The 144,179-nt window shown below is 35.5% G+C and overlaps 2 protein-coding genes and 1 pseudogene across 10 annotated transcripts; 2 read left to right on the forward strand and 1 right to left on the reverse strand.

The window, feature by feature from the left end:
• Window positions 1–1,622: 1,622 nt before the first annotated feature.
• Window positions 1,623–20,346, reverse strand: RBM11 (RNA binding motif protein 11). The gene is made up of 5 exons (XM_042903147.1): window positions 20,169–20,346; window positions 16,210–16,372; window positions 14,792–14,864; window positions 4,462–4,558; window positions 1,623–2,721 (listed from the first exon to the last, which is right to left on the reverse strand). Exons 1-5 carry the CDS (start codon window positions 20,262–20,264, stop codon window positions 2,437–2,439), a joined length of 714 nt encoding a protein of 237 aa, XP_042759081.1. The 5' UTR covers window positions 20,265–20,346; the 3' UTR covers window positions 1,623–2,436.
• Window positions 20,347–20,407: 61 nt separating this feature from the next.
• LIPI (lipase I) lies at window positions 20,408–95,653 on the forward strand. Of its 9 annotated transcripts, none has more exons than XR_006193007.1 (12): window positions 21,094–21,132; window positions 23,253–23,386; window positions 43,861–44,246; window positions 46,689–46,797; window positions 49,042–49,143; window positions 54,063–54,152; window positions 55,129–55,296; window positions 57,036–57,140; window positions 70,933–71,044; window positions 76,794–76,970; window positions 84,231–84,336; window positions 95,082–95,165. XR_006193007.1 is itself a non-coding variant. In XM_042903143.1 (11 exons), the coding sequence occupies exons 3-11, from the start codon at window positions 43,935–43,937 to the stop codon at window positions 95,170–95,172; spliced, it is 1,266 nt and encodes a 421-aa protein (XP_042759077.1). In that variant the 5' UTR covers window positions 20,408–20,474; window positions 23,258–23,386; window positions 43,861–43,934; the 3' UTR covers window positions 95,173–95,653. The 9 variants fall into 9 exon arrangements, 5 of the variants coding, with proteins under 5 accessions (XP_042759077.1, XP_042759076.1, XP_042759079.1 ...); XR_006193008.1 differs by lacking the exon at window positions 95,082–95,165 and adding an exon at window positions 81,752–81,843 and having other exon boundaries at window positions 84,231–84,252; XM_042903143.1 differs by lacking the exons at window positions 21,094–21,132; window positions 84,231–84,336 and adding an exon at window positions 20,408–20,474 and having other exon boundaries at window positions 23,258–23,386; window positions 95,082–95,653.
• A 12,582-nt stretch (window positions 95,654–108,235) lies between these two features.
• LOC122229237 lies at window positions 108,236–108,812 on the forward strand (annotated as a pseudogene).
• Window positions 108,813–144,179: the final 35,367 nt, after the last annotated feature.

Here is a 144,179-nt window from a genome sequence, read left to right on the forward strand (position 1 = left end):
AAATATGTATGTGTGTGTGTGTGTGTGTGTGTGTGTGTGTATACATATATATGTGTGTATATATATATCTTTTTTCTTCAGCAGTTTGCTGTTATCAACATCTAACTTTGTTATTGACCTTAATTTTTCTCTTTCCACTACACTATTCCATAAGAACATGATTTAAAAAATACATTGCATAACCCACGTTCCTGTATCCTTAAGAGGTTGGGGTGATATTGACAAGAGGCAAACCATTTTACTAATACAGGTTTAAGACTTGGAGCCATTCTTCCAAGGATGGGTAAAGAGCAGGCCTAAAAATGTGAGAACAGTTGAGAGGATAGAAAACTGGACTTCTAGGTATTCTCCCTTTTTTTCTGTGTATTCGGGTGACTGCCTTTCTTCCTCCCAGGATTTATTGTCTTGAGGAATGGAGACTCTCATGCCCTCCTATTGTGCTCTGTTTACCTCTACTATAACATTATCCTGAAATCACCTAACTCTGCATCTATGCCAGAAGACCATAAACTCCTCGAATGTTGGGATCAAACTTCTCCAGTGATGTCTGTCACCTCAGCACCAAACTCTGTGTTTGGAATGATAATCATTCCTTGTTGATTGATTTGCTTTAATGAGTACTCCAAGCAGGAAATGAAGAGAACCTGAACAAGGTCACAATGAGGAGTTAATGACTAGTTAGAAATGGGAGTGACAGGAACTGTCTAGAATAACTCCAAGGGTTTTGATTGGCATGCAAGAGAATCTGCAATGTTTTCCCTTGTGATTAACTTAGAGGTGGGATAACATCAGTGAAGATTTGTTGCCAGCCTGGGGCAAGCAGCTGGGGTGAAAGTTATTTTCCTATCCAGGATATTACTAATTTTCTCATATAGAAATAGAAGCAAAGACATTAATTATTAGGATTCATAGTGTATGGGACTGATTAACAGTATTCACTTACAGTATGTTTTCATTTATTAAGCTCCCCAAGCAAGGTCCAGTAGTTGAAACAATTACTGTTATATCCAGGTTCCTTGCAGTAGATGATGTTCTATAAACTTGTTGAAAGCCAATAATTCTCAGAGTTTATAACACAGGAAATATGTGAGTTTGTATCCTTCCTTACATACTGGTTATGTTTTCTAATTACAATGCAAGTAGCACATGTGTTTCTTAACCCTTATACCTGTTGATGATATAACAAGATGGTATTGGAAACTGAAAAGGAAATATTACTGGGAACCAGGTAATAGATTACTTGATCTCATCTGCTAAAGCAGTTTCTACACACACATGAAGTAATTTTTGCAGTTTGGGCATGACTGGTGGTAGACTTAGTCCACAGTTGTGGCCTCACGTGACCTTGTAGAACCCATTCTGATCAAATAACATCATCACTGTCAACTTCAGAAATCTCACTTAATGCAAACCAGAGAAGTTGTGTTCACTGAACTTTCTCAGGCTTGAGGTACAGAAGCATCCTTTGTAAAAAAGATGTCCTTTGAACTTTCTGCATTAAAATATAATTTCTACGGAAATCCAGAGCCCCTCTCTCTCTCTCTCTCCCCCTCTGTCCCTCTCCCCTGCTCCCATTCTCTCTCTAAAATAAAAAATAAAATAAATGAACCAGAGACAAGAAATATGATTTCATAATAAATATTAAATATCATACATTAATGAAGTATCATTCTATTTATTGTTCATTATCAAGATTTAAGTATGTCAAATATACTATATCAAACCCAGCTGACAAAAGAGGTTGGGTAATACTGTCATAGCTAATTTTCATGAACTACAATTAAGCGAGAAGTAAAGAGGCAGGCATTCCTATTTCTATACAGTCACGTAAAAAGGGAAGGATCTAAAAACTAGTCCCATGATAAGCTTTCCTTTGGTATCCTCATTTTATGACATAAAGCTGCAGGAGAGTAAGGCTCAGAAACACCATATTTAGACATAAAAGATAAAATGTTGTTCACAAAGGAAACTAAAGCCTGCTTTTCCATCTTTGTTAGGAACAACATGCAACTCCTAAATATTTACACTAGTTTTCATTCAGAAAATCCACCGCTCCATATAGGCAACAGTCTTGGAGAGCAGGGTGCCTTATCCACAAGTGCTCAGGAAGTGACTTCTGATTGAGAAGTTAGTGCAATGCCATCATCAGTACTAAAATATAATAACTCAAAGCGTATTTCTTGTTGACAATGTGTCAAAAATACTATTACAAATACAAAAAGTACTACATTATATTATTTTTAAGTTTTTGTCATTCAAGACAAAAATTTTTGTCAATTAACAGGAAATCAGATGTCATATTATTATATATTTCAAACAGCACAAGAAAGCCACGAAACTGGTCATTTAGGAGAATACACGTTGTTTGTGTTTTTGTTTTTGTTTTTTTAAAGAAAATGAAGAGCAGTATAGACAAATTTCATTTGAACATAATCCCTAATATCTTTTCTTTTTCTTACACTTTCGGAACTTTTGGCTATATTCATTTCCTCTATTATTTTCTGTGCTACTGTCACTGTCACTGGTTTGTTTTTGCCTCTTTCGTTTATTCGTCTGATGGAGGTCAGGTTCACTGGGCTGTTGGTGAGTCCATTCGTAAGAGCTGGGTCCAGCCTCTAGATCTGGAACACAGTTTAGGGGAGAAGACATGGCCGTGCTACTGGGAAGCGGTGCCGTCACCTCGTAGTACGGAAGCTGCAGTGCTGGGTTATACGCGTGCCACTGCCGTGAAAAAGAAGATAATCTTCTACCAAAACAAGCCCAAAACGTTTAAAAAAAGTTAACAGTTACAAATAACTACGAGCAAACTAAACCACGTGTTAGAAGGACAGTGACTTTTCAAAACAGGAATGTGGTAGTTTCCTTAAATGGTTAATGTGAAGATTGAAGGTAGTATATGCCTTATTACAATACAGATTAGTGCTGCCTTACAGAAATACAGTACAAGCCACAGATACAGTTTTACATTTTCTAGTAGCTACAATAGGAAAATAAAATATTTTGTTTATAATACTGTTTCTAATATTAATAACGTATTTTATTTATCCCAAAATATCCCAAATACTGTCATTTGAACATGTGAATAATATAAGAATTATTAATGAGCTTTTTTACTTTCCCTTTTCCATACCAAGTCTTTAAAATTTGGTGTGCATGTTATACTTATAGCATGTCTCAATTAAGATGCTACATTTGCACAGACAATACTTGATCTGAATTTAGATTATCCAAAATTTACATTTGAAAAAGGAGATTCACATACTCAAGGTTTCAAATATTCTTAAAAATATTCTAATAACTGAGGGCGCCTGAGTGGTTCAGTCGGTTAAGCGTCCGACTTCGGCTCAGATCATGATCTCCCGGTTTGCGGGTTCGAGCCCCACGTCAGGCCCTGTGCTGATGGCTCAGAGCCTGGAGCCTGCTTCGGATTCTGTGTCCCCCTCTCTCTATGCCCTTCCCCTGCTCATGCTCTGACTCTCTCTCCTTCAAAAATAAACATTAAAAAAATTTAAAAAATATTCTAATAACTGAACTGAGTATCTGTTTTTAAATTTTAATAAAAATTAAAATTAAGTAAAATTAAAACTCAGCTCCTTATTCTCACATGCGGCTAATGGCCACCGTATGATAGAGCATGTTTGTCCACTATTAAGATAGACACTTTCTTGTTTTTAATTCAAATTTCTAACTACACAAAGTAGATGAAAGATTAATAGAGACAAAATGAACTTGTGTGTGTGAGTACATGCATGGGTGTGTATGTTTCTCATCTCTACCAACAACATGACATGTAGGAAGAAGGGTATTGACAGTTTTGAATGAGAACTAGTTGTCTGTTAATATCTCACTGTAACTAAGAAAAATTTTTTCCAGAAGTTCAATTCTCGATGTTCCTTATGTTTGCAAAATGAAAATGCCTATCTGAAACATCTGAAGCTCACATATATGTTGGGTATTTAAAAAAAAATCACAACCTGTGAATCACACTACTTGTGTTACAATCCCACATCTGTCACTGACAAGCTGTCTTGGGCCTATTTGTATCCCTCAGTTTTGTTAGGCATAAAATGAAGAGTTAAAAGAAAAATATTTTCCTAAGTTCCCCTTTAACTTATTGTGACCATACTAATAATTTCTAGGCTGGAACTACATTTTTGAGAGCCTTTGGAAATAATGCAGGTCACTCTACCAACTGAGAACCTAAATTAAATTAAATTTAAATGAGAACTCTCTATTCAAATTTTCCTTGGACCACAGTGCATCCTCACTACCATCTACCCGCTTTGTATGGACACACTTACTCAGATACTAAGTTTGAGACTGAAGATGCCTGTGTTAGAGCCGACCACCACTGGGCAGAAGACAGCCTCTGCCTTCATTCCAGGTTGAGATTTGAGAACCGTAAGTTCCACCATAGTCTGTATTATATTATACATTGAACCAAAGGCATATCAAACTTACCATTTTCTGAAAGAAAAAATATTCTTGAGGTAAAGTTGCACCATTAATTGGAAAAAACTGCATGGGAAAGGAAGATCTGCCCACAACTTCTTCATTTCTTTGGGAAGGGAAAAGAAAAATTAATGAACAGTTAAAATTCTTACACACAAATATCCTTTTTTTCTAAAAAACAATAAAAAAATAATAAAAGCTCTTTGTAATTAAAAAACAAAGCTTCCCTAAGACAACTCGATTAAGATTAACTTGAAACATATACATACAAATGCTCAGACATTATACTGATAAAATAGTGACCTCATAGTGCCTTATATCTTATTAATTACTAACACACTGAAATCTAAATATATAGAGTCACATCTGACTTTCTGATAGGAAAATGTTCAATATGTTATACTTGTACAAAGAAAAAGAACACTTAGATATGAAGAGAGCAAAGCTAGTCATTAGTAAGAATGTATTTAATTTTCTACAGATATAAAAAGTGAAAGAAATATAGAATTTATCCTCAATTTATTTTGGAAGGTATCTTCACTGTTTAACTATAAAAATTATGCTCTTTCCTAAATGGACTGTTAATGTTACCATCAAGCCATGTTTGCTGATTTCTTTCACACATGAATTAAGATAATAAAAATCCCTAATTCAAGAACAGTTGTGAGCTAAAGTTTCATTTGTAAGTGTAATATTTGCTTCTATGAAGATGTTTAATAAATTCCAATGTTAGAACAACTAGCCTTCATTTGCTACTTGCTCCTCAGTATTCCACAATTTTAATGCTAACACGACTAATCCTTAGGAAAGAGATGTGCTGGGAGAAAGGGTAAAACTAACACAGGCATGTTTTTGGGACCTGGGAGGATGGCGGCGTAGGAGGACGCTGGGCTCACCTCCTCCTGCTGATCGCTTAGATTCCACCCACATCGGCCTAAATAGCCCAAAAAACCATCAGAAGACTAGCAGAACGGACTCCAGAGCCAAGCATAGACAGAGGCCCACGGAAGAAGGTAGGAAGGACAGAGAGGCAGTGCATGCTACACGGACTGGTGGGAGGGAACCAGGGCGGTGGACAGGCAGCCCGCCCGGCAGGGCAGAGCCCTGAGTCTGAATTGCAAAAATGGAGGGGCTGGACTCCATGAGTTCTGACAGCCAGCAGAACTTAACATCTGGAATGTTATAAGTCAAAAGCTCTGCTCTTGGAGAGTGGGGAGGCCGAGAGGATGCCAGGAGAGTTGTTGAGCCCCGGAAGACAGAGCTCAGCTCAGCAGGGGAACAAAGGCACTGGCAAGCGCCCTCTCCCTCTCTCATTCCCCAGCCAAAATTCCAAAGGGAACCAGTTCCCATCACTGAACTTGCTTGCACCCTGCAAACACCCAACGCTGTGCTTCTGTGGATCCATCCCTCCGACAGGCCTGCCTCCCTCCAGGTGCTGCAGGGCCCCTCCCGCAGGGGACCACCAACGTCAAAGTGAGCTAAGCCTGCCCCTCCTGCCCCTATGCACCTTGCAGATCCACCCCGGCTAATACGCCAGATCCCATCGAAGCAGCACCACAAGCCTGGCAGTGTGCAAGTAGCCCAGACAGGGGCCGTACCACTCCACAGTGAGTCCTGACTCTGGGAGAGGGGAAGATAAGGTACACACCAGTCTGACTGTGGCCCCAGCAGTGGGCTAGGGGCAGGCATTGGGTCTGACTGTGGCCCTGCCCAACAACACAAGTTACTCCGAACAGCACAGGAGAAGTGCCTTGCAGTTCGGAGCCACCACAGGGACTACCCAAAACGACAAAATGGAAGAATTATCCTCAAAGAAACTTCAGGAAGTAGCGACAGCTAATGAATTGATCAAAAACAATTTAAGCAATATAAAAGAACAAGAATTTAGAATAATAGTCATGAAATTAATCGCTGGGCTTGAAAAACACATACAGGACAGCAGAGAATCTATTGCTACAGAGATCAAAAGACTAAGAAATAGTCATGTGGAGCTAAAAAAAATGATATAAATGAGGTGCAAAATAAAATGGAAGTGGCCATAGCATGGATTGAAGAGGCAGAGGAGAGAATAGGTGAATTAGAAGATAAAATTATTGAAAAAGAGGAAGCTGAGAAAAAGAGAGATAAAAAAATCCAGGAGTATGAGGGGAGAATTAGAGAACTGAGTGATGCAATCAAGTGGAACAATATCCATATCATAGGAATTCCAGAAGAAGAAGAGAGAGAGAAAGGGGCTGAAGGTGTACTTGAACAAATCATAGCTGAGAACTTCCCTGATCTGGGGAAGGAAAAAGGCATTGAAATCCAAGAGGCACAGAGAACTCCCTTCAGACATAACTTGAATCGATCTTCTGCACAACATATCATAGTGAAACTGGCAAAATACAAGGATAAAGACAAAATTCTGAAAGTAGCTAGGGATAAACAGGCTCTAACTTACAAAGGTAGACACATAAGAATAGTAGCAGACCTATCTACTGAAACTTGGCAGGCCAGAAAGGAATGGCAGGAAATCTTTAATGTGATGAACAGAAAAAATATGCAGCCGAGAATCCTTTATCAAGCAAGTCTGTCATTCAGAATAGGAGAGATAAAGGTTTTCCCAAAGAAACAAAAACTGAAGGAATTCATCACCACTAAACCAGCCCTACAAGAGATCCTAAGGGGGAATTCTGTGAGTGAAATGTTGCAAGGACCACAAAGTACCAGAGACATCACTACAAGCATGAAACTACAGACATCATAATGACTCTAAACCCATAACTTTCAATAATAACACTGAATGTAAATGGACTAAATGTTCCAACCAAAAGACACAGGGTATAAGAATGGATAAAAAAACAAGACCCATCTATTTGCTGTCTACAAGAGACTCATTTTAGACCTGAGGACACCTTCAGATTGAAAGTGAGGGGATGCAGAACTATCATGCTACTGGAAGTCAAAGGAAAGCTGGAATAGCCATACTTATATCAGACAAACTAGACTTTAAATTTCAGGCTGTAACAAGAGATGAAGAAGGGTATTATATAATAATTACAGGGTCTATCCATCAGGAAGAGCTAGCAATTATAAAGGTCTATGCGCCGAATATGGGAGCCCCCAAATATATAAAACAATTAATCACAAACATAATCAATCTTATTGATAAGAATGTGGTAATTGCAGGGAACTTTTAATACCCCACTTACAACAATGGATAGATCATCTAGACACAGGATCAATAAAGAAACAAGGGCCCTGAATGATACAGTGGACCAGACGAACTTGGCAGATATATTTAGATATATCTGCATCCCAAAGCAACAGAATATACTTTCTTCTTGAGTGCACATGGAACATTCTCCAAGATAGATCACATATTGGGTCACAAAACAGCCCTTCATAAGTATAAAAGAATTGAGATCATACCATGCACACTTTCAGACCACAATGCTATGAAACTTGAAATCAGCCACAGGAAAAAGTCTGGAAAACCTCCAAAAGCATGGAGGTTAAAGAACACCCTACTAAAGAATGAATGGCTTAACCAATGGAATCAAATGAAAATACAACAATCCAAACACTTTGGGATGCAGCGAAGGCAGTCCTGAGATGAAAATACATTGCAATCCAGGCCTATCTCAAGAAACGAGAAAAATCCCAAATACAAAATCTAACAGCACACCTAAAGGAAATAGAAGCAGAACAGCAAAGATACCCCAAACCCAGCAGAAGAAAATAAATAATAAAGATCAGAGCAGAAATAAACAATATAGAATCTAAAAAGCTGTAGAGCAGATCAATGAAACCAAGAGTTGGTTTTTTGAAAAAATAAACAAAATTGATAAACCTCTAGCCAGGTTTCTCAAAAAGAAAAGGGAGATGATCCAAATAGATAGAATCACGAATGACAATGGAATTATTACAACTAATCTGTCAGAAATACAAGCAATTATCAGGAAATACTATAAAAAATTATATGCCAACAAATTGGACAACCTGGAAGAAATGGACAAATTCCTAAGCACCCACACACTTCCAAAACTGAAACAGGAAGAAATAGAAAACTTGAACAGACCCATAACCAGCAAAGAAATTGAATCAGTTATCAAAAATCTCCCAACAAATAAGAGTCCAGGACCAGATGGCTTCCCTGGGGAATTCTACCAGACATTTAAAGCAGAGATAATACCTATCCTCCTCAAGCTGTTCCAAAAAATAGAAAGGGAAGGAAAACTTCCAGACTCATTCTATGAAGCCAGCATTACTCTGATCCCCAAACCAGATAGAGACCCAGCAAAAAAGAGAACTACAGGCCAATATCCCTGATGAATATGGATGCAAAAATTCTCAATAAGATACTAGCAAATCGAATTCAACAGCGTATAAAAAGAATTATTCACCATGATCAAGTGGGATTCATTCTTGGGCTGCAGGACTGGTTCAACATTCGCAAATCAATCAATGTGATACATAACATTAATAAAAGAAAAAATAAGAACCATATGATCCTGTCAATTGATGCAGAAAAAGCATTTGACAAAATTCAGCATACTTTCTTAATAAAAACCCTTGAGAAAGTCGAGATAGAAGGAACATACTTAAACATCATAAAAGCCATTTATGAAAAGCCCACAGCTAATATCATCCTCAATAGGGAAAAACTGAGAGCTTTCTCCCTGAGATCAGGAACACGACAGGGATGTCCACTCTCACTGCTATTGTTTAACATAGGGTTGGAAGTTCTAGTGTCAGCAATCAGACAACAAAAGGAAATCAAAGGCATCAAAATTGGTAAAGATGAAGTCAAGCTTTCACTTGTTGCAGATGACATGATATTATACATGGAAAACCCAATAGACTCTACAAAAGTCTGCTAGAACCGATACATGAATTCAGCAAAGTCACAGGATACAAATTTAATGTACAGAAATCAGTTGCATTCTTATACACTAATAATGAAGCAACAGAAAGACAAATAAAGAAACTGATCCCATTCACAATTGCACCAAGAAGCATAAAATACCTAGGAATAAACCTAACTAAAGATGTAAAAGATCTGTATGCTGAAAACTATAGACAGCTTACAAAGGAAATTGAAGAAGATAACAAAGAAATGGGAAAACATTCCATACTCATGGATTGGAAGAATAAATATTGTTAAAATGTCAATGCTACTGAAAGCAATCTACACATTCAATGCAATCCCAATCAAAACTGCACCAGCATTCTTCTCAAAGCTAGAACAAGCAATCCTAAAATTTGTATGGAACCACAAAAGACCCCGAATAGCCAAAGTAATTTTGAAGAAGAAGACCAAAGTGGGAGGCATCACAATCCCAGACTTTAGCCTCTACTACAAAGCTGTAATCATCAAGACAGCATGGTATTGGCACAAAACAGACACACTGACCAATGGAATAGAATAGAAACCCCAGAATTGCATACACAAATTTATGGCCAACTAATTTTTGACAAAGCAGGAAAGAATATCCAATGGAAAAAAGACAGTTTCTTTAACAAATGGTGCTGGGAGAACTGGACAGCAACATGCAGAAGAATGAAACTAGACCACTTTCTTACACAATTCACAAAAAATAAACTCAAAATTGATGAAGGACCTGAATGTGAGACAGAAAACCATCAAAAGCCTAGAGGAGAAAGCAGGAAAAACCTCTCTGACCTCAGCCGCAGCAATTTCTTACTTGACACATCTCCAAAGGCAAGGGAATTAAAAGCAAAAATGAACTATTGGGACCTCATCAAGATAAAAAGCTTCTTCACTGCAAAGGAAACAATCAACAAAACTAAAAGGCAACCGATGGAATGGGAAAAGATATTTGCAAATGACATATCAGACAAAGGGCTAGTATCCAAAATCTATAAATAACTCACCAAACTCCACACCTGAAAAACAATCCAGTGAAGAAATGGGCAGAAGACATGAGCAGACATTTCTCTAAAGAAGATTTCCAGATGGCCAACAGGCACATGAAAAGATGCTCAACGTCGCTCCTCATCAGGGAAATACAAATCAAAACCACATTCAGATACCACCTCACGTCAGTCAGAGTGGCTGAAATGAACAAATCAGGAGACTATACATGCTGGAGAGGATGTGGAGAAACGGGAACCCTCTTGTACTATTGGTGGGAATGCAAACTGGTACAGCCGCTCTGGAAACCAGTGTGGAAGTTCCTCAAAAAATTAACAATAGATCTACCCTATGACCCAGCAATTGCACTGCTAGGAATTTACCCAAGGGATACAGGAGTGCTGATGCATAGGGAGACTTGTACCCCAATGTTTATAGCAGCGCTTTCAACAATAGCCAAATTATGGAAAGAGCCTAAATGTCCATTAACTGATGAATGGATAAAGAAATTGTGGTTTATATACACAATGGAATACTACTTGGCAATGAGAAAGAATGAAATATGGCCTTTTGTAGCAACATGGATGGAACTGGAGAGTGTTATGGTAAGTGAAACAAGTCATATAGAGAAAGACAGATACCATATGTTTTCACTCGTATGTGGATTCTGAGAAACTTAACAGAAGACCATGGGGGAGGGGAAGGGAAAAAAAAAGTTAGAGAGGGGAGGAGCCAAACCATAAGAGTCTCTTAAAAACTGAGAATAAAGTGAGGTTGATGGGGGATAGGAGGGAGGGGAGGGTGGGTGATGGGCACTGAGGAGGGCACCTGTTGAGATGAGCACTGGGTGTCATATGGAAACCAATTTGACAATAAATTTCATATTAAAAAAACTAACACAGGCAGGTAAAGGCAAAAATGAGGACAGGTGAATGACAGGAGCAGTTAGATGGATAGGCAGAGATCCCATTTATAAGCGGTGACAGTATTGCAAAAACCAGAGAAGAGTAAATTTCATCAAGGAAGGAATTAGACAGCTGTCAGTTATAAAAGAGGAAGTGTATGGGAAGTAAGGATGTGAAGGATGAAAGATTTTTCGGTGGGGGGGGGGAATATAATAGCCTGATTTAGAGACAAGGTGCAAAGACCAGAACATGTGTATAGAACAAGCAATAGTAAAGAAACAAATGGAAAGTGCAATGAAATTCTAGAGTAGGGAAGATATGACCTCAGTAGCAGAAATAGTGAAATTAGCACCATCATGAAAGCAATTACAGATTCTCTAAAACCACGATCCTTCCTATGTGAGTATCTGGGCATGCACAGTTGTCTACATAGAAGAATTGCATGTAAATTGGGAAGGGTTATGAGCTAAACTGTCACCTCCAAATTTATTATTTTGAAATCCTAACCCCCTATACCTCAGAATGCGACCTTATTTGGAAATAGGATTGTTGCAGATATAATCAAGAGGAGGTCATACTAGAGTAGCATGAGCCGCTAATCCAATAGGACTGGTGTCTTTATTTTTGTATTTTTATTTTTTTAAATGTTTATTTATTTATTTATTTTGAGAGAGAGAATGAGAGACTGGGGGGAGGGGGAGGCAGAGAGAAGGAGAGACAGAATCCCAAGCAGCCTCCGTGCTGTCATGTGCAGACGCTGATGCGGGGCTCAAGTTCATGAACTGTAAGATCATGACCTGAGCTGAGATCAAGAGTTGGACGCTTAACTGACTGAGCCACCCAGGTGCCCCAGGACTGGTGTCTTTATAAAAGGGGGAAATTTAGAGATGGGTGCACACAGGGAAAACACCATATGAAGATGAAGGCAGAGATATAGGTGATGGGTCTATAAACTAAGGAATATCAAATATTGCCAAATAACCAGGAGATGCTAAGGGAGAGACACAGAACAGACTCTTTCTCACAGCCCTCAGAAGGAACTAACTCTGTGGGCACCTTGATCTTGGGCTCCTAGCCTTCAGAACTGTGAGACAAAATATTTCTGTTGTTTAAGTACCTGTTTGTGGTACTTTGTTATGACAGCTTTAACAAACTAATTCAGGAACTATTTATTAAAAACAGAAGGTATGAGAGGCAATCAATAGAAGCACAAAAACCCTTTTCCAAGAAAGACCAGTGAAAGATGAAGGGTTTGACATGTACACCACTTTTCTCTGGACATTACTATAGCCTATTCTCATTCTTCCTTTATGATATAACAAATAACTAGAAGATAAGGTACTACTACCGATGAAGTGTAGTATTATGGAATATACTTATAATTCTGACTTTCTACCCTAGAATTTGTGATGAGTTAGTTTGTAAAATGTAAGTACAGAATACAAGAGTTATGTTAACATCTTATAGGGTTTGTCTTGTCTTTCTACCTCTGCTCAAATCGTAGCAATAACTTGTTCCTTCCTAATTCCTGAGAAAAAAGAGGTATATTTTACCACGAGAAGAGGGGAAACTCTCATATTAAATATATAGCTCAATTCAGGAGTCTATAGCACTTCCCCTACCAACACAGTTAATTACTCTCTCCTTTTTGATAACACTGGCTGAAAGTGTTCACTGAATACTTGCTATGTGTCCAGTATTTTAAATACATTGCATTTATTACAAAATTTGATTCTCATAATAATCTCTGAGGTATTATCTTTGTTTTATTTTAAGTTTATTTATTTATTTTGAGAGAGAGAGAGAGAGAGAGGGAGAGAATGAGCAGGGGAGGGGCAGAGAGAGAGTGAGAGAGAGAATCCCAAGTAGGTTCCACACTGTCAGTGCAGAGCCCGACACGGGGCTCGAACTCATGAACCGTGAGATCATGACCTGACCTGAAACCAAGAGTTGGATGCTTAACTGACTGAGTCACCTATGCGCCCTTTATCCTCATTTTAAAGACAGGTTATGGTGTGGTGAAATAACCTGTTCAAGGTCATAACATTAAAACAGTGGTAAAAGCAGAATTCAAATTCAGGCAATTTGATGTCAGCACCTACTTTTTAACTTCTAATGTCCCTGATACAGAAATGCTGGGAAGAAAGATGATGTGAAGCACACTGTGTTTTATTTGGGATGAAATAGTTTTACTACAGATAAGCCTGTGTAATTGTCAGTCCTAAGAGGCACTGCCTTATGCCTCAGAGAGACAGGAGTTTCGGCTACAGCTAGTTTACTTGAGAATATTCAGTTCTGCTGCAGAAGGCAAAAACAAACAAGATGGATGAAATGTTTGTAATAGACTCTAAGTAAGCTGGTGGTTTATGGAACAGTGATGAAGCTGGGTTAGAGATAGAATAAGCAAATCACTTGGGAGATAAAAGCAGAATTTATAATATATATTAAATATAGATAGGAAATAAGTTAGTATCCTGCCAGACATGCTATAGATAGATTCAACAGAATATAGGATGGAATAAGTAAGAACGTTACTTATGGACAGAAAGGGAAAGAAACACCATGTCCTCATCATGTCACCCCTGGGCTAACAATTATGTTGCTTCTCTTATCTTTGCTCTGCCTCAGAAACTCAGATAAACCTGGGGGCATCTAGCAGACTAACCAACAAGTTACTTGTGTGGCCAGGTGTATTTGCCCCTGACCCTCTTTGAGAAGGAAAATTCTGGGAATATTCCATCTGAATGGATATCCTTATTGAACCTCAACTCTAGTTCTCAGAAGCACACTAGCAGTGAGGAAGGCTGATGCAGCAGAGCGAAAAACGGTGCATGAATATTAGTGTAACCAGAACGCGGTACGCTGGTCCTTCGGCCCACTTGTACCCACTGCTTAAGTGTGCTAACCTATCCAGTATCTTTCCTGTTGCTTTTCACTGTGTCTTTTAAATTGGTTTAATAAACAGTGTGACTCAAACATCTTAATTCAGTTTGAGAGTCCTTCTGTTCCATGACCTCTGGGATAGCTTGCCTGACAATGTCCTTAGAGGCTAACGTTGCATCGAAAAATCAGCCAATGCAAAATTTTAGAATATTTGGAAAATTACAATAGGGAAGTTCTAAAAAGTAGTAAAATAAATAACAGAATGGCTTAATGGCAGAAGGCTTTATTTCAAGACTAGCCACTACCACTTTTTCATCTTCATGACCTTAAAAATTAGTTAACGTTTGCATTTCAATTTATTCAAATATAAAATATGGATAATGGTATCTCTGTGATCATCACAATGACACCTTGGATGCTTAAGTAATTTAACAACTATGACAGGCACAAGGTAAACCATAAAGAACACTAGAAACATAAATCTCTCCCACCTACTGATGAAAATATTAAAACCCCACTTTAAATGAAAATATTTTGTCACTTTTCATGGTTTCAGAAAAAAAGTGAATTGCTTAATTGTATCCTATGTCTAAATAGTAAGGTTTTACAATAGTCCAGTATATATAAAAACTACTGCTGGTATAAGAACACATTTATTTGCTTTACCTTTTTGAAAAAAAATATTTTTAATTACCTGTAGCTGTGTGAATTTATCTTAACACAGCTCTCGAAACTTTGGTTGGCTGGTTCAGAAGAGCGAGAGCTCCCTATGGAAGAAATAGAACAATTGATTACTTAATGGTACGGTTTTTTTTTTTTTTTTTTGAGTTCTAACATTAAGCCATACAGAAACTCGAAACCTGAAAGGATTTAGCACTGGTTAAAATTCCTCAATCATATAATTAAGATACCCAAATATATCTTTGATCTCCCAAGTTATATTTATAAATTATTTACATCACTGCAAATGAATGAATTACAACCAAGATTTGTCCAAAGTAATGGCTATACAGAAAAATGATACTGATATGGGACCATAAGGTCCCTGATGTTGTATTGTTCTACATGCCTGTAGACTAACAATGGCAAACATTTGCGTTATTTGCATCCTTTGTAGAATGCATGAGTTCTCCAACCCGCACTGGCAAAAGCGGATGCAACCTTAGGATGCTGAGCAGCTGGCTGGGATGTGTCAGAACATACTATGTCGTGGCCCATTTTACCAGTCCTTGTGAGTTAACCAGAAAGTACTTGAGAGCATTATACAGCTAATTAGCTTTGAGAAAACATTAACAAAATAAATAAAAGAAAGAAACACAAGGAGAAACCCTTTTCCTTTGCAATGAGGTATTGTTTTCTTATTCTTATTCATTTTTAGTATAATGAGAGGAATAAAAAACAAACAAGGAATACATCAATATCCTTGAATAATCTGGGGAGGGAGGAAACATAAGCATCCCAAGCCCTGCACCATGAGCATAAGCATTGCCTCTATCAGTCCCTCAAAGCATTAAAGAGGTAGAGCAGTAGCACAGTGTTCCCTGGTATTTAACCAGTTGTTGGGGAGTATGCAGGAGAAGGCATTTGAGGTCATTCACGTCAGGAAGCTTTCCTCCAGTTACTGAGGGTCACTCTGCAGCCACTTTCAGCCAGCTGCTCTTGCAGGGACTTTGATCTAGGCAATATGTAGAGCATGGTTTTCCCAGAAGAATGACTAAGACACTCACTATACCTTCCAAATAGTAGGTATTTGACACCATACATTAGCACTGACGAGAAGATTAGCAAATAGCCTTGCTGTATAAAGGCTAGAGCTGTGTGTCCGCAGTTCATTTAGATTTGCTTAATTTAAAACAGCAAATAGCAATATCGTAGCTACCTTCTGGCTGGTACTAAGATAGAACATTTTAAATTTTCATATAGAAAAAAGTGCTATAGAGTTGGCAATACTAATTAGTCATATAACATTTTCAATGTCCACATGTATTTTGAGAAAATTTAACAGAGACCACAAGGGCCCTATACATCATATAGAACACACAATATTTACACCTCTGAGAACAACACCATCAACAAAACACACTTGGAAGATTCATCGATGGCAAGACCTACCAAATCGATACTGTACATTAATTGGTCTTCCATATAAACGAATTCCATTCAGCAAAGCTATGGCATAAGACACTGATTCAGGGTGTTTAAAGCAGACAAATCCAAAAGACTTCGGCTTTCCTTCTCTGTCTTTGCATATAGTCACTTTGGTTAATGGCCCAGCCTATAAGAAACTTAAAAATTATTTTCTCATAAATCTAAAGATTTTTTTTACATTCAGATAAATCAAGTATATTCAACTTCAAAGTTAAAAAAATTTGTTAGCAATAATAGCTTTATGTAGTTCTGCAAATAATACATTTTACTAACAGTAATATTTCATCACACTTTCTGGTATTTTTTGGCTGATCAAGGAAACATTTGTAGTATTAGGAACAGAAAACCCTCTGTTAGGCTTAACAAAACAATGTAGAGAGCATTTAAATCTAAGAATGAAATACTACTTTTCTCCATACATATTAACTGTGTAAACTCAAAAATAAATTGAAATCACCAACCTAATGTTATTTGAGTGATCCTAAAAAAAGTGTTAATATTCTATTGAGCCTAATTTCTTTTGTCAAGATTAAACATTTTTACAAGAGAAACTAAATTTATCATGTGTTTTGAGCTAATAATCCTATTTGGTAAATATTTCCAAAGAAAAAGTTGTAATATCTTTAAAACTTTTAAGTAGGTGCACTATTTATATGAATGAAAGATTAGAAAGATTCCAAATCCAACAATGGGTGAATATTATTCCATTGTGTATTGCTAAAGTGGGATAAAATAAATTTAAAATATTCAGATTGTATTTATAGTAAAACCTATAATTAGCAAAACAGAGTTAAAAAGTAGATGCAAATATTATAAAAAAGTGTTAATTAAAACTAAAAACTTACATCTCCCCCATTATAAGTGTTACAGGTAGTACACACAAAGATTTATAAACAAGATTTAATGGCAAATGGTTCATACTTTTTAATTGTATATTAATGATTGATTACTTTTCTCTGTAGAGTTGGATACATAAACTGCCTTTAAAGAAAAATGTTAACTATTATCTTTAAAATTATACTATATTTTAAGATTCAGTCTTTCTTTTTTTTCATTTTCTGCTTTCCCAGGGACTAGCTCATCCTTCCCTCTGACTTCAAGGACCACTTCACCAACAAATCTATTTGTTATACTCATGACTCCTAGAGACCTCTGTGTGACTGTACTTCAGACTCAACACATTTGAAACTGCATTCATTATCTTTCTCCCCCACATCTTTACTTCAGTATTTCTTAGTCAAAAGTACAAAAATATTAAACCTGATTTTCTCACATCAAAGGATAATGAGAAATTAAAAAAAAAACTAGTAAAAGGATAAATACACAGTAATAAAATAAAATCAATTTTAATCAGTATTGTTCTTCTACAGATATTATATATAAAATCACAAATGAACAGAATATGCTTAAATGCTTTGAATTTCACAAATTCAAAGATATACCAAAGCACTTTTAAAGATAAATTTCAACAAGATTTGCTCATAGCAACAATCCCATCACCTTTCAATCTTTTTAAAGACTAAGGTTATGGGGCGCCTGGGTGGCTCAGTCGGTTAAGCGTCTGACTTCGGCTCAGGTCACGATCTCACAGTCCGTGGGTTCGAGCCCCGCGTCGGGCTCTGGGCTGATGATGGCCCAGAGCCTGGAGCCTGCTTCAGATTCTGTATCTCCCTCTCTCTCTGACCCTCCCCCATTCATGCTCTGTCTCTCTCTGTCTCAAAAATAAATAAACGTTAAAAAAAAAAATTAAAAAAAAAAGACTAAGGTTATGTTTTTTAAAAAGCCTTTTTAAAAGATACCTCACTTTAGCAAATCCTTCCAGAATACAGAAGGACCAGGGCAAAAATAAAAACATATGCTTGGTTGCCTGATCTCTAATGGCGAAATTATAAAAAATGAGAAAATTTTATATATTTGTATATAATTTATGTATTACATTATAATATAATATAATATAATATAATATAATATAATATAATATATACATATATATGTATATAAATAGATGGATCCAGGCCATGCTGACTAGAAATAATGTAAGTGCATGGGGCCTTCATGATTATCCCCAACCCCTTTACCAACTCCCCGCCTTCTTTTTGGAAGCTCATCATTAAAGAAGGCTTCACGGGAAAACAACTATAAGGCTTCTTTCTGTTTTCCTTCCTTTCTTCCTTCCTCCTTCCCTCCCTCCCTTTCTTTCTTTTTTTTTTTTTTGTCTTAAAAATTTTTTTTTCTTTTAGTTAGAGTCGTAAGTTTCAAATGATATTTGGGGAAATAACTATAGGAAACTATCAGAACAGATTAAAAAAGGCCAGTTTTTTAAACTTTTTAAACTTAAGTATCTTTTTAAGAGGGCATATTAGAATAAGCATAAAAGTCTTAAGATCAACAATATTTTTCAAATAATAACAAGTTTTATGTTCCTGGGGTGGGGAGGGAATTCTCTCTACCAAATTGTGTGTATCTATAATTAGCAGTAGACAGAGACAAAGTTAGGGCTTTTCAGAAACTATATCAAGAACCCTTTTCACCACCGGTACTCATACTTAGTCCTAGAAATTTAGTTTTGCTATAGTCTCCCTTGGAACTTGCCCTTATTAGGACAGAGAGAAGTCATTCTTTCTTGATTTCTCTTGATGTTAGTAGTAATAGTAATACTATCAGTAGTAGCAGTAGTTTGCAGCAGCAAACGCTTACAAGTGCCAGGCTCAATTCTAACTGTTTTACCTGGATTAATTTATTTAACCTTCACACCACATCATACTGTAGATGCTATTACTACCATTTGACATTTAAGGAAACTGAAGTACTGAGATATTCATTTACTTGCCCAGTGTCACTTTGCTGACATCAGAGTCAAACAACTACGCTATATTACATATCCCCCTCTTTTGTAGATTATCTTAAATCAAAAATTTAATTTAAAATTTTCCCTTTTAGAAAAACCAAGGCCTATCTCTTAAATTTGTATGCTCAGCATCTTACTTTGTGTTTGCCATGTAATTTTTGTACCATTAAACAGTTAGATAGGGGCGCCTGGGTGGCTTGGTCGGTTAAGCGTCCGACTTCGGCTCAGGTCATGATCTCACCGTCCATGAGTTCCAGCCCCGCGTCCGGCTCTGTGCTGACAGCTCAGAGCCTGGGGTCTGTTTCGGATTCTGTGTCTCCCTCTCTCTCTGCCCCTCCCCCATTCATGCTCTGTCTCTCTCTGTCTCAAAAATAAATAAATGTTAAACAGTTAAATAGCTGGATGAAGATATCTCTTTAGCAAGTGACACCTACATGTATATAATAGGTGAGTGTTTAGAGGAGACAGAGGAGGCTTAGTCATGGAAGTCCTAGGTCTCAAAAAGTTTCCAGAAGGTCCTCTTGGTATGAAATACAGGGAGGGAGCTTCCCAAGGAATCAATTGGTCAGCTATGATGCGGCTGTCCAAATCACTAAATTTCATTTGCCATACTGGAGTAAAAATACCCTCCATATAAAAGGGCTTGGGGGCATAAGTAATGTATAGGGCAACATTTTAAAATCTATACCTCTCATTTCGCTGGATGTAAGGCGTGAGGGTGCTTATTGCCTGAAGGAAGTCAGTGACAGGGCTGTTTTCTGTTTTGCCCAAGATACTCAAGGCCCAGGCAGTTTCTGGGAAGCCCTCACTCAGGGCTGGGCGCTGGGGGGAGCCAAGTCACCCCCTACCCGCAGAACTGTACAGTGGGGACGGCGATAGGACGCACATGATATCACTTCAATGCCAGCTGCTCACGTAGGGACAGGTGCGCCCAAACGGAACTAAACTATAAACCTAGGCTCAGGATGGGGCGGGAAGGGGGCCGGGCACCGGGTGGTCCAGGTGTGCCCCGCCCCTCGGGTTGCGCTTCCGGCTTGACGCTCCCCGCCCCTCCGCCGCCCCCCGCAGACGGTACCTGAAGGAACAGCTCGTAAAGAATCTCTTCCCGTACTCGGGCCTCTAAATTCCCCACAAACACCGTCCTGTCGGCCTCCTCCTGAGCAGGGAACATCCCTCCGGTCTCGGGCCGAGGATAGAGGAGGCACCCAGACCCCGCCCCCTCTCGCCGTGTTACTGCGCCGCTCGGACTAGGGGAGTCGGGCGGACGACGGGAGCGCGCGCGCCAGGGGCGGAGCGAGGTAGGGGCTACGCCCCCCGGCGCCCCGCGGGGCCGCCCACCATGCCGCCCCAACGCCCTGGATCCGGCCGGGACCGAGGGGGTGTGAGTGAGAATAAAAAAGATTACTGTGCTCGGGGCTTGCCCCTCTTGCTTGTGGAGTGCCCTCCATTTTCTTGGACACACCGTTATTAATTGACTTCGGATTTATTCAATCAAAATTTTCAATAAAATGTGTGTAGAGAGGCTTTAAGACGTACTAGCTGCTGTACAGTCGCTCCTAGGCTAATGGGGGAAGATTTGTTTCCAAAGAATAAATGTCTAAATCACTAGGATTTTGAATGTATATTCTGTACAAAATGCTTTTTGAAAGAATAAATCCATGCATGCATGGCTATGGGTGTGGAATACAATGGAGTGCTAGAATTAAAGTTTATTTACCTAGGAAGCGCACCCTAAAGAAGTCTTTGAAAATGGGCATAGACGTTTTAGGTTGACTCCAGAAGGCATTTCTCAGGCCAGAAGGCCTGAGAAAACATCCTATACCTAGGAACACTAGAAAGAGTATAGCAGGTTTTATGACTGAAGCCAGAATTCTTGAGGATGGCTGCAGGGCGCTTGTAGCGGGATCCAATGTTTGTATTCAGTGACCAGGGTGAAGAATTCATTCTTTTTTGGGGAGGGTTAGGAAAAAAAAAGAAGAAGAAGAAGAAGAAGAAGAAGAAGAAGAAGAAGAAGAAGAAGAAGAAGGAGAAGAAGAAAGGTAATTAAAGGGGGAAGAAAACCTACTCAGAATGTCAATAGATTAATAAATCAACTGACAACTATTAACTTGGTTTCCTTTCTGAAGAATCCATGTCTCCAAAAGACCCTGAAATTATCCTGTAAATAAACAAGTAATCAGGACATCATTTGGCCTTTAGTTAGGAGTGGTGATAATTCATTTTGCATTGCACGCATTTACTTAGTTGGTGGACAAAAATGCCCTTCGTTTCTAATGAAAAGGAACACATCTTTGGAAACCTGATTTCTAATTGAACTGTGACATTATTTAATTTCATGATTTTACATAAGTAATTTCACTTTTAGGAATTCAAATTCTATTTCTTAAGGAATGTATTGAGCTAATGTAATTACAGTACTTCATTTAATATTTTCTGAATGCTTACTATGTGCCTGCCTCTGTCTTTAATCCTTGGAAAACAAAGATTAAGTGTAAAGATCTGTCCTAGAGCTTTCAGCATGAGAGAGACAGACTTCTTCCTATACAAATAAATACAACATAATGTGTCAGTAACTTCAACAGTCACCTTCTGTTGATATATCATAAGTATACAGGTCTTGTCTCCGTTTTTCCTTTCCTCTGCCATCAACATTATTATGGTAGGGTAGGAAGGGGTTAAAGAAACTAGCACATTGTAGTTATATAACAAATATGTGTTGATCAAATGAATGGACACCCGAAGATTTCTATTATGTATAATTCTGTTGATTTTTAAAATTCATTTATCTCATAAATCTTATCCAAATGAACATATTTTTTGTTTCCTCTCAGTCACACTGATCTGGGAGCTGTATCTTCAGGTTTCATTGTAAAATTTGCAGTGCCCATGTATATGATTGTGAATGATATAAAACTTTAGCTATATTTACAAATAGTTGATAATCATGTTGTCTTGCTATATTGAGGTTTGCATCATAGTTTTGAGGTTTGCATCATAGTTTTTTTTTTCTTTTTTTAGAAATGTGTATGATTTTCATGTTCTTATCAATCCTCTTTTCTTTTGGCAGGACTAAGTTTATGGTGCTTGTATTTCTATGGTACTTTTTTTACTGTTATAAGCTCTGGGGTGCCTGGGTGGCTCAGCTGGTTAAGTGTCTGACTCCTGATTTCTGCTCAGGTCATGATTGAGCCCCATATCATAGGCTCCTGCTTCTCTCTCTCTCTCTCTCTCTCTCCCCCCCACCCTTTCCCTCTGCCCCTCCCCCGCTTGCTTGTATGGGTGTGCTCTCTCTTTCTCAAAATATATAAGCATTAAAAAAATTAATGTTATGAGCTTTGAAAGCTCGTGCAGTTAACTGTTCAGAATTTGACCTTAATATATATCATTTTTCTAACGTAAGCTTACTGTATTTCCTAGCTTCTGTTGAATGAACACGTAGTTATAAACCTAGCAGTAGCTAAAAAATAATTCACTTATTTTTAATGTTTACTTATTTTTGAGAGAGAGAAAGAGAGTGAGCGCGGGGGAGGGGCAGAGAGCAAGGGGGACCCAGGATCTGAAGTGGGCTCTGCTGACAGCAGCTAGCCTGACTCAGAGCCCAAACCCATGAACCATGATATCATGACCTGAGCCAAAACCAAGAGTCAGCTGCTTAACCAACTGACCCACCCAGTTGCCTCAAAAAGCCACCTTCTTAATGGATTTTAAAAACTTCACTTTTTGATTTTGCTTGGTTTAATTTTTTTTTTTTTTTTGAGAGAGGGAGAGAGAGAGAGAGAGCGCGAATACAAGTGGAAGAGGGTAGTGGGAGAGGGAGAGAAAGTGAGTTCATGACCTAAGCCAAAGTGGGACACTCAACTGGTACCCCCAAATATAATTCACTTTATCCTCAGCATTTCCTGGACCATTAGCCAAATATAAGTTTTAATGTGTTAAGTGCATGGTACACTATAAAGAATTAGCCTTTCTTAACTCCTATCAGGATGTTTTATACCCCTAACTTTATGTATTCAAAAATGAAAACGTTTACATATAATAATATATGTAAAACTATAAGCTATATATATAAATAAATAAGTGTATCTATTTACCTATCTAGCTAAAACTAGAGCTTCTTTCTTCGCTTCTTTGCCCAACTGACTCTTACTCTCATTGGCAGTTCAGCCCAGGCAGCATGTCCTGAAGGTCTTCCCTGAAGTCTGCACTCTAGATTAGCTGGCGGTCCTGTTGTGTGGTGCCATAGTTTCATAGATACGCCTTTTTCAAGCCCTCCTCACTGTGAATTGCTATAAGGTAAATAAAGATATTTCAGTACTTAGGACAATCCCTGACATATCTGTGGATATATCATAAATAATTGTTGATATAGTACAGTTTGAATAAATAAATGTCTCTACTTTGTATGTTCAACAACTACATTATACCTGGAAATTAGTAGATGCGTAATAAAAGTTGGATAAATGAATGAATGAAAGGAGAAACTTGATAAATTAGTATTAAGGGACTCTAGTTAGTGGATGCTTTTTCTAAAATTGACCTCACTTTTGACTTCACTTTTTTCCTACCTTCATTTTTTATTTATTCTGATTTTCTTAACTGTATCTGTCCCAAGATTTTTGTTTGTTTTACTTGTATTAGATACTTATTGTAAAGAAATATTTTTAATGTTTAAAGAAATAAATAAGAAAGTAAAAATCATCAATAAGTCTACCATGCAGACATAAACATTTTGGAGGAAAACCTTCCTTAGTTTGAAATATACATGTGCATATACATATACATATACATATATACAAAAAACATTTTAGGAAAATAAATCTTACTATACATACTGTTTGTAGCTTGCCTTTTCTCCCTTTGTGCTATGTAACGGAGACTTTCTTTACCAATAAATAGTGATTTATACACATCAGTTTTAATCCACTGTATGTATCCAATTAGATTAATTCCCCCCCCCCCCCCCCCCCCCCCCCCCCCCCCCCGCCATTAGACATTTACATTGTTTCCATTGTTTTTTGCCATTAAAAAAATACTGATATTAACATCCTTGCTCATATGCCTTTGTGCACATACGTTAGTAAAAAATTTATGTAGGAAAATATCTTGGATGTTTAATTGCTGAATCAAAGGGTAATTGACACATATTGCTAAATTATACAAAAGATTGTGCCAAAATATATTCTGATAAACAATGACTACCCCATCTCAATATACACTACTCAGCTACCTATTATAATTACCTATAAACTGCCTGGAAGCCTGCCTGGTACACAGAGCTCAATCAATTTTATATCTTCATCCTCATCATCCTCATTATCACCTTTATAGTATTATTAATAATGTATCCATGTCTGTAAGCTTAAAATCATTTTTTATTTCTCAGGAGGACTAAAAAAAGCACAGAAATATTGTCTTACTAAATTATAGACATTTTATATAATATTTTGTTACTCCTCAGTATTATGCTATTTAATGCAATGGACATTCATCTGTTTTATCGCTATTGACAGTAAGTAAAAAATATGAAAACAGTATAATTTTTATATTTTGTTACTGCTATGTATTGTACTGTCTTAAATGCCAAGTTGAGATTTTCTTTTTTTTTTAAATTTTCTTTTTAACGTTTTTATTTATTTTTGAGACAGAAAGAGACAGAGCATGAACAGGGGAGGGGCAGAGAGAGGGAGACACAGAATCTGAAACAGGCTCCAGGCTCTGAGCTGTCAGCACAGAGCCGACACGGGGCTCGAACTCATGGACTGTGAGATCATGACCTGAGCCAAAGTCAGACGCTTAACCGACCAAGCCACCCAGGCGCCCCCAAGTTGAGATTTTCAATATAAGCTCTTTAGAATGACAATGATGAAAATAATGTATAAGATTCATATTACAGTGTCACATCAAAAGCACAAAATAAAAGAAGAAGTATATGTTAAATAGGAAGGGTTTATCTTTTAATTTAAGTATAAACTTGTTAATAATCTCTTTTAACATGTACAACAATTGCATTACATTTTTTCCCACATTTTGAAGAGATGTGGTTTATTTATATTTTTGTTAGAGAAGTACAGTTGTTACAGCTAAGTGATATTAAAGGACATAGGTTATTTGGTGGTCTCCAGTCAAATTATAGTAATGGCCCCCTTCTAAAAATGAAGTTTCACATAAACCCCCTAGAGATCAAACAATTAAAAATCATGATTTTTACATTTTTCACAGTTTTTAAATGAATATCTCATTTTGTTTGTGGATTCTTTGAAATATTTCCCTAGATTTCAGATTAGTTTCTGCTGATACTGTTCTTAAAGTATCTTTGCAAATTTATAGAAACTTGAATTTACAAAAAACAAATTTAAGTTTTGAACTGATAATGCATGTACTGAAAATTGTTCTCTATTTTCCTGACCTACTAAAGTCTATTACTGGAAGGAAAATAAGGGGAAAAATAAACATGCGAAAAGAAACCTATAATAATTTTTAAAAAATGTTATATTAAAAACAAAAATACGTTTTTTTGATTTTCCAATTGTAGAACTCAAGAGACAAGCTAGCATTTTGAATTTTAAAATAGCCACTGAATTTGGGTTGCAAAATGATATAAACATGAAAAGGTCATATTTTATATCTGACAGCTTGATGGATATGGATTTTATTATTGATTTTATGGTATATGAAGACAGCTTGGTTTGTAATCAAAATGAACATAAACCACAACGTTTTCTGACTTTTTCCATTTCTAGCATTTTCTAACATCACATTTGCTCTAGGCTTTCAATAAACATATTCTTCCTGACCGCTTCTGAAATTCTGAGGTTAAGAGGAATAAGGAAAGATATAATTAGCTTTTTCTTTCCCTTCAATTCAACTTGGGCAGCTGTTTGTGACTTATTACAGAGTTTTGACTTAAAAATCCTCTTACAACCACAAGCCAGATGAGAGGGAAAAAAAAAAAAAAAAAAACAACCTACCTTACCTTTTCAACAAACAGGGAGGAGCAAAAGATCAGGGATCTTTTATGTTAAAACCTACCAGACTCTGACAATCTTACAAAAGAGACATCTTAATGAATTTCAGAATTTCTTTTGTGTTGAATCTCAGAGCTGCTTTTACTTTTACTGGATTCCAAATGAGAGTATACATTTTTCTTTGTTTGATGTGCTGGGCAAGATCTGGTAAGAACTTAATAATTTGATTTATCTTACCAAATTGTGTGTCAAATAATGAGTATAGTATTTTGATTCTGGGATAAAAAATTCTGTGACATCATGGTATGAAAGGAAATAGTATGATTGTGAATACTAACTGTATCAAATGGTTAATTATGAATAAAGTTTGTGTGTGTGTGTGTGTGTGTGTGTGTGTGTGTGTTTGGTAAATTTTATATTCTGTATTTTACTTAATTTCCAGTTAATAACTAGAAAACCTTTTATAAGAAGGTGTAAATAGAGAACAAATATTCAAGAGACAGAATAATTCAGTAATAGAGAAATTAAATCAATATTTGAAAATCATGACTTGATAAACATCTTATTTCAATTTGAATGCTCAAATAATCTTACTTTTGAGGAAAATGTTTACATAGGTAAATTGTCAATTGCAAAACTAACAAGTAAACGTATACTACAACTTTTTTTTTGTCCTATTATGCTCAAGTGTGACTAAAACCAAAATTAGTTTATAGTAATAAAGTAGAACTTTATTCTCCTGTTTTACAGATTTATGGTAATAAAGTTTACTAATGTTAGTAATATCATTTATTTCTTTCTGGTAATAAAGTAGAAGTACTTGTTCTACTTTATGATAATGTTATAAATTTAAAATTCATGATGCATATAGATTTTGGTCCCTTGCAAAGGCAGATGATTTTGTTTTAAATTTTCTTTTAAAAAATTATTGAATGCATACTTGAATAACTTTAAAATATCACCTAGAAATTCAAATTATTTCTTGTTTCTTTTCAATTAGATATTTGAGTTTATCATAAATTCTAGAAATGTTGAGTTTTATATTCAAATGCAGAATCTAAATGGTGTTAATATACAGTTTATTATATTTTTTCTCATTTAGATTTTTCTTGGTAGGCATTTTATATTTGTGTAATGCATGATAGTGCCACCTTAAATTGGAAGTCAGAGAAATTTGAAGTCTAAGCCCCTAACTTTTATGTCATTTAGAGTTGGCATTATCTTAGTATCATAGTTTCTACTCCAACCTCATGTGGCAGACTTTCTAAGATTATTGTTTTGATTAGTAGTTAGGAATTACCTAATTTTTCAATTGGGAACCCTCAGATATAATTACTAAATATGTTTCTGTCTCTGTTGACTGAAATAGAACAGAAGACCTTTTAGATATTAATAACAGTAAATAGAAAATAAGGTAAAGAATTCATCTGTTCTCAAAATCATTTGTAACCCATGCAAACTCTTGTGCTCTCTGTCATTTTCCTCGAAATCCCACATGCCTAGGGAATTTTGTTGAATTTTCAGTAATTACTTTCATGTAAGTATGTTTTATTTAAACCATACATTCTCCTCCCTTCTCTGCTAGAGATTCTTACAGATGTCTCTTAGCATCTCCTCAATCCTCACACTCCTCAACATGAAAATCATTATATGGTTATATCTGCCTTCAACAAAGGAAAAACATTCTGAAAAACTGAGATTAGTCAAATGTTTTAAAAAAATTTTTAATGGAAAAAATGGGAATGAAGAGATGGCTGAACAAACTGTACAGATATGTAGCGGTATGCATATATATTCAAATTATATGAATATATATTCTTGTTACAGTTTTTTGCTCATATAAGTGCTTAAACGGTAGTTGTAGTTGCTGCTGTTATCATAGCAAGGGGCAGCAAATGTTTCTGTAAAGGGCCGGTTGATCAATATTTAAGGCTTTGAGGGCCATATGATTTCTGCTGCATCTATTCAGCTCTGTCATCATAATGTGAAAACTGCCGTAGATAATTCGTAAATTAATGAGTATGGTTGTGTTCTAATAAAATTTATTATAGACTCTAACATTTGAATTTATTGTAATTTTCACGTGTCACAAAATATTATTTTAATTTTTTTCAACCATTTAAAAATGTAAAAACCTGCCTTATCTTGCCAGCCGGATTTGGCCTTCTGACCATAGTTTGCCAATTCTCTTGTTCCGGTAATCTGGAAGAGATATTAAAGATAAATTAGGGGTTCATAGGGGGCTAAGTCAGGTAAGCACCTGACTCTTGATTTCAGCTCAGGTCATGATCTCACGGTTTGTAGGTTCTAGCGCTGCATCAGGTTCCATGCTGTTAGCATGGAGCCTGCTTGGTGTTCTCTCTCTGTCTCTCTCTCTCTCTCTCTCTCTGTCTCTCTCTCTGCTTCTTTCCTGCTCATTCTCACTCTTTCTCAAGATAAATAAGAAAGAAACTTAAAAAAAAATTCTTCTTTCTCATTTTACAGTTGAGGAAAGTGAAATTCAGAAAAATGGAGTCACTTTTCTAAGATGATAGATAGCACTTATCGTATATGTAATACAAAACACCTGGGAGTCTTGTTTAAAATACAAATTCTTATCCCATAGGCAGGAAGTGAAGTCCAAGATTCTGCAGTTCTCATAAACTCCCAGATGATGCCTGTGGGTATATGGGACTGCACTTTGAGTAGTGAGAGTATAGATATTTGTAGATCTTTATTTAGTGGGCTGTTTGTAGGGCAGTGGTCTTTCTGAAACTCATGGCATTCTAAGCTCATGGGCTCAATAAATTCATCATTATGTAATTGTATAAAAATTTATATATTTGTATAAAAATTTTGTACAATTTATGTAAATTTGTATAATTTGTATTTAAAAATCTGATATGACTAGTAATTCATTTCCACTGATCTGCTAAAATCAGATGACTACAAGCAACTTATTGTACCAAATTTATTGGTACAATTTATTGTACCAAAGTGTCTTTAAAATAAGGGGAACATGCAAGAACATGGAATTTGCAATTAAAAGACCCAGATTCAAGTCCTGGCAGCTTATAATCCCAGACAAATCACTTAGCTCCTGTGAACCTCAGTTTCCTCATTTTTAAATGGAAGTAAAAGTTATAATACTGTCTCACTGCATTGAAAAGCTCAAAGGAGATAAAGTATGATTTGGTCAGTTATAAATTAGGTTAGAATAATCTGCTGTTTTCTTCCCATGTACCCTTTCTCTGTAATTGTCTCAGATTAACTTCCAGGTATAAGTCTTCATGTTATATCTACCTGTACACAGTTGTGGTAGACTTGTATGGACTACCTATATCGGAATCCCCTGGGTTATGCATTTTAAAATGCAGATTTACCTACCAAACCAGAATCTCTGGGGATGGGACCAGGAAAGTACACTTTGAACAAACGTTCCCAGTCATTTTTTACACCCATTTTTAAAACCATGCTTGAGAATTCTTGGCCTCAAGACCTATCAGACATCAAGTTTATTTTTTTTGTGTGTAGTCAGCTTCATTTTTAACGACTTTCCAAACATTTGCACAGTTGGAAGAGTTGTGGATTGAATATCTGGACTACTTATGACTTGTTAAATAAGTGTACGTTTTCTAAATGTGCTTTGATTGCTTCAGAATCAGAAAATTAAGGATACTTTTACCTTTAATTTTGCTTTCTGCCTCTAGCCTCCCGAGATATTACAGTTCTACCTACAGTTTTGTGTCTTAACTGGCTCTATGACCATAAAAATCTCTGATTTTGTAGCTATAAAGTCAGTCTACTGTTTGGTACCTGATATTTTGCTAGCCCCCAAAGGTCTTCATTCTTTTTATTACACATGAGTATAATTAAGCTAGTGAACTTATGTTGCTCAACTGTTTACATAGTAACTTGTGCTGTGAATATGGTTATGCTTTTCAGATATCACTCATAAATGTTCTGTTGCTTCTAATTGTGTGACCTTTCTTCATATATAAAATGAGGGAAAGGATAGCAAATACAAAAGCACCACAGTGCTCAACACAGAGTGAGTGCTAAATAACCATTAGCCATTATTACTATCATTGATGGTTTTGTTTATAGGTGTTAACAAATATGTTTTGTTTTCAGAAATGGGGAAAAGAGAAAAGAGGTTTTCATGGAGTCTTTTTAGGGTGAGTGTGGGATATCAGAGGATTATCAAAGGAAGTAGCAGTAGACCTTTCCAGAATGTGTTGGGATTGTTGGCTTTCTTTGGCTGGGTTTTGAGGCTCCTCTGTTATTGGCTTGGTCAACACTGAAAGTTGCAAGGCAGACTAACTGGTCTTAGCAGCTTACTGAGTATGAAAATGGGTTTGGAATCAAAGAATGTTAGAATAATACAAGTCATAGGGAGCATTTGCTTCAACTCCTTGCATTTAAAGAAACCAAGACTCAGAGATGAGAAGATTTACTCAGAGTCACAAGAGATATTTGAGGAGGCTAGAGGCACTTGGGTCTCAGCTGCCCATGTCCAGGGCACTGTCCATGTTTCTGGACTCTGTCCATTTTGATCCCCTTGTCTTCATCACAGCCATTGTCACTGTAATGGAAATATATTTCAGAGATACAACTGAACAACTTAGAATGATTATCCTAATTCCACCATATGTCTTTGATATTTTTTAACAATTTTACTGCTTCTAGAATTGAAGTCTCAGAAGATTTTCAGAATTCTTTCTCAGTGTACCTCTGTTGAGATTACTAGAGTCATCATCTCCCTACATATTTGGCAATGGAATCTGATACTGTGCCCCTGCTACTGAATTTCTTACCACAATAGAATTACTTACTGTATTCTCTAGACCCTCAATTTGTTAATTTTTCAAACAGGATTTAAAAAAATGATACTTGCCTTTCTGTTCTTGATATATTCATCCTTTTGCTGTTAACTTATTTTTGCTATTGTCATTATCAATTAATTGAAGCCTATTTAAATCATTTTTCATTAGTGTAAAATTAATGCATATTTTAGATCTAGAACATTTAGAAAATGGTGAAGTACAAAAAATAGAAAACACACATAAAAATACAGAAAAAACGACTCCAATATTGACAATAACTAAGTTGTTTTATTTCCTATCAGTTCTATTATAATAAATATGTATGTGTGCACAAATGTGTATGTTTTTAGTATAATATATATATATATATATATACATATATATAACAGATAAAACTTACAACTGTATATTAACACACACATATATATGGATTATATAAATTTTTTGGTTGCTGCTTACAGTCCCCATCATATGGATACACCATTAATTTATTTTTCTAGTCTCTCATTTCTGTGCATTTAGTTGATTCTCAAATATTCACTGTTAAAAATCCTGTGATATAAATTGATGTTATTAATGGGTATAATAAAAATATGATAAGAAAATATTATTGTAATTTTTATTTGATTTTTCAGAAGATTAAGTACATTTTGATAACTCTATGAGCCATTTTCATATTTTATTTTATAAAATATTTGTTTATATCTTTCACTTGGTATTCAGGTGGGTATTCTTTTTCTTCATTTATACTTACTTGTAAGCATATCAATTCCTTTCCTACCTTACATTGAAAATATTTCCCTAGCTTATATATTTTGTCTTTTGGCTGGTATATAGTTTTTATGTACAGAAGTTTTAAATTTATGTGCTGTGAAACCTGTTAGTCTCCTACTTTATAGTTTCTTTTGTTTTTATGCTAAAAAGTCATTCCTCAAACTGAGGTCATGTACATATTAACTATATTTTTCTAGGTCATATAATTTAATTTTTACATGGCATTTTTATTTTTATTTTTTTATTTTTTTTATTTTTTTTCACGTTTATTTATTTTTTTTTAATTTTTTTTTAATTTTTTTATTTTTTAATATATGAAATTTACTGTCAAATTGGTTTCCATACAACACCCAGTGCTCATCCCAAAAGGTGCCCTCCTCAATACCCATCACCCACCCTGCCCTCCCTCCCACCCCCCATCAACCCTCAGTTTGTTCTCAGTTTTTAACAGTCTCTTATGCTTTGGCTCTCTCCCACTCTAACCTCTTTTTTTTTTTTTTTTTTTTTTTTCCTTCCCCTCCCCCATGGGTTTCTGTTACGTTTCTCAGGATCCACATAAGAGTGAAACCATATGGTATCTGTCTTTCTCTGTATGGCTTATTTCACTTAGCATCACACTCTCCACTTCCATCCATGTTGCTACAAAAGGCCATATTTCATTTTTTCTCATTGCCACGTAGTATTCCATTGTGTATATAAACCACAATTTCTTTATCCATTCATCAGTTGATGGACATTTAGGATACAAAATCAATGTGCAGAAATCAGTTGCATTCTTATACACTAACAATGAAGCAACAGAAAGACAAATGAAGAAACTGATCCCATTCACAGTGGCACCAAGAAGCATAAAATACCTAGGAATAAATCTAACCAAAGATGTAAAAGATCTGTATACATGGCATTTTTAAATAGGCTAACATCAATTATCCTTGTCATTGTTTATTTAAAAATCCATTATCTTTGACCATGGATTGCCATAATTATTATGGGTAATATAGTTTATTTCTGGGTGTTCCCATTCAGTTTCATTAACCTGTATATCAATTCTTGATGCAGTTTCAGGGCCTCTTTTTAATTAGTTTATAATATAAACATAATTTTAATCATGCCCATTTATTATCTTTAAAATATCATTCATTTTCCTTGAGCATTTATCCCCTCCCTGGAAACATCTCATTGAGACCTTAATTCAGAATCATATTACACATATAAATTTAATATGAGTAGAATTGATTTTGTGATAATAGATCTTCCATTCTGGATCATGGTATATCTCAGTGTTTATTCAAATCTTTTAGGTTCCTTTGTAATATTTTTAAGCTTTGTTTTTCTTATAGGGGCACTGTATATTTCTCTATCCCTTCTGGTCTTCTTTCTTTTTCTCTTTTTCCTCCTTCTTTTCTTCATTCTTTCTCTCTTCTTTCTTCTCCTCTTTTCAAAGGGCTAGTTAACTTGCAAATCATAGGAACCTGGTTCAAACTAGCTAAGGAAAGAAGGAACTTTATTTATTTATTTATTTATTTATTTATTTATTTATTTATTTATATTTAAATTTTGTTTAGTTAACATGTAATGCAATATTGGGTTCAGTTGTAGAGTTCAGTGATTCGGCACTTACATACAACGCCCAGTGCCCATCCCAACAAGTGCCCTCCTTAGTACCCATTACCCATCTGGCCCATCTCCCACCCACCTCCCTCTGTCAACCCTCAGTTTTTTTCTCTATTGTTAAGAGTCTCTTGCGGTATGTTTCCCTCTCTCTCCACCCCCACAACTTCCCATATGTTCATCTGTTTTGTGTCTTAAATTCCACATGTTAGTGAAATCATATGGATTTGTCTTTCTCTGATTGACTTATTTCACTTAGCATAATACATTCTGGCTCTATCCACGTTGTTGCAAATGACAATATTTCATTCTTTTTGATGGTTAAGTAATATACATATATACATATATATATATATATACATATATATATATGTATATGGAACTTATTATGTCATATAACTGAAAAGTTTTGCATTAAATACCACTGGATCCAAGTACTGAAAAAAAAAAAAAAAAGATTACCGTATGTAGCTTCAGGATTTATTTCCTTATAGCTTGAAATCTGGAAAGAAAGCCACTTTCTCTCCCATGGTCTATATCCACCCACCCCAAAGGGTCCTGAATGGACCCGTTTGGATTTTACATTCCCCTGTGGTCTAATCTTGGGTCTAGGTTGATTGGGTATTCAAATTGGTCTAGGATGAAGGGAGAGCATATCTTTATGGTTAGCTCCAAAAATTCACTTACTGTGGGGGAAATTTTGAAAAAGAAAAGCTGGAGAACTGTAAATATAAAATATATTTGCAGCAATATTATTAATATTTATATTTTTGTGGGTTTTAATAATTTTATTATATTTTATACTGACTATTGCTAATATGAGCCAAGGCTAATGATTTTTATATATTTATATATCTATTTTTTAATATTTATTTAAAAATTTTTCAAGATTATTTATTTTTGAGAGAGAGACAGAGAGTAAGCGGGGGGAGGGGCAGAGACAGAGGGAGAGAGAGAATCCCATGCAGGCTCTGAACTGTCAGCACAGAGCCCAGTGTGGGGCTTGATTTTGCAAACCACAAAATTATGACCTGAGCTGAAACCAAGAGTCAGAGGCTTAATCAACTGAGCCACCCAGGTGCCCATTTAGTTTTATTTATTTTTTGAGAGAGAAAGACACACACAGAGTGAGCAGGAGAGGGGCAGAGAGAGAGGTGACACAGAATATGAAGCAGGCTCCAGGCTCTGATCTGTCAGCACAGAGCCTGAAACAGGGCTTGAACCCATGAACTGTGATATCATGACCTGAGCCAATGTCAGAGGCTTAACCAACTGAGCCACCCAGGTGCCTCTTTTATATGTGTATATTAAAACTTCCCCTTGGATTAATTTTTTGAGTTTCTGTTTTCATATTTTTAATAGAATATATCACAGTAAGCAAGTTATGTCTGTACCCAATGATTATATTTCTTTTCTTATATATATTTTTTGCTGGGGGGCCTTGAATTTTTTTATTTTATTTTTTGAATTTTTTAAAAATAGTTCATTGTAAAATTGGCTTATATACAACACCCAGTGCTTATTTCAACAAGCACCCTCCTCAGTGCCCATCACCCATGTCCCCTCTCTGTCCCTCCCCGTCAACCATCAGTTTGTTCTCTGTATTTAAGGGTCTCATGTGGTTTGACTCTAGCTACTAGCTATCATAGGGTAGTTCTATTTTTAATTTTTTGAGGAACCTCTACACTGTTTTCCAGAGCAGCTGCACCAGTTTGCATTCCCACCAACAGTGCAAGAGGGTTTCCTTTTATCCACCTTCTCACCAGCATCTGTAGTTTCCTGATTTGTTCATTTTAGCCACTGAGCTGTGTGAGGTGGTATCTCAGTGTGGCTTTGATCTGTATTTCCCTGATGAGTGACGTTGAACATCTTTTCATGTGTCTGTTGGCCATCTGGATGTCTTCTTTGGAAAAGTGTCTATTCATGTTTTCTGCCCATTTCTTCACTGGATTATTTGTCTTTCAGGTGTTGAGTTTGGTTCTTTTTCTTATATTGTTGCTGAGTTAGACAGAAGAATGTATGACAGCAGATGTTTTATATTTTTTTAATTTTAATGGAAATAATGTCACTAATGTTTCATCACTAATACGACAATCGTTATTGGCATGTAATAGGTAATATTTTGTCATTTTAATAAAATATACTTCTATTTTTAATTTATATAATATAGTATTAACTCTTGTTCTAGTTTTATGCTGTGGACTGTGCTATGGACTGTGTATGCTTGTGAGTGTGTTATTTGGGAATTTTGCCTTTAATTGTTACATGAGTTGTAGTAATTTATAGCTCCTGTATCTATCTATGTGGATATTTGCCCTATTTTTGTTATGCTTGATATTAGAGATATTATAGCTTCTAAAAATGATTAAGCTTTATGTTTTTCTCTGTTTTGTAAAAAAATTAGAACTTTACTATAAGTTTTTTTTAACTTTATTGAGGTATAACTTATATATGCTAAAATGTACTCATTTAAGAGTATACTTTGATGAGTTTTTAAAAATATGTGCACCACATTTTACATGGCATGTAACAGTCTTATCAAAAAATAAAATATTTATTGAGTTACCAAAAGTTAGCTCTTTGCAAGTAACCCCCTCTCCTTGTCTGGTTTTAAACAAATCTGACCTGCTTTCTGATACTCTAGATTAAATATCCCTTTTCGAGAATTTCATAAAAATGGGATTAAACAACATGTACTTTTCTTTGTGGAACATTTTGTTCATCATCATGTTTTTGAGTCTTATCAAAGTTGTTGCATGTATGGGAAGCTTATTCCTTTTTATTGCTGGGTAGTATTACATGGTATAATTATGCCACAGTTTGTGTATCTATACTCCTTTTATTGACATGCAGGTTTTTTCCAGTTTGGGGTCCTTATGAAAAAATGTCTATGAGCTTGTACATGTTGTGGACAAATGCTTTTATTTCTCAGAGGTAAACAATTGAAACTGATTTTTTAGGGTCATAAAAGTATATACTTAGTATTTTGAGAAATTGCTAAATGGTTTTCCAAAATATATCATTTTGTTACTTCCCTTAGCAATGAAGGATGCTTCAAGTTGCCCTACATCCTCACCTATACTTGGTTCTGTCCATATTTTTTTTTAAAGTTTATTTTTGATAGAAAAAGAGAGAAACTACGCACCAGTGGGAGAGGGACAGAGAGGGAGAGAGAGAAAATCCTGATGCGGGGCTTGATCTCTCCAAGTGAGAGATCATGACCTGAGCCGACATCAGGAGTTGGATGAACCAGCCGGGTGCCCCTCCGTCTTTTTAATTTTAGCCTTTCTAGTGGGTGTGTAGTGATATTATTATTTTAATTTAACTTATATTTTACTGGTGACTAGTGATGTTGAGCATGGATCTTAGGCCATTATACCATCTTTTGTTAAGTGTCTTCAATTATTTTGACAATTCTGAAAAATTGAGTTCGTGTGTTTAACGTATATGTGTATATAAACACTCAGATTCCATCCACCCCACCATATTCTGGATACAGGTGATTTTCAGGTGTACATATTACAAGCCTACATATTCACATTCTTAACGATGAGTGTCTTTTCAGGAACAGACATGTTTCATTATGACTGTCCAATTTATCACCTTTTTCGTTTATGTTTCACACTCACTGTAATCTTGTCTGAGAAATATTTGCTTACTTCAAGATCATTAATATTTTCTCTCAATATTACAGACATATAGCCTGTTGCCTGCCAGAGAATGAAGCTGAATCAAAGCAAGTAGAGTTGAGAGAATGAAAAGAGGAAAAGATGAGTCTCTTTCACTCTAGAGCTAGTTTAGCTCTCTTAAAACCAAATGTGACCTTTCTAGGGTCTCTGTTGAATGTCCATGATGTTCCTTAAGGTCTTTCTACTCTGGCTAGCCAGGGCTTCATTGTCTCCCAGAGCATTGTGACCTCTGGAACTGTTCAGTTTACAGCTCTTTGTGGAGTTTCACATTATGCATGCATAGGTCTGTATACAGCAACCGATTCTTGGGGACCCCTCTGCAGATTTCAAGCCTCTGCCTCTGTAGAGCCACTTCTTTTGCAGCATATAATCTAGAAATTCTAGTTGTTTTACTCTCCCCAAACCCTGATCTTTCTCCCCAACTTGGTAACATCATCATGCTCTCCTTGGGTCCAAACTTTCTGCACTAAGAGAGACTATCTCCAGGCAGGAAGCTACTAGATTATAGTGTTCACATAATTTGTTTCTTTTCTTTTAGAGATCACAGTTCTATGCTTTTTGTTGTCCAGTGTCTAAAGTTTCATATACACATTTTATCCACTGTTCGAGTTGTTTACAGAAGTAAGAGAAGTATGGAATCTGATATATTTCATGACAGGAATTGGATTCTAGAAGATTTTGTGTTAATTGTGGTAAAACACATATAAAAATCGCCATTTTAATAATTTTTACAGTTCAGTGGCATTAAGTACACTCACATTTTGTACAACCATTGCCACTATCCATCACCGGGATGTTTTCATCTTTCCAAACTGAAACTCTATACCTATAAAAAACATAGTTCCCCATTTTCCTCTCCTTCCCAGCCCCTGGCAACCACTATTCTATTTTATGTCTCTCTATCTTGACTACTTTAGGTACTCATGTAAATGTAATCATGCAGTGTTTGTATTTTTGTGACTGGCTTATTTCACTTAGTATAATGTCTTCAGAGTTCTTCCGTGTTACAGCACATGTCAGAATTTACTTTCATTTTAAGGCTGAATAATATTTTATTGTATGTGTATACCAGATTTTGTTTTTACATTGATCTATTGATGGATGCTTGGATTGCTTCCACCTTTTGGTTATTATAAATAATGTTTCTATGAACATGGTGGTATAAATATCTCTTTGAGTCTCTGCTTTCAGTTCTTTTAGGTGTATACCCAGAAGTGGAGTTTCTAGATTATATTGTTATTTTATTTTTAATTTTTTAAGGAACCACCATACCATTTTCCATTCCCATCAGCAATGGGCAGCATTCCAATTTTTCCACATTCTTGCCAACAATTGTTATTTTGTGTTTCTTGGTAGTAGCTACATCTTTTACCTTCAGATTCTAATGGAATTGAAGTGGTATCTCATTATGGTTTTGATTTGCATTTCTCTAATGATTAGTGAGATTGAGCATTTTTTCATGTGCTTATTAGCCATTTGTATATCTTATCTATATGTCCATTCAAATCTTTTGCCAGTTTTTTAATTGGTTGTTTGTTGTTATTGAATTATGGGAGTTCTTTATGTATTCTGAATATAAATCCCTTATCAGATATATGATTGTTAAACATTTTGTCCCATTCCCTGGATTGCCTTTTCACTCTGTTTATAATGTCCTTCAATGCACAAAAGTTTTTAATTTTGATGAAGTACATTTCATCCTTTTTTCTTTTATTGTCTGTGCTGTTTTTGGTAATTCTCAAAAAGTAATTTTGAGACCCAAAGTCTTGAGGTTTTCTCTTGTATTTTCTTCTAAGAGTTTTATGGTTTTAGTTCTATTATGTCCTTCTTTATCTCTTGTAAGAATTTTTAACTTAGAGTCTATTTTCTCTGGTAGAAGTATAGATGTCCCAATCTCTGTTCTTTTCTTATCCCAAACTTTATTGAGGAATAATTGACAAATATAATTGTGTATATTTAAATTTTACAATGTGATGATTTGATACACATATACATTGTGGAATGATTACCAAGATCAAGATAATTAATACATCCATCACCTCTCAAAATTAACACTTTTTCTGTGCATGATGAGAATGCTTAAGATTCACTCTCAGCAACTTTCAAGTATGCAATATTATATTATTACATAATCAAATATACAGTATCGTATTATTAACTATAGTCACCTGATGCACACTAGATCCTAAGAACTTATTTATCTTGTTACTGGAAGTTACTGTACCTCCACATTTACCAGTCCCAAGCCTCTGGTAACCACCATTTTATTATCTGTTAATATGAAATTTTTTTTTGTTTTTTGTTTTTGTTTTTAGATTCCATTTATAGTTGATATTATACAGCATTTGTTTTTCTCTGTCTGGCTTATTTCTCTTAGCATAATGCCCTCTAGTTTTATCTACTGTTCCAAATGACAGGATTTACTTTTTTATGGTTGAATAAATTCTATTATGTATATATACTACATTTTTAAAATCCATTCATTCACTTAAGGAAATTTAGGTTGTTTCCATGTCTTGATTATTGTGAATAATGCTGCAGTGAACATGAGTGTGGAGATATCTCTTCATATCCCTGCTCTCTTTCAGTTACTTTTTGCATTGAATATCTTGTTTGCATCCTAACACTTTCAACCTATGAATGTCTTTAAAGTGAGTCTCTTGTAGACAGCATACACTTGGATGTTGTTGTTTTTTATCCACTCTTTCAATCTATTTCTTTTTATTAAGCGGTTTAATCCATTTACATTTAAAGTTATTACTGATAGGGGCACCTGGGTGGCTCAGTCGGTTGGGCGGCCGACTTCGGCTCAGGTCAGGATCTCGCGGTCCGTGAGTTCGAGCCCCGCGTCGGGCTCTGTGCTGATAGCTCAGAGCCTGGAGCCTGTTTCAGATTCTGTGTCTCCCTCTCTCTGACCCTCCCCCGTTCATGCTCTGTCTCTCTCTGTCTCAAAAATAAATAAACGTTAAAAAAAAAAAAAAAAATTTTAAAGTTATTACTGATAGGAAGCACTTATTTTTTTCCATTTTCTTATTTGTTTTTTATATGTCTTAGAGCTCATTTTTGTCTTTCATTTCCTCCATTACTGTCTAGTATTTAATTTTTTTTTTAGTGACACATTATGATTCCCTTCTCATTTTCTTTTGTATATGTTCTATAGATTATTTTCTTTTTGGTTATCATAGGGATTACTTGTAACATCCTAAAGTTATGACAATCTATTTTAAATTGATACTAAGTTAACTTCAAAAAAATAAAGACTTCAATAAAAAACTTAACTTTTACATAAACAACTACTCCTTTATAGCTCTGCTTTCCTCATTTCAGTTGTTGATGGCACAAATTTTGAATTTATATTGCATACCATTAACATAGATTTATAATTGTATTTATGCATTTGCCTTTTATATTCTGTAGAAAATAAAAAGAGTTATAAATCAAAATTTAAAAATACTATTTTTTGTATTTGTTTATACATGTGCCCTTTCCAGAGCTCTTTATGTTTTCATATGACTTTAAGTTATTGTATAATGCCATTTCATTTCAACTTGAAGGCTCCCATTGTTATTTCATGTAGAGCCAAGTCTATGGTAGTGAATTCCCTCAGCTTTTGTTTGTCTAGGGATGTCTTAACTTAGCTCTCATTTTTTTAAGGGCAGTTTTGCTGGATATAGAATTCTAGGTTGAAAGTTTTTCTCTTTCATCACTTTAAATATATATCATCTCACTGCCTTCTGGGCTACAAAGTTTCTGCTGAGAAATATGACAGTATTATTGGGAATTCTGATAAGTTTTAGATATATAGAACTTTATTTTTCTATTCCTAACATCTACCATAATTCAGTTCAATGTTTTTTTTAGGAGTTCTACTGTATACTAGTGTAACGTTTTATTATCTTTTAAAGACATTTGTTTTTATTTTCTGTACCTGATATTAATATTACCAGTGAAATAAATTATATCATGTCACAGTAAAGCCAAACACCATGGAACAGAACAAAACCCCAGGCCCTCAGTAGCATTTGGCTTAAAGCAGCATTAGTCATACTTGTGGAGTCAGGTGGGGATTTTGTGGTTAGGTAGCACTGCTCTTCTGTTGGGTTCACTTGCATGTTTTGCTTTTGACTGGCTGTCAGTCACCTGGGGTGACCAGCTGGGAACTTGATGAGCTGGGCTCTTCTACACCTCTTTCTCTTCTTCTAACAGGCCAGACCAGTGATATTCTCATGGTGATGGCCAAAGTAGGAGAGGCCAACCCCGCAATGTATAAGCCCATTTTAAGTTTCTGCTTGTATTGTATATACCAAGATCCTATTTTCCATGGCAAGGAAAGGGGGATGAATTGGAGCCACCCTTATAATCTAGTATACCAAACAGCTTTCCTTTTATTTTGTGTAGAATATACCTTCCCATTTATTTAAAATTTCTGTGTACTTCTTTTAAATAACTTATAGCTAAGTGTCATTTTTTTAATGAAAACTGAAGATTCTTTGTTTTTGAATAGGCAATCTTTATACAGTTACATAAGTATGTATATATCATATATTTTTTTCTCTAGTATAATTGTATTTTTTTTTCATGGATTTAACTTTCTATATTTCTCTTTTTCATTTTTTCTTATATATATATACATTGCTGTACTTCTATGTTTTTAGTGTGTACAAAGTTACATGTACTGTTTTACATAGTACAGGGTTTAACATTTCAGGTTTCAATATCTTTTTAAAGCCACATTTAACTATATGTTAAAAATAACTGACATCTTTTGAATCCCCCAGTTAAAGAATTTTATCCACACCTACTTTTTTGATACTACTTTTAACTGAAATTCCCATCTTATTAGTATATTGACTTGTCTTAATATTTAAATATTCTTATCAAGCATTCAAATAAGAATGCCTTTTGATATTGCATTTGTTTTACCCAGTTTTTAATATTTACACTTATATTGGTGTCTAACCTATTTCTATGCTCACTTTCAATCTTTTTATACTGTGAGTTTCTGTGGATCTGGTCTTCATTAAATATAGCACTTATTTAACAATGATGATGTCGGGAACTGTACTGTGTCATTTGTGAGTGGTGCACTTAAGGGAGGATATAAAATTCTTAGGCCACAAACTTTTCCACTTATAACCTTCATTCATTACACTTTTATCTGTCTAATGTATTGCTTCGGAAGGCAAATCTGAAGTCATCAAGACTTCGTTCCTCTATTTTTAACATGGATTTTCTGCCTTGATGTTTTTAGGATATTTTTCTCTTTCATCAAAACCCAAACCAGTTTCTAGGAAGTCTCTTGATGAGTCTAATTAACTGATTTCCTCTAGATTGTGTTGAGTCTTTCAGTTTGCACACCCTGGTGTGCAATTATTTCCTTAGTTATTGTAACTGCTACCCTCTCCCTCTCCAGTTATTTCCCATTCCAGTAAAACGATGATTTTTAACTTGAATCATCATTTCCTGTCCCCAATCTTTGTTTCTCCTCCTAATTGAAATCTTTCTTCCTTTTTTATATGATTAAATGACTATTTTCTTGGGATAAATTTTTAGAAGTAGAATTATTGACATGAAGTATATTAATGATTTTGTGAATTTTTGATATATACTGGCAAATTGTTTCCCAAATCTTTTAACAAGTAAAACCTCCAGAAACAGTACAATCATATGCTCTCATAAAAAAAAAAAATTGAGGGGTGCCTGGGTGGCTCAGTAAGTTGATCAGACTCTTGATTTCAGCTCAGGTCATAGATCCCAGGGTCCTGATATCAGCCCCCTGTTGGGCTCCACGCTGAGTGTGAAGCAGCTTAAGATTCTCTCTCTCTCTCCCTCTGCCCCTTTCTCCCACTCACATGCTCTCTCTCTTTTTAGAAATAAAAACAAATGGGATTACATGCTTACTTTGAAAGAAATTACAATTCTGAGAACCTATGGAAAAGAAAATTAAAAAAGCAGCCATTGTTTCACTGCCTAGCTATGATTCTTGCTATTGATTTGGCTTAGATATTTTATTTTCTTCCCTACTTCCTTGTAGGATAGATGGATGGATAGATAGGTAGGTAGGTACATAAGATAGATAGATAGGCAGACATATAGGATGCATGCATTGATAAAAATACTATAAGATGACAGGGTGCCTGGGTGGCTAAGTTGGTTAAGTGTCTGACTCTTGATTTTAACTCAGATCATGATCTCATGGTTTGTGTGTTCAAGCCCAACATCAGGCTCTGTGCTGACAGTATGGGCCCTGCTTAAGATTCTCTCTGTTTCTTTTTCTCTCTATGTCTCTGTTCCACTTGTCCTCTTGTCCCCTCAAAATGAATAAATAAACTTAAAAAAAGTAGAAAATACTAAATGATGATATTTAAGTTGTTTTAAATTTTTGTACAATTATGCATAAACCTGTTATTAATGTCTTATATTTAATACAAATTGTTTATTTCATTAATATAAATCCTAGAAGGAAAGTGAGGAAGAATACATATTTTTAAGATTATGAATGTGTACCACATAATTTCAATTTTAAAAGGAAAGGATGTTATACCAATTTATACTCTTAGCATTCATTTATATAATTATGTGTCAAATTTACCTTCACAAGTATTAAGTATTAATATGATTTTCTTCATTTTCTTTAATTTGATAGGAAGAAACTTATACCATATTGTTTTGATTTTTTATTTGATCGCTAATTAGATAAAATATATTTTTGAATGATTATTATTCACATGTAAGTATTCTTCTGCAGAATTTCTTTTAAAGCTCACAATCAATTTATGTACTTTTACTGGTGTGAATAATACTTTCGTTACTAACAATATTAATGATTTTAGTCACAACATTGCTGTTTTGTACAGATAAATAAGAATTGTATCAAATACTATCCCAGTACTCAGCTTAACTGAATTTTTTTTCAATTTCAGAGAATAAAAGACCATGCCTTGAATTCTCTCAGCTAAACATATTGCATTCCATCAAAGACTTGTTTTCTCCCCAAATGGACATTGTTTTGATGATGTATACAAGAAACAACCCTTCCTGTGCTGAGCCACTGTTTGAGCAGAATAACTCACTTAATGTTAATTTCAACACAAGCAAGAAAACAGTCTGGATTATTCATGGATACAGACCAATGGGCTCCACTCCTAAATGGCTTCAGAACTTTCTAAAGGTTTTGTTGAATCACGAGGATCTGAATGTAATTGTAGTAGACTGGAACCGGGGTGCTACAACTTTTATTTACAACAGAGCAGTTAAAAACATCAGAAAAGTTGCTGCTACTTTGGGTACATACATTCAGATTCTTTTGGTAAGAATTTTATATATTAACGTATGTTATACAATATACAGTGTTTTATGCAATACCACAGAGTGGTAGTAAGATAAATACTTTTTTTTTCTATAAGCATTAAGAATTATTGCTTTTATATGCTACCATTTACAGCCATCTTTTCTTTGTGGAAATGGATAAATGCCATACGTAGATGTGTACTGTCTTATTTTTAGAAGAAATGTCTTAAAGACTTAGTTATTACATTTTGTCTTAAAAATCTTTTAAGATTTTTGGGGGCACCTGGTGGCTCAGTCAGTTAAGTGACTCTTAGTTTCAGCTCAGGTCATTATTTCACTGTTTGTGGCTTCAAGCCCCACATTGGGCTCTGTGCTGGCAGTGCAGAGCCTGCTTAAGATTCTGTCTTTCCCTCTCTCTCTGCCCGTCCCCTGCTCACATGCGTGCATGCCTGCACGTGCTCTCTCTCTCAAAATAAATAAATAAACTTAAAACAATCTTTTAAGATTTTTATCCTTTTGTAACTTTACCTATACTGACTTGAGGTTAAGGTAGTGATTCTCTGTGCACCAAGGAGATAAACTATATAATCATTAAGTTCTTTTCTAAGGTATGGCTAATATGTTTATAGTTAATTGAGTGTGAATTGGTAAAAGTGAGGGAAAAACATCTTAAAAATTTGCATACTTCTGCCAATCTTCGAGACCAGTCTTAATACTATTTAGATTTGTCCAGCATTTAGGTCCAGGGTTGGGATGAGTCTAACAAATTGAGGCTAATTTGGGCTTATCAGGAATTTACATCTACATTGACTATGTCAACCCATATGGCGATCAGTGTCTATTCTAGAGAGAGATGTGGTGGTGATGAGCGCTTGAGAGAAAGAAAGGTAATTTCTGGGGCATTCATGGGCTTGAAATCTGTTTTGAGTTGTGCTCAACTCAACTTGCTCAGTTGTGCTTTAAGAGACTCTCTTAAAACTAAGCAAGCATAACTGATCCAAGAAGCAGTTACATATAATGGTTAGGAGTCAGACTGGAGGAGTTCAAAGATCAAATCAATCTGTTATCCTCTGTGTGACTCTGACCAATTGTTTAATCTCTCTGCCTCATTTATTTATATATTTCAGATAATCAAACTTTATGACAATATTTTATATAAGTATAAAATGACATTAATTCTTAGCCAGGACCTGGCATAAAATAATCTGAGTAAAAATCAGGATCAGTATAATTTATACATCCCCAAGTTTGGACAAAACCAAACCATCTCTCTATAGAGAGACAGAGGAGGTAATTGATTCACCTGTTCTTATCACCTGTAAACTACATAACTGATTTTTGCTTATAGAAGTGGTCTTTTCTCTAATAAACATGTACTTCAAAGTGTTGGAAATATGATTATTAAATATAGAAATTTAGAAAGAGGCTTTATATTAAGGAAAAAAAATGAAAAGATTAATAACACTAAAGTTGACAACAATACCCCTTCAGGTTTCTGGGCATTGCTCTGAGAAATTTGAAGAAAATTAACCTGTGGCTGGAAAGCCTGGGTCTAGTTTCTCATTGGCAGTAAATGTTCCACATCTTTCTCCAAGCCATCAAATGTGTCACTCTGCTGAATGGACCATAACCTGCTTTCTGAGAGTGTGGTGGGAGAAACTTTCCCTCCTTGTTAGCTCCCTAGTGGCCCTCCAGGGCTAAGACTCTAAGAAGTGCTCAAAACTTGGGCTTGGAAGATCAGATTCCATCACTCTCCAGCTTGTGGATTTGGGAAATCACTTAAAATCCATGAGTCTCATTTTATCATCTCTGAAATGAGAATGATAATTCACACTGTTCCAGTCTTCCTAGGGATTTTGACACAATGTGATCAGATAAAACAAGGAGGCAGATTAGTATATATTTTGGAGTTAAATAGGCCTGGACTTGAAGTCCATCTTTTTCCCTTACAGTAATAAGTATATTTGGCTTTGGGCAACTCATTATCAAACTATTCATTCAACACTTAATATGTGCTCTTAATAACTTTGGGCAATAGGATAAAAATAAATAACTCGTAGGACTAGTGTGAATATGAGATTTACAAAACACTTATTCAAGTTAATGTGAATATGATAGTTATAAAACACTTATTCAAGTTAAGTACCTGTTAATGTCTACTACTATTATTACAAAATTATTTATTAATTAATGTATTATTTTGCATATACTATTTTAGATAATAGATAACAAAGGTTTTTAAAAGCTTAATGTTATTACTAAAAATATATTGAGAAAAATCAGATATCTTATGGAAAAATTTGAACAACAATATGTTGTTTTGAAATTATAAAATCCCATTCTCTATCTCCCAGAAATGTATTAAACCAGAAAAAAAATAGTGAATACTATCATATTGATGCACAAGGCATAATTTGTGATTTCTGAAATGAAAATCATAACACTTCATTTTCAATTGCAGAACCATGGAGCGACTCTTGATAATTTTCATTTCATAGGTATGAGCTTAGGGGCTCATGTTAGTGGATTTGTTGGAAAGATATTTCAAGGTCAACTTGGAAGAATAACAGGTAAAATATTTTTGATAAAATTAGTGTTTTAGCATAATTTTAACCATGAGAAATTACTTTATTTACAAGTTAACAGGCACAATAGTTAAACAGTAAAAATGATGCACATTTTTTTCTATATTATATTCAATGCTCGCCTTTGTTTTAGTTAGATTCTAAAGTCTTCTTTCTTGTTTAGTTCTAAGCAGTGTTGAAGTGCTCATATAGAAGTGGGAGGAAGATCAATTTCTGCAGCTCCATGTGAATTTTAAGAACCTATTATTGTAATAATCCAGAGAAAAGCTTGACTCATTAAATATAAAACTTTTTTCTTTTTTTATATTAAATATAATTTATTGTCAAATGGGTTTCCATACAACACCCAGTGCTCATCCCAACAGGTGCCCTCCTCAATGCCCACCACCCACTTTCCCCTCTCTTCCACCCCCCATCAACCCTCAGTTTGTTCTTAGTATTTAAGAGTCTCTTATGGTTTGCCTCCTTCCCTCTGTAACTCTTTTTTTATAAAACTTTTTTCATGTATTAACTAAATATATACCCATGTATTTAATTTTCATTAACATATTTCAGTTCTTTTAAAAATTTTACTTGAACATCAGAAGAGAGAATCAGGAGTTGACAACCAGGCTTGAGGGAGTCTAGATCCTGATTCCTCTCATATTTTCCTTCACAGAGTTCTTGCATGCAGAAAGTTTAGTAGCCAAATAATGCTGACGTGGATTTTCATGCTTCCTTTTGGGAATGGTGGTGATTTTAGAACCAGAAAGTTAGTATCCTTCCCCAACCAATTTAGCTTAAAAAAAAAAAGGTTTATTATTTGAGAGAGAGAGAGAGAGAGAAAGCATGAGAAGAAGGGCAGAGAGAAAGGGAGACTGAGAATCCCAAGCAGGTTCCACACTGTCAGTGTGGAACCCAAACCATGACCTGAGCTGAAATCAAGAGTCAGACACCTAGGTGCCCTATAGTCAGGTTACTCAAGTGCCCTATAGTTGTTTTTTTAAAACAATTATTGAGATATGTGTCTGTAGAAGATTTATAATGATTTTGAGTGTTAATAAAAGTAATAGAGTATTAAGTGAAGCAAAGGGGGAGGGGAGAGGTGAATAAATTGCATAAGTAAGAGCTTTACAAACTTTAAGTATACCTTTCTTACTTTGATCAGTTTTAGTAATATCCCTGTTATACAGATACGAAAACAGGTTAACTGAATGAATGTAGGAAGGTCAAAAAGTTCTTAACAGCTAAGCCAGGATTTATGCAAAGCTTTCTAGCAACCAAAGCCTATTTCTCTTTCAACCATCACAGTAATCCTACTTTATGTTAAAGTGTGTTTATTCACACATTAGTCCAGTTTGAATGGCTCCACATGTCAAGCAATCATCAGGGTTTAAAATTCCAGCAAGTGTAGTAGTTCTACATCAGAATTATTTATGAAAAGAGAAGTTTCTGCCTCATTCAATCAAGTGGGCTAAATACACTAGGGAAAATAGAAGGGTTTGGGATGAGCAACATTATATTTTAGTTTAAAAAGTCTCTTTTTTGAGATGAGTGTATCTCCCATTGCACAGATGTTCTCAAGGTGTTGAATTTTACCTCTTTGCCCCTTTTTGACAGTTGCCAGTAGGTCATGAGCCTAGAATTTCTATGTAGAATTTCACATGCACCAGAAATAATATCTATATTCCATGGAACTTTTAATACATTTTTCTCTTCTTGTGTGTATATGGGAAGCTTTTGGTGGAAAATAAATGATAACATAATAATAATTATGTTTTATACCCCACCACAAATTGTATTTGGCACTTAAAATTCATTTTAGAACTGCAGATAGATCTGGGATGAACTAGTAAGGCATGAAGTTCAAGATAGGACCAGGCTATTACTCATTCCCCTTCCCCTCCAGGAAAAGTAGTAGTTACTTATTAACTATAAAAATACTACCAGTTTATCTCTAAGTACTTCTTAAATAAAAATGCTAAAAAAAAAACCCTACAATATTTTGTTGAGGCATTTCTAGTGTGGCTTAACACTAGATTGTTGGTAAACTCGGAAGATTGGTATAAATTATTCAGATAATGAAGATATTTGCTATTCATCCAATTTCATTTATATTTAGATTAGTTTTTAGACAAGTTTAAAGCTGTATAGACTTATGTTTATAATATAATAATGCAAACATATGATCTAATAAACACTATAGGAGAAGTTGCTTAATTGATTGATAGTTTCTTTCTTGAATTTCAGGTCTTGACCCAGCTGGGCCAAAGTTCTCTGGACAGCCATGTGATCTCAGATTAGATTACACTGATGCAAAGTTTGTGGATGTCATCCATTCTGATATCAATGGTAACAATGTAGGATTTATTGCTTAATTACTTGAAAATGAAAAGGAGATGTAGACATTGGGATGCGGAGAACATAAAAGGAGGAAGATTAGTGGATAAAGTGATGATGAGTCTGTAATTATAAAATGATTATGTTTCCCACAAGTGGTATTTCTTGGAGTTAGTGATATCCTATGGTGTTAACATGGCACTTTTTGCCTTCAGTTTACCTCCTTCAGGTTTCAAGACCTGTCCTATCATCCTAAAAAGCGGAAATTTGATTAAAAAATACTTCATCTTGTTCATGCTATTGACAATTTTGATTTGATCACAAATTCTCCCATGCTTAATGTTCCTGATGTATTTAGGTTACCATTCTCCGCTCATTTTCTTGCTGTGATATCTATCAACTAGAAATGAAAACAGCATTTCAGGCACAGGTAAAGAATACCTTCCCCTAAGGTAGAGAAATAATTTCTCTATTGTTTTTAATTATCTTCCTGAAAATGTCAAATATGCTATTGATAGTTTGGTCCAGAATGCTTTGGACAGGCACTTTCAAGGAATAAGTTAGATGGCCCTAAGCCCTTTTCTGATTTGGAATTGATGATACTAATATTTATTGAGCACTTCCTATATACTTCAGGCAGTGTTTTAAATGTTTTATGTGAATTAATTATGGCATTCTCCTAAGTTCCCATGAGATAAGTAAATGTCATCTCTTTTTTACTTATGGGGAAGCTAGAGTCAAAGTCACAAGGCCAGTAAGCGGCAGAGCCACTTTCAAATTTCAAAATTCCAATTTTTTGAAATTTCAAATTTCAAAATTTCAAAAAATTTGAAATCTTTTGATTCCAGAGCCTGCCTTCACCAGTTTCTTGCTCTGATTAGCTGATAATTTACATGTGTTGTCACTGTGGGCATGGGGAGGTTATGGTGCTACCATGGAGAAAGGAGGAAGTGATGCAAAGACTATTCTGATTCTCCTATTTCCTCAGGTTACTTTTCTCTTTGGTCCAGGTAATTTATTTGCTCCCATAGTCCTCTAAATTGTCTTCATGGTGATCCATACCAGTGCCTTTGCAAGAGATACAAATGCTATAAATGCCATAGATGACAATTTCTCAATATCAATGCCTGGACTAACTCTATATGGGTACAGTTTTGCTTCTAAAGTGGAATCTGAGTTCACCTATATCTCACAGGGAGTCAGTGCCTAAGGTTCACAGTTCTAGTGTGATACCTCAACCTCTCAAGTCTTCCTTATCTCTAGCTCTTATATCAGCTTAGCATTCCCACACATGATACACCTACTGCCCAATTGCTCTGCAGTTCTTTGTCTGAGCTCTTCTTTCTGAAATCCCAACTTCAGCTCTGCCTATGGCCTTGGAATTAGCTCTTCCTACTTTTTATTTTATTTTTATTTTTTGGATTTTCCTAATAAACTGTTTTGTATTGTCTTTCATTCTCAACATCTTTTGATGACCCAACCTATCAGATCTAACTTACCACTAAATGCCACATTGTTTTGGCACCTTTGGTTGATCTTTTCATGACCATCACAAATGAGGGACACAGAATTTTGATGCTGCATATCCACCTGTCTCAAGGAATTTCTGAATGAGATATTTGGGGTCAGTACATATCTGACAGATTAATTCTTCCTTGAATACTATTCAGAGTGCATCTTTTACTTACCAATAGGTTTTGTCCTTATTCAGTTGTATATGTTAAAAAATCTATGTCGCCTTCCAAAATTGTGAATTAGGTAATTTGGGCTAATATTCCTGCTGGGATATCAGGGAAAACTTACCAGTCCAACATCTAGAAAAATTCTAGAAGTGAACTGGCGATTTGGAGTCACTTTTCTCATAGTAGGTTCTCTGATGCAGAGGTATCAGAAATATTTTTGAAACCCATACATGAAGCTTGTAAAACATCTCATTTTTATCTTCTTTCCATGGAATGAAGGAAATATAGAATGCTTAAATTTTATATATCACTCTCCATGTTAATATATTCTTTGAGAGAAAAAATAGAACAAAGAGAGAAGACACAATATCAATAATAAACAGGAGATAGTGTTACAGATGCTACAGGTATTAAAATGACTGTATTATGATATAATGAACAATATTATGCAGAAATGAAAATATATGATTATATGGTATGATATATAAAATAGAAAAATTTTATGAAGAAGAAAAAGCATTTACCAAACTAACAAATTAAGAGAGAAAATTTGGTTCTATAATTATTAATGAAATAGAAACTGTAATTTAAAAATCCCAGGGTGCCTGGGTGGCTCAGTCAGTTAAGCATCTGACTTCGGCTCAGGTCACGATCTCGTAGTTCATGAGTTAGAGCCCCACATCAGGTTCTGTGCTGACAGCTCAGAACCTGGAGCCTGCTTCAGATTGTGTGTGTCCCTCTCTCTCTGCCCCTCCCCCATTCACACTCTGTCTCTCTCTCTCTGTGTCTCACAAAAAATAAATAAATGTTTAAAAAAAAATTAAAAAGTAAAAAAAATGTAGGAAACTGTTTACAACCTTTTTAAAAAGACTTCATAAATTTAATGTCAAAACTTGAGACAGACATTACAGAAAAGAAAATTTGTGGACATTTTCTATTATAACCATGGATACAAAAATTCTACATAAAACATCACACTAGTAAACCAATTCAGCAACATATAAAAATGGATAATGAATCATACCCAATTTGGATTATTATAAGAAAGCAAGTTTATAATAAAAGCATACATAAAAGGATACATGAATATGGGTCAATTTTTATATGGGAAAATATAAATTGTAATGTTTTGGGAGGCATCCTTAGAAGCTAAAGATTAGCAAAAAAATTATTTTATTAAAAGGTAGTTATTATTATTGTAGGAAAAGGAGAAGCTGGTGATTAGATAAGAACACTGTAGGGGTTTCCAGGTGCTATATGTTGACATTGGTGTGGTAGCTAATTGACTATTTCCCTGATAGTAATTAATCCATAGCTTTATGTTTTCTTCATATATGTATTATAAACTATAATAAAAAGAAAATTTAAAAAGCCATATATGCTTTTCCTATACTTCCTCAAATGAAGGAAATGAATGACCTAAATGACCAAACTGCTCATCTTCCTCCATCTGATAAAGGGAAAATGACATCAGGGGCTGTTTGTTAAGTTAATATAAATGTCTTTTGCTTCTCTTTGATCCCTGAGGAGTCTTCTTGGCTTGATTCTACTTTAGTAGAAGATTGGAGAAAATGATGGCTCCAACCTGGAACCCCTATTCTTGGAACTCCATGTTGAGTTCAGACATAAGGAAATTAAAGGTCTCCAAAATCATTGGCCTTTTTGTTTTTTGGGGCCATATTTAGGAAATTGCAGGCAGTTGATGGAATATAAAGAGGCTATCAAACCCTCACCACTGTTACAGTCAAATCACACTTATGCTTCCCAATTCTAAGGAGTTCCAATGAATTCACCCAAATTGTTCTTTGCTGGGGTGCCTAGGTGGCTCTGTTGGTTAAGCATCCGACTTCGGCTCAGGGCATGATCTTGTGGTTCATGAGCTCTGTGTGGACAGCTAAAACCCTGGAGCCTGCTTAGGGAGCCTGCTTCAGATTTGGTGTCTCCCTGTCTCTCTCTGTCCCTCCCCCACTCACATCGTCTGTCTGTCTCTGTCTCTGTCTCTCTCAGAAATAAATAAACATTAAAAGAAGGAAAAAAAAAAAAGAAAAAAAAATGTTCTTTGCCTTTCCTTACACATTGAATCCCCTCCCCGATATTGCACATGCCCAGTGTTCTTAGGCTCTGGTAATAAATACCTCACTAATGGTTATCTTGTTCTGTTACATACCAGAACTAAATCATGTTGCTGCATCTTAATCTTGACTGTCAGCCGCAAGTATTTACTTTGTTATATAAATCTATTGCCGATCACTTTTAAGAGTTTATTATGTTGTAGGAAATTTGTAGTCCCTAAGCCAAAGCCCAGCAGGCTTACTTGGCAGCAAGATTTTCATTTCTAATCATAGTCCTGAGTATTCTGAACTTGTTACCCTCTTTCATTCCTATGACTTCCCCAAGTTATAGATCCCATATTGGTAATCATGGACTCAGAATTTGTAATTCTCCAGTGCCTTGAGGATCTACAGATATACAAAAGCCCTTAAATCATAGCTACAGGTTTATGTCACTCTGGCCCAGTTTGTTCCAGCTGAAGCAGCATCTTTAGATTTTTCCAGTTAGTGAATCTAGTACCAAGTCTTAGGCCTTATTATCCAGGGTACAAGCAAATCATCACACTGGCTTAAAAGGTCCTGTATGACTTGGCTTCATTCTTTCCAGTGCTCCCTCATCCACGTTGTACTCCAGCTAGCCTGGCTTCTTTGAATACTTTAGGTACGCTCACATAGTTTTCTGCTGGGCTCACTGTCTTACATCTTTCACATTTTGTGTGACTCTACCTCCTCAATGGGAATTTCCCTAACCAAACTGTTTGAAAGAGCAACCTGCCACCCTCACTAGGCACTAACTGTACTCTTGTTCTACTTGTGTTTTCTCTACAGCCCTTATTATTATCTGGCATACTATATTCTTACTTGTTTATTAGGTCTTTCTCTCACTAAAATTTAATTTCCACCAAAAAAAAAAGGATTTTTTCTCTCTTTTTCTTTTTTACTTGCATATTCATAGCACAAAGAACTGTGATGGGCATAGTAAATTGGTGACTGATAAATATGTTAAATTAATGACATAATTTTCATGAGGAGTTAATTTGAGGCATTAAAGTGCGTCTTTTTAAAAATAGCATGTATTTTATTTTCAATTCAAACTGTAGGAGTCACTTTCAATGGAATTTATAGGAGATGCTATTTGTACAAGTGTTGCTGACCTGATTATGTTCACTTTGTGATTCTCGAGTGCTTTTCTTCTCAGGTTTAGGCATTAATGAACCTTTGGGACATATAGATTTTTATGCAAATGGAGGAAAAAAGCAACCTGGCTGTCCTAAATCCATTTTTGCAGGTATACCAATAATATTTTTGAATGAATTACAGATGATTCAAAATGATGAAAGAAAATCAGTTTACTTTTTTCCCTCTTAATCTATGGGCAAGATTTTGATCACTGTTGCTCATGATTAATGAGAGTCATTGGTGAAGAATGGTTTAATTGGATTTTTATTGGTTCATAAAGTTGACCAGTAGATATACCATTTGGTCATGATGAAACCTATTACATTAGTTTCAACAGTTGTATTTCATTATTTTAAACATTAGGAGAAGTTCTGAGTTATTGAAGAAGCAATCTGGGCAAAGTATCACATAACATGAGTTTGGTTCCAGGACTTAATCTTTACCATCACTGTAGTATTGTACAAACACAGATTCATAATCTCTTGCACTTGGTTGTTACATAAATAGCCAAACAGCTGCTCCAGGTGTGGAGTTTGGCTCAGTTCAGAGCCATAGGAAGCATCTACAGTGACACCTGGTCAAGTAACATATGGCCAAAGCCCACTGTAGCTAGAGAAGTTTGATCAAAGGTTATAAGGATATGAGAAGTTGAGGAAAGAAAGGTACATAATGAAGTTCTAATGTTACCTGGTTTCATAATCATCTCTGACATTAAATAGAAATATTAGGGGTGAGGGATTAGAAGAGAACCATGTGTACATAGCCATTAAGTGTTGTGGCACTGTGCTTGTAGTGTGTCAGATTATTGAAATTAAACACGTTTTTCCCCTGTGGTAATTATTACTTTAGAAAAATGCCTTTTAAATCTCCTGTAAAAGCATACTGAATTTACATTTTCAATGGTACTACCTCTAGCTGCTTGAGTTAAAACGGCACAATGTGGTCAGGCAACATTTCAATATTCACAAGTGCATGGTATTGAGTAGAACTTAACCTTTAATTTTTTCTCTAATTTGCTTGAACTTGGTTTAATACATCTGCAGTTCTTTTGCTTGTTTTTTGTTTTTTGTTTTTTAACACTTAAGGCGTTGCATTTATTAAATGCAGTCACCAGAGAGCCGTTTACTTGTTCATGGCATCTTTGGAAACAACCTGCAATTTTATTTCATTTCCTTGTCCTTCACACAAAGATTTCCATGCTGGTTCATGTGTGGACTGTGACAACTTCAAGGAAAAATCATGTCCTAGGCTAGGTAAGTGAGATTGGTATGTTGACTATAAGATTTTGTGGAAAATGAATAACATAATTGTTAGTATTTTTTGCTGGAAGCTTTTTATTTACTTACGAACGTGTTAGCATTTTATGGAAAAATTGCCTGTGGAACAACCAGACACAAGAGTTTATTTCCTACTAAGTATTTTATCAGGTATTTAGTGAGAGAAGTTTAATCAACTGCCTTTCTATGCTCAGTGTAGTATACAGATCTGGTGGTCTCATGAGGATCTTTGTTCTTGCTTTGCAGAGGACTCTCACTATTTATCATCCGTGTATATTTCCATTAAAGAAAGAGACTGCTTGCTTGCTTTCTTTCTTTCTTTCTTTCTTTCTTTCTTTCTTTCTTTTTTTGAGAGTTGTGCATTCTTAGTGGCATTGAGGGTTTTTATTTTTATGGAAAGCTTTAGGAGCAAGTGGAGAGGTATAAACCATTGTTAGCTTTTCATTTGCTATTAGCAAGTAGACATGAATCATACATGGTTCACACCTTCCAAATTGATAAAACTTGGCAAGAGCAGTTAAGTATTCCAACTTTCGATAACTACAGCCTGCTGGTGGGAAATTATAGAGAAAAATGAATCCACATAAAAATAGAACGTAAGAGCTGGAAAGAATCTCAGAGGTTGTTTGTTCAGGATTTTCCAAAGACATTACCAACCCCCAGGCATGTTATGAGCATGTAAACATCTGATCAGTGTCATGATCAGGATCTGCCAGAAATGTTTCCAGAGCCAAAGGGGCTCTATTAAATGGGAAGCAATTACAAAGGCTGAATTAAAAAGCTTCCTGCAGTTTTCTTCAGCAGGAGGTTTATACTAACATGCATAGAGAATTGCTAGGAGAGACAGGCAATATGCAGGCTTTGTCAGACTTATTTTCTTGTAGACCTCTTCTGTCCAGAAAACATCCTGTGGGATTCCTTTTCTTCAGACCTCATGTTGGGGATTGCTTTTCTGGTTTCATTGCTCTTCCATATAAATGAGAAAATTGTGACCCGGTGTGAGCATAAGTATTATGTAAGGACACAAGTGAGAGCTAGAGTTAAAATCCTTAATTCTCAATTCAGTGTTCTTTCTACCTTGTTCACATTTCAAATTCAGAGGTAGAAAGTGGAAAGAGACAAATACATGAAGTGGGAAGCATTTTCAATATGTATGTGTGTGTGATAATATTTCAAATTTAGTAATAATGTATATATTGGAAATATCCATATTATATACATAATATATAGTGTATATAGATGCTATCTACACTTCATGTATTATATATAATGTACAGACATATATACTGTATCTCTTTGAATGTGTATTTGTAGGAGAATTGGGGGGTGTACTCATGGAACTAAATTCTGTGTTTATTTTATCTAATAATTTTATTCTGCTATATTTACTAAAAAGATACAAATAAAATTCTTAATTTATGATATATTAGTAAAGACTGCTACAAATGGACTGTAGCCATATAGAGTATTCTAACCTCTGATAAGATTTCCAGGCAGTAGATTTGCTTGTGAATCTTTAATTTGAAGTATCATGTAATTAAAATAAATATAATGTAAAATTATTTGAAAAGTCATTTTTAAGTTATAAAGATCCTGAACTATAATTATAATAATTATTATAATACATTGATCCTTTAGTTCCTTTAGTGATTTGAAAGCTTTGTGTGCTATTTGCTTGAAGTCTAGTTTCTAATGTTTTCTTTCTCAAATCTCAGGTTATCAAGCTGAGCTATGGAAAGATGTTTTAAAAGAAAGAAAAGAAAAAAGATTTCTCAGGACCACTGTGTTTTTGGATACTACTGCCACAAAACCATTCTGCAGTAAGTTAACATTTTCAACAAATGAACAAATAATTAGTTTTATATACTAATTTATATATTCTCCAAAATGTTCTTTTACCCACTCCAATTTCATCATGTAATTTCAAGGAACTCTGAAATTTGTTGGAGCCAAATTCAAATAAGGACTTGATATTTTAGATAGAATGAACATATGCTTTGGGCAATATTTTCCCAAAGAAACAATAAAGTCTGTTTGTTCTTTTCCTCCAAATTTGCCTGATTATCCTTCCCACCTTTAGAGTTATGTCAACATATACCAGATTATAGAGTTCAAGACATCTGTCTACACTATTAATATCCTTTGGGAACTGAACCTAAACTATATAAATACAAAATGTATAAGTAAATAATAACCTCCCCTATATATTTAGAGGCAAGAGAAAATTCAATGAACAAGAGAGAATCTCTTAGAAATATAATAAATAATTAGACTTATGAGGAGCTATTTTAAATTTTATTCTGTTTAAAGATGAAAAGCTGGTAGTTGTTTATAAATAAAGGAAAATCCTATTATAAGAAGAATCTTACGAGAAGTTTCAAGTCACTGCCATTGACTTTAGTTACTAATGGATAAGTACTTAAAATCGATTCTCGTATTTAAAGGTATTTTGGGGGCTCCTGAGTGGCTGTCAGTTAAGCATCCAACTTTGGCTCAGGTCATGATCTCGCAGTTTGTGAGTTTGAGCCCTGCCTTGGGCTCTGTGCTGACAGCTCAGAGCCTGGAGCCTGCTTCAGATTCTGTGTCTCCCTCTCTTTCTCTCTCTGCCCCTCCCCTGCTCGCACTCTTTTTCTCTCTCTCTCTAAAAAATAAATAAACATTTAAAAAATAAATAAAAAATAAAAGTATTTTTAGGGCTGTTAGTGTTAATATTTTGCAGACACAGTTGCTATCAATTTTAAGATATTATAATTTTTAAAATATTTTAAAATAATTTTTAAAATATTAGTGTTATATTGTACCATTTGGAATTAGGCCTATTATTTAATTAAAATTTTTACTAAATTAAATTTAGATTCAAATGATATAAGAAATACAGAGAGCTCCTGTGTACACTTTATCCAGTTTTCCTCAATGTTAATATTTTGCAACATAATATAATTATAATATAATATCACCACCAGGATATTCATATTTCCCCAGGCACTCCTCTGTGTGTGTGTGTGTGTGTGTGTGTGTGTGTGTGTGTGTGTGTGTAGTTCTGTACAATTTAATCATACGTTTAAGGCTAGTATCTGTCACTACAGTGAAGATCGTGAACAGTTCCATCACCACAAGGATCCTTTGGGTGATACTTTTATAACCACATATACCATCCTGTCCTGCTTTTCTAAAATTTTGTCATTTTGCTCTTAATGAGAGAGAACAAACTGAGGGTTGATGGAGGGAGGTGCATGTGGGATGGGCTAGGTGAGTGATGGGTATTAAGGAGGACACTTGTGATGAGCACTGGGTGTTGTATATAAGTGGTGAATCACTGAATTCTCCTGAAACCAATATTGCCCTGTATGTTAACTAACTAAAGTTTAAATTTAAAAAAAAGAAAAAAAAAGAAGATACAATAAAAAATAAATAAAATTTTGTCATTTTGAAAATGTTACATAAAGGGACTCATTCAGTATGTGACCTTTTAATTGCCTCTTTTTTTTTTTCACTCAGCATTCTCTGGAGGTTTAGCCATCATTCCTTTTTATTGCTGAGTAGTATTCCATGGTATATATGTACTACAGCTGGTTGAATTGTTCATCTCTTGAAGGACACGAGGGATATTTTTAATTTTGGCTTTATGAATAAAGCTATGAACACTTATATACAAGTTTTTGTGTGAATTTAAGTTTTTATTTCTCCAAAGGCCTAAGAAATGCACTTGCTAGGTCAGAAGATAATTAACTTTATAAGAAATTGACCAAGTGTTTTTCAGAGTGCTGTATCATTTTGCAATCCCCTCAGCAAAGTATGAGTGATCCAATTTCTCTGATTTCTTACTAATAATTGGTGTTGTCATTATTTAAAAAATTATTCATTCTAATAGGTGGATAGTGATGCCATATTGTGGTTTTAATTTTTGTTACCCTGATGGTTTATAATAATGAATATCTTTTCTGTATATCCTCTTTGGTGAAACGTGTGTTCATATCCTTTGCTTATTTCTTAACTGGATATTTTATTTTATTTTATTTTATTTTATTTTATTTTATTTTATTTTATTTATTTTTATTTTATTTTATATTATTTATTGTTTTTTATATTTTACATCCAAATTAGTTAGCATATAGTGCAACAATGATTTCAGGAGTAGATTCCTTAGTGCCCCTTACCCATTTAACCCATCCCCCCTCCCACAACCCCTCCAGTAACCCTCAGTTTGTTCTCCATATTTATGAGTCACTTCTGTTTTGTCCCCCTCCCTGTTTTTATATTATTTTTGTTTCCCTTCCCTTATGTTCATCTGTTTTGTCTCTTAAAGTCCTCATATGAGTGAAGTCATATGATATTTGTCTTTCTCTGACTAATTTCACTTAGCGTAATACCCTCCAGTTCCATCCACGTAGTTGCAAATGGCAAGATTTCATTCTTTTTAATGGCCGAGTAATACTCCATTGTATATATGTATACCACTTCTTCTTTATCCATTCATCCACCCATCGATGGACATTTGGGCTCTTTTCATACTTTGGCTATTGTTGATAGTGCTGCTATAAACATGGGGGTGCATGTGTCCCTCCAAAACAGCACACCTGCATCCCGTGGGTAAATGCCTAGTAGTGCAATTGCTGGGTCCTAGGGTAGGTCTATTTTTAGTTTTTTGAGGAACCTCCATACTGTTTTCCAGAGTGGCTGTGCGAGCTTGCATTCCCACCAACAATGCAAAAGAGATCCTCTTCCTCTGCATCCTTGCCAACATCTGTTGTTGCCTGAGCTGTTACTGTTAGCCATTCTGACAAGTGTAAGGTGGTATCTCATTGTGGTTTTGATTTGTATTTCCTTGATGATGAGTGATGTTGGGCATTTTTTCATGTGTCAGTTGGCCATCTGGATGTCTGCTTTGGAGAAGTGTCTATTCATGTCTTTTGCCCATTTCCTCACTGGATTATTTGTTTTTTGGGTGTTGAGTTTGATAAGTTCTTTATAGATTTTGGATACTAACCCTTTATCTGATATGTCGTTTGCAAATATCATCTCCCATCATGTCAGTTGCCTTTTAGTTTTGCTGATTGTTTCCTTTGCTGTGCAGAAGCTTTTATTTTGATGAGGTCCCAATAGTTCATTTTTGCTTTTGTTTACCTTGCCTCTGGAGACGTGTTGAGTAAGAAGTTGCTGCGGCCAAGGTCAAAAGGTTTTTTTCTGCTTTCTCCCTGAGGATTTTGATGGCTTCCTGTCTTACATTTAGGTCTTTCATCCATTTTGAGTTTATTTTTGTGTATGGTGTCAGAAAGTTGTACAGTTTCATTTTTCTGCATGTCGCTGTCCAGTTTTCCCAGCACCACTTGAAGAGACTGTCTTTATTCTATTGGATATTCTTTTCTGCTTTGTCAAAGATTAGTTGTCCATACGTTTGTGGGTCCATTTCTTGGTTCTGTATTCTGATCCATTGATCTGAGTATCTGTTTTTGTGCCAGTACCATACTGTCTTCATGATTACAGCCTTGTAGTACAGCTTGAAGTCTGGGATTGTGAGGCCTTCTGCTTTGGTTTTCTTTTTCAAGATGGCTTTGGCTATTTGGGGTCTTTTCTGGTTCCATACAAATTTTAGGATTATTTGTTCTAGCTCTGTGAAGACTTCTGGTATTATTTAGATAGGGATTGCATTGAATATGTAGATTGCTTTGGGTAGTATTGACATTTTAACAATATTTGTTCTTCCTATCCAGGAGCATGGAATCTTTTTCCATTTTTTTGTGTCTTCTTCAATTTCTTTCATAAGCTTTCTATAGCTTTCAGTGTATAGATTTTTCATCTCTTTGGTTAGATTTATTCCTAGGTATTTTATGGTTTTTAATGCAATTGTAAATGGGATCTATTCTTTGATTTCTCTTTCTGTTGCTTCATTGTTGGTGTATAGGAATGCAACTAATTTCTGTTCATTGATTTTATATCCTGCAGCGTTGCTGAATTCATGAATCAGTTCTATGAGTTTTTGGTGGAATCTTTAGGGTTTTCCATATAGAGTATCATGTCATCTGCGAAGAGTGATAGTTTGACCTCCTCCTGGCCGATTTGGATGCCTTTTATTTCTTTGTGTTGTCTGATTGCAGAGGCTTCCAATACTATGTTGAATAACAGTGGCGAGAGTGGACATCCCCATCTTGTTCGTGACCTTAGGGGGACAGCTCTCAGTTTTTCCCCATTGAGGATGATATTAGCATTGGGTCATTCATATATGGCTTTTATGATCTCTAAGTATGCTCCTTCTATCCCTACTTTCTTGAGGGTTTTTATCAAGAAAGCATGCTGTATTTCGTCAAATGCTTTCTCTGCATCTATTGAGAGGATCATATTGTTCTTATCCTTTCTTTTATTGATGTGATCAATCACGTTAATTGTTTTGTGGATATTGAACCAGCCCTGCATCCCAGGTATAAAGCCCACTTGGTTGTGGTGAATAATGTTTTTAATGTATTATTGGAGTCGGTTGGCTGATATCTTGTTGAGGATTTTTGCATCCATGTTCATCAGGGAAATTGGTCTATAGTTCTCCTTTTTAGTGGGGTATCTGTATGGTTTTAGAATCAAGGTAATGCTGGCTTCATAGAAACAGTTTGGAAGTTTTCCTTCCATTTCTATTTTTTGGAACAGCTTCAAGAGAATAGGTGTTAACTCTTCCTTAAATGTTTGGTAGAATTACGCTGTAAAGCCATCCAGCCCTGGACTCTTGTTTTTTTGGCAGATTTTTTATTACTAATTCGATTTCCTTACTGGTTATGGTCTGTTCAAATTTGCTATTTCTTCCTGTTTCAGTTTTGGTAGTGTATATGTTTCTAGGAATTTGTCCATTTCTTCCAGATTGCCCATTTTATTGACATATAATTTCTCATAATATTCTCTAATTATTGTTTTTATTTCTTTTGTGTTGGTTGTGATCTCTCCTCTTTCATTCTTGATTTCATTTATTTGGGTGATTTCCTTTTTCTTTTTGATCAGACTGGCTAGTGGTTTATCAATTTTGTTAATTCTTTCAAAGAATTAACATTGACCTGTTCTACTGTTTTCTTGGTTTCGTTAGCATTAGTTTCTGCTCTAATCTTTATTATTTCCTGTCTTCTGCTTGTTTGGGGTTTTATTTGCTGTTCTTTTTCCAGTTCTTTAAGGCGTAAGGGTAGGTTGTGTATCTGAGATCTTCCTTCTTTAGAAAGTCCTGGATTGCTATATACTTTCCTCTTATGACTGCCTTTGCTGTGTCCCAGAGATTTTGATTGTGGTGTTATCATTTTTATTGGCTTCCATATACTTTTTAATTTCCTCTTTAACTGCTTGGTTAGCCCATTCATTCTTTAGTAGGATGTTGTTGAGTCTTCAAGTATTTGTTACCTTTCCACATTTTTTCTTGTGGTTGATTTCGAGTTTCATAGCGTTGTGGTCTGAAAATATGCATGGTATGATCTCGATCTTTTTATACTTACTGAGGGCTGTTGTGTCCCAGCATGTGGTCTATTCTGGAGAACGTTCCATGTGCACTGGAAAAGAATGTGTATTCTGCTGCTTTAGGATGAAATGCTCTGAATATATCTGTTAAGTCAATCTGGTCCAGTGTGTCATTCAAAGCCATTGTTTCCTTGTTGATTTTCTGATTAGATGATCTGTCCATTGCTGTGAGTGGGGTTTTGAAGTCTCCTACTATTATGGTATTACTATTGATGAGTTTCTTTATGTTTGTGGTTAATTGATTTATATATTTGGGTGCTTTCACATTTGGCACATAAATGTTTATGATTGTTAGGTCCTCTTGGTGAATACATCCCTTGATTATGATACAGTGCCCTTCTGCATTTCTTGATACAGTCTTTACTTTAAAGTCTAGATTGTCTGATACAAGTATGGCTACTCTGGCTTTCTTTTTTTTTTTTTTTTTTTAATTTTTTTTTTTTAACGTTTATTTGTTTTTGAGACAGAGAGAGACACAGCATGAACGGGGGGAGGGGGGACAGAGAGAGAGGGAGACACAGAATCGGAAGCAAGCTCCAGGCTCTGAGCCGTCAGCCCAGAGCCCGACGCGGGGCTTGAACTCACGGACCGCGAGATTGTGACCTGAGCTGAAGTCGGACGTTTAACCGACTGAGCCACCCAGGCGCCCTCTGGCTTTCTTTTGTTGACTATAAGCATGATAGATGGTTCTCCATCCCCTTATTTTCAACCTAAAGGTGTCTTTAGGTCTAAAGTGGGTCTCTTGTAAACAAATGTATCTTGTTTTCTTATCTATTCTGTTACCCTATGTCTTTTAATTGGAGCATTGAGTCCATTGACATTTAATGGGTGAGTACTGAAATATATGAATTTATTGCCATTATGATGCTTAGAGTTTCTGGTGGTGTTCCCTGGTCCTTTCTAATCTTTGTCGCTTTTGGTATTTATTTATTTGTTTATTTATTTATAATTTCATCTTTTTTCCTCTCAGAGAGTTCCCCTTAAAATTTCTTGCAGGGCTGGTTTAGTGGTCACAAACTCCTTTAATTTTTGTTTGTCTGGGAAACTTTTTATCTCCTTCTATTTTGAATGACAGCGTTGCTGGATAAAGAATTCTTGGCTGCATATTTTTCTGATTCAACACATTAAATATATCCTGCCACTCCTTTCTGGCCTGCTAAGTTTCTCTGGATAGGTCTGCTGCACACCTGATTGGTCTTCCCTTGTAGGTTAGGGAGTTTTTTCCCCTTGTTGCTTTCATGATTCTCTTCTTTCCTGAGTATTTTGTGAATTTGACTATGATGTGCTTTGTTGATGGTCGGTTTTTGTTGACTCTAATGGGGGTCCTCTTTGCTTACTGGATTTTGATGTCTGTATCTTTCCCCAGGTTAGGAAAGTTTTCTGCTATGTTTTGCTCACATAACCCTTCTACCCCTATTTCTCTCTCTTTCTCTTCTGGGACCCCTATGATTCTGATGTTGTACATTTTTAATGAGTAACTGATTTGTCTAATTCTTAAATCATGCTCTTTTGCCTTAATGTCCCTCTTTTTTCTGCTTCATAATTCTCCATAATTTTGTCCTCTATATCACTGATTCTCTGTTCTGCCTCATCCATCCTTGCCCCTGAGGCATCCACCCATGATTGCGGCTCAGGTGTAGCATTTTTTATTTCATCCTGACTAGTTTTTACTTCTTTTATCTCTGCAGAAAGGGATTCTAATCTATTTTGAACTCCAGCTAGTATTCTTATTATCATGATTCTGAATTCTGGTTCAGATATCTTGCTTGTATCTGTGTTGGTTAAATCCCTTGCTGTCGTTTCTTCGTCCTCTTTTCTTTTGGGGTGAATTCCTTCGTTTTGTCATTTTGAAGGGAGAAAATGAATTAATGAGGTAGAAAAATTAAAATTAAAAAATATTAAAATTAAAAAATTAAAAACACACTCATACAAAAATCGAATAAATGATGCTAGATCCTGGGTGTGTTTTGGTTTCGGTGTTGAAAGTTTGAGAATTTGAAAAAAATGAAAATACTGAAATAGACTAAAATGAAATGATGGAAGTAAAATAGAATTTGAAAAAAATTACACAAAAGTAAAGAATATAGTAGAAAAAATTAAAGAAATATATTTTTTAATAGAAATTAAAAATAAAAACTTTTTTCTCTTTCTGTATTCAAGAAAAAGAGGTGAAAAAAAGAAAAAAAAGAAAATTGAATAGATGGACCTGCTAACAGATTGAAATAGTACTTAAATTACTTCATTTCCCCCTAGAAGTCAGACTATGAAGCACTTTATAGTACATATACTGAGCAAGTGGTGACACTTGTGTTCTTGAAGAGCTTGGTCAGCCCAGTTGGTCGGGGCTTAGTGTAATGGCTCCCTTATCCACTAGATGGCACTGCTAGCCTACTGGGGTGGATTGTTGTGGCACTTGTAGGTGCATATGCGCATGTGTGGGAGCAGTGAAAATGGTATCACCCAGCTACTCGGTCTCTAGTATTGGAACTCTTTTCTCCCCAATCAGCAATCGTGCACCCGTCCTTCATCTTCAGCTTCTGTCCACTCGCCACTTCCACACCATCAGTGACCAGACCCCAGGCAGCACCTCCCTCCAGAGTTTTGTCTCAGATGCCACTGCCTTCCCCATCCCCCCACTTCTGAGGTACTGTGGCTTTGACCTGCTCCGCCCCTCTGCAGAGGGTCTCACAGAGCAATAGTCGGGTGCCGGCCACACCCAGGAATGCTTGCGGGATCATGCTGCTGCCGATGCCCACTAACTGCGGCTGGGTGCTAGCCCGCCCCAGAAAAAGTTCGTGAGACAGTGTAGCAGCAGCACCTCAGGGGTCTGGAAAATAATAACACACATCTGGCACCAGGCTTCACCCCTAATGACTTTGTTCCAGCACCAGTGAATGTGGCCCTTCTCTGGGGTCTGCTGGGCATAGGTGGCCTCACAGCCTCTAACAAACGTCCTTCCAGCAGTGGAACCGCTTCTCTCCAGCAGTGGAACCGCTTCTCCCCTTGTAGCCCGAGAACCTGTCGGACCCCACTCTGCTCCTGGGGATTCACCCTTTCCACCAGACCACTGCCAGGTATTGAGCTGCAGAGTTGCAGACTGTGATCCCCTTGTTTACAGTCTTAATGGAATTTAAACGCTCTCCTTTCTCCTTTCTCCCTTTTTAGTTCAGTCCCTGCAGCTGTTTCCAATTTTCCACTTTCTCTCCAGCTGCTTTTAGGGAGGGGTGCTTTCCCCTTATTCTCCCCCACCATGTCTGTCCTCTCTCTGCATGCAAAAGCAGTTCCCTGCCCTCCATGTTTTCTCTCTCCCCAAGTTCACCTCTCCGTGCCACGTACCTGCTGAATTCTGTGGTTCAGGTTGTGTAGATTGTTGTGTTAATCCTCAGATTAGGTTTCTAGGTGTGCAGGATGGTTTAGTGTTGGTCTGGCTGTATTTCATGGATGTGAGACACACAAAAACTTTCCATGCTGTTTCACCATCTTGGCTCCTCCTCCCAGTTTTCTGAAGTTTAGTTATGAGATGACATGGTGAGGATTTGTTTAGTATCCTGTTTACGTTCACTCAGCTTCTTGAATCTTCATGTTAGTTTCCTTCACCAAATTTAGAAAGTCCTCAGCCATCAGCCATCATTTCTTTGAATACTCTTTCAGCCTCACTCTCCTTTCTCTCTTTTTGATATGATGATAGCACAGAAATTACATCTTTTGTTTTAGTCCCACAAGTGTCTCAGGCCCTGTTAATTTTTCCCCCCTAAATCTCTTTTCTCTACATTGCTGAGATTGAGTGCCAAATTGATCTGTCTTCAGATTCACTGATTTCTATCCTTTATCATCCACTCTACCGTCAGGCACATGCAATGAGTTATATATACATTACTGTAGTTTTTACTTATGTAATTTCTACTTTCTTTTCCAGTTTCTATTTTTTTGCTCAGATTTTTCTATTCATTTTTTTCAAGAAACTGACTTTGAAGCATTTTTATAATGGCTTCTTTAAAATCCTTGTCAGATAATCCTAGCATCTGATTCATCTCAGTGTTGGCATCAATTGATTTCCTTTCTCACCAAAGTTGTGATTGTCTTTGTTCTTGGTATAATGGGCAATTTTCAATAATGTTTTGAGCATTTTGTCTATTATGTTGGAATTTGAGTCCTATTTAAATCTTTTATTTTGAGCAGGCAGCTATTGTTTAGATTTTAGCTTTATTCTGAGACTATGGCTTCTTAGATGTATAAAAGTTCAGGATTTTTATAGTTGCCTGGTGACTTCCTTCTTTTTTTCTTTGTACATAAAATTGCCTCCTGATTTTATCTGATTCTATCACAACAATTTGTCTCATAGACCCCTTGAATCTGTGTCTTCTTTTCCATCTTGAATATTATGTTCTATAGTATTTTATTTCACTTGTTGTTTAACAATTAGTATTTATTATGGATGCTATTACATCAAATACTCTATTTACCAGTTGTTTTTCTACATTTTATCTGGCCTTCTTCTCCCTCCCCTACTTCTTCCTTTTGGGTTTAACTTCTATCTTACTGAGCTCCTTTACTTAGCATCATGCCTCCTGTGCATGGAAGCTGATATGCATCCTCTGTCTCCATGCTAAATCTAGTTCCCAGGTCGTGTAGGGATCCAGGGCTTCAGTCCTCCTTATGTTTTGCCTTTATTTTCTCTTCCTTTCTGCCTTGTGATATTTTCCCTGCCTTCATCTGAGCTTGGTTTTGTATTTAATTTATGGATTGTACAGTCATCATTTCCATGTACTTGTAACATGAGATGGGCTTTTTCTGTGACATCTTAATATGTCACACTACCAGAAATCATCTGAGAGAGTCTGAACACCTACTTTTCTGGGTGAGGTGAAACAAAGTCTTTTGTCTAAAGCTGGGGAGTCACTTCAGAGTAAGAAGTGGTTCTTCAGTCTCTTGTGTTAGAATTTCTTGAGGTCCAGTGGTAAATAAATTATCTTATTTAAGGTGGTACTAAGTAAGCATCAGGCATAAAACAAGAAGTTACTCTTGTCTGTTCAGTAGCAACATTTAACACCTAGCCTGCATGGTTTTACTACATGTATTTCTCACAAGATAATTTCATACATTCCATGTTCTGTTTTTATATGTTTTCTTCTAAGAAATAGTTCACAGTACAGGGAATAGTGTCTACCTCCCTTATATAAAGTATGATGGAGATGGACTGTACATTCTAGTCCATAAGTTACAATATCACAACAGGATTGGGATAGAACTAAAAGAATGGGTATTGCCTTACCCTGGATTGCAGCCAAATGTAGCCCACTTGGCTGTTATTGGTACTATGGAATGGGCATCTAAGCAATAATAGCATTGTGCTTGAAATATAGGAGGAAGAGTGGATATTGATGTTAGTTGGTAAAAGGGGTAGATGTAGTGCATACTTAAAAATATTTCTTTGATGTGAATTTAAATCTTCCCTCTGGGTATTTTCTGTCCAGATGTGTTACTATTTTCTCATCATAGAAATGAAAGTGTCTTAAACTTGCTTTCTTAGCTAATCTTCTAGCTCATGTTTGGAAGTGGTAGCAATGGGATCTTGAAGCAGTCTGTCCTGTGATTTTGGGGCAGTGTTTCTGGCTGAGCCTTGTTCTCTGGCCCTGAATGATTGTTTGAGCTACATATTCCTTAATAAATTCTTCTGTGCAAAAAAAAATCTCACAGGGAGTCAGAACTTTCTCTATAGTTCAGACAACACTGAGTATGGGGGTGAGTTCAGTATCCTTGCCTCTGAAATATGTATCAATTTTTAGCTGGGCATTTTTTTCTTCCTCTTTTATTTTTTTAAATTTAAATCCAAGTTATTTAACATTTTATGTAGTAATGGTTTCAGAAGTAGAATTTAGTGATTCATCATTTACATTTAACCCTCAGTGCTCATCCTGATAACTGCCCTCCGTAATGCCTGTCACCCATTTAGCTCATCCTCTCACCCCATACCCCTTCAGCAACCCTCAGTTATCTGTATTTTAGAGTCTGTTATGATTGACCCCCTTTCTATTTTTATCTTCTTTTTCCTTCCCTTTCCCTATGTTCATCTGTTTTGTTTCATAAATTCCACACATGAGTGAAATCATATGATACTTATCTTTCTCTGACTTATTTCACTTAAGCACACATAATACACTCTAGTTCCATTGACATTGTTGCAAATGGCAAGATTTTATTCTTTTTGATCACCGAGTAATATTCCTGTGTGTGTGTGTGTGTGTGTGTGTGTGTGTGTGTGTGTGTCAGTGGACATTTGGGCTCTTTTCACAATTTGGCTATTGGCAATAGTGCTGCTTTAAACGTTGGGGTGCATGTGCCTCTTCGAATCGGCATTTTGTGTCCTTTGGATAAATACTTAATATTGCAATTGCTGGGTCATAAGGTAGTTCTATTTTCAAATTTTGGAGGAACCTCCATACTGTTTTCCAGAGTGGCTCCACCAGTTTGCATTCCCACCAACAGTGCAAAAGGGTTCTCCTTTCTCTGCATCCTTGCCAACATCTGTTGTTTCCTGAGTTATTCATTTTAGCCATTTTTACAAGTGTGAGGTGGTATCTCATTGTGGTTTTGATTTGTAGTTCCCTGGTGATGAGTGATGTTAGGCATCTTTTTAGGTCTCTGTTAGCCATCTGGATATCTTCTTTGGAAAAGTGTCTGTTGATGTCTTTTTCCCATTTCTTCACAGGATTATTTGTTTTTTGGGTGTTGAGTTTGACATGTTCTTTATAGATTTTGGATACTAACATTTTATCCGATATATCATTTGCAAATATCTCATCTTATTCTATCGATTGCCTTTTAGTTTTGCTTATTGTTTCCTTCACTATGCAGAACATTTTCATCTCAATGTAGTCCCAATAATTCATTTTTGCTTTTGTGTCCCTTACCTCCAGGGATATGTTTAGTAAGAAGTTACTGTGGCCAACATCAAAGAGGTTGTTGACTGTTTTCTTCTCTAGGATTTTGATGGTTTCCTGTCTTACAATTAGGTCTTTCTTCCATTTTGAGTTTATTTTCGTGTATAGTGTAATAAAGTGGTCCAGGTTCATTCTTTTGCATGTCGCTGTCCAGTTTTCCCAACACCATTTGCTTAAGAGACTGTCTTTTTTCCATTGGATATTCTTTCCTGCTTTGTCAAAGATTAGTTGGTCATACATTTTTGGGTCCATTTCTGTATTATTTATTCTGTTCTATTGATCTATATCTATTTTTGTGTCAGTACCATATTGTCTTGATGATTACAACTTTGTAATACAGCTTAAAGTATGGAATTGTGATGCCTTCAGCTTTGATTTTCTTTTTCAACATTACATTGGCTATTTGAAGTATTTTCTGGTTCCATACAAATTTTAGAATTGTTTGTTCTAGCTCTGTGAAGAATGCTCATGTTCCTTTGAAAAGGGGTTGCAGTGAATATGTAGACTGCATTGGGTAGTACTGACATTTTAACAACATTTGTTTTTCCAAACCAAAAACATGGAATGTTTTTCCATTTCTTTGTGTCTTCTTCAGTTTTTTTCCCATAAGTGTTATGCAGTTTTCAGTGTACAGATATTTTGACTGGGTATTTTGAATAAGAGCTACTACGAGCTGGGTATGTATAAAAATACTTAATTTTACAGTCATTCCTAAAAAACAATGAAATTGGGAATTATATTTGTCAAGCAATTTTAGCCAAGACAATTCCTCAGATAAATATGGAAACTTATCATATTTATTTTAGGTGTGTTACTGAAAAATAAAAATTGTTTCATTGACCTAAACTATGATTTTTTTTGGTTTGCACACCAGTTAGTATTCTCTATTTGGCCAGCTCTTTACCATACCCATGACTTTCTGGCAGGTTTTTCCATTTCTCATTTTCAAGTCTAGTTAAAAATTGACAAAATGAAAATATATTACCCATGTACAAAGTGCCTCTTGATATTATGTGCATATATAATATGTGTCTAGATTACATGTATGTAATTACATGTGTTACATGTATATTACATATAATACATATATTATACACACATATTTACAAACACATATATATATCTGTATAGGTACCAAAAATAAGTAGAAAATAATAATAATGTCAATTGCATTCTATATTTTTTGTAGGCTATTATTTTGTTCTCAGTATAACTGTTCTGGATAACAATATGAAAAATGGCTATATTACATTTAAATTATTAAACCAGCTTGGAATGGTTGAAGAGTCAAGAGTCTATGAGTAAGTATAATTTAGTAATTTTTTTCTTTCATAAATTAAATGTTTGTTTTCTTGAGCATCCACTTTGGAATATAATACATATAGTGTAAATTTTTTTCCTCCAGAGAGTCTTAAAATATTAAATATTAAAATATCTCAGGTGTTATATTCTAATTCATTCATTGTCTGCAGAAAGATGTGGAATATGAAGTCTACTACTTAACTTCTTTATGTCATACACACCTAGGGACTACAAACATGAGGAAAACTTTTTTTTTTCTCTTTTGATTGTCATTCCTGTGTTCTTCTTCTCAAACTACCTTGCCTTCTATTTCTCTCTAGTTTTCAGGCAACATTGTATTCACAGTGATATGACCAAATGTCAAGTAACTTCTGTCAGTAGAGCGACCCAGTTTCAGTATTTCAGAGAAGCACTTGCAGCTACAAATCCTACAAAATAGAAGAGGGTTTTTTTACTTAATCTTCTATTTAGCTTTTTGTGTATAGATGTATGTTACATATACATATTTTAAAAGTTATCTAATCATCTCAAAGAATGTTCTCAGCTTGAATTTGTTGAAGGTATACCTGTCTATTTCATAAGTTCTCAAACAAGGAAATTCATTTTCTGGTAAATAAAAGAATGGTATGAAGATGCATGCTACTATTAAAATTGTGGTTTCCTCAGGGTGCCTGGGTGGCTCAGTTGGATAAGCGTCCGACTTCAATTCAGGTCATGATCTCTCGGTTTTTGAGTTCGAGCTCTGGGTCAGGCTCTGTGCTGACAGTTCAGAGCCTGGAGCCTGCTTCAGATTCTGTCTCCCTCTCTCTCTGCCCCGCCCCCGGGCCCCCATCTCTCTCTATTGAAAATAAATAAACATTAAAAACATTTTTAAATAGTAGTTTCCAAACTGCTGTGCTAGACTTCTAGAAATCTATTAAATAATGTAGCTTTTTGAAAGGCTCACAGGTAACATATCTAGTGATGCGATAAAAGAAACACTTTATTTTATTACACCTGGACTTACAACAGTTTGGTTTAAGTTTAGACTGATTACTGATGACATCATTCGAATTTCAGGAAGCATAGTTGGTATATCCAATGTTTACTGTTGTCACAGTCTAGGTAGTTACAATACCTGAATTGACTAAATCTAGTGTGTGATGGGATTCAGACTTGAGTACATCATGACATCCAAATTTATGCAACCATTAAAGTGAACCAGGGAAAAGTCTCTGCATGCTTATATATTTGCATATTAGTGTCACAAATAATGGCAGTGATGTATGTAATTTTACAGTATTATTATGAACCTTTGTTTAAAATCTAAAATAACAAAAATATACAAAGTAGCCATAGCTCATAATGAACGAAGTTTGTTTTGTAGACAAATCTTTAACACCTTAAAATCCACAAAGAAAATAATAGTAAAAGAAGTATATTATGATCAAATAATGAGAACCTGTGTACTGACATAACATAGAAACTATTTATAGTATCATGGGATACTAAGGCCACTCTTGGAAATAACATCCTGAGTCATAAGTCAGAGAAAATTTTTTTAACTGTGAGATAAATGTATTTTTAATATTAGAGCCTTACCAAATTAGTTTTCATAAAATTTTTAAAGGCTTTGCAGATAATTTAGTAGTTGGATGAAACTTGTCCTGAGTGAGCATCAATTTTTTTTGTTTTTCCCTTTTCTCAACTTCTTTTCAGTCACCCAAAGACTATTAAGTAAATCAAACCAGGATTTCAATCTAAATTCTTCATTTACATCAAGGCCCATATTTTAATAAGAGAAACTTCAAATTCTTTCCACCTAATTCTCAGTACGATTGACTGGGTTATAATAGTTATTTTGTAATAGTTTATTGCTTTATGTTGCTTAAAATAGTGTATGTATGTGCCTATCTGTGCACACACATATGCATATGATCCTTTATTTATTTTTCTAAAACATATGCTTTCTTTGCTTTTGAATCCACTTATTCAACAGGGTTATTCAGCACCACTGAAACTTATTCAGGCATTTCGCTAAATAATGGATACTCAAGCTAAAATAGCACTGTTACAGTTCTTAAGGAAGTCACAGAACACTGAAGGAGACTGATGAGTAATTACAGCTTTGAGTAAGAAGTTCTATAGTAGCAGAATACTTATGTGCTGTGGGTGTATGAAGAAGATGCAAGGAAACATTTAAAGGAGAGATATTGCAATCAAGGAATGGAGACAGTGTTTTCAAAGGCATGGAGATAGGAGAGTACCTGAGTTCAGTAACAGCTCACAGACTACAGTCCTAGAGAAGTTGTTTCCAACTTGTTCAAAAGGCAAATTGTGATTCTTCATTTCCTTTATAAACGTCATTGTGTATGCAGAACACCATGAAATATTGATATATTTTATTCACGTCCTTGAATTAGTGCATTTCTCATGAAGGATGATATATTCATGACAAATCTGTCCATCTATGACTGGCCAAGGGCTTTATTGTTCTTCTTTTAATAATTCTTTGCTAATAACTTTAGTCATGCTTTGAGATTTAAACTGTTTCAGAAACCAGGGAAGTCAGAGATTTTTAAATGACCTTTTGTTTCCCTCTTCAAAATTAAAACAGGAAGATTTGCTTACTGTAGAAAATGTGTCATATTATACAGTAGAAAATGAGAATCATATATAATTATATCATCCAGGGATGTTCACATTTACTATGTGGTCTACAACTATGTCTCCTCTTCCTTTACCTCCTCTTTTTCCTCTCTTCATTCTGGTATATACCCTTGTGCACACACACATTATTTTCTTCATTTAGCAAAATTAGGATCTTACCACAAATGTGTTCTGTATCCTGATTTTTATACTGAATGCTACAGTGCAATCATTTTTTGATGCCGCTAAATATTACTCACATGTTATAATATGATGCTAAATATAATAATATATAAATATAGGATTTTAAACAAGAGGTATCAATTTTGGACGTTCTGGTTGGAAGGATTCCCCCAGAGGATGAGTAATGGAGAGATTAGAGTGGCATGTGTCCAAAGAGGTGGCTGTTTTAATAATTTATGTGAGACATGATGGAGGTCTAGACTCAATATGTGGAGGTGTTTCTTCCTTTTTTTTTTTTTTTTTTAGGATTTAGGATAGATATTTTTTATGATTAATTAAATATGTGAAAGTTAAGTAAAGAAACCAGTTTTAAGATAACTAGTTAAATTATGATGCCATTTATTGAGCTAGGAAGTCATGGAGAGGAGCCAGTTTAATCATTCAATATAATTTCTTGAAAGCTTCTATAGGCCAATAACTGTACTAGAAATTAGGGATACCATTCTGGACAAATTAGATTGCTGTCTTTACATAACTTCTGTCTAGTGCAGCAGATAGACTTTACACATACATAATACAAATAAAATGATGATGTTCATCATTCCTCTATTCAAACAGAGGAATCTACATTGAGCAGGGAATTTGCTAAGTGCTGAAGATACTGTGATGAGAAAGATAGACATGGTCCTACCCTCTTTAAGCTTAAAGCCCTAATGAAATATATAACAGTTATAAAAATTAAATAAAACTACATAAATAAAATCTGAAAAATGTCTTGAGGCAAATTATAGTGTGCATGGAAACGTGAAATAAGGGACATGAATTAGTGAGGTCACTAAAAGTTTCTCTGAGAACATTTTATATTAGTTGAGACCTAAATGAGGGACAAGATTGATTTTCTTTGCTATATTACAGGACAAAGTATCAACAAATGCACAGATCCTGAAGCAGGAGGGAACATAGCCCATTTCAGGATCTGAAGGAATTTTCTAATGTCTTAGAATGGAGGCAGGATCAGCAAGAGAGATATGAGAGAAGTAGAGAGCCCCTGGATTTTGTAAGAACTAGAACTTGTAGGGCATATTTTGGGATTTATATTTTTCTCACTGAGCAAATGAAAATCACTAAAGGGTTTTAGTTGGGGCAGTTTGGTTGGAGCCGGGTTGGATTTTCATTTTGGAAAAACAATTTGACCACAATGTGTTGACAAGGAAAAAGACAGGATGCTGTTGCAAGAATATAGGAAAGGAACAGTGGTGTCTGAGTGCTTGCTGTGGAAATGTATGAATTCAAAGCAGATTCAGGATATTTAGTAGGAATAATCAGTAGGAATTTATGATAGATTGGATGTAGGGATTGAAAGAGGGGGTGATATCAAGGGCGAATCCTAGTTGTCTAGCTTGGGTAATAGGTAGTGGTGCCATTTAAAATAATAAGAAAATTTGTTAGTTGTAGGTTTTATTTTTATTTATTTTTATTATTTATTATTATTTTTTTTGTGTGTGAGAGATGGGTGTTGGGAAAGATGTCATTTAGATTTGAACCCTACTGAGTTTTAGACATCCTTAAGGTATGCAGGTACACATGGTGAAAAGCCATAGATATCAGCAAACAGAGCTCAGATAGAGGCAGAGGTTTGGTGGTCACGAGCAAATAGTTGGTATTTGAAATCATTGAAGTGGATGTGAAATTGTAGGGAGAGATAGCACGTTCCCATCTGGACATACTGACTCTGAAGCATCTCTGAGAAATCTAGATAACGTCTTAGAGATATGAACAATGACATTATATTCCATGAAAGAGGAGATAATATCAGTTCCTGGGGGGAATAGATATGGGCTTTGAGGAGAGTAATGACAACCTTTTTGGAGCCCAGCTGTTTCGAAGAATCAAAAGCAGGAAAGAGCAGGGATAAATATAAGATGGCACAAGAGCTGGAGACACCACTGGTTGCCCCTCAGCTGTTTTACGTATGATTGTTGCCTTTGCTCAAGCAAATCATTGTCACCTTGGAGGAAATTAACACGACAGATTTTTAAATTTTTTTTTGCTCTTTCCTCTTTTCTCTTTCCTTCCTTCCTCCTTTCCTCTTCCCCCTCCCCCACCTTCCTCCTACTCTCCCTCCCTTTCTTTCCTCCTTCTCTTACTTATCCTGCTCCTCCTCCTCCTTCATCACCTTCTTTGGAGTTTCCTTTGTAGTCAAGCAGATCCATATTGATCTGACTCCAGGCCCCCCCTATATTTCTGGCACATAGGGGTGAAGAATTTGAGTAGAGTGATGAAGAAGAGCATTGACGTGGCTGTTTGTTTTGCATTCACTAGCTTTGGAAAGTCATTTGTATGCTCTGATATTCAGTTTTCTCATCTGTAAACGGCAATACTAATAGTACCTAGTAAAGGGAGTTGTCAAGATAGTTAGATAAGGTCAAGCATGTCAAGCTTCATTATAGTTCTGGGTACACTGTAAATGCTCAGGAAATTGTACTTATTAAATTCTACATTTATTTTTTTCCTTTTGAATCTGAAGCTTTTGTAACAATTCACAAATATTTGACAAAATGGCACAGATCAATTAAGAATTATTATTTGAGTATCTTGTCCATTCAGGGAACTGTAATAGTTGTTACGGTGTCTAAAACAGGAAGCATAAAATGACTCCTGTAATCTTAGACAAATGTACAATCTAGACACCAAGTCAGAAAGACAAGATGCCCCACTTTTTTTCTCAAAAAGTGTCCCCAAATAATTTTGTATGAGGATACATATATTATTATTTTATTTTGTTTCAATTTATTTTAATAAATACTTCACAAATATGTTTTGGCTTTTTTTCCTTTAAGATTGTTGTTTCTATACTACATTAAGATTATATTGACTTTAGAGTTAAATTAAATTTTAAATTACTAATATGGTGAGCATATTAAATTTTCTGTTTAGGAAGAACAGATCATTTTATCAACTTCAAGAAGTCAAGATTCTTGCTCAGTTTTCAAATGATGTTGTAAATATTTCAGGCATTGGTTTGGGATATTTTCAGAGGTCAAATTGGCAATGTTTCCAATATAATTACAACATCCACCGTGTCATGGTACAATCACTTACCTATCCAGAAAGGTAAGAAAACTAAATTTTGATTTCAGTATATTATCTTTTAAACTTGAAAATACCAGTATGCTAAGAAATGGCTTAAGAATTCATATGTTCAGATATATGTTTATTGTGTATTTCAGATTATATTTTACACAAATATTAGAATATCTAAAAGGTGAAAAATGCACTTTTTAAATGAAAATTAGTTTGAATGAAGTTTAGTTTGGAGTCACATTACCTAGGCAAAGAAAAAACACAATCATTTCATTAGACACAATAAAAATGAAAAATGTGAGACAAATATCTGCCTTAGAAGTTGATCAATAATTTCTTACATATACATATATATTTATAGATTGGTTGAGATTCCTTTTGTACAATTCTTTAGATGGGGTTCAATGGCTGAAAACTCTATCATGAAGCATATCGTCATAGAAGATAGAAGTCATCAGGACTTTCAATGATTTTTCTCTTAACTTTATTTTTATTTGGGAAGAGAAAAAAATCCATTTTTATCTATTATATATCAGAGTCTAGACATCACTGGAGATTCAACCCTAGGAATATATTGACATCAGTGAAGCTCTAGCATATATACAATAACAGCAGGAGGAAAGTCTGACTCCTATGCCTTGGTTTCTCTGTTACATCACAAATATCTCCATTACACAAAAATGTGATACTATCCTGACTTGATGGGGATATTTGAAGACGATAGACTGTATCAGTATTTTTCTTTGTCCATTTAATATGCTTTTCTTAGTTCCATGTTCTCACAACTGGAGAGGTTTTCCTACTATCCTTGTGCCCATGATATTGATGTACATGTTCACCATGACAGAATTCATATTCCCACAGAAACACCTCTGTGAAAACATTAAGAACCACTAAGACCCCTTTAATGAGCTGACCATCTGTCAATTTGGATATGTGAGATGTGAGTTGTTCCAACTGTGAGTGCCAACTGAGAGTCAATAGCAATGGGTTTGTGAATTGCTAGCACTTTTTTAGGTGACTGTAGATCTTTCTTTTTATTTCTCTTTATTTTTCTGTATTTGTATATTTGATTCTCCAGTTACCTTTATATGAATGTTGAACAGAGTAAATAAGAAGTTTTGGAGAATAAAAATAATAAATGACAAGACCATGCATTTAGATGAGGTCTATATTAACAGAGGAAAACTGGAAAGATTGTTTGAAGTGTAAATTATTTTGTAACTTTTGGTATGAGAATATTTAGTCACTCAAAAGTCAATAATTAAGATGTCATTATAGTGGAAAAAATCTCAGGGTAATTCTACTTTTCTTTGCCTTTGATTGAAATACCTACCAAAAATACCAAAATATTTGAAATTTTCAGCTAGAAATATTAGTGATATTATTCCCTGCCAGAGTATACCAAAGACAGAGAGAGAGACAGACAGACAAACAGACAGACACACACACACACACACACACACATGCACACACACACACACACACACACACACACATTAGGGGGTAATGTTTAAAGGACTAGTCTCAAGATTTGTAATCTTCAACTGATCTCTGTATTTATTATCTTAAACATGAAAATCTTCTGGTAAACATAAGAATGCAGATTATACTTGTGTTTCCAAAAGCTAGGTTTTAAAGGGACCAAACTTGTTGCACCATCATAGCCTCCAAATTTCCCCCATTAATACTCCTCTGAGCTTAAGGAAGGTATGAACAGAGAAGTTTAGAGGTTGTAATTTTATACCTTCCTTCTGGTACTTAAGTGTAAAGAATTCATATTGTCCCTGAATAAAGTCTTTTCCCTATATATCACAACTGGAAAAAGAAAAAGAATTTTCTCTTCAGTCTAGAAGCATATAATGTAAGCTTTGGCCAGATACCAGGTATTAGCTAGAACCTTTATACATAAAATAGCACAGAAGCTCAAGATGAGAAAGAGAAATTTAACTACATACACAAGGACAATAACAGGAAATAAGGATAATCCACCCTTTGTTTATATGGGCAAATGATAGGACTGGATATTGCTTTTATCATTTAAGCAAAAGTGAACAGGGAAAACACAAAAAACGATAACAACAACAACAGTGACAATGACGACAACAAAATGCTGCCTATTTCAGCATAAGCAACATAGAAAAAAAGATCTAACAATCAAGATTTAGAAATAAGGTTGACCCTTTAAAAGATTTATTATAGGAAATAGATGGAAATTGTACAAATCATTGCTTGGTGTTCTTAATAATATTTAAGAAAACATTAATTCATTAAAGAACAAGAGAAGAGCACTTGTTTGTGATTATGAAACAGCTGACTATGATGCAGAGTGAGCTCACAGTTAAACTAAAGACAGTATCAAGTTTAGTATCAACATTAAAAATAAAAAAATAGAATTGATCACTAATGTAAAAAACTCATTTTATAATAATTTACAGAATAAGGTGATATACATAATATAAAAGATTGAGGAACAATTGTTGGGAAAAAATAATTGAAATGCAAAATATAGCTATCTGGTGTTGTTGAAGAGGAGACACAACAGAAGAACTAAGTGCAGATGTGATACAAGAAAACTGTCTTCAAAAGAAGACAAATTGATAGAGTGAACTAAGAACCAGAAACTAAAAGAGACCAATCTTTAGACTCACTCTTATATATTTTATTTTTTAAAATTTGGTGATAAAGAAAGAATTCTGCGAGTTCCTGGGTGGCTTAGTCGGTTAAGTGTCCAACTTCGACTCAGGTCATGATCTCACAGTCCATGAGACCAAGCCCCACATCAGGCTCTGTGCTGACAGCTCAGAGCCTGGAGCCTGCTTCAGATTCTGTGTCTCCCTGTATCTCTGCCCCTCCCCCAGTCATGCTCTGTCTCTGTCTCAAAAATAAACATAAAAAAAATTTAAAAGATAGAATTCTGTGGGGCACCTGGGTGGCTCAGTCTGTTAAGTGTATGCCTCTTGATTTCGGCTCAGGTCTTAATCTCATGGTTTGTGAGATTGAGCCCCTCATCGGGCTCTGCACTGACAGCATGGAGCCTGCTTAGGATTCTCTCTCTCTCTCTCTCTCTCTCTTTTTCTCTCTCTCTCTCAAAATAAATACATCAATAAACTTTTTAAAAAAAGATAGAATTCTGCAAGTGTTCAAAGAAATCTTCATAGAGTGGAAGATTAAATGTTGTAGCAACTGACGTGTCCATCAAATGGATGAATGGGTCACTATATGTATGTGTGCATATGTGTATGAATGTTATTCATCATAGAGGAAAGAAGAAAGAAGGACATGCTGCAGTTTGTGACAACATGCATGGACCTTGAGGACATTATATTAAGTGATATAAATCAGGGAAGCATAAATACTGTATCACTTGTGTGTGGAATCTAAAAAAGCCCAACTCATAGAAATAGACACTTGAATGGTGGTTACCTGGGCCTAAGGGGCAGATAAAAAGGTAAGATATTGGTAAAAAAATACAAATTTCCAGTTATAAGATGAATAAGTTCTGGGGTTATAATGTATAATGTAGTGATTATAGTTAACAGTACTGTATCATATACTTGAGAGTTGCTACGAGTAAATCTTAAATGTTGTCTACCAAAAAATGGTAATGGTGGTAATTGTTTTGTAATATATAAGTGTATCTAATCAACATGTTGTATACCTCAAACCTACGCAGTGTTATAAGTCAGTTATATCTCAATAAAGCTGAAAAAATAATTAATTAAAAAAGATATCTTACAAATCAGTAATAAAAGGATGAATATATTACGAGGATAAACAGACAAGGACACAAAAGAGAAAATGTACAAACTACAAAAATGATCTGAGCTTTTTATTTTATGTTTTATTTTTCTTTTGTTGTATAAATAATGTGTAATGAAGATGTAAACAAATATACTTTCTAATAGCTGTGGACATTCTGCCAAGTGCTTCCCCCTTACCTGTTTCACCAAATGGCTTCTTCATTAAAGACCTTATCCCTGCTGCTCAGAGTTCACATGAAGCAAAAGGCAAACTCTGTCACCACCTGCTCAGTTGTCTATTGTTTTGTTTTTTTTTTATTATTGTTGCGGTGGTAAGAGCTCTTAACATGAGATTTACATTCAACAAATTTTAAGTGCACAATATGATAATGTTTACTATAGGCACAATGTTGTATAGCAGATAATACAAACAAGCGAACTCCCTACTACAAAAGACAGAAAATCCAACTACAAGTCCCTAAAGATAAAAGGGTCATGTAGCCAGACATATCTGAAAATCCCATGGAAGATATGCCTCCTGGTTTGGCTGCATTCAAAGAACAGCTCTGTGCTAGCTCTTGGCTTTACCATTCACATTGCTTCATACTCTGTCTATAGAATACCAATTTGGCTACTACTTGATTCCAAGTTCTAATCCCATGAGGATGGGTGGAGAAAAGATTTTAAGGTCTCCTTGCATCTCACTGACTTTGGGCAAGTACATACCTTTGAACCTTACACTGTGGTCAAGGAAATAGATTCTTCTGATTGGCCAGGGAAATAAGTCGTTTGGTTTATGCTTACTCTGAAACAAGATGGAATCAAATTCAATCAAAGTTTATAAATTGAGAGTGGGATAAAGAATGATAAAGGATATATTATCAAAGAAGATTATATTACCTGAAAGGGAATAGATGCTTGGTGGCAAAAATAACAGGACACTACAGAAAAACTGAAAATATTTTGATAAATCGAGCAAAACATTAATTGAAAGTACATTGGCTTGTAATGTATCCTACTAAAGTTACATATTGGTTTAACAAAAAAAAATCAAAATTTGTTTGCCAGATGCAATTAACCTGTGAATGAAGGCAAAAAATGAATATTTAAGTGGGAGTACTCAAATTCAGATTTTTCAAGATACTTTAAACAATTTGGGGGTAAGTTAGGTTTTTTAAGTGGTTATATTTATTGTTCTGGATGGCTACAATGTAATATTTTGCCTGTAAAACAACTTGAGATTGAACATTGTAGTAACTCCTCAAATAATTTCCTCCAGTATATCTTGGAGGGCTTATAAATACATTTAGACATTTTGTACTTTTTCAAATTAATTAAATATTTCGATCAATAATTTTGTAGCTTTTGCCTGAATGCTTTACTTACTTCCTGATAACTTCTCTAGTTATTTAGTATTGCATTTAGTTGAATGGTTTCCAGATTCTTTTGAAAATACTATACATGGAACTTAAATTTAATGAGAGTATTTAGTTAGGAAAAGGCAACAGTATTGTCTTCAACTTAAAGAGTAATCTTAGAAAACCCATTTACAGTTACATTATTTGTGCTAAAGTCTTCAACCTTGCATTTGTGTCTTTGAAATTGCCTGGCTGAAGGCCGACCCGTGCAGTACTTTGGGGGAATATGAGGATTGGAACTCTAGAACTCTGAAGGGTGTTTACAGGTAGCAATTTTGACATAACTCATTTTACATTTTCCCAAAATTTGTTCATCCTTCTTGAAACCTGTCCTCCATCTTCAATATCCACACCCCACTTTTTCCTATGTCCCCAAATGATGTTCTCTAGGGCACTGTAATTTTGAGAGGTGATATGGGTCAGGAACTCCAAAACAATGTCAACTGTGTGAGTAGTGTATGCATATAGTGTTTCTATATGTAATGTAAGCTACACCTCATATAAGAATTAAGTAGTTTTAGGATGACTGGAAATGAGCTTTTTCCTTTCTGTTCTTTTCTGTTCTTTTCTTTGAGAGAGCAAGAGAGTGGGGAAAAGGGGCAGAGGAAGAGAGAATTAAGTAGTTTTAGTATGACTGGAAATGAGCTTTTTCTTTTCCCTTTCCTTTCCTTTCATTTTCCTTCTTTCCCTTCTTTTCCTTTCCTTTCCTTTCCTTTCCTTTCCTTTCCTTTCCTTTCCTTTCCTTTCCTTTCCTTTCCTTTCCTTTCCTTTTTTCTTTGAGAGAGCAAGAGAGCGGGGGAGAGGGGCAGAGGAAGAGAGAATTAAGTAGTTTTAGGACGACTGGAAATGAGTTTTTATTTTCTTTCCTTTCTTTTCTTTCTTTTCTATTATTTTCTTTGAGAGAGAACAAGACAGCAGGGGAGGCGGCAGGAGAAGAGAGAGAGAGAGAGAGAGAGAGAGAATCTGAAACAGGCTCCATGCTCAGCTCACAGCCCTATGTGGGGCTCGATCCCACAACCCTGGGATCATGAGCTGAGTCGGAATCAAAAGTTGGATGCTCAACTGACTGAGCCACCCAACCACACAAACTCTCATATTATATACTATTAGAGTCATTATTGAACAAAAATGTTATACCTAAATATTTTTAGAAATTCAGTTTTTTAATTATTAAGGGACAAGATAGTTTTATTAATATTCTCCTAACATTGTTTTAGATTAAAATTCTCTTGCAGTTATATAAGGATTTTTAAAATATTTGATAATTGAAATAAGTGGTTCTCTTTAATTTGCTTAAAAGTTATGATGACATAATTCCAATTTGCAATTGTAAAACTGGACAACGTAATCAGGGTTTTTCAAGTTGTAATCATAAAAGGTACAACATATATATTTTCACTATGCTGTTAGGTGCAGTTTATAGTTATTACACAAATATCCAATAAGCAATAGAAATCTTAACAACATTGAATTAAAAGTACCTTACATAAATATATAACAAACAAATATATTTTCAGTCAATCCTTACTGTTCATAAAACAATTGTTTTTTTGTATATTTGTCTTGTGATTTAATTTGCTCTAAATATTTTCAGTGGCAGAATATACATAAAGTTTATACTTGGATGATAATAGATGGCCAATTAAAGCAATCCCTTTTTTCTCATTTTTCTTCTCTTCTCTTTTTGGTCCCTAATTTAACTTTTCTTAGACCTCATTTCACCTGTAAATACACAGCTAAAGCAAAAGATTGACCAAGCCAATAATTACATGAAAGAGATCTGTTTGTCTTGTTAAAGCAATTCGTCCTTAAAATGCCTCATTCCCAATATTTTTATGAAACTGTCTCATTCTCCATATATATATCCTTCTACCTTCTTGTAAAACTTTCCTTTTGTAGTCCTTTTGAAACTTCCTACACAAACTCTGTATTCGCTTTCCCACACTATCCTCTCTGATAATGCTGTGATCAGAATCTTCACCCAGTGGCTTTGTTGGGGACATAGGAAGACTCTGAGACTATTAAGAACTTCAGAGAAGAAAACTTGCATTGATTGCAATTTCATCTCATAAAGTGGAACTTATTGTCCAAATTATTTGCCCTAAATGTAATTTAACTTTCTTTTTTAGGGAACTAGCACACATGGAAGGGATTTTTTAGGTGCATGTTTTGTATGATGTATACCATTTAAGGGAAAATTCTTATGTACCAAAGAAAGATAACTTCTTTGAAGAGGTAGGCATGAAAGAGATATCCCAAAGTTTTCTTTTTTCTGTTAGTAAGCTGCTTTCAAGATGAATAATAGTGGCTAAATTTGTTTAGATCTACTACATCCCAGACATTATTTTTGCGATCCTTGCAACACCTTTCTGAGGTAGGTATTTTCTTTGTTTTATTAGTAAAGGAACAGAAACGGAGGGGTTTTGTATAGCACATCTACGGTTTCTAAGCCTAGAAGTGCCTTTGCAATGATTTGAAGCCTGGCTTTTCTTCGGTTTTTAATGTTCTTGTTTTCTTTTGTTTTAGTTGCTGTTATTTTTATAGGAATAAACATTTTTTTTCATTAATTAATGTAGTGAATTATTTCCATTATGGAGTATTCAGGCAATTTAATTCAAATATAATGTTAAAACTAAGAGATACCACTGTTAATATTTTGTCATGCTTACTAATAATCACACATGTTATAACTGAATCATGAATCTAATTATTTTTTTAAGTTTATTTTGAGAGAGAGAGAGAGAGAGAGAGAGAGAGAGAATGAGCAGGGGAGGGGCCAAGAGAGAGGGGTGGGGAGAGAGAGAGAATCCCAAGCTGGCTCTGTGCTGACAGCGGGGCTTGAATCCACACACTGTGAGATCGTGGCCTCAGTGGTAACCAACAGTCAGATGCCTAACCAAATGAGCCATGCAAACGCCCCTGACTCTGATTATTTATGTTAAATTATAAGCAGGCTTTCTGTGTAGAATCATGAAGCTTATTCACTGCAGTAGCTTTGGGGGAATCACTGTTTACATAGATAACAATGTGAACATAATGTACTTGGGGTTGTGCAGTACCTTGGACCTGATTAGAAGCAATTTTTTCTTCCAAAATGTAAGTTAGTGGCTGCCATTATATTCTGTCTTTTGTGGAACATTCAAATTGGTCTTTCCTGTTTTGTTGAGTACTTTGTTTTTTTTTTCCCTCAGTGCTTGCTTATCATAGATACTGATTTTCTGTGCAGAGACAACTATCTGCACGGTAAACAATTTTCCTTGTTTTACATTCATAGAAGGAACATCAAGGATGAAGAACAGTTTCAAATCTTGCACCTTAGCACATGATGTTCACACCTTCGTACAGATTGTTGGCGAGCTGTAGAGAGTTGACTTTTTCCATGCATTTCTCTTTTCTGAGTCACTCATAAGGGGAAAAGAAATGGTAAAAGCAGACAGATGTGTCCACTATTATATGTCAATCCCTATTTTCTTAATCATTTTTATACGGACAAATATTGTACACAATTCATTCATTGGTTAATCAGTAAAAATAGGGTAATGTAATCGAATATGCTATAGAGAAAAAATAAGCATGCATGTAATTTTAACTTTTATGTAAAATATAAACAGTGAATAGACTATGAAAATTTACCAAATTTATACAATTTAGATACAGTTGTTTCTACTCATGAGGAAAAACAAACAAACAAACAAAAAAACTTGTGGGTGGTTAGCAAAACACAGCATTCCCTGCTGGTTGAGGGTGCTAACAGATGCTTGGATGAAATGTATAGTTTAAGTTTAATTACCTAGATAATTGCCATAACTGTTTAGTTGCTTTTCCTATTTAGATCCGTCCCTACAGATAATGTGCAATTAATGAGAATTAGCACTGCCAAATTATTGGGAACGTGAGTTATAAAAGTGGGACGCCGTATGGCCCAGATATACTGTGTATGCATTCAACCAGTAATTATCTCTCTGTAACAAACTCTGATAGAGACTACAGCATCGTTCCTTCAGGGCATTTCCAGGAGAGTAGGGCCTTTGAACTTAGGGATTGAGAGGAATATTTCTAGTGGAAGTGACCTGGGATGACTTCCTGCGAAAAGTGGGACTAAATCTACTTTTAAAAATTTTACCTAACAGTAAAATGTACTCTTTGGTGTATAGTTCTATGAGTTTTGATAAATTCATAGAGTCATACACCACCATCACATTCAAGGTACAGGACATTTCCATCAATGACAAAGACTGCCTTGTGCTGCCCCCTTATTTTCAACCCCACTACCCACTCCCACTCTCTGGCAACCACTGTCTCTAGTTTTTTCTTTTCCAGATCATTATATAAACAGAATCATACAGTATGTACAGCCTTTTAAATATGGCTTTTTTCATTCAGCTTCAAACATTCCAAATTCATGCATTTTGTTGCTTATATCAATGGAATGTTATTGATGACTACCGCAGTTCGTTTAACCACTCACCAGTTTGAGGACATATGGTCTGTTCACAGTTTTTGATATCTATCTATGAATAAAGCCAACATAAATATTTGCATGTAGGTTTTTATGTGAACATAAGTTTTCATTTCTCTTGGATAAATACCTAGCAGTGAAATCGCTGGGTCATACTGTAAGTGTATGTTTAACTTCATATGAAACTGCCAGACTGGTTTCCAAAGTGACTGTACATTTTGCAATCCTGTCAACACTTAGCAGAGTTCCTTTGCTCTCCTGCATCATCATCAAGTTTTTTTGTTGTTTGGTTTTTATTTTCTCATTACTAATTTGTGTTTTTAATTTGGATTTCTCAAATGACACATGATGTTGATGGCCTCTGCCATTTAATTGAGGGTATAAAGATTAGTTAGTTTAATGTGATTATTAATATGGTTGAGTTTAAACCTGTCATCTTATTATTTTCTTTTCTATTTGTCCCATCTGTTCTTTGTTCCCAGTTTTGTCGTTGTCTGCCTTCTCTTGGATGAATTGAGTAGTTTTAGGATTATGTTTTATTTCCTTTCTGGGTTTATTATTATTGTTATTAACTCTTTGATTATTTTGGTGGTTTATTTGGGGTTCATATTATAATCCTTAATTTATCAGAGTCTACCTCCAAGTGAATTTTATCACTTCACATTTATTTTTTTTTTTTTTTATTTTTTATTTTTTTGGAAGTTGGTGTAGTGTATTGCTTTTATTTTTTTTTTATTTTTTTTTTTTATGTGCATTATCTCATTTATTCTTCAAACCTTATGAGGTTGGTACTATTTTTTTTTTGTTTGTTTGTTTACATTTATTTTTTTTATTTTTTTTATTTTTTAATATATGAAATTTACTGTCAAATTGGTTTCCATACAACACCCAGTGCTCATCCCAAAAGGTGCCCTCCTCAATACCCATCACCCACCCTGCCCTCCCTCCCACCCTGCCCTCCCTCCCACCCCCCATCAACCCTCAGTTTGTTCTCAGTTTTTAACAGTCTCTTATGCTTTGGCTCTCTCCCACTCTAACCTCTTTTTTTTTTTTTTTTCCTTCCCCTCCCCCATGGGTTTCTGTTATGTTTCTCAGGATCCACATAAGAGTGAAACCATATGGTATCTGTCTTTCTCTGTATGGCTTATTTCACTTAGCATCACACTCTCCAGTTCCATCCATGTTGCTACAAAAGGCCATATTTCATTTTTTCTCATTGCCACGTAGTATTCCATTGTGTATATAAACCACAATTTCTTTATCCATTCATCAGTTGATGGACATTTAGGCTCTTTCCATAATTTGGCTATTGTTGAGAGTGCCGCTATAAACATTGGGGTACAGGTGCCCCTATGCATCAGTACTCCTGTATCCCTTGGATAAATTCCTAGCAGTGCTATTGCTGGGTCATAGGGTAGGTCTATTTTTAATTTTCTGAGGAACCTCCACACTGCTTTCCAGAGCGGCTGCACCAATTTGCATTCCCACCAACAGTGCAAGAGGGTTCCTGTTTCTCCACATCCTCTCCAGCATCTATAGTCTCCTGATTTCTTCATTTTGGCCACTCTGACTGGCGTGAGGTGGTATCTGAGTGTGGTTTTGATTTGTATTTCCCTGATAAGGAGCGACGTTGAACATCTTTTCATGTGCCTGTTGGCCATCCGGATGTCTTCTTTAGAGAAGTGTCTATTCATGTTTTCTGCCCATTTCTTCACTGGGTTATTTGTTTTTCGGGTGTGGAGTTTGATGAGCTCTTTATAGATTTTGGATACTAGCCCTTTGTCCGATGTGTCATTTGCAAATATCTTTTCCCATTCCGTTGGTTGCCTTTTAGTTTTGTTGGTTGTTTCCTTTGCTGTGCAGAAGCTTTTTATCTTCATAAGGTCCCAGTAATTCACTTTTGCTTTTAATTCCCTTGCCTTTGGGGATGTGCCGAGTAAGAGATTGCTACGGCTGAGGTCAGAGAGGTCTTTTCCTGCTTTCTCCTCTAAGGTTTTGATGGTTTCCTGTCTCACATTCAGGTCCTTTATCCATTTTGAGTTTATTTTTGTGAATGGTGTGAGAAAGTGGTCTAGTTTCAACCTTCTGCATGTTGCTGTCCAGTTCTCCCAGCACCATTTGTTAAAGAGACTGTCTTTTTTCCATTGGATGTTCTTTCCTGCTTTGTCAAAGATGAGTTGGCCATATGTTTGTGGGTCTAGTTCTGGGGTTTCTATTCTATTCCATTGGTCTATGTGTCTGTTTTTATGCCAATACCATGCTGTCTTGATGATGACAGCTTTGTAGTAGAGGCTAAAGTCTGGGATTGTGATGCCTCCTGCTTTGGTCTTCTTCAAAATTACTTTGGCTATTCGGGGCCTTTTGTGGTTCCATATGAATTTTAGGATTGCTTGTTCTAGTTTCGAGAAGAATGCTGGTGCAATTTTGATTGGGATTGCATTGAATGTGTAGATAGCTTTGGGTAGTATTGACATTTTGACAATATTTATTCTTCCAATCCATGAGCAGGGAATGTCTTTCCATTTCTTTATATCTTCTTCAATTACCTGCATAAGCTTTCGATAGTTTTCAGCATACAGATCTTTTACATCTTTGGTTAGATTTATTCCTAGGTATTTTATGCTGCTTGGTGCAATTGTGAATGGGATCAGTTTCTTCATTTGTCTTTCTGTTGCTTCATTGTTAGTGTATAAGAATGCAACTGATTTCTGCACATTGATTTTGTATCCTGCAACTTTGCTGAATTCATGTATCAGTTCTAGCAGACTTTTGGTGGAGTCTATCGGATTTTCCATGTATAATATCATGTCATCTGCAAAAAGCGAAAGCTTGACTTCATCTTTGCCAATTTTGATGCCTTTGATTTCCTTTTGTTGTCTGATTGCTGATGCTAGAACTTCCAGCACTATATTAAACAGCAGCGGTGACAGTGGGCATCCCTGTCGTGTTCCTGATCTCAGGGAAAAAGCTCTCAGTTTTTCCCCGTTGAGGATGATGTTAGCTGTGGGCTTTTCATAAATGGCCTTTATGATCTTTAAGTATGTTCCTTCTATCCCGACTTTCTCAAGGGTTTTTATTAAGAAAGGGTGCTGGATTTTGTCAAAGGCCTTTTCTGCATCGATTGACAGGATCATATGGTTCTTCTCTTTTTTTTTGTTAATGTGATGTATCACGTTGATCGATTTGCGAATGTTGAACCAGCCCTGCATCCCAGGAATGAATCCCACTTGATCATGGTGAATAATTCTTTTTATATGCTGTTGAATTCGATTTGCTAGTAGCTTATTAAGAATTTTTGCATCCATATTCATCAGGGATATTGGCCTGTAGTTCTCTTTTTTTACTGGGTCTCTGTCTGGTTTAGGAATCAAAGTAATACTGGCTTCATAGAATGAGTCTGGAAGTTTTCCTTCCCTTTCTATTTCTTGGAATAGCTTGAGAAGGATAGGTATTATCTCTGCTTTAAATGTCTGGTAGAACTCCCCTGGGAAGCCATCTGGTCCTGGACTCTTATTTGTTGGGAGGTTTTTGATAACCGATTCAATTTCTTCGCTGGTTATGGGTCTGTTCAAGCTTTCTATTTCCTCCTGATTGAGTTTTGGAAGAGTGTGGGTGTTTAGAAATTTGTCCATTTCTTCCAGGTTGTCCAATTTGCTGGCATATAATTTTTCATAGTATTCCCTGATAATTGTTTGTATCTCTGAGGGATTGGTTGTAATCATTCCATTTTCATTCATGATTTTATCTATTTGGGTCATCTCCCTTTTCTTTTTGAGAAGCCTGGCTAGAGGTTTGTCAATTTTGTTTATTTTTTCAAAAAACCAACTCTTGGTTTCGTTGATCTGCTCTACAGTTTTTTTAGATTCTATATTGTTTATTTCTGCCCTGATCTTTATTATTTCTCTTCTTCTGCTGGGTTTAGGCTGCCTTTGCTGTTCTGCTTCTATTTCCTTTAGGTGTGCTGTTAGATTTTGTATTTGGGATTTTTCTTGTTTCTTGAGATAGGCCTGGATTGCAATGTATTTTCCTCTCAGGACTGCCTTCGCTGCATCCCAAAGCGTTTGGATTGTTGTATTTTCATTTTCGTTTGTTTCCATATATGTTTTAATTTCTTCTCTAATTGCCTGGTTGACCCACTCATTCGTTAGTAGGGTGTTCTTTAACCTCCATGCTTTTGGAGGTTTTCCAGACTTTTTCCTGTGGTTGATTTCAAGCTTCATAGCATTGTGGTCTGAAAGTATGCATGGTATAATTTCAATTCTTGTAAACTTATGAAGGGCTGTTTTGTGACCCAGTATATGATCTATCTTGGAGAATGTTCCATGTGCACTCGAGAAGAAAGTATATTCTGTTGCTTTGGGATGCAGAGTTCTAAATATATCTGTCAAGTCCATCTGATCCAATGTATCATTCAGGGCCCTTGTTTCTTTATTGACTGTGTGTCTAGATGATCTATCCATTTCTGTAAGTGGGGTGTTAAAGTCCCCTGCAATGACCACATTCTTATCAATAAGGTTGCTTATGTTTATGAGTAATTGTTTTATATATCTGGGGGCTCGGGTATTTGGCGCATAGACATTTATAATAGTTAGCTCTTCCTGGTGGATAGACCCTGTGATTATTATATAATGCCCTTCTTCATCTCTTGTTACAGCCTTTAATTTAAAGTCTAGTTTGTCTGATATAAGTATGGCTACTCCAGCTTTCTTTTGGCTTCCAGGAGCATGATAAATAGTTCTCCATCCCCTCACTCTCAATCTAAAGGTGTCCTCAGATCTAAAATGAGTCTCTTGTAGACAGCAAATAGATGGGTCTTGTTTTTTTATCCATTCTGATACCCTATGTCTTTTAGTTGGCGCATTTAATCCATTTACATTCAGTGTTATTATAGAAAGATATGGGTTTAGAGTCATTGTGATGTCTGTATGTTTTATGCTTGTAGTGATGTCTCTGGTACTTTGTCTCACAGGATCCCCCTTAGGATCTCTTGTAGGGCTGGTTTCGTGGTGACAAATTCCTTCAGTTTTTGTTTGTTTGGGAAGACCTTTATCTCTCCTTCTATTCTAAATGACAGACTTGCTGGATAAAGGATTCTCGGCTGCATATTTTTCCTGTTTAGCACACTGTAGATATCGTGCCATATCACTTCACATTTAACATGAGAACCTGAGAGTAGTATAATTCCATTTCTCCCATCCTGGCTTTTGCGCTGTTGTTGGCAGACATATTACTTGGATATATGCTAAAAATTCCATAATACAGTATATCATTTTTGTTTAAAGGGTCAATCTATTAAAAAGATATAAATAATTAGGAAAAGTCTTATATATTTATATATTCACATAGTTACCATTTCTGATACGCTTCTGTTATGCCGATGCATATTTTTATCTGGTGTAATTTACCTTTGGACTAAAAGAGTTCCTTTAAGGTTTATTGTTGGTTTGGTTTGGTTTGGTAGTCTGGGTTTGCTGGTGTGAATTCTTTCAACTTTTATGTGTCTGAAAAATTCTTTGTGATGCCTTGATTTTGAAAAATAGTTTCTCTGGGTATAGACTTCTAGTTTGACAGTTTTGTTTTTTTTTTAATTTCAGTTAGTTAAAGATGTTGCTGGACTGTGTTCTACTATGCATTGATCCTAATGAGAAATCTATTGCTATCCTTCCTTTGTTCTTGTAAAGATAATATGTCTTCCCCACCCCCACCGCCCCTGACTGGCTGGTTTTATTATCGCTTTACTATTGATTTTAAGCAGTTTGATTATGATGTGACTTACTTGTAATTTTCTTCATACCTCTTGTGTTTGGTATTTGTTAACCTTTTTTGGACCCATAGTTTTATAGATTTCATCAAATTTCATCTAAAATCGTGACTAGTTTTTAAAATACATTTTTCCATGTCCCCCCTCTCTCCTGTGCCTTTGGGGACACTAATTTCAAGTTCATTAGGCTGCTTGAAGTTATCCCACAGCTCACTGATGCTCTGTTAATTTTTATATTTAATTTTCTCTATGTATTTTATTTTGAATACTTTTGTTGTTATGTCTTCAAGTTCCTATTCTTTTATTCAGCAATGTTTAATCTGATATTAATCCTATCCAGGGTATTTTTGATCCCAGACATTGTAGTTTTCACCTCTGCAAGTTTGACTAGCATCTTTTTGTATTTCTCATTTCTCTATTTACTATTTGAACATATGAAATAAAGTTATAATAACTCCTTTAATGTCCCCTGCTGATTCTCACATCTGTGCTTTGTTTTGGGTTGGTTCCAATTGATGACCCTCATATGGGTTCATTTTCCTGCTTCATTGCATGTTTGGTAATTCTTGACTAGATGATAGATTTTTGTGTATTTTATTATGTTGGGTGCTCTATATTTTTATATTCCTATAAATATTCTTCAGGTTTATTCTGAAGATGCACTTAAGCTCTTATAAACAGGTTGATTTTTTTTCGGGTCCTGTTTTCAAGATTTATTAGGCAGTCCTGGAGTAGTTTAGGGTTAATTACTCCCACTACTGAGGCAAGAACCTCCATATGCCTTCCCCAGTGACCTGTGAAATACTGGCTTTTCCCATCTGGCAGGTGGGAACAAGCACCTGAATTAGTGCTGAGAACCTTAAGTAACTTTTAAAAACAGTATGATAAGCTTGGATGTGGTGATTTATTGTACAAAGGCCCTAGGGAGCTTTTTAAAATAAGGAAGTACATGTATTTTTTGTAATTTGGAATAATACATGGATTTAAGTTTTTAAAAAATGAACTATGTTTGAATTTTAGAGTTTTTTATCACTAGATTTCTTCTGTTATTTTATATAATCAAAGTAATGTATTTATCTCACTAATTTGTGGTAAGTAAAGCATTTGAAATGCAATATTCAGTGTTCTTTTTAAAACTAAACAAGTAAACATATAATAATCTCCCCATGGTAGTTCAATATATAACACAAGTTTTCTTCTAAATTATAGTTTTTAAAAAATTTTATAGGTTGGGGAGTAGGAACTAATAACATAGAATAAATGATGTCAAAATTAGAGTCCTGGCAGAGGAAGTAGACAGGCTTTTCACAACGTAAAAACAAAGAAAATTAATATTTCTCATACATTTTGATGAAACTTAACTTTTGGTAGGTATTATAAACCTGCCCCAGCTGACTTGTAATGCTTGCAAAGATTTGTAAAATGTAGAATATTTAATTCAAAAATATGCATTTATTATATTACTGATTGAACATATTGTAATATTTTATTGTAGAAAACAAGTAAAACCACATTTGTCTTTATATTATAAATATTTGAATAGAATAATTACTTAATGGTTGAGGTAATTTGCCTATTAATAAGTCTAATGACACACTTGTTCTACTATGACAACTTAAAAATGAGGTAGATCAGGGAGGTCCAGAACAGTGAAGTCACATTCAATGGATAAGCGGTATAGCGGCATAGGTAAAGAATTGACACGAGTATATATACATTTGTTTGGAGAAGTGGTAAAGTCATTCCTACACCTATTTCTTAATAATGAAGGAAGGTTGATGATCTCTGATAATGTGACAAAAAACTACTTTTGCTAACACCTAAAATTCTTATGATTGAAGTATTATCATTTTATATTCACTGTTATAGCATTAAAATTAAAATTCCAAGGTGCCTTTATTATTTCAAATAGAAGATACTCTAGTATTCTGTTTCAGTTTTTATAATTAAAAATGAGTATGTCTATATTTTATTATTTTAATCAAATTTGCAGACATAGAAAATTGATTTATCTAAAAATGAATAACTTGACTAAAAATGCTGTTGAATATTTTAAAAACTTGTTCAGTGGTGTCTCAAGCAAGCTAGAAGGAGATTGGGAGCAATGTGTATCTTGAATTAGAGCAATGCATCTTTTCTTTAGCTCCTTTCCTAAACTTTAACCTATCTTTTCTTATCCTCCTTGATTACCTGTTTTGAAAGTTTTTAAGACATTAATGGGAGATAAAAACTAGACAAGATGCTCGATTCACCACAGTGATTTGACTTTTCAGAAATATTCAAATGCTAAATACACAATCTCTCCAAGACACAGAATTCTTTACTCATTATTACTTCCATTTTAGCAGGTGGAAAAAAGGAATGATTACATTATTTTGACAGAATTTGTCTATGCAGTTAAGCTCCATTCTTTCATGGTGGCTCTCCCAGTAGAAAAAGTGGCCCAGCCACTAAGAGTTGAGTTCAGGCTTCAGCTATTTCAGTATCCAAAAATATTTCCCATATAAAGTTAGTATCCCAAAGAGGCATCAAGGAGAGAAGAATTTGAAACACAGTTTTTTTCTTTCTCATAAATATTGTGTCTACTTCATCCCTGTGTAGCCAAGTGAGATGGAATGGAAAGGATGCTATAGATTTTTCCCTGCATTTGGAAAACTAATTAATTACAGGCATTGAATATTCTAATGTTTATGAGAAAAATAATAAACTTTGCTGCTTTTTATTAATAATTATTTCTCTCTCTCCCTTGCTTTTTCACAGACCACCACTTTGCATATATAATTTTGTTCTTAAAGGAAATGAGGAATTATTTCTCAATCCAAGCACATGCACATCAGGATTCGGTTTGTGATTAAAGAACTTGTAAATGGGAACAATGTAATCAGCATTTCTTTATGAAGGCATTGTTCAATCTGGGATTCACATATTTCTACTTCCTGAATAAATTTTAAAAATAAAAAATATAGAAAAATGTTAAAATGCATATAGTAAAGCATTCTGAATATATTCTAAAAGCTGTTTATCTCTGTTTACCTCAATCAAATGTTTATCATTAAATGTTTCCCTTAATTACTTAATAGATAATATGTCTTTAGAAAAAAGAGAAGCCTATTGTTTCAATACACTGTCTAAACTATCATTTTCTACTTGTCAAACTGCAGTCATAAAAGAAGTATTTTTAATTGTAAATTTGTCACTTCGAGAAGTCGCTTGGATTAATGTAAATTTGGTAAACATAAATTCACCTTGTGTTTAGTGATCTATTTGGCATTTAGAGATATATTTGATTTATTTGGCATTGTAAATAAATTTATTTCTATGGAGCACAGTAATATATGGGTCCGTAATGTTTAAGGTCAGACTTTGGGTCCACCTACTGATGGTGTGAACTTGAGTAGCTAAACTTTATCATGTTTCAGTCACCTAAGAATTTTTGTGAAGATTGAGTCAATATTTTGACTGGTGTCTTTTCAAATTAGTATAATAATAGTAAGAAATACGTAATGAAAATAATAATAAAAATACTGATAGTTAACACTTACATACATCCCTGTATTGCTACACAGTTTAATAACACATATATCAATTCATTTAATCCTTACAAAAACCCTATGAGATTGACCTCGTTATTTCTGCTGATAAAGACATTGAGGGATTCCTGGGCCTCCACTCTCTCACGTATGTCTGAATACTCCCAAGGTTTGTTTCATGTGTGTTTATAAACCAATATGTCAACTACAGTCACAGTCCGTGTGTTTTGACTTCCTGCTATTAGTTTGCTACAGCTTCCACAGCAAAATACCACAGAATGGGTGGCTTAAACAACATAAATTTATTTTCTCACAGGCGTGGAGTCTGGAAGTCTAAGATCCAGGTGTCAGTGGGCTTAATTTATTCTGAGGCCTCTCTCCTTGACATGCAGATGGCTGTCTTCTTGCTGTTTCCCCACATGGTCTTTGTTCTGTGCATGATGTCTCTTCCATGTGTCTGAATTTCCTCTTATGAAGACACCAGTCCAGTTGGATGAGGGTCTACCCTAAAGGACTTATTTAAATTTAATCACTTCTTTACAGACCCCAATTCCAAATATAGTCACAGTCTGAGGTGCTGAGGGTTAGGCTTTCAGCATATGAATTTGGCGGTGGTGGGGGTGGTGGTGGAAGGGAGTGGGGTGGGGAGGCACAGTTCAGTCCATAATACCTGCCATGACTCATTAGCTCCACAATGATGACCTTTGCCTGATAAGCCATTTGAAGATTAATTGGGGTCATTTTTGTTGCCCATCTGGAAAACACTGATGTGTGAAGACTCTTGATGTACTAGATGAGTGTTCCAGGCAGAAACAAGTAGAAGTCTCCTCACTTTTTGTCCAGGGATTTAATCAGTGCAGCCTGTACCTCAACTGATAGTCCTTTTTGAAAACAGCGCCTTCGGGTTTTGCCTCAGCCTTCACCACACAGGCCTCTGACTCAAGTCTGCAGAGACACCTGTTTGCTCCTCTCTGTCTCTGAGGTGTCTGCTCACATTCTTAAACAAAACCACAAACCCTCATGTAATTGCTAATCCTCTCTAATTAATTTGCCAGATATTCCCAGCAACTTTTGGATCTGTTTGTGATGGGAATGACATTTAAAATTAAATGTCAATAAATGCACTACAGATAAATTATGAGGACCAGAAATTCTGTTCCAGTATTCCAGTTTTTAGGGTTTCTGGATAATAGAGAAACTTATAGCATTTTCATGGCTCCTGTAACCTTTATAATAAAACTTCTTGCCACAGGTGATAGACTCTCCCAAGTATAACTTGAAGACACAAGCTTATAAAATATTTATAGGTTTCCATATTATAATATCTTCCAGGATTCTAATTATTCCCATTTTTTAAAAGATAAAAACAGAGAAGGGAAGAAGGCTGTGACTCCTCTGACCTCAAGTTCATAGTCTTTAAGCAACATTTTTTATTCTTTTTTTTTTAAATTTGTGGAAATCATAGATCAAAAATAAAAGGGGAAAAATGTGTTTTTTGGAGGATTATGGTGAAGCACAGGTATTCTATAGCAATAATCAGGGACAACAAAAGGAACAAATAAGAATTATGCACAAAATATGTTACACCAGGATGCTTTGAAGGCATGCTGTTCTGGAACAGATAGAAAAGGAAACAGAGATGAGATGTTTAATTTCTATCTTTCATGATGCTTACTTGGCATGAATCAAGACTCAACCCTGTCTTTCAAAGTCCTTTCAACAATGCAGTTTGGTTATTTTTAGGTTAGTTTTAGGATTTATCTAATTAAATAATATATTACAATTTTATTGATGTGTCTTCTTGTGTTTCCATGGAATAATAAATTTTATATTTAAAAAAATCACCAACAAAGCAACAAATCATACCTTTGTTCCAATAATGGTTGACTGAAATGAGGAGTAAATATAATCCTCGGCAAACTGTATTTTGTTTTAATAAACTACACATTAAAAAAACCAAATTGCATCATTTGCATTGGCTGTAATATCATTCTAATATTGGATAATTGTGTGTGTGTGTGTGTGTGTGTGTAGCCAATATAGACAAGGAAAAATTATGTAAGAATACTTAGAAATAGTTTTATTCATAAAGGTGTTGTTGTGAGTCATAAAATTTATGGCCTATGTATTAGTCCTGTTTTTTGCATTATTATAATAATAATAACAAATACACAATGAATACTTACTATGGGACAGTCTGTGATTGATTGATTGATCGATTGATTGATTTTTAGTAATCTCTACACCCAACATGGGGCTTGAACTCATGCCCTTGATATCAAGAGTCTCATGCTCAGGGCACCTGGGTGGCTCAGTTGGTTAAGCGTCTAAATCTTGATTTTGGCTCAGGTCATGATCTCATAGTTTGTGAGTTTAAGCCCTGTGTCGGGCTCTGTGCTGATGGTGCAGAGCCTGCTTGGAATTCTCTTTCTCCCTATCAAAATAAATAAATAAACTTAAAATAAAAGAGTCTCCTGCTCTACCAAATGAGCCACCTAGGTGCCCCACCAGTCTGTGATTTTAGCAAGTCCTTGACTTGCACTATTTCATTTAGTATTGAAAGCTACCATATACATTAGGTAGTTTTATTACCTTCAGTGACTAAGGGGAATAAAAGAGTAAAAAAAACCCCTTTGAACAATTGGCAATACTTGAAAGATATGTTTGTTGTATTTTGTTGTCTACCGAGTATGTAATAAGCATTATGTGAATGTTTGTGGATGAATAAATGGATAGATGTGTGAACAGGAGCTCAAATCCTCTGGAAAAGAAGCATAGGACAAAAAGAAGAGCCTGACTCAGAAATTGTGATGGGGCTGGTGAGTGCCTGCCAACTGCCAAGGGGCTTGCTGGTTGTAACCATTCCAACAAATCACCAGGCACATGTGCTGGTTTTCTGGCATGTGCTTTTAGGATCTTAGTATGAAGACATTGTTAAAAGTTACCAAATACCTGACTCCTGCCCCAAGACAATACAATCTGCTTCTCTGGGTGGCATAAACAACACTTTCAGAGAATATCAGTAAATGACTTTGGGATAATGAAATGTAGGACTTCAAAGCACAGAAAACATTTTCATTCATAATTTCTTTCTTCCCGTGAACATGTGGTACATGAAAAGGAAGGAAATATGGGAGGTGAACAGCTGGTTATGCAGATGGTGTTGAATTGAATTTGGATTTCTGTATCACGACTTAAGTTTCTGGAATGCTAGGCTCTTGGCTAAGGGTAGAATTATTTCTCACAGGGACATGGAAGAATGTGTTTGCATGTAGGCTAGCAGTCATGATTAAAGTGTTTTAAATGGAACATAATATTGTAAAAGCGTATGAAGATTCAAAGCAACTTATCATTCACCCAGATTCTCTAGGACTCAGTTGAATAGTCTTCCAGCTTTCTTGTTTGATCCCCATCAGAACCTTCCAGTTCCTAACTCAGATTTGTCTTCATAGCTTCCTTCTCACTTGGGCCTTTTATTGGCCTTTTCCATGATCAGTTTGTTGCATATCTCCCCAAATGACTCCTTCCTTTGCTTTTGCCTCCTCCTGTGTTTCCCAGAGATGCTATTTCATGTCTCTGTTACAGCCTGGGATGTTAACTCTTTGCTTACTTGTCTATATCCGTCACAAAGATGTGATTTTCCTGAGTAGGAAATTTTTGTATTATACATCTTTGTATTTTCAGGGTTTAGATGACTGCCTCGCCTGTTTCAAGGGTTCCATGAATATTTGTTGAATGATAAATGCAAAATTAAATGAAGCAGTAAATATTTTTTAGCTTAGTTGGGAAGAGTGGGCAGTGACCATTGACTGCAAGCTATTTAGAAGAACAAAATGTTACAAGTGGTTCTGGCTAGAGATCACAGAGCTCTCCTGTACAGCAAATTTGAGATTATCTATGCCTTAAGCTCTTTTCTAATGTAGTAAATGTAGTAAAACCAGATTTTAACATTAGATGATGTTAGTCAAAACAGAGTATTTAAGAATAATTTTTGTGTTTAGAGCTGAATTTTAAAAATTCTTTCAAACGTATCACTGAAGTATTAAAACATTAACACTCTAAACACATAGAAGAATGATAAAAATTCAGGCCTATTAAAAATAACTACCTAGGAAAAGGAAAAAAAAACACACACACACACAACAAAGTGTGCGAAAGGTATAGATTCTGAAACCACTGGACCTTTTTCAGTTGTACTTGTGATAAGTTATCAAAGAGTTTTTTTATTTTCCAATACTTGTTAATTTTGTGTTACTCTTTAACAATTGATAGGAGACATGTTTAATTGGGAAAATGTCTATGGAGAACGTTTCCAAGATAAGGGTTGTCAAAGTAAATGAAGAATGAATAACTTGGAAAATGGGCTTACTGTTAGCAGAGCACTTTTTTTAAGTTAGGGGGGTATGGGATGAGAGAGAGAGAGAGAGAGAAGGAGAATTAGAATTTATCAGTATTACATCTTATTTTAATGATTAAATGGAATGTATTCTCAGAACCACATGGCCTAGGACACCCCCCGAAAAACTTTCATTCTGAAACACAAGATATAGTTTCTATGAAATAATGAATTACTGATCATACAGACTATTTTATTTCAATCATATCCTCCTAAAATCTGTACAAAAAAGTAACACTTGACCAATATTTATAGATTTGAATATAGGCACAGTTTTAATATAAAGAAAAATGTGGAAAGCACCTCAGGGTTATGATGATGGCAAGCAGTAGTGCCAGATTCCCCCTTACCTCCTTTTCATTTGAACAAGTCAAGGAAATACACAGAACCTAGGATTGAAAATATCTGCAGCATAGGGAAATTAAATATAATATTCCAAATTTCAGCAGGAAGTTATAATAATCACACACAAATGGGACATCCAGGCAGATAATTGAGCTGATCCCCATTATGCCCCCATTGGGCAGGTAGAGAGGTGACCCACTGCACTGTGATTCCATTTCACTTTCCAACTAGAGGTGTATGGACATTTACCTACTGGAAATCCGTAACTTTCTGAGAGCAAGAAAATTTCCACTCTTCGCATTCTCTTCCATTATTTGACTTTTTAGTCATCAGTATCCCACAAAACCAAGAAAATTATATGATTGGAAATTAATATAGACAGGCTATGTGGCTTTCCACCTGTGGTAGATTGTTTCTGTAATATTGCCTAGTTTGTTCAAATCTCCTAGTAGTCATTCCCATATGTAATACCCTCAAACCCTGAATCTGGGCTTGAACATGTGTCTTACTTTGGCCACTGGGACAATAGCAAATGTAACCCAACCTGAGACCTGACAAATACTTCCTGCCCTTGGGTCCCAGGGACATCATGTTAAAATGCTCAAGCTAAGCTGCTGGAAGGATGAGACACTGAATGGAGGAGAAATGATACACCTCAGCCAACAACTGCCACTCAACAGATTGACCACAAGCAGAAAGATTGGTAGAATTGGCCCAGACTTGAAGAAATGCAATAGACCAAGGCACTGTGTTGGGATGGTTTGTTATGTAGCAAAAGTTAAGCAACATACTTTCTGAAACATGGAGTAGGTATACCATGGATGGTAGCAAGAAAAACTATGTGGTGCTTCTAGAAGGATGTGTTACAGAATGTGCAAATTAGATACGTTTACATAAACATTCATTTATTCATTCATCCAAACATATACCAAATGTTTATTATGTGCCTGACATTTTATTGGAAACACAGCTATCAGCAAAGTGAGCAGGTTCTTGAACTTAGAAAGCTTAGTTTTTAGTGGGTAAGACAAAGACTAAATAAATTAACAAAAATATAATTTCAGAGAGTGATAAGGCAGTAAGAAAAAATAACAGTGAAAAGAGTTAGTGATACTAGAGGGACTGAGTTAGTTGAAATGGTCAGGGCAAGCCTCCCTGGAAGAGACCTGGGGGATAAGGCAGAACCACCCATGTAAGGATCTAGGGAACAGCATTTGCAGCAAAGGCATAGCAAGTATAATGACCCAAGGAAGGAAAGCGTGTTGGAGAAACAGGAAGAAGGCCAGTGGAGCTGGGAGTCTAGAAATCCAGAGGCATGATTGCAGGAGTTGAGGATGATGACATTGGCAGATGCCAGATTTTAAACATCTTCTTGGTCATGGTAATAGTTTGCATTATATTCTAAATATAATATGAAACCATTAATAATATCATTCACACATGAGAATAACAATGGCTGTGTTTCATTACTGGAAGGGCACCTTAGGTAGGCAGGTAAGTTTGGAAGCAGAGAAACCACTAAGAAGGCTGTGTGATCATGGTGGCTTGGTCTATGTTTTTGTTGCTGTTGTGTGTTTGTTTTGTTGGATGTAGTGGTTAAGCTCAAGTATTCTGAAGGTAGAACTAGGTCATGCCACTTATTAAATATGGAAGTTGAGGGAAGGAAAGCTCCAGCATGACCTCATCTTAACTAATTACATCTGCAAAAACCCAATTTTCAAATAATGTCACATTCTTAGGGTTTGAATGGATGTGGACTTGGAGAGAGACTCTTCAACCCAGTACAAAACCTAAAACTCATCTCAAAAAATGGGAGGACAAAATAAAACTTTATTAAACTACAAATAAAAGGAAAGCTTTCATTTTAATTAATAATACAACAGTCAAGCTACTCTTGTTGAAATCATAGTCAAGGTAAGGTAACCTGTTAACACTATTAGTAGTATTTTTATCTGGAAGTTTTGCCCAATTAAAATGTGAACTGGAAACATATGCATATATAAAACACGTATAAATTTGATAGACAACAAAGAAGATATATGATGTGTAGCTTATATAGGTATTTTATGTAATACACTCTAGTAACATATTGTATTATGTATTACTACCAACTACAAGCACCACTAACTCTGAGTACTCATTTCTAAAGTTATTTGTTGATGGTAGTACTGCCTCACAACAAAACACAATACAATCAGCTACCCTTGTAACAAATAAAATGCTGGAGAGTGGTAGGATGTAAAGGAATATAGAGAAATTAACAACTTCTTTATATTACTAAGTTTGAAAGCACTGAAACTACAACTGTAAAAGAGATATAATTCACATTGACAATAGAGTATACCTACGTTATTTGTATGAAACATTGATTTTTTTATGTTTATATCAGTGGCAAAAAATGGACAAACAAAAAGAAGTGGAATTCAAAAATCATAAAATCCTATCCCTATTAGCATTTCCTCTTAGTTTCTCTTTTTCTCTCCCCACATCACACATGTATATATGTATAAAAATACACGTTAAATTTTTCAGATCATATTTGTCAATAACTTAGAAGGGTCTGAGACGTTACCCTACTTGCAAGCTAACAAGTTTTCTTGCCACAGTTTTATGGATGCTCACTAAAGACATAGGACTTCTGGCTCAGAGGTGGCAGGGTGGGGGGGGGGGGGACAACAACAACAAACCATTACTCATAGCAACAGCATAGCGGGAGTACACAGCTCTCACAGGACAACACAAAGGGGCCAAGTAATGCCTGTACGTGGTACCGCAGGAGGACGACCACAAGCTTAGGGAACCTACATCTTCTATTATGGCAGCTCATGTGCCAGAACTTTTCCCCAAAGAGAGAGACATTTTCTATATTACACTGGACAGTAAGCAAGCCTTTCCTTTGCTCCAAAAGGAGACACTAATCTATAATCCTGTTTCCTATACAGATGTTCTTGAATAGATATTCAAAAAAGGCAGCCAGTGCTTATAAATTGGGCAGAAATGAGATACCCACGAACACCTCCCAAATCCAGTTTTTTTTTAATCCAGTTTTTCTTAACCAGTTATTTTTCTACATAATAATGCACCACCAGTATGCTATCATATTCTAAAATGGTATTAAGAAATACTCCAATTTCTGAGTCTAGAAGGATAGTATGAATTTAATTTTATTTAGTACTAGTTTAAATAGGAATGGTTGAAATAACTAAGAGGTATTAACTTTATATTATTAAGAAAAAATGATAATAATATTGTGAAGTGACATGCAAAAATAATGCCAGTCATTATTCCTAGTTGTCATACTGAGTGTAGAGTTTATTTTATGTTATAAAATTGTTAGACTGCAAAGAAAAATATTAGAATAAATGAATTAAATGGTTCATTTTCAAATGTAGGTGGGTAAAATGGAATTGGCTTTTGAGAAGAAATATCTCAACAGAAATGCCCATGAAGTATCATCCCTTAATGGTAAGAACTGCCTGGACATCAGAATATCTAAATTAGACAGAAGAACTCTGTAGAACTCCAGGATGTACCAACTGCTATGGTATTAGGAACAAAAGTAAACTCAAACTGGAATACCTACATTCAAGGATACCAAGCAAGAGGTAAGAAATCTGGTCCATGAATGTCCCTATATCTGAGCCAAAAGAGCCTGAGAATGGGATTCTTTTTGAAGCATTTTCTCAAGATTATAAATACTCTGCCCACTTTCTGTACATTTTACCAGATTGAGTGTATCTATTTATAACTGTGCAATGAGCATACAAACTATGTGTTCAGGCATAAAACGTTGTGATGAATAAATTTATAAGAGAAAAAATGCTGTGCCTCTGTTACTGTCATGAGTTCCTCCCTGAAATCCCATTTGACAAAATAAGCTACAGAAGGTTAGTGGTCGTCCTTCAGGACTTCATGTCTTAAACCCTTCTGAGTGCATTTGCACAGACCTGGAATGCCTAGGATTCTGACTCTGTGGGAGAGGACTCCTACAACGGGTCTGTGGTGACTGAGAGTGGTTTCAGGTCCAAGCCCAGAAGCTAGGCTTCCCGAGTTCAAATCTTGAATCTGCCACACACCATCTGTGTGGTCTTCATCTGACTACTTAAGCTCTCTGCCTCAGTTTCCTCAGCTGAGAAACGGTGATAATAATCATGCTTTCTTCACAGGGATGGTGTGAGGATGAAGAAATTATAATGTCTAGCACATAACAGAATAATACACTATTACCTGGATGTGGGGTAACCACTCCCTTTACATGTAGTAGAGGCAAGAAGCAAGGTATTGTCCATTGGTCATTGGTGTCAGCTACTTTAGCAGTTACAGAGCAGCCATGCTGTGTGGACAATATATGTCAGGGCAAGGTTGTGCTATGAGGTCATTAGAAGCTGGTCATCTGGCTTGATTGTAATCCACGTGGTCTCAATTCAGACACTGCCTGAAACATTTTCTTTTATTAAAACTTTATTATTTTTTTTTAGAGCAGTTTAAGCTTCAAAGCAAGAGTGAGGAGAAGGTACAAAGATTTTTTTGTATACCTCTTGTAGGGATGCTGACAATACCGACCATATTTGGCCTTCTGTCTTTTTTACACACTTGCAATGACCTTCCTTGGGGCTACATGTTCCAGGCCCCTTGAAGGTTATTGTATATCCTGACCTCAGTGCAGGAAGGCTTGTTCTGATCTTCCCTAAAGTTGGTCAGATAACTAGTAGAGATAACATAGTTCTTTCCCCTCCCTCTCCTCTAGCACACAGATGGCATCACTTTAGATAACTAGTATCCTCTCCTTTTATACAATCAGTAGATTAAGATCCAGATTTGGGGGAGAATAGCTGCGTAGCATCTGGATCGCCTGCCTGCCTGATCCCCAGTCAGTAAGTTACCTTGAATAAAATTGTGTAAACTGCAGGAGGGACTTGCTTTGTTTTTTGGTCTCAAAGTGCCTTCCTAATGTGGAGCATACTTCCCCTCCTCCACCTTCTAACACCTCTGCTCACACACTTGCAGAGCCTCCCTCCTTATCAACATCCCCCACCAAAGTGATACATTTGTTACAGTTGATGAATCTACATTGATCCCTCATAATCACACAAAGTCCACTGTTGACATTATGGTTTACATAGTTTACATTATTGGTGCTGTACATTCTATGGGCTTGGACAAATGTATCATGACATATATCGATCACTATGATATCAGTCAAGGTATTTTCATGACCTTAAAAATTCTCTGTGCTCTATTTATTTATCCTTTGTTTTTCCCCAATCCATGGCAACCACTTGTCTTTTTATTGTTTCTATAGTTTTGGTTTTTACTCTTTCCATAGTTTTTTGTTTGTTTGTTTTTTTGAAGGGAATCATACAGTATATAGCCTTTTCACATTGGATTCTTTCAGTTAAAAATATTCATTTGAGATTCCTCCATGTCTTTTCATGGCTTGGTAACTCATTTCTTTTTAGCACTGAATAATATCCCATTTTTCTAGATATATTACAGTTTATTTATCCATTCACTGACTGAAGGACATCTTCCTTACCTTAAAGTTTTATCAATTATGCATCAAGATGTTATAAACACTAATGTGTAGGCTTTTGTGTAGACATAAGTTTTCCATTCCTTTGGGTAAATGCTAAGTACTACAATTGCTGGACTGTATGATAAGAGTATGTTTGGTTTTTTAAGAAATTGCTAAACTGTCTTCCAAAATGGCTATACCATTTTGTACTGCCACTAGCAATGAATGAGAGTTCTGTTGTTACATATTCTCACCAGCATTTGGTGTTGTCGGTGTTGTGGATTTTGGCCATTTTAATAGATATGTAGTGGAATCTCACTGTTGTTTTAATTTTTACTTCCCTGATGCCACTTGATGTTGAGCATATTTTCACATGCTTATTTGCTATCCATATATCTTCTTTGTTAGGTGTGTATTAAGGTCTTTTTTACATTTTTCAGTCGGGTTGTTCATTTTCTTATTGTTGGGTTTTAAGACTTTTTTGTATAGTTTGGATAAGTCCTTTATCAGATGTGTCTTTTATAAATATTTTCCCCCAGTCTGTAGCTTGGTCTTCTCACTCTCTTGGCATTGTCTTTCAGAGGGCAGAAGTTTTTAATTATAATGAAGTCTAGCTTATCAATTATTATATTCATGGATCCTGCCTTTAATGTTGTATCTAAAAAGTCATGGTCATGCCAAAATTTGTCTAAGTTTTTTTCCTATGTTATTTTCTAGGAGTCTAATAGCTTTTCATTTTACATTTAAATATATGATCCATTTTGAGTTGATTTTTCTGAAGGATAAGATCATTGTCTAGATACATTTTTTTTTTTGCCTGTGGATGTTCAATTGTTCCATTATTCAACCATTGTTGAAAAGACAATCTTTGCTTCACTGTATTACCTTTGTTACTTTATCCAAAATCAGCTGGCTGTATTTATGTGAGTCTATTTCTGCATTATCTATTCTGTTCCAGTGATCTATTTGTCAATTCTTCTGCCAATACCACCCTGTCTTGATTACTGTTGCTTTATAGTAAGTCTCAAAGTCAGGTAGCTTTGCTCCTCCAGCTTTGCTAATCTCCTACAATATTGTCATGGCTATTTCTTGAAATACTTTTTAGAGGGTGTATCCCTGAAGTCTTGCCTTTGAAGCTTTAAAATATTTTGAAAACACTCAAGTGTTTTTCATGCATCTCCTTGAAAAGAGTGTGGTTACTGTGTACTTAAACATCTCAATCAATCTCTTCAGTAAGCCTTCCTCAACTATGACAGGTATTTGGAGTATAAAAATGGAAAAGCTTGAATTCTTAGACTCAAAGAATTTATATTGTAATGAGAAAGCTACTTGTTTGTATAAACATATGTTGTGATATACCACGTGATAACTGATGGAGGGAGCATAAGGCAAGCTGAGGGCCAAACACAAGCTAACAATATCCCGCTCCCCCAAGTGGGAGATGGCTGATATTCTTCAGGCACTCCTGGATGAACAAAGGAAAGGACAGAAAACAAAGGATTAAACTGATAGAGTCTCCATCAGTTTACAGACATTTTAGTACATTACAAGAAAGAGGCAATCTTATCAAGAAAGAGGCAATCTTATCAATAGCCTAATCTCCAGGAACTCCTTACTGTTTTAATGATAATGCTTTTCTACAGGGAAACAACTTAGTTTGACACTAGCTAGGCATCCAGTCATCTTTGAGTCTTCTTTAGCATATAGATCCCATTAAGAACCTTCCTCTTGATTTTGTCTCCCCAACTCCATAGCATATAACCAGTCATTCTTCACAACCCCAGTGCAGCTCTTTCTGCCCACTCGTCCTGTCCCAGTGCTGTAATAAAATTACCTTTTTGCACCACAGACGTCTTCAAGAATTCTTTCTTTGCTGTCACCTCCAAACCCCCGTCACTCCAAAATCCCATCAGTAGCTGCAGAAATAATGATTACTCCAAGAGGCGGCGTAGAGAAAGGCTGAGTATCAGTCTCAGCAGAGGAGGTTAGGGAAGGCTTGGTGGATAACAGAGATGATTAAATTGGTTCTTGATGAAGGAGCTGAGGTGATGGTGGCTGAGGAGGCAGTGGTGGTGGTGGTGGCTCTGGAAGCCCTGCTCTGGGTCCTGGCTTCAGTCCCAGTCTCACCATGGTGATGATCCCTGAGTGGCTGGTGCTCCTGGCCACCCTTCAGGCCACAGCCTTGGGCTACTTCATCGGCATTGATGTGCATGCAGAGGAGTGCGGGTCGCCTCAGGCACCAACATGGGCCTCATCTTCCAGGTGGCCAAGGGTGGCTTCCTGGACATAGATGTGGAAATTACAGGGCCTGACAATAAAAGAGTTTATAAAGGAGACAGATTGATCAGTGGGAAATACATATTGGCTGCTCATATGGATGGAACATATTAAGTTCTGTTTTAGAGACAGGATGTCTACCATGACTCCAAAGAATGATGTTCACCACTGATATTGGGGAAGTCCCCAAAGGACAAGGCATGGAAAGAGAAGCTCATGAGAACAAGCTAGAAGAAATGATTGATGAGTTGGCAGTGGCAATGACAAGTGTAAAGCATGAGCAGGAATGCATACAAGTTCGGAAGAGAATACACAGAGTGATTAGTGGCAACACAAACAGCAGAGTGGCCCTTTCGTCCTTCTTTGAAGCTCTTGTTCTAGTTGCCACGACACTGGGACAGATCTACTACATGAAGAAAGTTTTGTGAAGTGTGGAAGATTGTTCAGAAAGCCTTTTTTTTGATGATCTCAAAATCATAATTCACTGTTTACCAAATGTTTAGGTCATAATAATGTCATTAGTTTCTATAATTTTACTTTTGGAACTGTATATTCACAGCTTATGTTTCTTTGTGATTAATAGATATTGGGGGCGGAGCGCCTGTGTGGCTCAGTTGGTTAAGCGTCTAACTCTTGATTTTGGCTCAGGTCATGATCCCACATTTTGTGAGACTGAGCCCCATATGGGGCTCTGTGCTGACAGTGTGGAGCCTGCTTGGGATTCTTTCTCTTCTTTTCTTTGGCTCTTCCCTGCTCTCTCAAAATAAATAAGCTAAAAAAAAAAAAAAAGGTATTGAGTGAAAACGCCTTTTTAGGAAAGTTATAGTGAAGATCTGACAATCGATTGGCGTAATTTCTTACTTGAATTCTGCCTGCATTATACAGGTCTGTCAGAACTCAAACCCTGTAAGCGAAAGATAGGCATATAGTCCCGATTATATCTTCCTTTTGTTTTCACGATAAAATGGGGTTTGTTTGGAATAGTACGTTACTGACAGTACTTTTACTAAAAGGACTGCATTCTTTGGATCCCTTACCCTGCAGTTAAAGTATTAAAGATTCATTCTGTTCAGTCCTTATGAGAAGCAACAGTCTGAATCCTGACATTTTGTACCCATCCTGTTGGCAGAGCTCTGACTGGAGTATGTTACCAGGTTGGTACTTTTATACTTGCCTCTCTTGCTTTTTCTTTAAAGATAAGTCTTAACCCAACTACACCCCCCCACACACACACCAAATTGGTATTTTGAACCTTAGGACTCAATCACTTCCAATTAAATTGATGACACAACCAGCTAATAACCATTTTTTGGTTTCTGCCTAGCCTTGTAAGAAGTCTCTCCTAAAGCTAGTTCTCTCTATATTGCAACAAACAGTACCTCTTTCCTTGCTGTGCGGGCACATCCACATTCTCTACTCTCAGCATGTAGGAGACACCCATTCACGAAATTGGGAAAATCTGGATTTCTGATGCCAAAGGGTTAAAGTCCCTTGAATTTAATTGCCATGATACACAGCCACTGTTTTATCAGTGGCAGTTTGGCCTTTGTTTAATTAGGGTACTGAATATCACTGTCAGTACTAGGATTTTGTTTTTGTTTCTCTTGGGCCTTTCTTTTTTTGGCACATGTGAGCTTTGTCTTGTATAAAATGAAAAAAATTCTCTTGGTCTCTGATGACAGGCTTAAAATAAAAGAAACATTTGGTAGTGGTGAGGGGATGATCCAGAATTATATTGTGACTGAGGTATATTAGTTACTTGTACTTTTTTTTTTTGGGGGGGGGTTCTTTATATAAAGAGAAAACTAATGAGTTTCATATAATTAATTTGAATTTGTTACAGGTTTTCTTGTTCAGGACAAACAGCTTTTCAGTCTTGGGTAAAATTACTTACAACATTTTAAGGTGACTATTTTCCCTTAAGACAACTATTGCAATGCCAGTGTGTGTGTGTGTGTGTGTGTGTGTGTGTGTGTGTGTGAAAGCACTTCAAAATTGAATTACAAGATGTAAGCTTGGGGGTGTCTGAGGGGCTCAGTTGGTTAAACGTCTGACTTCAGCTCAGGTCATGATCTCTTGGTTCAGGAGTTTGAGCCCCGCATTGGGCTCTGTGCTGACAGCTGACAGGCTGGAGCCTGCTTCAGATTCTCTATCTCCCTCTCTCTCTGCCTCTCCCCTGCTTGTTCTCATTCATTCTCTCTCTCTCTCTCTCTCTTTCTCTCTCTCAAGCAAATATTAAAAAAAGATGTAAACTTAAAATTCGTTGTTACCTAATCTGCCCCAGTTCAACAAATAATCAATTCTTTTTAAAAACAAACTAATAAAATTGGTTCTTGATGGATGGTTAGGGACTAGTACATGCAAAGAGAGAAATATAGAAGAGTATGGTACAGTTGTAGAATGAGAGGCAGGAAGGAAGAACAGAGGTGATACAGGCAGGTGAGATTATATGAAGTTTTGTGTATCACAGGAAAGGATTTACTATAAATAGGATCTACTTAAGATTCTCAGGTAAGAACAGGGCATGAACATACTTATATTTTCAAAAGGATTATCTTTCATATCCTTTACTGAAAGAGTTGTCTCCTACCTTGGTGGTGGGGCCCTGGGCACACGGAGTAGGATAATAAAAGATGTTAGGCGAGGACAGCAAGCATCTCCAAGAAGATGGAGCAATTCAGCATAGCGATGCTTTGCATTTCGTCACAACTTTGTGGCAGGAGAGAAAGAAAAGTTTATGTGTTGTGTAGATGTAGCCTTCTAATGTGGCATCATTTTTTCATCCTTTTTCTAAATATGTTGAGACCCCCTTTGCAGCCCCATCAAAGTGAAAATCTAGCAGAAGTTCCGTAAGCGGGCTCGAATGGAGTGAGGGGCAAAATAAGAGAAACAATTGAGGATTACTGTAGATCATCCACTTAACAATTGCATGGGCTTCAGTTTAAAAAGCTTAATAGACTTTCTCTTCCGGCAATAGCAGAGATGTGAGGAAAACAGCAGGATGAGTTGATGTACATAGTAGAGGTCAATCTGGCTGGTACCTGCTATTTGAGGGGCAGCCAGTAGAAGTTCTTTGCAAATCCACCCCTGCCAATCATATATATTCTGAGTTAGGTTAATCCTCGGTAGCTCTGAATTGCATCCTATCTCTGTCATTTGTTCTCCAGAATAAGGATTTTTTTGTTTGTTCTTTTTTTTTTCTTTTTAAATGGACATCACGATAAAGGATCTTCAATGTTATTTTTATTTTCTCCTTTTTCCTAGGAAAACTCGCTGACTTACAACTATATATATCTGCTTACATCCCCCTGTGGGCGAGGGGAAACAGGGTTAGAAATCTCCTCAATTTTCAAGCGAGCACAATTGAATATAAAAATTGAACGTGTAAGTTATGCTGTGAATAAAAATAAATTATCTACTTATTTATTAATCATACATATTATGTAAGACATTTAGATTTCTTTGACATTTTTAGAAATTCTCACATATCATGAAATAATTTAATCAAATGCATCACATGCATTTTTTTATATCAATGTCTTTTTATCAGTTAAGACCCCTTTAGCATATATAACAGGGTTTCTAGGCCATATGTTTCATGTCTGTATACATTGTATGAATTATAGAACTTTTGAAATATATTTAGAATGTTGTCACAAAGAATTTCCTATTCCTTATTTAAGGGTTTAGTCTCTTGACATGACAGTGAATCAAAGTTTACTAAAAATACATCTATCCAGAGTTCCTTGCCCTGGAGTCAAAGCTATTACCAATCTCTTCTATATCCCACTGGAGTTAAACTTTTTATTTAAGTAATCATTAAAGTTGTGTTTAATTGCAATTTTGATGTCACTCTATTAGGAATAATTATTGTCTTTGATAAATTAATTTTCCTCCCTCCTCTCACCCCCTTTTTTTTGGTAGCTTGACTCTGATGGGTCTCAAATTATCTTAATTTGGAGTAAAGTAGCCAGGACTTTATACACCCACATTTGCCAGTCTTTGGATACCGGCTGTCTCTGAGAAGGCTCTGTGAACTTGTTTAAGATGTTTTTATTCACCTGTGACATTTCTGCAAGGAGTCAGCTGTCAGCACCCGTAGGAGCTGGGAGAGTGGTGCTTTAGTGCTGAAGAAGGCATCTGGGTGTCAGAGCACAGCTTTGGTAAGCAGAGTCAGAGCGTGGGGATGGATGGTAGTCAGGTGTTCAGTTGACTGTCTGCCTCTCCTTTGCTATTCCTGCAGGACCCATTGAGGCCCACAAGTCCAATGTTGCTTCTTGCTCATGCCTGGAGTGCAAACATCCTCTCATGAGTCTGCCCATGGCCCCTTCTGCCTAAACACCATTGTAACTTTTTAAAAAACTTTTTCTGGGATCTTTACATCTCACGGGGTATTTCTAGGAAATAGCTTCTAGGTCTCCACTGCCGATCAAGGGACACTTCTGTTTTCCCCTCCTCTCAACCATGAGGACAGAATGTAGAGGTGCAGAGAGTGGATTTCTTCCTAATCTGGGGAAAATCTGTCTCCTTTCACATTTAGACTGTGTTTCTCAATCATAAAAATATTTTTCTCCACCAGTTCCACGATTCTTTTAAATTTGCTCTAAGGCTTAAGTTTTTAGAAGTTATAAGTCAGAGAGAATTGTAGGTCATTTACTATTACTTTCCATAAAATGCTTTCTTTACATTCCTCTAAGTCAGTGAGCCCAGAATAACTTTGCTCCTAGAACTGGTAAGAAGACCTAGAAAAAATACTGGAAGAAAACAAAATTAACATCACAAAACACCCCAGTCACTATATTTGTAACTATAGGGTGTGATAAAATGAAAAGAAGGGAACAGTTTCAAGAGATATGGAGAGAAAATCCACTGAACATCCACAGAACGTTATAAACGCTTATCATGTTGTATTCAAATTGTCTACAGTGTTGTTTTTCCATTACAACTCAGTTCCTTAAGAGTAGGGATTAAATATTTTCATTAATACATGTCCAGCATCTAGGGAGTACTTAGCATATAATAAAATCCTGTGTGTCTTACTCAAATGTCAGGTGTCTCCAATGTTAGCTGTTTCTAGTCTGTTTCCCTAGTTCTCTACAGAAAAGCTAAGTACTTTCTCTTCTATATTTCCAGGTGTAGTATTTACACCTGTACTGTAGCATTTATGATATTTCTCTGTAATTGCTTACATGACCTATCTCCTGCATTAGACCAAGAGCTCGTCAAAGCCAGAAGATATGAACTATTTATCTTTCCACTAGTGATACTTACTGATTAACTGACTCTTCAATATGGGGGTGACATTCATAGTTACAGTAACGTAGATGAGTTTCTAAGTTCTATGATGTATGCTACTGACACCTCAGTGTGTAGCAAAATTAACTAATTTTTTAAAAGCAGAAAAGTGGGCCATACATATTGGAAATATATGTATTAATAAATTAGTTAAATAATGAGATGGGTTTAAATTTCAGTTCCCAGGAACATCTACCTACTCAAAACAATTCATTACCTAAAATTGCCATAAAAGCAAGATATTTTTTAACAAAATAAAATTTTTGATGAAAAAAAAACTACATCGAGGTTTTATATCTGTTTAATGCTATTATGAATTGTATTTTAGAGGGTATAAGGTCATTTTACCAGTAAAACATACAAGACGTTGTCACAAGAGGGCAGTCTTTTAACATGAATTGTTCCCCAATCTGCAGACCGTCCTTGAAATTTTAAGTTACTGAGATCCATACAACTATATAATAAAACAATACAAAACATTCATGCAGATACTTTGCTTTATGCATGTTGCTTTTTTTCTTCATTACTGCTAACAAAAAATATTTTTTAATCTATAAAGACAACAAAGGCTGAAATTGTCTCATGTAACAAAATGGGTTGACACAAATTGTACTTTTTAAACATTAAGTCAGTAGATCAATGTCTGGGTTGAGTGAACCAAAGTTTTATAAAACCAAAGGTGTCTAACCAAGCAAAGGCAAACTGGAAGTATCAAGACTGATACATTAGCCAAGGGCAAATTAATATCACTGGATTGCTTGTTTCTAGTTTTGAAACTTTTAAGTGTCTAAAGACACAATGACATTGGATATATTGATAGGGTAAATTGCAAGGTGTCTTGGTGTATGCATGATTTGGGTCTATAACACGGGTGAATGGTTACCTCCCCCAACGCCATGAGTCCTTTCCAGGAGTAGCACCAGGTGTTATAACCACCTGACCTCAACTTGCCCCACCTTTCTCCAATTTAGGTTTCTCTTCTTATTGAATCAGAAACTGTCCCAGCCAATTGTGGCTTCACAAGCCCTCCAGGTGATTCTGATTGAGGAGTATTCGCAGCTACTGGCAGAGAGCAGCAAAGAACCGAATTTCCCTGTCTGGGTGAAAGACTGCATCTAATTTTTCAGCCTTAATACATCTCTCCTATCCATAGCCTGGCCGTTTAGTTGCCCTCCCCTTCCCCTTTACTACCCCAACACACCAATATCTGTATACTATATTTGACTCTCTCTCTCCAGGACCAATTTCGATCTATGACAGAGGGGTTAAAAGCCCTCATGTTTTGAAATTGTATTTATGCATCACCTCTGACAGTTGTAGAGTATTCCAGTTATAACTATGAGACAGAGGAACCTCTCTGTGACCCCATCCTGGACACTGCTTTCAAAAAAGAGCAAGGTGCTTAATCAAATTAATGGATTTCACGCAGTGGGTGGAGTGACAGGGGAGCTTCATAATTATTCTGTGGACTTGAGCTAAGAAATATTTGTTCTACAGACCTGGCAGATCTGGAGAGGGCTTGTACTTGTGCCTGGGACAAAGTGGACACAGCAGTGATCTCCAGACTAATGAGTAAGTCTACCTCTGTGGTTAACATTTGGTGCTACTTCCAACCTAATGCAGTCGAAAACCCCTGCCTGGTCCCTGGAATCTAGATGCAATTCTGGGAAGAGGATGGAGGAGAATCTGAACAGATAATTAAATTTTGCCACCTAGTGGCTTTGTACTTGACATCCATTTGATGGCAACTTACAGCAATTTTCAGCCTTGTAACTAGGAGAGAATAACTTTCTTATTTAAAAAAAATTTTTTTTAATGTTTATTTAGTTTTGAGAGACAAAGAGACAGAATGCGAGTGGGTTGGGGCAGAGAAAGAGGGAGAATCAGAATCAGAAGCTTGCTCCAGGCTCTGAGCTGTCAGCACAGAGCCCGATGCGGGGCTCGAACTCACGAGCTGTGAGATCATGACCTGAGCTGAAGTCGGAGGCTCAACCGACTGAGTCACCCAGGCATCCTGGGAATAACTTTCTTAGTAAGAAGTAATCCTTTCTTTTATAAATTTATAAAATGATGGGAACATCACACACACCTATCAGGCCAGATGTAAACATGGAGCACACTATGATCTTTACCTCTGAAGATTAATAACATGCACACAGCTAATCTTCATGTGAGATGGAGTGGGATTTATTTAAATTAGTGAGATTTAAAAAAAATCTTTATTTTACGTTCTGATAATAAAAATCATAGTAACTCACCAATTTTCAATCTAAAATAAAAGTTTAAAATATAAGTTACTAGGAAAATTAGATAGTATATCAGCAAAATATGTAAAATGGCATTGAAAACATTTTATCTCTATATAATAAGGCACTAAATATAATCATTATAGGCCATTTTGGTCTCAAGCTAGAAAAAAATATGATTCAATCTGAAGAGAAATACTAATGACAATATTTAAATATATTTTTAATAATATAATATTGAATATATATATATATATATATATATATATATATATATATATAAAATGTGTGATATGAACTTGGCTAGCTTTTCACATTATCCCTATAATTCAAAGCCTTATGCTCATTAATCAGCATTTTATGCATTGAATGTAATTCAATAAATTTATCAGTTTGTGGCTTAAGGATTTTAGATGAGTAAACTCCAAAAGAAATACCTGTAAATTCAATATTTTGAAACGTATAGATAGTAAGTTTTTGTTTGCTTGTTTTTTTGAGAGAGAAAGAGTGTTTTCACGTGTACCTGAGAGCACAGTGAGCGAGGTGCAGAGGGAAAATGAAAATTTCAAACAGGCCTCAAGCCCAGCACAGAGCCTGACATAGGGTTTTTCCTGTGATTATGAGGTTATGACCTGAGCCACCCAGGCACCCTGATACTAAGTTTTTAACACCAGAAGATTATTAACCTAAAAATTAAACTATTTCTATGTGATGTGGTATATTCATTTCCTGTATATTAGCAGGTTTGGGCCTAAATGATAAAAGCAGTTAGGAATTCCATGGAATGATGTAGTTTCACTGTGGAGACTTGAAATTTCTTTTTGATGCTAGACTGAGTATACTTCTCTTTCTGTCTTTAAACAAACAACAAAATTATTTGAGTAATTTCAGATATATTCCTGGATCTAGCATATAACTAAAAATAGAATCATTTATCAGTAAGTATTGGTTGAATAAATAGATATACTATACTTTCTAAGTAACTAAGTGGTAAAGTTTGTAGTCAAAACTGGCTTTTGTATAGAAAAACAGGGTTAGAGAAATTGAATGAGGTGGATGTGGTTGAACAAGGCAGAGGTTTGTAAGTCTGACTGCATGGCGGAATCACTGAGGACTTTAAAACACAAAAATTAGAAGCCTGAATAGTACCCATTAAGACGCTGATTCAGTTCTTATGGATACTTTAAATTTTTCAAGAAAATCTACTGTGGTTTTGAGTGATGGAAAAAAGCAAATGGTATGACAATAAACATTCCAGATAATTTAGAGAATTTAATTAAATTCTGTGTTTAGAAAGTATATAATTTAAACAGTATTTTTTTTTCCTCTATATTCTTCATTTTGGAAACATTTCTCTTGATCTATTCAAGTTTATTGATATTTTCTTCTACCGTGTCTGGTAAGCCTATCTAGTAAAGTTTCCATATTGGATATAGTATTCATCTGTTCTAGAATTTATATTTCCTTATTTCTATAGTTTTTATTTCTTCCTTGAAATTCCCTATATATTCAAATGTATGGCCATCTATTTCTCTAATTCTTGAATACTTATACCAGCTAATTTAAAGTCCTTGCCTTCTAATTCCAAAATATAGGCCATCTCAGTGTGTCTCTCCATTGTCTACTTTTTTCCTGTGTGTTATATTTCCCTGTGACTTTTTATGTCTAGGTATTTTTAATCATATACTAGATATGGGGTTGATACATTGTAGAGACTCTGGGTTCTGTTATTTTTCTTTGAAGAGAGACTCTTTTCTAGTATTACTCATCTATCTATTCTCCAACACCAAACCTTCAAACCTCTGTAGTGTATAGTGGTTGAAATCTCTGCTCTGTTCTCATCCTTCAGCCATTGCTTTCTGCTGGAATCTATGGAGTCCCCTCTATGCATGTGCAATTTAGGGGTCACTGATAGTCTGAATAGAGTTTATATTAATATTTCAGATCTTCACTACCTGTGACATTCTTTTCTGTGACTTTCACTTATAAGGGAGTCTCTCCAACTCCACTCAATCCCCCAGCTCTTGAGTTTTTCAGCATGGAACTCTGTACTGTTATTCCTCACACTAGAACAGAATTGCTGCTTCATTTTAGTCATCCAGTTCTTCAAGACTGTGGTGTAATCAGGTGTAAATCTGTATTAAGGCAAACTTAACTAGTGCAGTTATCTTCCTTCCTTGGTCAAACACTTGATCATTGGTTGAATACTCTGATATTTCTGCCTATTTTCTATTTTTTTTCCCTCAAAACATCAGAATTCTGTTTTTGTTGCTTTTTAAAATGTTTTGATTAGAGTTGATTAGAGTTGATCATTTTTCCTCTGCATTTGGATTAGTCAGATATGAGCTACTACCACATCATTGTAATGTAAAATTTTGGTCCATCATCTTTTGAAAAACCTCTCTATATTTACAGAACTTTCCAAGTGGTGAATTCCCCTGTAAACTGAATCAAGGCTCAAATTCTTTACTTCCTTTGTAGGCAGATGTTCACATGAAACTTAAGCTCAGCTAATCATACACACTCGTACATTTGAAAGTGAGAAAAGTGGTAAAAGGCCCTGTTTGTTGATATCGTTTTGATAGAGGGAAGAGCAACAAGAACCAACTTTTGCCAGAGAATTCTATCCTCAGTGATTGTTTTCCTGTTCTTCTGGGTACAGAATTAGAATTGACATGGTGTTAATACTTGATTCTGATAATATTCTGGTTTTGTCTTTTTTTTTTTAAATGTTAAATCACCTCTGTTTCTGGTCCTGCTATCTGTACAGTACATAATCACTCCTATACAATTTGATTCTAGCTTTTTGTTTCCCAGCATAAACTGGATTTTGGTGGACAACATCCTCACTTTTGAATAAAAGAAAGAGTTTTGGTTAGCATTAGACAGAAATAACAACAAGAAGGAAAATAAGGAAATACATCATCTTAATAACGTTATATTAATGAAACATTGAAAAGTCAACAATCTCTTTTTAAAAAAATAGAAAGTTTCTACTGTTTCTCATTATCTTCAAAACAATATAATTAAATGTGATTTCTGCCTCATGAAGGATTTCCAGAAATATGCAATACTTAATAGCATCCAGATCATTAGGGGGGAAATGGATAGAAGATTGAAAGAGGTAAGCACTGTGCAGTAATCTAGATGGAACACAGTGTGTGCATGGAGCCTTAATACTTTTTATCATGGCATTTATAAAATAAAAGTTAGGTTCCTGTGAACTTGCTAATTAATATGACTTTCATAGACATTTCATTAACCTAAACAGTTTAGGTTTCCTGTAGATAGACCACATGTATTCTCATCTTTAACCTTTCCATAATGTTTCCTAATTACAGATTCCATTGATTCTTAATGGCAATAGAACAGTAGTGGTTTAAAAAGTTATGTTCTAATTTTGTACACCAGTTTTTACACTGGTATGTAAAGTGATTTTGCCTTTCATTTCCCCTCTAGAGCTAATTATGCATTCTAGGTTAACAAAAATTCCTGATCATGCTACTATTGGCTTAAACTTTACAATGAAATCATTATTTCCATTTATTACTAGCCTGCATTATGGTGATATGTGGCTAATGAGTTCTCAGAATGTTATCTGAGAGGTTAAAGAGTACCTCAAATAAATGCTAACATTAATTTATTTATCTGAAATTTTTTAAATTTTCTTTTTAACCTCAAAGGATACTAATGAGGTTAGAGTATGAGTACTCTCTGGTTAATAAAATTGAAAAAGTTAAAATGAACTATATCAACTTTTTCCAAAACAGTGAAATTGTTTAATTTTTAAAGGCTGTCTTGTGTCTGTTTTATTCAAAATGGTCAGCTCCTTCACTTAGCTGGGTTTTGAAATTTGACAACCTTTTTTTAAACTTTTTTTAAAAGTATATTTATTATTTATTTTGAGAGAAAGGACACAAGTGGGGGAGGGGCAGAGAGAGAGAGAGAATCTTAAGGGCGGGGCTTGAACTCAGGAACAATGAGATCCTGACCTGAGCCAACAAGGAGAGTCAGATGCCTAACCAACTGAACCCCAAGTGACCTTTCTTTCTTCTGTTTAATATAGTTGCTGACCAGTCCAGGCCTCCAACTTTACTGGTATATATGAAATTATATAAAGAGTAATTAGACAAAGTAAAGCTGATGCCATTCTATAACAACCTTTGGGTTTATATTATAAATCCTGCACAACTGAATCTTAATTGCTTCAGTTTATGAGTTGTGGAATACAAATGAACACTATATAGTAACAGCAGCATATAATTTAAATTATGCAAAAATTTTTTGAAGAAAATTCTTCTAAAAGTGCACATAAGTTAAGAGCATATGAAATCTATAAAAAGTTGTCCATAGGTGAATAGGCAAAGACACCTGTGAATAAAACAATGTTTGATATAGATGCTTTTTTTCTATATGTAATATCTTTATGTTGAAGGGTTTACAAAAATATGTAATGCTACAAGTCAGTGATCATGAGTAACAGGCAAGACACAAAGGATGGAGTGGAGGTGAAAATGAGGAACAAATAGAAACAGGCCTTTAAGTGGAATTGTTCATATAAGAAAATTATCAAACGGGAGGTAATTTCAAAACGTGACTTTACCAGGTAGCATTTCTAAGTGTACCACATGAGATGATTGATCACCTGTTTATGTAAATTATGTCATGAAACAAGCAATAAAGGCTATTTATTATGATCTTGAAAGTGGTTGATCTTGATAGTGGTTGATGGTTTATACTCATGTTAAAAGCAATAATCTTGATTTTTAAGGGGTGTAATGACCTCCTGAAACTATCCCTCAGTAGATTTTCTAGAGGTGTCTCCCTGGCAAAAGCTCAGCCAAAGAGCTAATCTCTATCAAAGTGTATGGAATATTTACTGTTTCATTTTCAGCAAGTTTCAAGTTCTGCTTGAAAGTTTATAAGATGACGCCTATCAGAATAAAATATTAAACGGTACAATTAATTGAATCCTACAAGTAAAGAGCTAGGCCACTATATTTTTCTTTCTTAATAATTTATTTTTATAGATCATTTTATTTCCGTCCTTGTAAGTGGAATAACACTCTCAAGATCTTCTTGTAAGACCCATAGCCACCAATATAACTGCAGTTTATAACTAATTAGCCCACCTGCAGGGGGCTGGTTGAATTTAACCAGAAGTAATTTCCTAACTGGCATAGCCTTGAATAAAAATATATATATATATCTACCAGGGGCGACTGGGGGGGTCTGTTGGTTAAACATCTGACTTCGGATCAGGTCATGATCTGACGGTTGTGAGTTCAAGTCCTGCTTAGGGTAGGTGAGCTGGTGAGCTGGTGCCCCACTTTGGGTGAGCTCAAGACCTGCATTTGGTGAGCACAAGCCCTGCTTCAGGTTAACATGAGCCCTACTTCGGGTGAACCCTGCTTCTCTCTGTCTCTCTCTCTCTGCCACTCAGGGGATTTTCTGTCTCTCTGCCCCATGCTCACTTGTGCCCTCTCTCTCTCTCTCAAAAAAAAAAATCTAATAGCATTTGTAAAAGAGTATAAGCTTAAAAATATTTTCATTAAATTTTACAAAATATAAAATATAAATTTTGATCTTCTGCTTTGAAGTTTGATAGTGTGTGTTGTACAATGAACATGCCAACAGAGAACATTTGCTTATCAAGCAAGTGTATGCAAAAGCTTTGGGACGGGTCCGGCTCTAGGTAACGCTGTAAAGTATTTAATGCTTGTGTTCAGTATTTCTTTCTCTCTTCCTGACATAACCCACATATCAAAAGATACATGGAGCCTGGGCAGAGCTTCCCAAAATTGCTGGTGGGAAATGTGCCACACATAAGCAAAGCTCAGTAGCCTGCCTCTCCCATGAGCATCTCAGGCAACAATTATAACACTGCTGTCCATTCTGTCTCCAACCACTCTTGCACTTAGCAAGCCCAAGGAACATACTTGGCTTAGATGTGTCTAGGTTACAAGATATGTTTATTTGTTACCAGGAAGTTAATTGTTCTCACTGTAGAATTCAGTAAATCAATTATTGATGTAGCAATAACCAAGAAATAAGCAAAGTCTTAACAACTCTACTTTATCAAGGGAAGTAAACATTAGGATAAACCCCAAGTTAGATCGCTGGAACATATAATTATGGTTAAGGGCACTTAAAGTCACAAGACCAGTTTTTAAATACAGTTGACTCTTGAATAGCATGGGTTTGAACTGCACAGGTCTATTTATATGCACATTTTTACAGTATAGACTATAAATGTCTTTTCTCTTATGATTTGCTTAATAACATTTTCTTTAGTGTACTTTACTATAAGAATGCAGTGTGTAATATATACAACTTACAAAATATGTGTTTATTGGCTGTTTATGTCACTGGCAAAGCTTCCAGTCAGCAGTAGGCTATTAGTAGTTAAGTTCTTGGGGAGTCAAAAGTTAAGAAGTGATTTTTCAGTTGTGTGGGTCCAGGGTCAATGCCTCTAACCCCTGCATTGTTTAAGGGTCAACTGTATTCAGGGTGCCTGGGTGGCCTAGTTGGTTGAGGGTCGGAATCCTGATTTTAGCTCATGTCATGAGCCTAGGGTCTTGGGATAGAGCCCTGTATTGGGCTCCATGCCTGCTTGGGATTCTTGCTCTCTCTCCCTCTGCCCTTCTCCCCAACTTGTGTGCGCACTCTCTCCCTCTATCAAAAAAAAAAAAAAAAGTCAGCTGTACTTATTGAATGTCCTATACATTTAGCAGTCTTATCAGTGGAAGGTACAGCCCAGAAAATCAATAGATTTGGAATTATTGAAGAGACATAAATAGCACCAGCACTTTGAATGTATTCAGACTCAGATCAGGCAGGATTCTGGGTAACCCATTTATCCTGCACCAATATTTCATCAGTGCCTTTTTATCTATAGATTCTCTCTTTTTGATGTTGTCTAGATGGCTGTAGGTATGGATGCTCTTGATGTTGGTGGAAAATGGTGTCATACATCAGCAAGATTTAACTGCCCAGCATTTATATCACCTCACTGAGTGAGGTCTATTTTTTATTGTTGGCAATGGTAACATAATATAAAGCAGTAGTTGGAAAATTAGTGTAAGATGCTTCTGGAACAACTGATTGATGAAATCATATGTGAACAAGCAGAGACTCAATAAATCTGTTCAGGTCATTCGTAACCTGGGGAGATACTAAGTGAAACTGGAAGTTGTAACCGTGCAACTTTCCTTTAAGTGGTTCTTGCTGTAAATAAGACCTTGTTTCTGTTTGTGTTGGAGCTATAGTGTCCATTTCCCACGAAGTCCCTATAGTAATATCTCATAATGAAAGAATTAATAAATGACAGTATTGAAGTGCCCACCATGATTTCAATAGATAAAAACTGTGTTTGCTAAATTCTGATCATCTGAAATGGGAAGTGACTTCCTTCCTGCTCACATGGCTGTTCTCCTGAAATGCTGCAGCTGCCAGAGAATGTGTGTCCGATAAATCCTGGAATTCTCTATTGCTGCATAATGAAGATCACATGGTATCAACTGTGGCAAATGTTTACATTATAAAGACATGTATTTTCAGGGTGCCTGGCTGGATCAGTTGGTAGAGCATGTGACTCTTGACCTCAGGGTTGTGAGTTCAAGATGCACGTTGAGTGTATAGCCTAATTTCAAAACAAAAAGAAAAAAAAAAAAAGAGAAAAAAATGCATGTACTTTCTTGTTAATCTCCAAACAGAGCAGGCATTGGTCTGTCTTGAATGTTTCTGTAGTTATTATGGCCAAAAACATGGGTCATGATTTTCTGCCTATTTGTCATAGAAGACATGAGACTTGTTTTATTCAAGTGTAGTTGATACACCATCCTATGTTAGTTGCAGGTGTACAATTTTGTAATTTGACAAGTTGATACACTATGCTGCGTTCACTACTAGTGTAATTACCATCTGTCCTGTTCCATCACTATTACAGTATCACTGACTATCTTTATACTATGACTTTTATTCCCATGACTTATCCATTCCATTACTGGATGGCTGTATCTCCCTCTCCCCTCCACCCGTTTTGCCCAATCCCACATTCCCCTTCCCTTCCGGAAACCATCAATTAGTTCTCTGTATTTATAGGTCTGATTCTGCTTTTTGTTCTTTTTTTTAAAAATTCCACTTATGAATGAAATCATATGGTATTTGTTCTTTTTAATATGTGATGTGAAATGGAAGTGCCATTTATGAGTCTACCTTCCAGCCATTTTAATTGTCAAATTACGTGTGGTCAAGAAACATAGTTTAAGGCCTTCACTGACAACAGTATGTAGATATAGATAGATTGGGAAGGATTTTGACCTTTCTCTTAGATCTCTGGGTTGGAGAGCTGGGAATATGTATTTCTTTTGCATGTCCTTCCAAATTATCCTTATGTAGACTCTCCATGGGTTTTCATTTGGGAACCACTGGTGAAGGAGATCATTAGAATTGTTATTCTCAGGAAGATTCCTCTATATATGCAATGGTAACTTTCCCAGAGCAATGTTCTGCTTTTGAAATTCTAAATTTTTAATAATGACTGATAAGTGTACCCCCATAAAATAACAAAGTTTGATTCAGGTGAGCTGTGTTTTATGCTAAAGTTGTACAGACTCTGAAACCCCATCCATTCTTTTTATGGTCTTCTGTTTTCTAAGTTTTAGGATAAGATTAAAGCCACTCCCATATTATTTAGTCATGAAACAGAATGATTAAAACCAACTATCCATTTATTAGAAATGCACACTCCAAACTCAGCATCTAAGATGTGAGAACCTTTGAAAAGGCATCAGTTTAATCTTTATAGCATTTAAAACTACATTTTCACTCACACTATTGGTGTTAATAATATTTAATTAAATTTTGTGTTGACAACGATAACAGAAAATACTGTATATACAATGAGGGACAACTGAGGCACCCTTAGTAAACCTGTAACTCAGTGGAATTAGCAGAAATACCTGGGTATGATAGCAAGAAACATGCCAGCCAGAAGTGTTGAGCAGTTTTTTAGGCAGAAAAATATGTTAATCCAGGAAGTAAAATATGTTAGTCCAGGAAGTAAAATGAGTATTGGTCAGTTAAAATATCAAGTATTTGATTATACATTTTGCTTAGGTTTCCGCTGAGAAGGAAATATAACACTGTAATAATTTTCTCTTTATCTCTCTGGCTATTGTTAATATTTCGTGAAAGCTATCAGCAGTCACTGGGTTATCCAAGGACTATAGGCCATACTCAATTTATTATTCCCTCTACCCTAATGCACGCTTATTCTACATAACCAATCTCTTTCAACTCCTTAGCCTACCCCTTTTTTCCATCTCCACTAATGATTCTTGATTTAGAATCTCATGTTATTGGAAGTTTTGCCTTTTTTTCTAAACATCTTCCACACTGCTGTAAGAGTGCTCTAAGACACATGACTAAGCATGTCACACTTACACACTAAGTCTATGTCTTCCTGTCAGCCATAAGGAAGAAGTACAAAAAGCTTAGCACATTATATAGATCCTATTGTGATACAATTTAATTTCCTCTGTAGCCTTCTTTCCTGCTTTTCCTTTCATACTGTTTTCTCCAACCTTAATGAGCTAATGAACTTCCCTATATGCCCTCATGCCTTCTTTCATCTCTAAGCTCCCTTGGCCTGAAGAGATACCCAGCATACCCATATAATCCTCTAGTTTACTTTTATTTATTTCTACTATTTTTCATATTGGGGGCACAGTGCGGTATAACCACTTTTAAAAAGTTTCCCCTGATATTCCCAGTCTGAATTAGGCACATGCACATGAAATTCTAGAGATTTACTGTTATGCATTTTACTTGTCAGTGCATTAGGCTGGAAACTAGCTCCTTGTAGGCAGGGGTTGAGATGTATTTATCCTTATTTCCATAATGCCTAACATAGGACCTGTGGTCATATACAGATTATAGGACCATAATTCCTGAGAACATATACACATTTTAGGGACCCATAAAGGCCTGGGATAAGTGAAAATGAGAGCAATTGGAAGAGTCATTGAAGTTGACATCTCTGTGCAGATGAAAAGCAAGAGTAGAAGAGGTGATAGGGGATGTCTGAAACACTGGAGAAGTATAGTCAGAACATAAGAAATTGATCCTAGGTGCTTAGAGGTGAAGAAATTTGGGGAGAAATACTTGAAGCTGTATCTTAGGGAATGGAATGGGTAACAGAGCCCAGTAACCAGAGTCAGTGCTAGCAATAAACTCTGGGAACTGCATTGGGACAGAATTTGGGACTAAATGGAAGACTGAGTAAGAGGCTGATAGTCTGTGGATGACAGACTTAAAAGATGCAGAGATACAGCTAGATGCCACAATCTTTAACGAAGATATTTTTGCACCAGGAATAAGGAGTAAGTTTGGAATGTGATACAAGATAAATTGATAGTCGTATTGTAATGTGATCTGAGGCTCATTAAACAGAGGTGTTGATAGCAACCTACACTTTGCTCACTGACAATACATTTTTCATGTCTTGAAAACTGCAATTGAAGACACAATCAATTTCACCCAGTAGCTGTGAGGGTCTACTCAGCTGTGGACAGAGGTTGCTGATACCTCTGATCGGATGTTATTGGTATTCTCTGAGGCATGGGAAATTGGCCTCACATGGCCAAGTGATGTAGCTGGCATGCATTAGCCAGGTGATAATGATATTATAATCATAATAATTTACATATAACAGATTTTACATGCATTACCCTATAGAAATCACTTCAAATACATTATTACTGTATATTGTTTTCCTTTACTGTATTTGTCTTTTCTTGTTATTGAACTATCATACCTGCTGACTTCAGAAAATGTCTTTTCCTAACACTATTCAATCATCTCCTTCCCTTTGTCAAAACTTTTTTAAGTCTTGGGATGTCGAACAGAATATTCCTGACAAGCCTCATCAGCTTCCAGTCACTGATTCACCTTTGTGATCTCACCCTTCCCTTTCTCAATTTAACAGAGCTTTCAAATATGTTTTCCAGCCAAGTAGACTTGTTTGTATGGTTTTGCATTTCTTCCTGGTGCCTTTAAAACCATTTATTCATGTTCACATCGATTTCTATCAGATTAATGAATTACTCAAGGTAAAGAAAATGGTACAAGATGGCTAATATCTTTCAAATTCCAGGTAGTGTTCTAAGTGTCCTGCAAGCATAAACCAGTATAATACCAGCTCATAAGAGAGGCACAAACTGATGTGTATGTAAAACTAAGGCACAGCTACTAAAAAGACGAGCTAAAAATTTCAATCCAGAACCTATGCTTTCAAATATCATTTCAGTGTTCTCTAAATCATACTCTACTATCCTGTTACTTCAAATATCAACTATGTCACTGATCACCTGAGTGTTATTACAACTTACTCTCTATATGACTCAATTTTCTTCTCTGTAAAATTATAAAATCAGCATATACCTCATAAATTTATTGTGAGGATTGCATGAAATAACACATGTAAAGGCTTTAGAAGGAATTGGAAGATGGTAAGCTCTTTTCTCAGTAGTATATCAATGTTGTATATGGTGATGTTAAGTGAGTTTTGGCTCAACAAATAAATGTAATGTTTAGAATTCAATGTATTATTAATATAATTATTAATAAATGCATTTATTTCACTATTCACTGATATTCATTTTATTTTTTGTGTTTTTCTTTTTTCTTTTCTTTTCTTTTTTTTTTGTCCAGAGACTTCTTAAAATCTTATCAATAGTGTATACATTTCTTAAGTTGATGGAAGGATTTATAAAGGCATTTTGTGTTATGCTTTCCTTAGTAAATGCTAAATTTAATCATGCAGGAGAAAGAGATTTCTGTTCTTGTTGGTATAATGGTTTAATATGCACCTGTACTCCCTGTGTGGTGGTTCTGATTTAATTGGTGTTTAGAATAAAGCTCACTTCTTATTATTTGCTTTAATAATTGAAAATTTTATGTTTTAATACTTTCTATACATATACTGTGCTTTTCTTTATTTCCTTAATTCTTTTACTGTTTCATAATCATGACATTTGAAATCTCATAAGATATTATTTGAGGGCTTGCTGGAAATGTCATTTACATATTAATGGCTCAAGTTTGTAGCATCTTTAAAGCATAATAGGAGATAGAATTCATGGAAGAGTAATAAACATGTCTCTTTAGGGTATGTATTGGTGATTGGTATGACTTTGCTCCCAGTGGGCAGTCAACAATGCAGCAATATGATTGTGTACAAAGATAAAAATAATAAGTAAAAACAAACAAAAAACTCCTTTCACCTTTAACACAGAATTATTTTTATTATTTTTTTTCAGAATCTAAAGTCTGTGAATGTTAGATATGTGACCTCTTCATTTGGCTTTACAAGTGGCATAAACTGATAGGATTTTCAGAACATACCTAGGTGAATAATGTGAATCCAGAAGAACATTGGTTAGACACTTCTTTAGAAAGTGCTCTCATTGAGCAGTATCAAGCAAAGAATCCCCGTTGGGTATTCTTTCCCACTTCTTACTGTGAAAGTAGCTCTGGATGTACAGCTAGAAAGTTAAGTGGATATAGATAACACACGACCTGCAAAGGGAGATAGTTTAAAAAAAAAAAGTGCTAAATTTAATCCGAAGGAATGCCAAACCTAAAAACAATAAGCTTTCCATATGTTCTTTTCCTCATGGGGGCTACTTTCAAGATGGCTTAAATTCATTAGAATTCTATAAATAATTACAAAACTCTTCTCTAGTGATAACCAAGCAAGCTACATGTTCTTGCTCTGTGAGCCCAAGCACAAAAACACATGGTTTCTTTTGGATATCACAAAGGCAGTGTTTACCAGGTAATCAGTTTGTTTCCTCCATGATGTTCATATGTCTTTATCATGATTTAGAAAGGGACTACTCAGATAAAGTCCACTTGTTGTGTAAAGTCTCTCACAATCTCACAACCTGAGTGCTTTAGTCTGCCTCTAGTATGAATGCAAAAATCAGGATCTTTGCCTAGTTAGGAAAAGAAGAAAACATATTCCCATTTCCAACTTAATCTAATCAGAAAATTGGACAGATTTATCCTTCAATATATTATGTAATTCTAGTAATAGCAGAATACAAGTAAAAGATTGCAGGTAAACTCACAGAGAAGCAAGTAGAAATTATTTTTAAGACTAAGATTTATAAAAGATTTCTGGTATTAATGATAAGGACCTCAAAGATTATATAAAATGTGTAATTGTGAATTTAAGTTGGGGAGAGATAGCTAGATTTCCATTGCTATAGAAGTTCAAGTATCAGATAAATACATTTGGTCAAAAAGTCTTCTAGGAATGATATTGGAAGCAATGTTGGTGATTTTGAGAGAGAGCCATGGAGAGGGGTTGAGATGTCAGAACACAGAAGATAGATAAGTATCCCATGTTTGAAAAAGAAGCAAATGGTGAATTCCAAATGTCAATGAGCTTCTTATTGATCCTGAGCACAATTTCAGGAAGGTCCATTAAATGAGTGTTTTGAGAACACTTAGGATAAAAGGCTGGCAGTAGATTTTCACTAAGAATGAGTCACTAAGTGATTCAGTAAGACCTGACTGATGGAAAAAAATGTAGGCTTTAGACATAGACCATTTGGATATTTCCATGGTAGAGTTACTGTTGGGCTACCACTGCCCTTAGCCTCTGCCCACAGCTTCTCCCAGCAAGGATTTCTGAAAAAAGGCTGGTTGTTCTGTGATCTAGAAATTTATGTTGGTTGGCAAATAAATAAGTAAATAAATAAATAGATAAATAAATAAATAAATAAATAAATAAACAAACAAACTATCCTTTAGGCTGCTTTATGCTCAATTATTAGATCATATGAATGTGCCTTTAACAGGAAGCACAGAAAGCCCATACTGCAGACACTATTAAAGAGATGAACTTCTTTCATTCTCTTCTGTTTAATGTCCTTCAAAAGACCTGTTATCTAACGTCAGCTATTAGCCTGCCAATTACTTGAAAATAGGAACTATATATATTTTTTTGTTTCAAAGGCTTATCAAGTGTTTTTCATATTATGGGGGCTAGCTTTTTAATTATATAATTGCTAATTAATAAGACAGTGCATAATGTTATAAACCATAGAAGACACACTTGTTACTTACATAAGAGACATTCTCAATTTCTCTGGTTAATAGAATTCCCATTTCATACAGGAATTGGACACTGTGTTCTTTAGTAGGCCCTCGTCAGCCCTAGAATGAATAAGGATAAATCTAAGCCAATGGTTTTCAGTTCTCTCTGATCCAATGCCTCTAAATCATAACACATTCTTGAATGGTCCCTTCACTACACTAAAATGTTAGTGAAAAATATAATGTACATATTTGAGTCCTTAAGAAATGAATATAATGCCACAAGTAGTATAAAGGAGAAATGATTTGAAATAAATGTATAATAAAGAATAAATGTAGTTATATCAAAGTATTTACATATGTAAATACTATGGAAGGTAATATAATTTTTATGTGTGTGCTCGTATCTTGAATCATTGTAAATGCAAAGCTACAATATGGTAATGTGTGTGAGTTTTATTGGACAAGTCAAATACTGGAACTGCCCCTCCCATTGTTGACATCATTGATCTGGACTGGCAAATACCATTGGCATCTTCTATTTGCCTCCATCCCCAGTTCTGCACAGTTTTACCCTGTTTCTGTCCACGTAGAATGACCTAAATTGAATGTATCAGTAGGCTACTTTGCCCTTTGGCTTTTGTTTATGTTTAAGAGTTTAGAGGAGGGGTGGCTCAGTTGATTGAGTGTCTGACTTTGGCTAGGGTCATAATCTCGCGGTTTGTGGGTTCAAGACCCGTGTCGGGCTCTATGCTGACAGCTTGCTTAGAGCCGGGAGCCTGCTCTGGATTCTGTCTCCCTTTCTCTCTGCCCCACTCACACTCTGGCTCTGTCTCTCTCAAAAATAAATAAACATTAAAAAAATATAAAAAGAAGAGTTTAGAGGGAAGGAAGAGAGAAGGGTCAGGGATTATTCCCCAAGATCCCTCCCTAGTAGGTCTTCCTGGCCAATCTGTGTCTCTCATAAGAAGTTCAGTGTTCCCTTCTCCTCTTCGTTTTTTTAAATTTTTTTTCATGTTTATTTTTTATTTTATTTATTTTTTTAATATATGAAATTTATTGTCACATTGGTGGATGGAACTGGAGAGTGTTATGCTAAGTGAAATAAGCCATACAGAGAGGGACAGATACCATATGTTTTCACTCTTATGTGGATCCTGAGAATCTTAACAGAAACCCGTGGGGGAGGGGAAGGGGGAAAAAAAAAAAAAAAAGAGGTTAGAGTGGGAGAGAGAGCCAAAGCATGGGAGACCCTTCTTCTGTTAACATGGTTTCTCCTCCATGATTTTCTCTGCTGCTACTAACCCAGAGTTGCAGGGCTACTCACTGTGGTTTATACAATCCTATCCCCAATACCTTTGTAAGTAGTCTTTTATAAATAAACCTTTGTCAAATTATTTTGAGAATGGTTTCTTTTCATCCTTTCTTTTTTTCTTTTTTCTTGTACTTATGGGAGTACACCTATCTCTTTGAGATAATGATTTCATTCAGGATCATGTAAGTTGAACAGAAACATTTTGCCTTACCCCACAATATCATTTCTTTCCTTTTACCTGCAAAATTATCTCGTGATAATTACTTTAAAGATCAATTTTAATGTTAGAAAAGCATTTTGTACAACATCACATAATACATGCCATATTAGATTATATTAACTATATAAGCACTGTTTAAATCTGTGATATTCTTTAGTACTAACAGTGAAACAAAACATATTTACCTGCAATAATAGACTCCTGATGATTTTTAATTTTGGGAAAAGTTATGGGTCTTAAACTTCCTCTGAATTTTCAATTTTAGATGCTAAGATTATGGAATCTCAAGAGGAAAATGAATCAGTGTCTGATTCTATTCTGGGAATCACGATTTGATCACCCATCCAACAATGTGTGTTAACTTTTCTTCACACTGCACACAGACATTATGCCAGGTTGACTATTCTTGGAAAAGGTGCATTTTTAGTAACATCTTCATGAAATGGTCAGTCTCATTACACCTGTGTATTTTCTTTCTAATTCCTTATATATTTTCTGCTATCAATAAGTGTCATCCAAGAGACGAACAAGCAGGAAAAATTAGAAAAGAACCTTCATCTAATTAAGTAACTAGCTCCCCTATCTCTTAAGAATTTTTGTTTTCAAATAACTCTCACTTTCCTTCATTTTCAAGCTTTATTTTTCTTTATCCTTTCCAACACCAGACTTTCCTGTTTGTTTTCTCTACCTTTTTAAAATAGACACCTACAGTAAGGAAAGAAATAACTATGACATTTCCAATGCAGCTACAAATTTTGTATTGCTACAGAAAAGAAAGTATTATCTGCTTATAAAAAAAAACAATAAAAATATGAACCAAGAAAGCACAGAAGGTAGTAACCACATTTAGTTGTTTATCATGGAATCATCTTTATAATCCATCTGTTTCAACTCCACAGAGCAAATTAAGAATAATTAGGAGGTTTCTCCTTATTTTATAGATTTGAGCTTGAAAGCTTGCAAGTCCAGTACAACACAAATATTATTTACTTTTTTTGGTATTTGGATTTTCAGTTTGGGTAAATGGCTGCCAGATGGATGATGGAGGCTTGTGGGACATACAGATGGTTTTTCTACAGCTTTGATGATGTCAATATTATATTTTCCACTCTCTTTTTATTAAAAAAGCATACTTCATTAAAAAGATTATTATAACAAATAATAAATAAAATAAATAATATTTAAATGAATACTAAATTTAAAAGAGATATATTAAGAAGCTATGTATTAAAAATTCCTGTGTGAAATTAATTACCGCTGTTGTCTTCAAGTATTTTTAGCTTCTTTAAAAGTAACCCTAGCTCTATCACAGTTTCTGGCCCTGATGATATAAATTTGAAGCTTGAAAAAAAAATATTTGCCAACATATCAGCTTTTTTATATGCCAGATTCCTTTTTTCAGGCACATGATGGCAGCAAGTCAGGTAGTCAGAAACTCCAGTCTCTCATATGGTCTTGTTGGTTATAACTGAAGTTGACGCTGATGAGGACTCTACTGAGATGCATGATTGGGCAGGTGGCCTGAAAGCTGACCTGCTAGGAGGTTGCCTTGAGATGTAACTCAACAAGGAGAGAGAGGGTTGGTTGCTAACAATTTTGCACTGTGGGTTGTTATGAGTCGAGCTTCCAACACCATCAAGTACCTTAAGATGAAGAAACAAAGGATGATGAGTTGAGCGTTTAACTTTCTTGGCTTGGTACTTAGATTAGGGAATTTGGAGATAAACAGTTTCCTATTCTTTATTCCTCTACCTAACTCAGGGCTAATTTGGGACATGGAATCAATGGAAAATGGTGCTGAGATCCAGCGGAAATATCCATTTGAGCATAGGAGATAGTCGTTCTAGTCCAAGTGATGTTCCTTTCTCCTTAGCATCTGCAGCATGACTTCTTGCTGTTTGTCTCTGTGTGAGTAAATGTTAGAGGACATTGCCCATGAGGACAAGTTGGTTACACTGAGGATACACTGATAGAGGTTCTATCAGAAGTGCAAAATAAATCGAGAGCCACAAAATTGCCTGTGTGTGGACCATGGGAGAGGGCTGTGGAAGGCAAAGGAAGAGGAGCCAAGAGGCCAAATAACCTTTCTGCTTTCTCTACCTTGTGAGAGTGAAATTGTCAGCAATACTTATCAATAATTAATTAGAGGCTTTTTAAAAAGTAAGACTTCTAATAGGTACCGTAATAGCTGAAGTCCCTCCTTAGTACTACACTGACCTGTGGACAGATTTTAGTCATCATCAATTATTCAACAAATAGCTAAGTTGAAGGCATAGTCCTAAACTATGCAAGAATTAAATCAAACAAACAAATCAAGGGCATTATCTGACCTTATTAGGACTTAAAACCCTAGCTGCTAAGTGAGAAAAGTAGGGATAGATTCAAAGTCCTATACCTGGTTCCAGTTATAACTGGGACTCTGCTAATTTGTTGCTTTGTTCTTGTTCTGGTGACCTGTCTATCATTTGGCATACTACCTACCCCTGTCAGGACCAACCCACCTGCAGGTGAACTTCCCTCACCCTTACTACCTATCTAGATCTTTGACTGTTTCTTTTTTAATGTCTGGTTAATTTACAGCTGCAACAGAATGTGATTTGACACCTGAGACTCTGAGGATATGTAATGGACACAAGTGTCTTGACTCAAAGACCTTTTGGGGAAGGAATTTAATAGCCAAATTTAAAATTTTTCTATGTTCTTCACACCTCTGAGACTGAACATATTGTTTAATTTCTACATCAGTGATATTCTAACGTGATTCATGCACATCAATTCTGGTGTGAGTTTATTATCCTTCTCCGATAACAAGTAATATATTCCTTACTTAAACTCAGTATAAATATAAATTCCATATGGTATATAAAGCTATCTTTTTGAATTATGACTGTAGAATATATCAAATTGTGTGGGTTTCAGGATAGTCAGGATAATTTTCAAGCATTTAAAAATTTTTAGGCAAGTGTTCCTTTTGTTTCCGTTTATACGACTTTAACTTGTAAGTTACCACTTACTAGTTGGATCACTAGCTTAATTCGGCATGCCAACATTTATTTCCTATTTATCGAATCATCTAGATGTTTTCTCAAAGTCCTCCTACAGATTTTTGAAAATAAAAGAGAAGTAACAATTTAAGAATTGTGTCTAAAAACAGAATCATATAGTAAGAGAGGCTGTATATTCCTTGCAGGTGTCCAGAATGGATGCATTTCTTTTTCTGTGTTGTAGCTTGTCATTAAAAAATAGTTTCTCAACCGTGATTTTCATTAAAAGTGTCTTATAAAGTGGGTTTAGGCAGCAAATGAGTATATGCCATCATGTATAGTTTATCAGAAGGTACCATCAACAACCTTGGATGTATATTCCTAATTGTAGAACATTTCTCCAGCAGCCGGGAGTTTTGAGATTGGAGCAAAATCTAATTTGGTATGTTTTCACCCATAATGATAAGCCAATTTTGGTATTTCAACCGTAAAATATAAAATCAAGAATAGTCCAGAAATTGGACAACTTCTGTCCCTCAATAATGTGTATCACTTTCAAGATACTTAGAGTCAACTGCCTTAAACACCAAAACAATAACAATCTCCCAGCAGACCTGCCTATCTCAGTTGGAAGCTTCTTTAGAAGGCCGAACCCTTGAACCTCTAGATATTGTTTTTCAAGTCACTTTAAGTAATAATAGGTAAATGTCTGGTTTAAATACACATAGGATTCAGCATCAGTCTTTTATCTCTACCATTGCCTTTTTGAGTAATAATTGGTGGCAGCAATGATGGTCTCGTGGGGGCAAATGGTTCACTAGGCTTTTTACTTCCAAAGGTCCTCTTGGTACTTCGTTACCAGGGTAGTCTTATGATAATGCCCATAACTGGCTGTCCAATTGCTTACTTTCATTTTTTTTTATTAAAGACAATTTTAAATGTAGAGGTTTTATGCTTTTGATTTACACATATGCTCTATTTATAAAATCATGCTTTGAATATTTTTTCCTTTGATAACATAGATATTCAAGCTACTCAGGTTATGTTTTTTTGTCACAAAAATACTCAAGTATAGCAATGTATCAAAAGATGCCTAAAAAATGCCTGATAGAGGGGCATCTGGGTGGCTCAGTCATTTAAGTGTTCGACTTCAGCTCAGGTCATGATCTCACAGTTGGTAGGTTCCAGCCCCACATCAGGCTCTGTGCTAACAGCTCAGCGCCTAGAGCCTGCTTTGAATTCTGTGTCTCCCTCTCTCTCTCTCTCTCTCTCTGCCCCTCCCCTGCTCATGCTCTGTGTCTCAAAAATAAATAAATGTTAATTTTTTTTAAATGCCTGATATAATATTTATTCTTATAACCCTTGAATTCTTTCCATCTAGATGTTTAATTCACCTCTGGATAATTGTACATAACTATAATGGCTCTTGCTGCTAGTCAGAAACACTTGTGTCGTTAACATTGATAAAGCTTATTGTAAGTCAAAATATGTTTGAGTAGAAATAGTATTGTGTAAATATTGCCCTTATTATCCCTGATTTTCCAAAGAATTGAAGATTCTTAAATCTGTCTATATTGTTCAACTTTGGATCATAGGAACATCTCATTATAATAAGCCAAGGGCCTATTTGATAATTAATGAGAATAAATTTAACACTTACCAATAACTGCTTAGGACACAGCTAATTTATAATAGGGTTTTGAAGTGCAAATTACACATTTCTATTTAAGTAGAGGAAAATATGTACACTATCAATTTACGCTCCATATACACAACTAACTTCAATCTGTCCCTAAGAAAGATTTAATTTTGCAGGTCTGATCCACAAAATAAGGTGCTAATAAGCTACATCTTTATTCTCACTTTTAAGTGCTTTCTTTTTAATTACAGAACAACAGTACTACAGTTTGTATGGAAATAAAAACCTATTTCACAGTCAAGTTCTTTAAGGAGATCACTTACTTTCAATCATTTATTTGGGATATATATACTTTTATAGTAGGGAAAGGAATTCATAAACTTTTGTCAAATTATGTAACCTTCCTTTAAGATAGCTCAAAATTCCATTTCCCTTGTTATATAGCTAGTTTTCATGGATTCACAAGAAATATGCTATGCTTTTTCATTAATAATTATAATGCATATCTATAAATTTTAAAACATAAATAGTTTCACTTGGAAAGAACATAATGAATTATCAAAGTGATTTTATTGGTTCCCAGATTTCCAGAGAAGACATAAACACACTTATGAAAATTTCCCAGTCCTTAAGTCCATTTAAGGTCTATTTCATACGCCCTTGAGTTCTTCAGATGTTATTGCCAGTAAAAGGACAGCACCTGATAATAAAACCATTGTCTCACATTCTTCTTAAGTGTACACAGAATACTGTCTCTATCTGGGCGGAACACTGTCTGTCTCCTAGTTTGTGTGAGTGTGGGGAGAAAATGTTTGCTAATTTTGCTTCCTATAAAGTATGTTCTCAATAATTGAAGATTCATCAGCAAACTTTTATTTTCATACTAGTGTCTTGCAATTGCCAGCTGGCTTCTATTTAGATGGTAGTGACATTGTGACTTATGGTCTTTGTTCATGGTTCCTGGCCTATAGCTCCCAAAACCCTTGGAATTTCCTGAGCAGTAAGAGCCATGAGAGCATTTTTTTGTCATATTTAGTCTCTTGTCCTCTGTCCCTGAAATTTCTTCAGAGCTATAAAGGTGAGATGAATGCTGTCTTATTCATAGTAAGTACCTTTCAGCTATACCTGAGTTTGCTAATGAGGTGACTTTTAGGAATCCCCTAAAGATGTGGGGTTGGGGTTGCTGGCAGGCAGGGGAAACCACCATGAATAGTCCCTTTCCTTCATTTTTAGTGAGGTAGAATCAGTCACCAACGGCCAGTGATTTAATCAATCATGCCTACATAATGAAGCCTCCACTAACTACAATGGATGGGATTCATAGAGCTTCTGGGCTGCTTAACAAGTGGTGATTTGGGGAGAATAGTGCACTCAGGGCATAGAAGCTCCACATGTTTTCCCATACCTTACCCTCTGCATCCTTTGCTTTTTTTTTTTTTTTTTCTGGCTGTTGATTTGTATCCTTTAATCCTTTGTAATAAACCTGTAGTTAAGGGGATAAATTGGTTTCCTGAGTTCTGTGAGCTGCTCTAGCAAATTAAGTGATCCTGAGTAGGGGGTCGTGGGAACCTTCGATTAATAGCCTAGGTAGAAGCATAGGTGGCTTGAGATTGGCATCTGAAGTTGGGGGGGGGGGCAGCCTTGTGGGACTGATAGGTAAATATCCAGGTGGATAGTGTCAGAATTGAGTGAAATTTTAGGACACTCAGCTAGTATCAGAGAATTGCTTGGTGTTGGGGGAAAAGCCTCACATATCAGGACTGGGCGCAGAATCATTAGATGTTGAATTGTAAAGGAAGAAAGCTAACATTTATACAATTTGACTATGTTCCAGAAATTGTACTGGTACCTTTTCTTCTATTTATCACACTCATTTTTCCAACTAATGTAATTGCTTTCATGCTCTGAAAGAGTTCATAACTTGCTGTAGATTTCGTAGCTTATGAGAGGAAGAAACCACAGCAGAACTCAGGGCTGTCATAATCCAAAGTTCACATGCTTTTGTATTTTCATACTGAACAGAGAAGAGAGAAATTAGACGCTTCTGCTCCCAAGGAACCAAATTTTTCAATCGGAGAAATGAATTACCTTTATCCTTTGCAGTTAAAATAGGTAGCAAAACCTCAACTCAATACTAGATTTAAAAGTAATGACATGAGTAGCTAGGATATATGTGATGTAATACAAAGCTGCTAGGAATACCTGACCAAAAATCTCCTTCATGATTCCCAAATCATATGCACAGTTACATTTAATAAGAGTTACATGAATCAATTTCAGCCTCTGAAAACTGAATTATCAAAGGAAGACTAAGATTTTCAACAACAAAGATCTTGTATAAATAGTATGAAAATGATGTTTAACAGAAGATTCTAGTTTAACAGAGAATTCCAGGCAGTTCTGTTTATAAAATATGACAGCAAATAATTATAAAAGTTCTTCTAAACTTTTGTGTAGTATAGTTGCCTATACTTCCTCCTGAGAATAAAGACAGATTTTCTGTCAAAGCTTCTTCCTACTGTTTTCCAATTTCCATTTCTGGAGAGATCCGAAATGGGCATGACTTAAAGTAGTAACTTTTCAGTTTGTTTGTTTGTTTATTTTTAGGTTTTTATTTAAATTCCCAAGTTAGTTAACATATATTGTAATACTAGTTTTAGGTGTACAATATAGGGATTCTACACTTCCATACAACACCTGATGTTCATCGCAAATGCCTCCTTAATCCCCATCACCTATTTAACCAGTGCCCCCACCCATTCCCTTCTGGTAACCATCAGTTTATTCTCTATAGTTTAGAGTCTATTTCTTGGTTTTCCTCTTTCTTTCCTCACTATACTTGTTTCTTTTGTTACTTAAACTCCACATATGAATGAAATCATATGGTATTTGTCTTTCTTTGACTGACTTACTTTGCTTAGGATAATACACTCTAGCTCCATCTATGTCATTGCAAATGGAAAGATTTCATTCTTTTTTATGGCTGAGTAATATTCTTTTATATACATATTGTATATATATATATAGTGTGTGTGTGTATATATATATATATATATATATATATATATACACACTACATATATATACTACATATAGTATATATATATATATATATATATATATATATATATACACCTATACTATACCTATACCTATACTATACTATACTATACTATACTATACTATACTATATATAGTATACTATATATATACCTCTTCTTTATCAATTCATCAGTTGATGGACACTTGTGTTGTTTGCAAAATTTGGCTATTACAGATGAGGCTGCCATAAATATTGGGATGGACGATGTATCCCTTTGAATTAGTAGTTTTGTATTATTTGGGTAAATACCTAGTACTGCAGTTGCTGGATCGTAGGGTAGTTCTGTTTTTAACCTTTTGAGGAAATGCCATACTGTTTTCCAGAGTGGCTGCAGCAGTTTGCATTCCCATCAACAGTCAGGAGGGTTCCCCTTTCTCCACATCCTCACCAACACCTGTTGTTTCTTGGGCTGTTGGTTTTAGCCATTCTGACAGATTTGAAGTGATATCTCATTGTAGTTTTGATTTGCATTTCCCTGATGATCAGTGGTATTGAACATCTTTTCATGTGTCTGTTCTGGCCATCTGTCCCTCATCTTTGGAAAAATGTCTATTCATGTCTTCTGCTTATTTTTTAATCAGATTTTTTTTTGAGTTTTGAGTTTTATAAATTCTTTATAGATGTTGTTTACAAACCCTTTATCAGATATGTCATTTGCAAATATCTTCTCCCATTTCATAGGTCGCCTTTTAGTTTTGTTGGTTGTTTCCTTCACTGTGCAGAAGCTTTTTATTTTGATGTAGTCTCAATAGTTTATTTTTACTTTTGATTCCCTTGTTTCTGGAGACATATCTAGAAAGAAGTTGATATGGCTGATTTCAAAGAAGGTACTGCCTGTGTTCTCTTCTAGGATTTTTGTAGGTTTAGGTCTCACATTTAGGTCTTTAATTCATTTTGAATTTGTTTTTGTGTATGATGTAAGAAAGTGGTTCAGTTTTATGCTTATGTATGTTGCTGTCCAGTTTTTCCAACGTCATTTGTTTTAGAGACTGTCTTTTTTCTATTGGACATTCTTCCTTGCACTGTTGAAGATTAATTGACATCAGTGGACAGATCATCTAAACAGAAGATAAACAAAGAAACAATGGCTTTGAATGACACATTGGACCAGATGGACATTTATATTCAGAACATTCCATCCTAAAACAGTAGAATACACATTTTTTTCCAAGTGCACATAGAATATTCTCCAGAATAGATCACATATTAGGTCACAAAACTGGCCCCAACAAATACAAAAAATTAAAGTCGTATCATGAATCTTTTCTGACCACAATGCTATGAAACTAGAAATCAACCACAAGAAAAAATCTGGAAAGACCACAAATATATGGAGGTTAAGCAACATGCTACTAAACAATGAATGGGTTTACCAGGAAATCAAAGAAGAAATAAAACAATACATGGAAACAAATGAAAATCAAAGCACAATGATCCAAAACCTTTGGGATGCAGCAAAAAACTGTCGAAAGAGTCAGTTTTTATACATTTTAGACAGGAATAATAAGTTTGTGAGGAATTCACAGGATAAGGAAAAGAGATGTTTGGGAACTTCAATTAGTAAGGAGTTCTAAGTGGAATTTGGGCTGAGGTAGTAGATTAGTAAAAAAGTAACAAGGTTCATTTCTATAGCCTAATTAACTTTAATGTCACTTTGGTGCTAAAGGTGTCTTTTCACTTAGTACATGTAAGGTGGTATTTTCATATGGGAGATTTGTTTCCCACTTTCTAGGAGGGTCTGAGTGTCCTTGTCTGGATTCCTTCCCAAGTAGCTTCAATTCAAAATAATCTATATGCCATTGTGGTACATTTGGCGGCGGTCTGCCCTGGGCCCCTGCAACACTAACCAGATCTCCACTCTCTATGTATCAACTGGGTGTCTTACAATTCAATTCAGTTTTGAAACTGTTCCTCAGTGTCCTATTCCACAAGTTAAGGACAATCTCACCAGATACCAGTCACAAGTTTGGGCCTCCAGTACTTGTGACCCACCACCCACCAATTATAAATCAGAGTTCCTACAGCTTCTGGTGTAGGTTTGATAATACCCAGCACCCAGGCTGGTTGTGTCACCCCACCAGAGCCTGGTTGTGTTCACCAACCCAGAAGCTCCCCAAATTCTCATTTTTCTTTTTCCCAGAGGTTTTATCATTTTTACTAGGTAGGTGTAATTGACTGGGTTAATTGCCAATGGCTAATGATTTCATCTGCAGCCCTTCTGCCATCCCCAGAAAGCGGGAATGAAAATTCCAACCTTTAATCCTGTCTAGGTCTTTCTGGTGAATGGCAACCACCCTGAGACTATCTAGGGGCCCCCGGCCACCCTAGTCATCTCATGAGCATAAACTCAGATTCAGTTAAAAGGGAGCTATTATGAATAACAAAAGACGCTTATCACGCTTGCAATTAAGTGGTTTTAGGAGCTCTGTGCCAAGGTCTGGGGCAAAGACCAGATATATATTTCTTCTATCACATTATCACACTACCCTACCTGTTCACTCTTCTCTACGGGATACATCCTAGACCTAATTACTGCGTACATCATAATTGTCTCAAGTTGTGTAAAAATAAAGATTACTGGGATGTGTCCTTGGAGTTTCTGAATCAGTAAATCTGGGGTAGAGCCTGAGACTATGCAATTCTAGCAATTTTCTAGGTATTGCTGATGCTGCTGGTCTACAGACCACACTTCCTGAATAGCCAAGATCTTGTCATTATTTAGAACAGCAACTCCTCTGGGCCCATAATTTCATGTACCCCATTCTCTGATCTCCTTTCATCATTTCCTCCCATACTCTGACTTTAAAACCTTTTAGTCAATCTGGGGCCTCTATTATTTTCTTACCATGTTAACATTGAACCATATTCTTTCGAGGTCCTCTCTTAGCCTGTTTCCTGCCTAAATTCCATGGTCAATCATTCCCTTGCATGTAGCTTCAACGTCCTCATTTCCTTTTCACTTTGTTGAATCAGCTTAGCAAATAATCCTGGCTAGGTCCAAATTTCCATTTAATCATCATTTATTCCTGAGCAACTGGATATATGAAACAAATCACAAAACACACAGTCTTCTCCCACTGCAAATTTGTACTGTGAATCTTAACACTGCCTATTAATCAATCAGTACTGCATATGTCCCAGTCCATTCACCAGCTAATTTGTCTAGATAGCAGTTTTGCATCTTCTCCCATTTTATAGACCTCCAACACTTCCCCAGAAATCAGTCTCTTTTTGGTTGCTACTTCTCTGAGAACAATGGAATCAACCACAAGAGAACTTTCATAACTCCTATAACTATTTATACCCACTTTACTATGTCTGCACTCACCTAGTCTGCCTTTTCTCTATTATTACACATGAACTACCTGGCCCCTATCTATATACATCTCTGGTGATACTTCGCAAATGAAGAAAAAGAGAATGGACGTAAAGCTAATTTCTTACTATAATATAGCTTAGATCCAAACCCATGGAGTCAGTTTCCAGTGCTGGGGCTCAAAATCTGTGCATTTGGAATGGGAGAGCCCAGTAGAGAACCAGATCCTGGATGAAACTGCTGACTGAGGAAACAGACACTTTTAGTACTATGAGCCCCTTGAAATATAGAACTTCAGCATTTTCATCTGGACCCAAATCAGTCAATCCAGAGAGCTTACTAGTGTTTGAGACTTTAACGGTCAATGAACAAATATCCTCACTCAGTAATTATATATGAAAAGTTTAACTGGCACATTATCTTAAGAGCATTTAATTTATAACATATGTCATTGGTCAAATGCAACTTTGGAAATAATCATATAGCAATTATAAATCTATATGAGTGGGAAGGGACAAGAGAACTGATAGCTTTCCCAGATGTCTGAAATTAGGAAAATTTTTATATCCCAGAGGAGAAAAGAGTTCAGAAAGAGAAGGTTGAGGGCATAGAAAATAAACTTCAAAAATTTTATTATTTTGATCAAATGTCAATTCTGTTAACGAAAAACTCAAATCTGTCAGTATGTTCAGGATTATTTTATAATGTATAAATTCTTTAACAGTAGTTTGTTAATAAAAACCTTTGTTTCTGAGGAATTTATTCATCAAAATCTCTAAAAAATTCTGAAAATACTAAAAGTTCCAATTTAAATATCAAAATGACTCCACATAAAGTAACTTTATACAAATGTACATGCTCTGTGAAAACAATGCTACTATTGATGTTGGCTGGTGAGTTTGGTTTCATTTCATTTTATAATGACAAATCTAGTTAAAACTCATATTCTGAATGGAATTTTAGAAAAAAAAAACTCAAAAAGATCTATCTATGTATCTATGTATCTATGTATCTATGTATCTATCTATGTGTCTATCTATCTATAGTTCAAATTTTAAAAAAGAAAATCTTCCCTGGTTGTTTCATACGGTATCACATAGACTCTGACTTTGGTTACACCCTGGGAAAGTATCAAGATTTCCGCGCAGCTATTGCAAAGTGGGAGCTCTCTAGTCTAATTGCTGTAAAATATTTGATAGATTAGTATACAAATGGAAACTTTGAACTTTATGCGCTAAATTTTTCCTTTGTATTATCAGCTCTTGAGAAATAGGTGCATAAAGAAAAGACATTCATTTGACTACATCATAATATATTTCAGGGTTTTTATCTTCAGCTACAGAAATCCCTCATCTTTTTAATTATGTTAACAGTCCTTAGTCACCCAGCATTGCCTATCCACCACCTCCACTAAATTCACAGCTCTATTATATGTCTCCAGGGGATGCATTTCCAAAGTTCTGCCTTGTTATAAGGTTTATTTTTTTCCTTCCAGTTTTTTTTTGACTGCCATCCAATTTTTTTTGGCTTTATCAGGGATTTTTACTTTGTTTGTTACTTCCTTTTTT

The sequence above is a fragment of the Panthera leo genome, chromosome C2 (genome assembly GCF_018350215.1).
Source record: "Panthera leo isolate Ple1 chromosome C2, P.leo_Ple1_pat1.1, whole genome shotgun sequence".
NCBI classification, from domain to species: Eukaryota; Metazoa; Chordata; class Mammalia; order Carnivora; family Felidae; genus Panthera; species Panthera leo.

What these genes read in the sequence shown, in the direction of transcription:
- RBM11 (XM_042903147.1), bottom strand. Translation starts at nt 20,264, where the DNA reads ATGTTCCCTGCTCAGGAGGAGGCCGACAGGACGGTGTTTGTGGGGAAT. An exon ending in TAATGTACAGTATCGATTTG is followed by an intron (nt 14,865 to 16,209) that starts GTAGGTCTTGCC and finishes TTTCTTCCATAG; the next exon opens with GGAGCTCTCGCTCTTCTGAA. An exon ending in ATAAATTCACACAGCTACAG is followed by an intron (nt 4,559 to 14,791) that starts GTAATTAAAAAT and finishes CCCTTCCCAAAG; the next exon opens with AAATGAAGAAGTTGTGGGCA.
- LIPI (XM_042903143.1), top strand. Translation starts at nt 43,935, where the DNA reads ATGGACATTGTTTTGATGATGTATACAAGAAACAACCCTTCCTGTGCT. An exon ending in CATACATTCAGATTCTTTTG is followed by an intron (nt 44,247 to 46,688) that starts GTAAGAATTTTA and finishes TTTCAATTGCAG; the next exon opens with AACCATGGAGCGACTCTTGA. An exon ending in GAAGAGTCAAGAGTCTATGA is followed by an intron (nt 71,045 to 76,793) that starts GTAAGTATAATT and finishes TTTTCTGTTTAG; the next exon opens with GAAGAACAGATCATTTTATC.